Raw genomic sequence first — 141,279 nt, 5'->3', positions numbered from 1 at the left:
CCAATTTATCGACGCCAAATGGATGAAATGCTTGGTGAGCACTAGGGCGGATTCGAACCTCCGATCGATCGTGCAGGAAGCGGAACCTCTTACTGACTGCGCTACAACCGCCCCTGGACCAATTTCCACTTTTATTCACAATAATGGAGATTTGTGTGTTGTAGGCAGAATGTAAAGTGATTTACAAGGACGGATGGATGAAGGAGTTGGTGAGCACCAAGGCGGCTTCAAACCTCCGATTTCAAAGCCGGTATGAGATGGGAAAACGCAACGAAACGAGGATTTGTTATGCTATATGGAGAGTGTAGTAGTATAACCAAGATTGACATCAGAAATCACTTAACTGTAAAGAAATTTCTCTTTTCGGTCCTCACCACTACATTTAAATTTTTTAATTTAATTTTAATATTAATTTTCACCACTACATTTCTTATTAGCTATCTTAAATAGTATTTTCAGGATTGCTATATGAGTGACTAATTCGGAAGTATACTATTGAGATTAACGAAAAAGAAAGTAAACGTAGAGGAGATGTTCAAGATATTTCCGGTCTCGTAGCATCTACCGCTTCCGCTCACGCAATGTGTTTCAAATGATGTCAATCTTTGAAACGATTATTTTCATTGACTTCAGCTGGTGTCTGAATGCTTGGTGTTGATCGACGCTAATCAAAACCCTTACAGTTACTCCTGTATTCAAGAATGTTCCATAAAAGAATTTAAAAAATTTGTGAAAAAAAATTTCAAAATTTTGAAAAAACCACATAATTTGTGTGAACTTAATCGGTAATATGCCCGAAGCCATTCACCTCCGAGGAATCAGAGATCCTAGAAACTAAAAATATTTTTTCTCTCTTTCTCTTTCTCTTTCTCTCTCTCTCTCTTTAATCTGCCCATAGGGGTTATTCCTCAGTTGTCCTTCACACAAGATAAAATAGATCTAATACATAAAGGATAAAAGATGAAGTGTCTGACGTCTGTCAGTCCGTTTGGGATACGTCACCACGTTCACTTCAATTCAGAATCGTTCGTGTTCGTAGATGTATCAAGTCGGTGTTCTTATCCTCACAGACAAGTCTGATACTAACTTATCAACCTCGAAAGGATGGAAGACATAGTTGGCATCAGGGCGGTTTCGAACCATCGATTGATCGTGCAGTTACAGTGGCGGCTTCTTACCGACTGCGCTACACCCGCCCTACCAATATAATACATATCCACATAATATATGAATGAAGTATATATAGAGGGTTCACACTCCGCACTTGGAGGGACCTCACTTATAAGGGGCTGTAGGGGGTGAGGAACCCCTGAACTGCAAACTAAGGAAACCTAACAACGTTGACTGTTCGCAGAATGTAAACGACGTTTTACTTTGTACTGAAGGAAGAAGTAATCAATGTGCAACAAGAAAAATAATAATAATAAACAGAAATAGTTTTTAAAGAATAATATTAATAAAAATAAAAATAATAAATAGAAATAGTTCTTAAAGAGATGTACAACAAGTAAAATACCTTCTTAACATCCGCATAAGAGAAGAAAGGATGATCACCAGGCGCAATTAATCAATTTATCTGCTGTGACTAATATTTTGAAATTTTCTAAGGTGGGATATAGCGAATAAATGGGATGGATCTTAGTAAGGATTTACATACAAGCAGAAGAAGTGTGTGTTAGCGTGAATGCAGAGATTTTACAAATAATTATTGTGGCCCGCTAACATCGTGGCTTAAAGGCATCACTCCACGAATCTGAGGTGGTGCAGATTTCAGGTGAAGTATTCGTATACGGGATGGGAGGCTACGGAGAGGAGGGTGATCCCGTCCATTTCTTCCTAATTGCCGTAAAAAACGGCCCGGAAGATACAGCTTCAGGCGTTCTGGCGCACTATTTTCTACATGGAGTTCGACTGGAGCGCGCCAGCGTTGTGCGACGCCGAATCTTCCGGGCCGTTTTTTTACGGCAATTAGGAAGAAATGGACGGAATCACCTCCCTCTCCGTAGTCTCCCATCCCGTATACGAATACTCCACCTGAAATCTGCACCACCTCAGATTCGCGGAGTGATGCCTTTAACACGGCTATCAAGGTGAGCGCTATTATGGTCTGCTTCTCCGGCGTTGTCTTTGAGCGATCTCTTAACTAAGTCATATATTGTAGCGTGACGAGGCGTTTGAGGGGATAGATTACATGCGTCTTTGATTTTTCAGGCTCTGAAGAAGGCGATGACGGCGAAACGTTAGCCGCAATAAAGGTGAATAATAATCTTGGTTCTTAATTGATTTTCTTGAGCTGTAGCCATGATTAGCGAATTTCAATACTTTATTAATCATTAATAATTTCAATTCTAATATTTCAATACCAATCTCAAGCTCAAGAAAATCAATTAAAAACTACGTTTCAACATGCCGACATTCAAAGACAGTTGAACGCGGGCAACCTTGGTTCAGCTCGAACGAGGTAGTGCTGGATTCAATTCTAGAATGCCAAGATTCAAAGAAGGTCGAATTTGGCAGGTAATTATTGCTTTTTTAAAGCAGGAATTGGAGAAAAACAGAAATTTTCTCGCATTATTTTTCTCATCAAAAGATGTAGAAAGAAAAAAGGAAGAAGAACTGGGGAAAGAAGCAAAACAAAGAAACATGTTGGGGAATTAAAATTTTTTAAAGAATTAAAGTTAGAAAAAAGAGAAAGGAAGAAGAACTCGGGAAGGAAACAAAACAAAGAAACATCTTGGGGAATTAAAGTTTTTTCTGAAGAATTAAAGTTAGAAAAAAGAGAAAGGAAGAAGAACTGGGGAAAGAAACAAAACAAAGAAACATCTTGGGGAATTGAAGTTTTTTCCAAAGAATTAAAGTTAGGAAAAAGAGAAAGGAAGAAGAACTGGGGAAAGAAACAAAACAAAGAAACATCTTGGGGAATTGAAATTTTTTAAGTGTCTAGAAGTGACGCCAAATAATATGTGGTTTAGAAAACGTGTCTTGTAACGGGACATGGCTGTTGAGGAGAATTAAGTAAAGTACCAAGCAATAATCATTGAAAAAAAGATAGAATTCAGGTGTACTACAACGATGAAGTGAAGGATGACCATTACTACTACTACTACTACTCATTCCGAATCCATGGAACTAAGCATACATAACAAATAAAAAATACGCACCATCTCCTAGCGTTTGAATACGTCATAGCTAGCTATAACAACCAAATCTCCAGGGGGCGGCAGCACATATGTATGTAGTGGAGGGCAAATAACGTGGTTATACTAAAGAGAAATCGTGCCACACAACAAGCCGGTAAGAAATCTGGACATGTCGCCAATGCGATGAATCTCACAGCGATTCCGGCGGAGCAGGGGTGGATTCTGATCTAGGTTTATGATAACCCTGATATCACCTATATATAACGTGTGTTCTTTTATCGTTAGAGGATACGATCATTTCCTTACCTACTTTCTTATAGGGCGTAGTGTAGCGACTAGAGGTTCCGCTTCTTGCACGATCGATCGTAGGTTCGAATCCGCCCTAGGGCTCACCAAGCTTTTCATCACCTCAGGGTCGATGAATTGGTACCAGACTCCTCTGGGAGGATCAAAACGCTGACTTGACCCATCGGTTACACGTTCGTAAATCTCAAACGATTCTGAATTGAAGTGAACGTGGTGGCGAATCCCAAGCGGATTGATTAACTCCAGAAACTTTAAACCAACGTTTACCTTCTTATATTCTTCTCTGTGCAGCAATGAAATATCTTTGTGGCTCATACAATAAATGTTAATGTTGGAAGCCTTCAAACATGGCAGTTGGAGACGAAAAAAAAAGAATTTTACTTCCGCTTTTCGTTTTTTTACATTTACGCCGCCATGCTTTTTTTGCTTCGACTTTCTTCTTTCTATTTCTGCTCTCCTTTATTCTTCCTTTTCTTTTCTGTTCTTTTTGTTTCTGCAGTTTTTTTTGTGGTTGCCGAAACATCCTCCAAATGACGGAAATAACCCAGAAAGACAATACCTATCCGATTCAAGCGCTTTTTCTCAAAATGCTCCTTGCTCGCCTACTTTGTTATACATTTTTAGAAACAGTTATCCATTAAAAACATCAAACAACGATGTTTAGGAAAAAAACACCTGGATACGGATGCAGATTTCCGGGAATTACTCACTATCCTCCTTGAAAACATTTATCAAAAACGGAGAAAAAAACACCAGATAAATATAAAAATAGCTGTAGATGAATATCAGAGAGCAGGGATAAGAGAAGAGGAGCAAAAAAAGAAGTTGTTGGGATTTTCGAAACTTACGGGTCCCTTATCACCTGAACATCTCAGTCAGTAAAAATTTTCAAAAATGTTCAAAACAATAAACACAAATATGAACAACAAACAAAATATTTTCAAAAATACGGTTCCTCTGATTTGGTGTTAGCTGGGAAATGTTAAATTAGAGGTACAAAGGGCAATTGACAGTATGATGTGGAGCGCACAAAGGCTCCTGCACTACCCATCGGTTTAATTTGTTTCCACCTGTTACTGTTGCTCAACAGTTCGGTGTTAACTATTTACGGTTTTTTTTTTTCATAGAAAACGAAGAATGGGGCAACAGCATTAAGAAATACAACTACTATTGAGACTAAATTTTAAAAAAATTAAAGTAAAACAATTAAATATATGAGAATAGCGAGTGATACGATAGAATATGAGGAAAGGATTAGGATATGAGCGACCGAAACGAAACTTTTGTATAAAGAGAAAAGTCACGGGCGTATCAATCCACTTGGGATGCGTCAACGCGTTTTACTGGAATTCGTAATCGTTGAAGTTTTGGGTGTGAAGGTGTGGCGCAGTCGGCTAGAAGTCCGTCGTAGCCACAGTCACGGTCGAGGTTTCGAAACTGCCCTAGTGCAAACCAAGCCTTTCATCTCTCCGAGGGCGATAGATTAGTATCAAACTTGCCTGGGAGGACTTCTGTATAATGTTGGAGAAATTATGTATTAAAAAATCACTTAAAAAATGTAAAAAAAATCCAAAAATAGAAGTATGTCAAAGAACATGTATAACGGTCTATTTATCAACATTTCCCTCTACATGGTTTTGAATCACATCATGCATGGTGCAAATTTCGTTTTCTCGAATTTCTATTGAATTATTTTAGTGAAATATGCAAAATACCAAGAAAAATAGGCTACAGAATTAAATAAATTAGGATCAGATTAAAAATCTTGTTAGCTTCTAAATTTACAACTTTTGATTGAGTGGTGAGTTTTTTCATTATCCCTAAATAGTTGTGGAATATGAATGCACTCCAGAAAAAATAAGACCAAATTAAATGACGTTAGTATAGCGCCTTTTTTTCTTCGCAAAAAACAATCACCCTCGGAAAAAACCTGCAGAAACTAATTTGCAGAAAATTAGTCGTTGAATGAGAGCGCTTCGAGAGCACATGACTTGCCGTGATGGCTGGCTATTCTGGAAAGATTCTTGGATAATTGGGAGTGGTGCGGCACAGCGGATGCTCATATATGTAGATATTCTGTGAGGTTCGCTTCGCTCCCCTTCACTGATCAACGAGAATCAATATTAGTGCTCTTTTCTGTGAAATTAGACTTGTGTATCTCTAACAATCTTCCTTCGTCTTTTTTTTTGTTATAAATAAAGGCGAAAGATTCCACAGTTTTCTTTCTAACCGCATTAGTTCTACATTTGGAGAATATTCAAACCTCAGCTTCAAACACTCCGTCGATACCAATATAATGTAGACACAATTTGGAAGCATCACTCGAAATTTTAGTTTTCCTCCTGTTTCCCTCCAAGAGTTATCAATAAATTATGTTTAAGCACAAAATGACGTGAAAGACTTTATCCTACTGATAACGATAACTTTCTACGTCAGATCATGTAAACTGTTCGCTACTATTTAAAGGCATCACCCAACGAATCTGGAGTGGATTTCCGGTGGAGTATTCGTATACGGGGTCGTAGATTATGGGGAAGAGGGTGCTTCCGATCATTTCTTCCTAATTGCCGTAGAAAACAGCCCGGAAGATAAGGCTTCAGGCGTTTTGGCGCAATATTTTGTACAAGGAGTTTGACTGGAGCGCGCCAGACTTGCGCGGCGCTTAGGAAGGAAAAAAAAAACGGCAATTAGGAAGGAATGGACGGAATAACATCCGTCTCCATAATCTACGATACCGTATATAAATACCCCATCTGAAATCCGTACCACCTCAGATTCGTGGGGTGATGCCTTTAAGCAACCGTTTGCATGCATCTTTCCACTTTCTGAGGAAGGCACGCTGCCAACTTGAGGCGACCGGAGAAGGAAATAGACACGCGGAGTAGTCATAAAGTTGAAAAGCAACGCGCCCAGTGGCCACGGCTAAGGAACATCCCATTTACCTTTTGCGACATGCACACGAAGTTATTGCGCACCATTTCGATGTGCCGAGACCCGTCGCACCCCCTTCTATAGGCATCTGGCGCCCGCGCACCAATCCGACCCTGTGGGACCCGTCGCAAAACCGCAAAACACCCACACACATACACACACACATACACACACATATACACACACATATACACGCACACGTGACAGAATAAGCCCGTTGTTATATATCACGTTTTGTATAGCACAACTGCATAGCTTCCCTTTTCTAATTTAAATACTTCTTACTACTTGTTTTCATTTTTTATTCCTTTTTTCGAGGACAAATCCGAGCAAAATTACCAAAATTACCAGTGGTGAAATTCACAATAAATCTTGAAAGGTGAAGACATCATGCTTCACTGAACAAGATACGCGTCTATAAAGCGTAAAATGCACTCCTCTTTTTTCAAGAACCACTCTTAGAGAGGAAAAAACTAACTAATGTACTAATAACGAACTCGAACGGCAGTGAACTTACATAATAAATGGCACAGCCATGAAAAAAAGGGAGGTAGATGATGGTGAAGTCACATGTGCACGAATAGAAGACCATTCATCCGAAGAAGGACTTAACGAACATATCTTCAGATGATGATGACTGAAGAAACTCATTACATCTAGATGTACATGGAGATCCGAACTCTTCTTTTCTATTTAAATCCCTTTTGATTCCAGAATTAATTAGAAATTTCGAAAAAAAAATCTTGAGCATTTTCCGGATGACTTGTAATATCTAGCAAATATTCCCGAGAAATTTATTTGTTCACTGCACTTGAACGTGTGCCAACACAACACAAATAGAGAAATTGTGTTAGTGAACAAACCGGAATCAAAAATATAAGAAACTGTAAGAAGTCCTTTAAACAATAAAGTCATAATTACAATTAAAGGGAACACCCCAGGAATCTGGGGTGGTACGGATTTCAGGAGGGCACGGGGTCGTAGATGATGGACAGGAGGGTAACTCTGTCCATTTCTTCCTAATTTCCGTAATAAACGGCTCGGAAGATGCGGCTTCGAGCGTTTGTGGATGCTATTTTCTACAACCAGTTCGATTGGAGCGCGCCAGCCGTGTGGACACACCGCATCTTCCTGACCGTTTTTCACGGCAATTGGGAAGAAATGGATGGAATCACCACCCTCTCCATAATCTAATATCCAGCTTTGTGGACGCGCCGCCGTCTTCCGGGCCATTTTTCACGGCAAATGGGAAAAAATGGATGGAATCACCTTCCTCCCCATGATTCACAATCTCGTATAGGCATAACCCACCTGAAACTCGCACCACACCAAATTCGTAGGATGATGTCTATCTCAAAGAACAAGAAGCGCCTAGCATTATTCAATCCGACATGTAAACCCAAAATTCTTATTTTTAGACATATCTGCACACGTTTTTACCTCTGAAAGTGACTGAAATAAGTTTTATTGAGAGTGGATAAGTTTTTTTCGGATGTTTATAAATGCTGCGAAGATGGTTGAAGCAAGTGACGTCTGACGTCGTTAGAAAGAGAACCAGAAATAATCTTATGAGAGATTTAAATTAAACAAACACAAAACTTCACACATATTCTCCTTTTTGAAACATGACTGGCTCCAAATAAAAAAAAAAGTAAATTATAAATAATTTCTCCTCTAAATGGAAACTCTAAGGGTATAACGAAGTGGAACCCCTTAGGGCACGCAATAGACGGTGAAGAGGAGAAAAAAAGGGATGCGGATCTGGAAAAGAAGTAAGAATCTGGAAAACGGCATTGAACTGATGAGCGAATATTCCAATTCACTAGAGAACGTCCGAAATACTTTTTTGAGTCGTTTTCAAAATAAATTTCAGGAAGTACTGCCTAAATGTAGGAGCAACGGAGCAATTAGTGAGGATAAAGTTAGGATAAAGTTCCTGGCGTTAATCAATCCGCTTCGGATGCGCCCCCATGTTCACTTCAATTCAGGGAACGTTTGAGGTTCACGAACGTGCAACTGGCCTCTACAATGACTTGCGGGGGCTAGCCGGTGTGTCCGGTCAGTGTTTTTCTCCCCCCAGGCAAGTCTGGTACCAATTTATCGACCCCGGAAGGATCGAAAGGTTTAGTGAGCACTAGGGCGGTTCCGAACCATCGATCGCTACATCCATCTCCTAATTATGATAGATTTATAATTCTCAATGTTTTTCATCTGTGATCCCAAATCGGTAAAGTTCTGGAACCGTTTCAATCCCAACAGTTATGCAAAAATGCTTGAAACAAGAAACCCTGTCCAAAGGAGCCCTTTATAGAACTCTGGCTTCTCAACGACTGAGAAGGTGATGCACTCAGAAACGACTTAACTAAAAATTTGTGTTTCCGATCATATTCACTGCAGAGTTTGATGGAGAATAGCTATTAGAAAAAGAAACATCGCTCTGAGTATCACCAACGAAACAAAAATGTTTGATAACGTTTTCTTCTTGTCAATCCAGATTTTTGCAACTTTTCTTGCAGCACTGAGGTACTGCCGAGTGTTGCTTATGGAATCAAAGCATCGTCTGGAGTGTCTTTAATTTTTAAAGCGTTTTAATTCAGTTTTGATGTCACGAAGTGGTATTAGCGTTGTTCCAAATTCTCCTGTAGTCCTTGACAGGTCAGAATGTTTGCTGATCTTTCGGACGCGTATCTTGCTCATTATGGAGCAACACTGCGTGGATAGATTCTATGCGGGTTCTAGCTGCGACAAGGTGGGGTCAGATATGCTCGGTTCGACCGACACACACCGGCGAAGATGTATAATGCAGCGCTAGGCCCTCTCTTTAAAGGAATCACTCCACAAATCTGGGGGTGGTACAGATTTCCGGTGGAGTATTCGTATACGGGATCGCAGACTATTGAGAGAAGGGTGACTTTCTTCCTAACTGCCGTAGAAAATGGCCCGGAAGATACGGCTTCGGGCGTTCCGGCGCACTATTTTCTACAGGGAGTTCGATTGGAGCGCACCAGCCTTGTGTCGCGCCGCATCTTCCAGGCCGTTTTTTACGGCAATTAGAAAGCAATGGACGGAATCACCCGCCTCTCCATAATCTACGATCCCGTACACGAATACTCCACCTGAAATCCGTACCACCCCAGATTCGTGGAGTGATGCCTTTAAGCAGGAATGTGCAAGACCGGCTTTGAAGCTCTCATTCTTATCGTTGATGTAAGAAGATGACGGAGGATATGACCTTTTGAAGCAACCAGATGGATAAGTAACTCTACAAGATGAACTTGGTTTGTAAAAGAATAGAGTGAATTAGTATTACTAATTTTCTACTTATTCGCTACATTTCTACTCTTTTCATTCCGTCTAAGACCAGAAGAGAAGAGGAAGCCTCTTCAGAATTTCAGTCTACTCTCCCAGTTTTCCATATTCAATTCTAATCAATTTCTTTCTGTTCTATTTTTCTACTATTCTATTAAAGTATCTTAGTGAGACAGTAACATTTTTGTGGATAAAATAAGGAGAAATAGAATAGGAGGTAGTCCGAGCAGTTAACTGCTGGTCTATTATAAGAGAACGGTAATTATGAGGAAGCGAAGTGTACCATTGGTGGAAAATAAACCGAAATGAGGAACATACAATCGCAAAACAAGTGGAAATTGTAGGAATGGAGTGGTGTTAAGCGTCCCTTGTACTTTTATCGCACGAACCCAACCGTTCTACCCTCTGGTGATCGCACCACCGGTTGTCGGAAACTATGCTTTGTGTCTATTTAAGTTATTTAAGTTGCATTTAACGTGGACCACAGCTTCTAGGCATTTCTCCGAACACTCTACTTTAATTAGGGGAACTAATTCCTATAAGATATATAGCATGTACTACTTCAAAGCAGCAGTAAGGTGTTTCTGTAAATTTTCCTTGGTGTACGTCAAAATGGCTGTTATTCCATACAACTATCATGACAATGTACCAACTTTCAGCACCCAATAATCCGATCAACGTCGTGGGAATTTAAGTCTGCATGATTTTCCTTCATTCATGGGTAAATGGCTGTAATACTACTAATGCATCTATTAATAACATCTATTATTTATTATTATTTTATTATTATTGTTATTAACTTCCAGAAAAAATCGCTGTTTCTCTAATAATTTCCTTTACTCTAGACCGCTTCATTACATAAGCAAGAGATTTGGAACAATTACGTATTATTTGGAACGGAGGGACTGTAGAAACAGTTTTGGGCGGCAACAAATTTTTTATAAAACTATTTAATATGACTTTTATTATAAGTATATTTTGAAATAATTTCCTGACGTGAGGGCGCATCCCAAGCGGATTGATTAACGCCAGACATTTTATCTTAACTTTATCCTCACTAATTGCTCCGTTGCTGCGACATATAGACAGTACTTCTTGAAATTTATTCTGAAAACGACTCGAAAAAGTATTTCGGAGGTTCTCTAGTGAGTTGGAATGTTCACTCATTAGTTCTATGCTGTCTTCCAGATTTTTACTTCTTTTTCAGACCTGCATCCCTTTTTTTCTCTTCTTTACCGTCTATTGTGTGCCCTAAGGGGTCCCACTTCGTTACGCTAGCCCTCTTAGGGCTCTATAGTTCGACATAAAATGAAGCCACTCATGTGTCAAAAAGGAGAATATGTGTGAAGTTCTGTATCTGTTTAATTTAAATCTCTCATAAGATTATTTCTGGTTCTCTTCCTAACGACGTCAGACGTCACTTGCTTCAACCATCTTCGCAGCATTTATAAACATCCAAAAAGAAAACTTATCCGCTCTCAATAAAACTTATTTCCTACTGTAGTAAGAAAAAGGGAAATGGCGACATGTAAACTCAAAATTCTTCTTTTAGACATATCTGTGCAAGTTTTTTTCTCTGAAACTGACTGAAATAAGTTTTATTGAGCGGATACGTTTTTTTTTTGGATGTTTATAAATACGCAGATATGTCTAAAAATAAGAATTTTGTGTTTACATGTCGACATTTCCCTTTTTCTTACTACAGTAGGTCAAAGATCAGAACGTGATAGCAAAATGGGTAAAAAAAAACTAGCATATGTACCAAAATATGAAGATAACACTTCTATAAAATAAAAGTGCACACCACTAATTTTTCTATGGAATCCCTTTGATTCAGGATTCCACATAACTTTATATGAAATATACAGGGAATGTAGAAGATCCAGCGAATACCGGAATAAAACTACTGCAATCTGAGATCGAAAAAATCTGAGATCTGTTAGAAATGGCCCTCACGTATGAAAGAAATCAGTAAGGTCATGTATCTTTTTCCAAGAATATAGATTTACAAGTTTTTTTTTTTAATCAATGATGAGGTAAGGATATTAGGAGCTAAGGACACCAGTTCATATCGGATTCACGTACAAGTTCAGCAGCAAAATTACAACTTATGCTCTAAAAATAGTGTAATAATAGGTTATCTCGTATTCCAAGGCGATAAGGATCCTAAATTTCCCTGGCAACCACCGACGAACAACCACCAGAACTTGTTCCCGATAAATTCGGATTCTGGTCAGGAATTTTCCTAAAGAATACGGGGCACGCATGACGTTAATTTGTAAGTTATTCGTGTGAACGAAGCGTTTCCTTCGTTTTCTGATTTCTTTTCTCATAACGTCGTCATAAGTTTCTTGGGAAGGAAAAGCTGTGAATGAGAGAAAGAAATGAATGTGGAGAAGGCTGGTTCCGCGTTCGACCAGAAAAAAACAATGTTACTGAGTTATTTTTCCTCATTGTTTACGGTGACGTTTCTCTGGCTTCGTATGATTCGAAAGCAAAATTGTGGATCATTATGACAATGATGAGCCCATTATCTAGTGGTTGATGACGTGAAAAACAGAGAAGCGTTCGAGAGCTTCCGAAGCAGTAACGTCAAATCAAACAAAAACGAATGTCGAGACTTTGAAAAAAAAAACGATAGAAGAGATTAATCTAATAAATAAACACAGGATATTTCAGTGGACACGGTGCATCACCATGACCCTGCATCCACTTCATAATTTCTCCTTTCAAAAATTTATAATAGTGAATTTAAATTGGAATAAGTTAAATTTGTGAATTTTAAGTTTTTGTAATATTAAAACGGGGTCGAGGGTATATTGGGATTTTTTTTCCAGAGGCGGATCGTGACCAGATGGGATGGAAGCACAAGGGAGTCGCCAGGGGCACCCCACGGTATTTGTCCTTGAAATAAAATGGTGTAATATTTGAACAAATGATTGAGGACGACTCCAAAACCTGTACAACAAAGATAGTTTAGCTAAGATGAGGGATAAAAACCATGAAATGATAGAAAGATCTTATTCTCTGCACTCCTGGAAATGAAAAAAGTGTGCTCCTTGAACCAATCCTGAAAATGGACGAGTTCGGTGTTTCTTGCTGCTCTAAACTATGTTTCATGATGTCGGGTTCGTTTCGTTGGCTGCCTCAAGCCGTGAAAAAACGGATATCTGGTATTTACAGTCAGCTGTAAATATGAGGACAAACTATTGTTATACTCAAATAAATATGATGCACCACAAATTTTCGAACAAAAGTTGTCATAAAAAAAATAAATAAGTCAGAAGTATTCAAAAATTTGCGAATGAATATCAATTTATGTGGATCACCAGCTACAATGAAATTATTTGATCTACATACACATTATCAGGCAATTTTAGGTCCCAGAGCGGTGAAATTGGCAAGAACTCATTCGTTGTCGACAAGCATTCAATTCTTTCAATTCATTGAAAGACTTCTTTCAAGAATCCAAAACGTCTCCAACGCTTTTTGAAGCGGCAGGCGAATAAAGGTCCCATCATAGAAAAACCTCGTAGCCATACTATTAGAAAACGAAAACGGTACATTTTTTTCACTTATTTTTGAATTTTTTCCAGCTAGCTTCAGGGAGGGATGCGATACCCACGGAAATAAAAATTTGCGATTATAGCTTCGACGCTCTTTCAAAAAATTGGGGGGAGGGGGATTTTTTTTTCATGGCCCTACTATATTCATGCAACAAGAAAAAAGGAAAAGTCCAGTTTTTTGGCTGACCGTCAAAATGTGTGTGAATCCGAACAAAATCCATTAAGTCAACCATACCTTATAAAAACTTATTAGGTTTGAAATTTGTCAGTGGGAAGTATTTTTTCTACTAGAATCTTGTTTTACTCCCTTCATATTCCTTTTTTTTCTCTTAAAAGGTAGAAGAATTTGGAAAATTTGCTAAAACTCACAACCTTTCCTCATCTAATTTTCAATATTACCAGAATTCCTATAGAGACGGTAGTTTGAATATTTCAACGCAAATCTTCCCCTATAAAAAGCGCACTTAGTTTTCCTTCTAGGTTCCCTTTGCGACAAGTTACAAATGTTTACTTCAACCAATCGAAATCCGCCACAGTTCTGGACTCATTCCGAATCAGCGCCAGTGTTCATCGCTAAAACCACTTCCAATTCATAAATACTGTAAATTTATTTTCATTCATTCATATTTTGTGTATTGTTCGTCATTTTATTTTATTTTCATTTCAATTTATACCTTGATTTTTTAATTCAATTTTTAGTAAAGTTTTATTCAATACATTTGATTTGTAATTGCTACGTGATTGAGTGACTGAATAAACTAGAGAGAATGAGAGGAGTGAGGGTAAGGTCGTGTGCCAATTACGCTCTGGATCCTGCACAGAAAATAAAATGATAGAACACAAAACCATTGCAATACACAAAGTATCTAACATATTGCATTGCAAAAATTCAGAAAAAAAAATAGCTGACAGCACTTCTCATTTAAAAAAAACCTCGCCCTAAGATGTCTTGGTACGGAGATCTATGCGACATACCACGACGACGATTGACGATCTTTAGGTCTCTCCAGGAAAAGATAGGGTTGCGGTACGCCTACGTTTACCTTTTCGTTTACTTTACGAGTGCTCGCTCACGCTGAATTCCACCTAATCGCCCTGGAAAACGACGTGGGAAATGGCGTTCGAGTTCGAATTCTCCAACGAACCACTTTATTACGCACTGCGTTTGCGCACGCACCGTGTTGATAAGCTCTGAGTTCTCTCTCTGTCAGCCTAATCAAGTAAGACCAACGGATAAGCCGCCGGAAAGACTGGCATATATGCAAAGGTGATGTTATAAGGTGCCTCGTAGGAAAATAATCCGCACCACTAACCCTATCTTTTCGTGGAGAGATTCGAACATCGTCAACATCAACATCAACAGTTCCGTGGTATCCAGGCTTTAAAAGGCAAAAGAGGCAGACAAAATGAGTTTTCTCCTCGAGGATGAATGATGTTTATGGTTGTTCAAAGGAATTAATGTGAAAAAGCAGTTACATTTCTCCGTCATTTTCACAGTGAAAATTAATATGAGAATAAATCCAAGAATTAAAGATCTATGGGTCAAATATTATTTTCCATCCTATATTTTTCCTCTTCTCCAACTACACGTGCCAAAATTTACGTGTTTATTGTGATTGTATGTTGTTTGTTTGTTGGTACCGCCATGGTTTTGAAACATTATTTACAGTTCCGTCGAGGTGAAGGTCAGATTTTTATTTCTTCATACAGATCTGCATTTTTGAAATTTTGTGAAAAAAATTGTAAAATTTCTATTCGATGTTTGTTAATTTAAATTTAATTTATTTGAATTTCTATTTCTATAATTTCCTGGAAATTTCTATTTTCTAATTCTAAATTTTCTATTTTTTTTCCGCCGTATAAAGTTTATTCTTTGGAAAAATCTACTCCAGCTACAAGAGGGTCAACATTCAGAGAAAAACAGTGCATATGAGCGGTGGACATATTTTTAATTGCTTGGTGTAGGTATCGCTGGAAGAGATACTTAATCCCTGACGGTTTTATAGCAATATCAGGCCATTCAGGAACCAATACGTTCAGAAAATCCAAAAAATGTGAGGAGAAGGCAATAAACAATGCACGGTAAACGATCTGATCGAAAAAGAAATAACGAATCCATCAATGAATTGGAAAAAAAGAAGAATGATCATAATCTGTGCAGAGGATGAACTGTTGGGATTCCGCGAATTCCGCTAATTTTTCGCAGTACTGCCACAAAAATTTTCGCCGATGTTTTCCCGGATTGACACCTCTATAGAGCATCCAAATCTGGGGAACTGTGACAAGTGATAATCACAATATGAGTCAATTACGAGTACCGGATTTCTGTTTTGAAAAACAAATCTCACAAAGAAACATCCTTCGTTACGGATGTGATAGAGCAAAAGTAAACAGAAAATAGAAGTAAATGTTCAAACAGTCCGGATATTGTTGATGTGGAAATTACTGAGTTCTGTTTGTTTGTTTTTTGGAGTCAATTTGATGAAGAGGCTTTCCGAGGCGTCCTCTAACGAAAACTGCAGTGCGCGGTGGGGTAATCAAAAAGCGTAGGAGCACTCCTCATCGGCAGTTAAGCTGCTGAATTCATTCAGACATTAACTAATAGCTAAATCAGTGAATATATTACAGGAGCATTTTTCTTGAGTACATCGCTGTCCATGAACACATCATTAGAAGAAAAAGATGCAAGAATATCAACTTGTTTCCACTACTTATACCATAAATGGCAAGCAAGCAATAGGAGGAGCCGAAGGAAGAGCTGCAGGATGTTGGCTGTTGATGCCGACTGTTACAGGATGTGCACAATGTGTTCAAAAACGTGCAAAAAAATTTTAAAAAGAGGAGAAAAGTGAAAGGATAAAGGATAAAGTGTCTGGCCTTAGTTTTAAATTGATTTTCTTGAGCTGTAGCCAAGATTGTTATTGATCGTCTTTATTAAACACCGGCTAACGTTTCGGCGTTATCGCCTTCATCAGAGCCTGGAAAAATCAAAGCCATTAGTGATTTATCCTCTCAAGCGCCTCATCACGCTACAGAAAGCATCCAGACGATAGGCAAACTCATGTCTGGCCTTAATCAATCCGCTTGGGATACACCACCACGTTCACTCCAATTTAGATTCGTTCTTCGAGGATTACGAGGGTCGAGGTGTAACTGGCTTACACAGTGACTTGTGGGTGCTAGTTGATGCGTCCGGTCAGCGCTTTCATCTTCCAAGACATGTCTGCTAACCATTTCATTGACCCTGGAGGGATGAAAGCTTTGGTTTCCACTAGGGCAGATTCAAACCTCCGATCGATCGTGCAGTCACAGAGAAATCCCTAACCGGTTGCGCTATACCCGCTCAAGCACAATGGTTGTGCAATAATCTCTAAACAGAAGAAATTAAACAATATTTTTGAAGTGAACTAAATAACGTTTTAATATATAGGACAAAATATGAGGAACAAGTCTAGAACCGAAACATGAACAGAAACGCTTCACGACCTCATTTTTCCCTTCGCTGACCGCTTTCAGAGCTACAAAACATCGCAGCTCCTTTGCTAATTTTCAAGGTCACCAAATAATACCGGAGTATAACTACCTAGAAGGCACTGAAAGCAAGGATAAGGTTGAAAATACAGTTATTTCTAGAAACGGCATACGAAGTTACTAGTAATGTGTTGTTTAAAACACGAGAATAGACGGAGAAAAAATATAGGAGAAGGGAAGTTGGGAAAAATCTTTCTCTTTTAAAAGAGCAAAGCAAAGTTCTATTATTACATTACTTTCCCAGCAACCATGGATTAGACAAAAACAACAATCCCACCTTTAGTAAATTCACAGCTCTATTGCGATAGAAATGAAATTTTCCTTCAATCGAGACGAAAAAATCTCATTATTTGCGGAAACATTCAATAGTACAAACATGCAAATTTTCAGCTTAGTAAGATGAATCCAATCCTCCATTTCGTGTGGAAGAGCGACAGTGGGAAATAGTATAGGCGGGGGATTTAGATGGGACCCTTGAGCACAAAAAGTGCAAAGAAGTGGTAAGAGATCATCGCGACATCCATGCCGTCGGTGGGCTCGGCACTGCTCGAGCCAAACCTTTCACCCTCTCAAATCCGGCAAAATGATAAAGGACTCGGCTGCGAAGGGTAAGTGGGCTGAATTAACTCTGCGATTAACCCCCACAGTCGATTATAAAGAAGGAATATGTTAGGTTCGTGACCTTTTAAATCGGTTTTGTAGTTTGCCGCCGCGCCACACCGCAACCTAGAACGGAAAGTTCCGCGACAATCGACGCAAAGAGGTATAGTAGGGTCCAAACGACATGAAACTCGGTTGCGAAGCGGATATGGTAGAAGCAACGCGGTGGTGAAAGCGGATGGAACAAAAGGACCATCAAGAACTACAATGAGGAATGCTGCCAGCAAGGGTCCCTCCTAGATTCTAATCGCTATTCTCCACCGCGCACCCGCCTAACGCAACTGTACCGTGCTTCATGTCGTTTAGATTCTACAGTACCTTGCACACCGTTTTCCTCGTCCGTAAAGATGTAGAAAACTATGGACAACAATATGCTCCTTAATAATTTACAATTTCTGATTTGCATTTTTCCCATAGAAGAAACGCAGGTGAATCAATACTTCAGAAAAATAAGACTCCAAAAATTGGTCCACTTTTTTTTGCAAACTTTTACAGCTGCACCTGTTAATTGCTCAAGTCAACCCTCGGATTTGCAGTTTTCATGTGTCCTCATACCGCTTTATTTAATCGTTCCGATTTAGTTGTAGGGGAAAAGACAGTGGTTCATTTCTCTTGAAAATCCGTCAAGGCATAACGCTATAGGCGCTGAGCAGTAACTAAGAAGAGTTTAGATTTATGTTTTTTTATGTTATTCCAACGATACTTCAATGAAACTTTATTAGTGGCCTGATGTTTCAGCAACTTCGTTGGGACAACAAGAAAAGAAAAATACTGTACACAGTGTCGAAGATCCAAGAAGAGGCTTGAGGATTACAAGATAGTTCGGATTATTCCACAGAAAGAGTATTAAACCACAAATTTGCAGAGGACACTCAAACTATCGGTGTCGCTTTACCACACAGAACTCGAACGACCTCCCATTAGAAAATCTGCCTAACTAAAAACGAAAAAGAAAAACCTTTGAGTTATGAGTTGGAGTCTACGTGACTCGTGACTTTTTCAGCTGTTTGCGTCACCCAAGCCCATGGCTGCCGAAGTTTTTGTAGTGGGTTGCATCTTAATGGAGTGTGCTCAAAATCCAACCCACTAAGTCTCTAAACTTCACGGATTTTCTTGCACATGAAAATTTAGAACATTTAGTCTATTATTTAGTCTCTAAGCTATTTAGTCATGCTTCTCGATCGAATTTTCTTCGTATCCTTTTTTTCCTATGAATTATAACTTTCAAGCAAAAAAAAAACAACAACTGGAATAGCTTTGAAATGAAACACTGAAAGACAAAAATGTCATAGAATTCCCTATTTGTCGTACGGATAACAGCGCATTAGCAATTTTCTCGTTGCAGCTAATTGCCATCACAAAGGAATGCCTGGGGCTGATGAGCCGGGATTCCAGTACACGACAACAAAACATGCAGTAAAGGTCATGCACGAGCTGTTCGTGAGAGATATTCGTAGTATTCCTCGACTATACAAATTTTTTAAAGAAATTCCCCAAAAAAGAGAAAAGAAAAGCAGTTTTTATTACCGTCCATTTTGCTTAGATCTCGAGAAAGGAAATAGACGACTACTGTGAAAGAAAAAATGAGAAAAGGAAAAAGTAACGACTCTTTCATGATCATTTTTCATACAGCACCGACTCACATGTTTTCGACCAGAAGGACTCCTCAAGATTCCAGAAAGATTCCTCAAACGCTGACAACAGCACGCGGGAAGTTTGTTAATCCTTTGTGCGCGTACGTAACCGTCAAAATGATTGTGGATGCATGATGGAATTCCTGAACAGGATGGCAGCAACGGGAACTGATGTTCATTCATCGAAAAGTGAGCTACACTACTATACTAGTCTCTAGCATCAATGCAGGATCATAGGCGGAGAAGAATCATAGGCAAAAAACGAACCAGGAACTCCAGACGTCTCGTTCAAGGTGGTAAATATGAAGAGTTGGAATTTATCGGTTCAGGAGATATGTACATAGAAAAATAGAGGATTAGGGATTCAATTAGGAAAAATGACACATATACGTGCAAAGCTCCCGTACAAATGCAACAGCAGCAGCCGGGCACGGGTAGGTACGTAGGGAGGTACTTTGGACATAAATATTTATTAGGTTGGTCCAAAAATAGTTTTCGCCCACGTACAAGGTACCTATTGTTATTTATTGTTTACGCGAACATTAGGTTACCTAAATAAGGAGTTTTTTAATGGCTACGTAGGCAGAACTTCGGTTAGTCTTTTAACATCAATCACGTGTCCTGCACGTTACGTTCAATTTTTTTCTTCACCCTCAAAATCGAGAATCAAAAAACACACTGACGCTATGTGATGTTCTGGGAATTTGAACGAGGTAACAGTGCTGCGGCCATGGCTCAAAAAAATATCCAGTGTGTATTGTAAAGGAGTGATTACCAATCCTGCGGTTAGAAGTTAGTTTGCCAAATGCCGTTCTGGAGATGGGACCCTGAGAGATGAACCCTGAAAGGGGTGCGGGCTATCAAATTTCGATGCCGATGTACCGGAGTCGAATATTGGTACAAAATCCACACCAAACAACTAGAGATTTAGCAGAAAACCTTCATACGACACAATCACAATAAATCATTCTCACAATAAAAGTAAGAGAAACAAAACGAAAATTATTTATGACCCAACCTAATACTTAATATTACTCAATGTGCAACATTATTTAGATTGCGAACCGCTCGAAAAGCTTCACATAAATTTGTGGATATTAGAGCGACATAAGAGGAGTGCTGCAACAAGAAAAGAACCGTAAACAAATGCAAATATCTACTAAAAATTTACATTTTTTTAACTTTTTTAATGAGGTGTAAAACAGGTGTAAAAAGGGGTGTAAAAAGTTTGAAAAAAAAGTGGACCAAATCTATTACGAAAATTGAAGATTAAAGGCATCACCCCACGAATCTGAGGTGGTACGGATTTCAGGTGGGGTATTCGTCAACGGGATCGTAGATTATGGAGAGGGGGTTGATTACGTCCATTTCTTGCTAATTGACGTAAAAAACGGCTCGGAAGATGCAGCGTGTGCACACGGCTGGCGCGCTCCAATCGAACTCGTAGAAAATACTGCGCCGGAACGCTCGAAGCCGTATCTTCCGGGCCGTTTTTTACGGCAATTAAGAAGAAATGGACGGAATCATTCCCCTCTCTTTAATCTACGATCCCAAGAGACGAATACTCCGCCTGAAATCCGTATACTCCATCTGAATATACATATATATATATATATATATATATATATATATATATATAATATGTTTACATAATATATATCTATCTGAATACGAATAGTCCATCTGAAATCCGTATAATAATAAATACTACTAAAAATTCAATACCTTTTCCTTTATTAACAAATACAAGTGTAAAAAGTTCGAAAAAATGAAGCCTGTCTGTCTAATACGAAAATTAAAGATTAAAGCGGAAACTCATACTAAGTTTGTAAAGAGGTAGGAATCGTTGCGAAAAAATCATTTTATTCACCTCATAATCATGAGAGGATGAGGAAAACATCTAAACTGAGGAGATCAACGATCACATCGAAGCATTCCTAATAGATCTTTATTATGATGGATGCACAAATATATGTACATATATCAGCTGCAAACTCTTTCTCCCTTGGAACACGTTACATGTTTTTTACTCTCTAATGTTCATAAACGTGTAAAACCTTAACGCATCAATGTCCTACGACCAGTATAAGTAATAATAAAAAAACAAGCTTAACAGAGAGTTCACGCGAAGACGAAGAGGATACTATAGGTTTTAGTAGAATCCTGACCTTCTTTTAACCCCCTTCTATCCTGAATTTCCGGGAATTCTTCTAATATTGTGAGAGCAGCATATTTGAATCACAGTTTTTTTTTATTCCAATGCGAGAGTTAATGGAGTTATCATATTTTCTAAAGTAAAAGTACATTTCAAAAAGTGACTGGGCTTTTTTCTGCTTAATACGCCTCGTTCTGCCATGCCCAAACCAAAATAGTTTAATGCTTAAAGGGATCATCCTACGATTCTGGGGTGGTACGGGTTTTAGGTAGGTAATCCCTATGCGGGGTTGTAGATTGTGGGGAAGAGGGTGGTTCCGTTCATCTCTCCCTGCATCAGTGTGAACGGACGACCCTGGAACACTATTTCTTACGATGCGTCCTCTATTGCAGCGCACCACCCTTGCGCCCCGCCCCCGTCTGCGATTCGTCGAAAACCCATTCGGACTAATCGCAGGAGGAGCGAGGCGCAAGGGTTGCGCATTAATCGTTCACACTGTTACAGGAAAAGGTGAACGGAATCACCGTCCTCCCCACAATCTACGATTCCACATAGGCATTATCAGTGACGTCGTTTTCTTTTCAAATCTAAACTCGCTCACAAAAAAAGAGTTAAGCATTATGTAATATGTTATAGGAAAAAAATTTCTTTCTGTAAAAGAAAGGGTTTTCTAATCCCGATTTGGTTTTTTTTTAACTTTCAGATTTGATTTAAAGTACGAAACCAAGTAGAATGGTAGAGACAGATAATGGTAAATCAATTGTTAGCAATATGTTTTGATATTTTCGGGTAATGACAAGGACAAAGATGAAGTCATGCGTTCAAAATTGGCGTTCACTTAAAATCTATTCAGAAAGAGGTTTTCTTGCGTTTTCCTCACTTATGAGTTTGTTTTGTGAAGTTGAAAAGAGAAGAAACATACCATGAAGGTAATCTGAAGCGGAGAACAGCAATTCCTCCGCATATCATCGTCTAGGGTAGTTTAAAAAAAATCTGATTTAAAATCGGAAGAAGAAGTTTTGTAGTAAATTTTAAAGTCGGTATCGTATCATGAGATTGAGAGCATTGGGATTTCTCCAGGAATTAGATTAGAACGAGATTAGGCACGGCAAGGATGAAGGGAAAGCGATGAAGTGCACCTGGTTGATCAGCCCCTACGAGAATGAGTTTATGCGTTAGGATTAGGGACGCAGTTCAAAATGTGACTGTGACTACGTTAGTTCTCCCTAATTATTCGGGAGAAGGCCATGAGAGATGATCTCATCGCAAATTTCCCTCCTACGATGAACATTACTTCCGCTTCCGCGAGAACATGCATACGCGCCTCGTCGCTCAGCTAACAGGCAACCGAAGGACCGTCGCTACTCTCTCTCTCTCCGTCCGCTGGCAGACGCGGCGCGTACGCCCGCTTACGAAGATGCGGATCGTTGTAAGGTGTCTTGTAGGAGGGAATTACAGCCACATGGCTGCTTCTCTGAATAATTAGGGAGAATCGCGCTCAAATCGATAAAGTGTTTTTTCTTGGACTTAAAAGTGTACATGTACATAAAAAGCACAGGTGAAATGTTGTATAAGACCTGTAACGAGAACTTCTCGCTCTACAAAATGGCAGTGTTGCAATTTTCTTATTTGATCGATTCTTGTTATCTTTAATCATTAAAATGGAGTGTCAAGTGACTAAAAAATGGGACATGCTGGACAACACTTGTTTTTTTGCATGTAATCGAGATGATAAGGTCGTTGAAGCTGGGATTGGTGCGCTGTGTATGGAAGAGAGCCAGTACTTCAATGTATTTCCTACTACTAAGGTAATCTTTTTCTAGAAAAGGAAATTTCGACCCCAAAGACGAACCATACATCGGTCGACCTACTATGTATTGTGGACGGAAAGATCCATTTCTTACCGAGTTTTTCTCCAAAGAAGAAAGTGTCGTAAATTAGTAGATAATATACAAAGCAAAAACGGTAGTAGATCCACAATCACCGAAACACACACATCTTTTTCTCCAATAGATGAGTACCACTAATATCAAAATTTGTATAAAATAAAAATATATAAGACAAATAATATATATATATATATAATATAACATAAAAATATAAAAAGACACCAGCGTATCAATGCACTTGGGATGCGCCAACGCCTTTTTACTGCAATTCGTAATCGTTAAGGTTCTGGAACGCATCCTGGAACCTATACAGTGACTTGCAGGGGCCAGCCGATGATCAAGAGCGGCACACCCGCTGTCAGTTCGAGGTCCGTTGTAGCCGCACGATCGATGGTTCGAATCCGCCCTAGTGCTAACCAAGCTTTTCGCACCCTTTCCGAGTTGATAAAATGGTACCAGACTTGTCTGACAGGATAAAAACACTGACTTGGGTATCGGTTGGTCCCAGCAAGTCATTGTATAGGCCAGGACGCGTTCCACATCCTCAACGATTAGGAATAAAGTAGAACCAGTAAAACGCGTTGGCGCATCCCAAGTGGATTGATACGCCAGTGACTTTATCCTTTTTAATATAAAAATATAATACCAAATAAACACATATAGACTTAATCTGAAACTTCTGTTTACATTTATAAGCAGTCAGATGGCTTCACGAAAAAAAGAGTTTAGTGGAACATCCAAATTATGTTCGTTTAACGAAAGCAACATGTCTCAATGCGTTACATTGCAAGCTCGTTTTTTTTTTCGTCCACACTCTTCGCATGTTTCAGTCGCATTTCCAGTGCAAATATATAAGATTTCCATGAATCTCTGTGGGCCGATGTCAAGAAGTTATCCTAGAAAAGACCTAAAAAAAAGAAAATGAAAGAAATTGAGTCGAGAAAATCCGTGACGCGCTATTGTTGCTTAATCGTTAAGTCCAGCGTTGTGCGGAATTGATGATGTTGTGATCTACCCGCGAAACCGCGTGAGTTACGGTCCTGTTGATCGAATTTCCCAACGAGGCACCTAAGAACGTGTGACGTATGCGGCACGTGATACGTGTCACGTGGCAGACATGCGAGTGCAAAGGTCGGCCGGTGGTTGTGTTATAAGGTACCTCGTAGGAAAATTCGCACAAGAAACTGGTTTCCCACGGCATTTTCAGGATGATTAGGAGAATTGAAGATGAACACGCTCATATCCGTAATCGAACGCGATGCGGGTGAATTACGAATTCTTGACCACTTGTTAAATTCACTCTTTTCTTTCAAGAAAGAAGGGATAGGAGGATTATATCTCAACTCCTAGCCTAGATATTCAAAAGCGTTCAATATTTTGAAGGGCTGTAAGAATACCGAAGAGCACAGTCGAAGGCAGCGTTTTCATCGACATCATGGACACTTTCTGCATAATTCGAATTTGTTAAATATTAAACTAAACAGTGGATTTCAGCATGTTTTACTATATTAAACGTAACAAAACTAAAAGAAAAAAAACCCATGATTCACAACAACAGGTTTCAAGTCACAAGAAAAACTTACACTTTTAAAATCATGCCTTCACCTAAACTACATTTAAAAAGAATGAGAACAAATACGCCTGGAAATGTACCTTTAGCATTTACAATCTCAAAATATCAAATTTTGTAGTTAGAGGACATTTCAAAGTCGCAGCGTTGGGTTCAAATTAGACTACAAAAACGCAAAAACGCATTTAAAAAAACGAATGAATGTGCTTACAACGAATTAATGTTTGACAAAGCTGAATTTCTTTGATGTAAAATATTTACCTGAGCAATAATGGCCAGGCTGTTGACAAAAAGCTCAAGTACCAATATTTTGAAATTCAAAATTATAGCTGGGTACAGATAAAAATTATACAATTAGATCTCTGTAATTGTTGCTGAATTGGGAGAATATAAATTCAGAATTAGAATGAATCGGATTCGACGAGCTGATCAACTGAGATCTATTTATAGTATCGTAAGCTCGCTAACATTCTGATTTATTCATGCATAAAAACAAAAACAAAAACAAAAACAAAAACAAAAACAAAAACAAAACAAAGAGCGACTAGGTTGGAAATACTGTGTCGATAATGAGCATAAAAATGTTCACTGAAGTCATAAAGAGCGTCAACAATCTTGACTCTTGCTTCACATTGATAAACAGCAAGTTGCAGTCGTTACGCCGAGATTCAGGGACGCTACTGAAGCCAGTGTTTTTCTTTTCTTGTACCGTCAATGATGAGCAATTAAAATAGAATTCCGAAGAAAACCCCATCACACTCCCAGATTACAAAGTAGTCTGACCAAACGTTAGCGCATATGCCCAGCGGGAAACACTTGGAATGGAACGGTTTGGGTACAAGAGAACATAGTTAGGAGCAAGGAAATAAAACATTGTTTTTAGTAGCGTAAAAGTTCGACCGTCCTCCAAGCCTGGCGTAATGACTGTAACTTTTCGATTATCAACGTGAAGCAACACCAAAGACCTGTTGACTCTCCTTATGGCTTCAAAGTGAACTCAAGAGTCAAAACTCAGGAGTTTTGAACGAAATAAATCCACATCGAACAGAGCTATCGTTTTAGAACGATAGCTCGATTTAGCCTTGGAATAACTTCGGATGGGAACGAATAAAAACACCAAATTAAAATAATCAAGTAGTGCTCGAAATCATCATAAGTTCTATGAAGCACAGAATCCCTTCGAAGAGTGCAGAAATTCCCACCCTTTCATTTAGAACCGTTTTTGAGCAATATCACAACAATCATTTCGAATAAAGTCCCGCCATTGTCATTCTTGAGGAACCGCTCTTTGTCTTGTTCTGCTCATTTTTTTCTTTTCAGCCCATGAAGTATTTCTCCTCCGCGTGATGCTAATTGACTTGCTATGTTAAACATTATTTATATCACACAAATCATCATCACAGCATCACAGCTTATAGATTACACTGGCATAATAAATGAAGAACTGAGAAGTTCCTCAAAATGCAAAATTTGAGCGAAAATAGCCAGTCATGAATGATCGCTAAACTAGAAATCCTACAGATGGCTCCACAATGAATGCATAGTGAATGACAGAGAGAATGGGAGCAAAGAGACTAGAATGTATGCATGTGAAGTTAAGAAGCGAGAAAAACACACCACGGTTAAGTAGAAAGCATCACAAAGCAAAAACACATCTATGACAAAACAGGGCCACAATGAGTTCAGAGACACAGTATCTTGAAATATTACCGGCATGGTAGGCACAACAAGTCGAGCGCGTAGATATCTATCACCGAAAATATGAACTAGAGAAACTACCGGAATTATAGTCGTTTTAAACATGTGAAATGTATAATATTTCGAAAAACGTCACAAAAACATAGATTCGAAACGGCAAACCTCCTTGGAATGCTAATAATAAAAAACGGAAAAGCAAAACAATTTTGTAGATGCATCTGTCAGGAAGACTCTGCGATCCCCAAACCTTGTCTCAATGCCGTTGACCACCTGAATATTCCATAAATGAATAAGCAAATGGTAGACGAGTTCCACTAAACAAATAGAAAAAAGAAGAATTCTATATACATAAAGGGCAAACACGTGTATAAGGAATAGCGCACGTAAAAACAACAAAGAAGAGAACTTGTTCTGTGGTTGTTCTTCTTAAAAATTAATTATTCGTGAGCTACTGCTCAGGAATATGCAGAATTCACAAGGGACTAACTCGTATTTCGGCTGAATAACACCTTGGGAGTTCCTAACGGGTGAGTCCACTTGCCGATGAAAATATTCCTGTGGTGCAACGGAAGCAGGGCAGCCTCTTTCAAAAGAAAATTTTTGGAATATGAAGAAATCTAATACTGAAAAGATATAGATGTGGAGACGAAAAGTGATAACCAATCCCCGGAAATCGCTCAAGCACTTATTGTGAAAAAATCCAAACGGCGAAAATTTCAAGGCCGAAAAAAGAGAAAAAGAGAGAAGTTTTGACCACTGTTCCGAGTGTTGTGCTACTGTTCCATAAACGTTGTCAATTAAACACTATTCCTTTAGTTGTCTCATTACAAGTACCTTCAGATGCACATGAGTATTTTTAAGCTAATTAGATGTCACCTAAGCCCTCTTTCTTTGCTCACACACTTTAGCTATTAAGCTAGAAGTCGCACAAAAAAGGAATAAACAGGCAAAAGCCAATTAGATACAGTAAGTAGTAGATTATAAAATTTATCGAAACGGCCAAAAGGTGAAAAAACGATAAGGATATAAGCAATAATAGGAAATAACAAATTTTGTTTAGCTGCTTCTGTTTATACCGAGGTTTCGTTGAATGTCAGAAAAGCGTAACCTAAGTAGACACAATTTCCCTATGATTCTGATCAATCACCAACGTAGAGCAACAAAAGCATGAAAAGGGCAGTTTTCTTTTCCTAGTCCTCATAATCCACATTCACTAAGTAGAATTTTACAAAAGACAAGAGGAAATGACACAGAGCTTTCCTTGTCAATGTTAGCTGAAAGAATACGACTGACTTTCAAAAACAAATCATATCAAAAGATCATGCCGAAAAGAAAAAGTATGATCTAATCCCATCCGGATCTATCGACGCAATGATGGCTTATATTTTCGAACTTTAATTATACCTTTATAAAGCTTCCTACGTCGATAACTAGTTGTTTATTTTTATTTCTTACCAACAACTGTTATTTACAATGATAATATCTACATGAATGCCAGCTTTAACTTGAAAATGCGCCTAAAACTCACTTGATGACGCTTTTTTCGTTTTCAACACGAAATGAGATTACATGCTCCTTGCGGTCGGTTTGTATTTGGTTCCTATGTGTAAGCTCAAATAACGTTCCACCACTGTCGATTTTTGTCTCCCGAAGTTCGAAGCCGTAGATCACGTACTGTTCGCAAGGTTCATCATCCTAAATTACTGAAACTAGACCAAACATTTCCCAATATTTATCCTTAAAAGAAAAGAAAAAAGAAGGAAGAGAATCAAAAGAATAAAAGGACGAAGCTTTAGTTGCTGCTTCACAGATTTGGACTAAAAAGAACAGTCTTCTTTAAAGAGAGCGGAACAAAGGCTTAGGAGCCCGAGTACGTAAGTCTAGATTGGCGAAAGGGCAGTTCTGAACAATTCGTTGCCAATGAATGGAATCGGATATGCAAAACCGTTTTTTCTCCTACTCTGTCAAACTAAGGCAACGCGGCAGTGCCAGTTCCGAGTGACGAACATCAAGCGTCAATTCCAATGTAGACGATTAAGAGGCAAATGGGATAGCTGAGCGAAGTTCGTTTAATTCAAACTTCTATAAGTCGATACTCCGGCGAAAATTCACAGAATATTTCAAAGGTAATCTTAATCGAGTGTTAGTACAGTCTCATGAATGTTAGCACATCTATGGGACGATCACGTGGCACCTTTCACATTCGCATACAATGATTCATTATTTTTCTACGATTGTTCGATACATAGTGAAATAATCGACATATCACATTGTAGAAGAATGGGGAATGAAAAAAGACATGTGATAACTCACAAACGCAGCCTTGTAGAACTTGAGCACCATACCATCGGATAATTGAGCATGTCGCATTATTTCACCACCTTTAGCATTCCTTAAAAATTAATATCTAAGATTAAGAAAAATGTCTTCTCGTTCCATATATTCATTAGGAAAAGATAAGAGTCGGTGGAAGTCAGCAGAGCCACGGTCATCAAAAAGGGGCCTAAGATTTCTAGTCGTTAAAGTTCCTTTTAAGTACTTGAACTATTTACTTCGAATTATCAAAATTCATTGTCTTTGCTTCATTTTCTTCTATTGCTTTCTGAAAGTCAAACAGGCCTGTTTTATTCACCGTTACCAAGAATTCCAGCAAATTTCTCTGATATGTGTAATCAGCTAAAGACAGTACTAACTTTGAGGCGATCTTGTCACAAACGCGAAAAAATTCACTGATCGGGACGAAGACTCTAGAAGTTCCTGGTAGGAACTAATTGCGATTATGAAGTGTACATGAAAGATGTGCATGAAACATTGAGATGTGTTGGAATTCGAGCACTATCACTTTACAGATCCAGGGAAATTTTAAATACCAAAATACTACTTCTGAATGAAAGCAAGAAGCATCGAGAGCAGCCGCTTATGCAACCGCAATGAGCTTCCGGTCGTTTTGACCCGAAAGTATAAAGCAATTCATGCCTCTATGTCCTATGAGCTGAGGAACAGAAAAGGGAAAGGAGAATAGGGAAAAGGAGGGAGCAACGAAACTGAACGAACAAAAACGTATCCATAATCACGTCAATGACACACCTTAGCATCACTTTTCCAAACACAAGACCGTTATCCGGGATCATCCGTTTCTCGATGTTCATTCGTTTTAGTCTTCTGTTAATCGGAGCAAGAAAGAGCGTTTGCGGTTCGACAACAACAAAACGCTGTAAAGGAATGATATAGAATGATTAGCTGGAGATGGCTAGCAGAACAGATATTATCTCATATGTATCACTTAAAGACAGAATACGACGAAACTGACGATGTTGAGATCCATCCAGGAAAAGTTAGAGCTATGATTGCAGATCAAGAGTATGAGGGTGATCACTTGCAATTCCCTAATCGACACCATTGACATCTAGGAGGAGTCGAGAATGATCGACCTCATGCTAACCATCTCACGCCTAATCCCATCTTTTCGTGGAGAGATCCAAACATCGTCATATTTGTAACATGTTGCCCTCGAAAGACATACCTTTTCATGCGAGCCACCTCCTTTTGGTACACGTACTCTGAGAACGCCGTCGGATCCACGAATCAGCAGACTTGTAGGAAATAAGGTGCCGTCATGATCTACAAATCGCACACATTTGTCTTCTTCGCTGACCATGTAATTTAAACTAATGGGAAAATTAACCAACAGCTTTAAAGGATAGCTTACACAATCCTTCCAGCTTTTCGTAACATTCAGGGCAAACGATCTCCTTCTTAAACTGGAATTTAGAAAGGGGTGCTTTTCCAACGCACGCAGAACAGATCAGCTGAAAAAAGTATTAAAAAAAGACTTTATAAAGAGAAATCGAACAATTAAAGAAGTAACAAGTGAAACAGAAAATCAAATTGAAAAAAGTTCTCTCACCCATCCACAGTCACGACAATGATGACGACGATTTAGGAAAGAAAAGGTTGTGTCGCAACCTTCCATGAGGCATTTCGAAGAAGAATCATCCGGTATCCAAAGCGGCTTCAAAGCATCAGATCGCAGCACTTCTACAACTTCAGTTTGATAGTTCAATAACTTTCCAATTTTAATTTGATAATTCAATAATTTTCAAAAGTTAAACTTGAGCGCACTTCTTCTGGTAGGTACTGATGAGTGTATAGATGTTCCAGGCTGTTCATCAACAGGGGTGCTTGGATGAGATGAAGACTCCTGTGAATCGGAGTTACGACGGGAGCTGAACAACAAGCAGCAGTTTATTGACAGTCTTCACGGATTGTTTGCATGAAACAACTTTGTGCTGGTATAGAACACGGGTTAAGACTTCTAACACGTTGTTCGGGACTCTATGTATCCCCACCCGGTTCGTTTGGTGTGATCCCGTAGAGATTATCAACAGGGTCTGACGTTCTAGTAGAAAAGCTTAGCTCCTTTTTTCGAACAGATCACAATGATTGCGTGCAATACTCTTCGCAAGATATGAAGGAACAGCCGAAATCGGTGGTGAGCGACACATCTTTCGCGCGTATCACATGCACACCTGCTACCGGTAAAAATACGAGGGTCATAAGTTCCGTTAGCTTTTGAATTTCTGGTCGAATAACACAAAATTTCCGTCTCAGTCTGAAAGAAAGTTCTGCTTCCTGATATCCTCCATAAAGGCGACACCGTTTATTATTTCCCTTCAGCATGATACACTTGTCAATCAAATCTGATTCGCCCTAGCGCTAAATTCTGACACTTGAAACGAAGAACAAAAAGAAAATGGAAGTCCAGAGTATTAAAACAGGAATTTTGCTTGATTAAGGGCACTGAACCAATGTTTTAGAGGTGAAAGCTACTGACTGCAGCATGCGGAACATTGATATACAACAGAAGAAATGGGATATAGCATGATAAATAATCAGCAAACTTAGACTCTTTTCTCTGTAACTCATAACAACAGATCAATTGTCTCCCCACTCATTACACTAGTGTCAAATGAACAACAATTCCTGTACAATGTATTTATTACCGGACATTTGCAAGCTTCGTTAATTGTTTTTTTCAAAACAATCCAGTAGAAAGTTTGCTTTGCCGAAGTAGTGGAACAGTACAGCAAGTATGTCCCACTGTAGGTCCCATGATGTTGTTAAACCATGCGGCATTGCGCTCTTTTCGATATGCACTAGAGTATAATCCCTACAAGTCCTTAGCTCTGCTGTTGGAGGTGCAAAACGTTTGGCCCGTTGTTGTCGGGAATGTAGTATTTAAACAGTTGCTGCGGAAGCTGAATCGAGAATAGGCGTAGTATCAGATCTCGTACAATTCAATTTATTGTTTGCCAGGCGGTGACAATTTTAGTCAATCGTTAGCAACAGCTGTGCCTACACACAAATGAACAGCGAATCACTTGTGAAATACACCTGACAAAAAGTGTTTTGAACAAATTTAAAGTTCTGAAAGGATGTTGCAAGTGCAAAATCCTAGAAAGCAAACCTGCAGAAATCTTTTTCATGGGAATAGATTTCTAATGTTTTTATATTTTGATGTGATCCATAAGAAAAACTATGTAAAATTTCAAAGACCCAACGAGAACTTCAAATAGACTTTAAAGAAATGAAGAAAATGTAACTAACATTGCAGCACTTGAACCATTACGAACGAAAAGATCGCTTGTATGAACTGTAGTTGCAGGAAGGACCACGGAATGTGTGTCTTCGATTGTGTTTTGGTCTGATGAAATGCTCTCCTCTTGCAGCGTGGTTTCTCTCATCAAAGGATTCTGAATTATCAAATTCGAGCCTTTGAAATTTTGCGGCAATTGAACGAAGTTTTCCATACCACACTTTGCCTTCTCTGCCGTTCGATAGCTTCGCTCATCCGCCTTCTATACTGTCGTTTCTCTTCTCGAGCGGTTTCGATATCCCTTTGCCATTTTCGGCGCTCATCAGCGCTACTAGAAACAAGACCAATAACGATGATGGTGTGGAAATAATCGTGATCAGTAACTCATACCTCATGATTAATATCAAACTTTTGTATTTGCTCTTGATGTACAGTAGTTGTTCATAGTCTTCATGAGGATTACTTTCCGTACGGACAGTTTCTATGGGAATTCGATAGGACCGACCCATATCGAAAAGACCAGAAGAACCAAAACCCGACATAACTCGACAAATCCACAACGTATCAGAAAACTGAAAGTTAGTATTACAAATACAGGAAATTTGTTAAATAGTATTCTCGGTACCCACAAGAACAAGATAACGAGGTTGTGGTTCCTTTCGAGTCTGTTTGAAAACTTCGCCCTGACGTATTAGTCGCCGACCAGGATAGAAGACATCAAAGTGGCACTAAAATTTCCCGAAAAGTGTAGTAATAATAACATGCGTTCAGAATATCGAGACAATTAATCATCAATATGCCATCAAACATCAAAAACTCTAAGCAGATAGATAACAGAAAATTTACTTGAAGTGTAGGAAAAAAAGATAAGGAAAATACTGTTTACCATACGCACTAGTAGAAAATAAGTAAGCAGCCACGAAATATTTGTAAATAAATAGTCATGAGAACTATAAGCATTTCTGGTTCAAGTTTTTTTTTTCTTTTTTTTTTTGAAAGCAAGACGTTTCACAGTGGCTAACGAAACGATGTGTGTCAAGACTGTGTCAATACCAAAAACTAATGCTGCACGAGCAGAAAGAATATTTCTAGGAAGTCAGAAATCAGCTACCTGAAAACGATCGTACAATTTGAACAGCTGCTCATTGCTTGGGAGTCCCATGGCATCGTTTACAGACTGGGCTATATTTTCCAACTTTGCGATTGCATCTACAAACGCAACACAATGACGTTACCATAAGCACAAGGCTCAATGAGACTTCATAATGCTAAATGATGTCAGATTACTACTGACCCAGAGTCTTTAACTGCTCCTCACTGTTCGGTTCCAGGTACCTATTGTAACTCATCATCAAGATCTTGTACCTGCAAGAAGGGAAATAATTGTTCAGACTCTGTACATACAAATAGCGGAAAAACTGCACCTCATGAAATTCTGGTGCACCTGATCCAGCTGCTGGACAACGCCCCCAACACCGCGTTTTAAAATCTTCTGCTCAAACTAAATAAGGAATGTAAAAATGTAAATGGGACTAAGGAGCACAACTATCATCTCTATGCTTGCTAAGAACATACAGCAACTGTAGCGTTGTCGAAATCCTTATTTTCTTCACGTAGTCGAGTGAGTTCTTGGACGAACCGTGACTTCTGAAGCAAGAACGGTTTGCAGATCTTCAGAAAGTCTGCATACTTGATGATAACGTCAGCCATGTTGGGCCTGTGGGAGCTCCTAAAAGGAATCAAGTTTAATTGTCATTGTTGCGTGATACTCTACACTCATTCAAAGTTTCACAGAAACGAAAAAGAAAGGAGAATAATTGTGGCTCAATAAAGTAAAAAAAGTAGTTAATTCCCTAAGAAATGTAGGATTGTGTTTATGTGCGTAACTACACCCACCAGACATCGAGACGTGAAGAAAACTCCTCCAGAAGTAGTCGATGGAAACCAATAAGTTGCTCGAAAAGAAGTTGCAGCTCACGGACAATATGAAGCTGAGATCCTTGTCGAATGTTCAGATCTTTTCCCAAGCGCTTACCAAACTCCATTACATATTCCGGATAAACCTATGACTAAAATTATAAGCAACCTCTACATAAGTAATAAAGGCACAGAGGAACCATTTGTTCACCTCTCCCATGTCCTTCAAATACTTGAGAAAAGATTCTTGGACAGTATAGAACTCCTTGGCAGCATGATGAAGCCTTTTGAGCCGTTTATCCTATAAAACAATAAGAATGAGTATTGAAGCGTCTCGAAAAGAACATTTCATCTCTTACGATCCCTTATGTAACTCTTAAGACTACAACTTCAATATTGTTTTTAGAGCAATGCCAAAAAGATAAGGACTTCTCAGAAAAAGCAACCATCCTTTGGAACGCAAGCTAGTTTTTGCTAATTTATATTGGGATAAGTCACGCACTGCATCTTTAGATCTTTAAAGACCCACGAATCGAGGGGAGATCAGGTGGAGATCGAACGAGAGCAAGAGGGAGGTGACCGTCCATTTCTTGCTACCGTAAAAAACGGCCCGGAGCCCGTACAAGACGCGCGCCCTCCCGTCCAACCTCTAAATCGCCAAAACAAGAAACCGTATCTTCCGGGCCGTTTTTACGGCAATGAAAAAAAAAAAGAAATCACCCCCCTCTCCGTAGTCTCCCATCCTGTATACGAATACTCCACCTGAAATCTGCACCACCTCAGATTCGTGGGGTGATGCCTTTAACTCACTCAAAAGCGGTCATATGAGTAAAAAAAAAAGAACGAAAACGTTAATTTGAAAACAACGTTAGTGCATATATATGGGCGAGTATAGGGCAGTCGGTTGGAGGTCCGCTGTAGCAGGACGGTCGATGGTTCGAAACCATCCCAGTGAGAACCAAGCCGTTCATCCCCCGGGATCAATAAAGTGGTACCAGACTTGTCTGGGAGGATAAAAACGCTGCCTTGATTATCGGCTCGCCCCCGCAAGTCATTGTATAGGCCAACACGCGTTTCAAAACCTCAACGATTACGAATTGCACTAAAACGCGTTGGCGCATCCCACGTGGATTGATATGCCAATGACTTTATCTTCACTTTACATTTTTTAATGCATATGCGATCAAATGGTGACGAGGGACGATAAATGGACGCATAAAATAATGGGTTCTGATCAACTGAGGGATGCAATAAGGACAAGCAGGCAAAAGAGCAATGAAAAGTACTCAAAAGTGCTCAAAAAGATAAGAGTAATCATGTCGATGCAAAACGAAAAAATGAGGTTCAGGACTATTTGAGAGACTCAAAAATCTAAATAGCGAGCTAAAAATACAGTTAAAACGACGGATTTCTGGGTATAAAAATGCAGAGATAATTCAAACACCATCGTCATGAGGGGAGTACAAAACTAACCGAGGGGATGCAATGAAATTTCTAAAGACTGCACGAGTTTCTAAAGAGTGCAAATGTACCCATCCGCATAAAAACCATGAAAGTTTCAAATAATCGAACGGTAGCGACTAGTGAGACTCACGTCTGCCTCCTACCTTATACCCTTGAAGTTCTTTTTTAAAAGCTCATTTTTAGCTCAAGGGGCAAAAGAAGACTCTGCAGCATAAGAATATGGAAATAACTGCAACCACAACATAAATAAGCGGAATTTTTTAAAGTAAGAATGTAATATTATGGCAAAAATAAAGGAAAATGATGATGTTGGTAAACAAAACCAATGGTTCATGAGAGTCGAAAAATAGGATGAACACGCATAGACAAATCGCGCAGTTATGCAGTCGTTCAGGATATAAGATGAAATCAGATGGGACTACAAAATTCTGTCGTATTTCTATCTTCTCGTCCCTGTCTCCCAAGTTACCAATGTTAACATAACTTCATTTTCGAAAAGTAATCGTTACTTTTGATAAAAAAAAAAAAGAACTGAATTTATTTCGCACCTCTTCCTCATCACCAGTGTTGTAGTCGGGAATAATTTCGTTGTCCCCAGATGTCGTGGTAGTGGTGCTACTTCGATCACTTACTGTGTTTGCTAACTTTCCATTCGAAGACGACAACGTGCCATCAAGAAAAGGCTGAAATTAGAAAGTACTTTGAAATGAATTGCACTCTTCTCAAGGAACGACTGACGGCTGTGATTTAAAAAAAAGACAATCTGGCGGTTGCGAGTGATGTACCATCTTGTAGAGGTCATAAGTTATACAATGAGCCCAGAAAAAGCGATTAAGAAATTGCAATCACACTTTCACTACTGAAAGTTGTTTAACTAAGGTAGAAACCGAATTTTTAGTTCAGTGATAACCATTACTACGATGAAGCACTCATACCTATGTTTAAAGTTTAAGAGTTCTCAAAAACAAAACAAAAAACAATTAAGAGAACTAAAAGCCACCTTTTGCGAAGGGGAAGCATTTGACTGCACGGGATCCTCGTCTTGCTGTTGTGACTTAGAGGCAGATCGAAGGGGGCTCGTAGGAATAGTATCATTCCTTTTCTTCATTAATCGATCGCTCGACCTACACGCAAGGACTTCAAGAAACCGAGTAAAAAAAAACAAATACTTTAAATATACCTGATAATACCCTGTCTTTTCAATTCATCCACAATTCTGTCGTGAATGGAGGGATCGCCATTGAAACACAATGCGGAAGGTCTGCAGGGTAAAGTTTGCAAAATACAACTACTATAGAAACTACAACTAATGCGTTACCTTCGCAGAGTAATAGGCCCAGAACTAGCGAGATATCCGTCTATCCTCTGAAAAGAATTAATACTGTTATGTCGGCCATCATCGGAATCGCTATCAGAGATATCAGCGGCCTCTCCATTTTCAGTGCTAGTTGTCGACACTGTGGACTGAGGACTACAATATAAAATGTGAAATACTAAGAACAAGTGAAAAAAAAAAAACAATCATGAACATTCACCGAGGTGCTTCACCGGATGCACGCAGAATTGAGAGACCTCCACTTCCATGTCGTTCAGAAATCCGTTTAACTGACGGACCATTAGACTCCTCCGTGACCATATTAACGTAAGGAGGAATATTGCTAGGTTCATCTTCGCTGGCGGACACAAAAATAGTAGGTTTCTAAATAAACACGTTTGAGTGAAGAAATATTTGTATGAGGAAAAGGAACACGAAAGAAATCTAGAAATACTGCTGGTCTCAGTAAAATCGCGGAAGCTGCTAATGTTCTATTTCCACAAGATTGTGGCGAGCTTTGCAAGCGCAACTAGCCACGTCATCGCATGAAGAAGCAATGCGATAACATAGAATGCTTCTAAAAAGTGCACTAGACAAATAAAATACGGCGCACTTGCTGAGACCATGAAGCGCGCAAAATACCTGAAGGCACTTTCTAACAGTGAAGCCATATTTTCTATTCATAATCAACTATGCGGGAAGTTTAAATTTGAAGTTAATTTAGTTTAAACTTAATGTCAGTTAGTTTAAAGCTTACTCCATTTCTGGCTGACGAATCATAAATAATAACTTACATAGCAGAATAACCTTTCGAAAATACCAGTTGATAATGATGATGAAAATGCAGTAATTTGGCATTAAAAAAAACATAATAAAGGTGAATGTGTGTTTCCAAATCTGCTGTCCACACAAATTTAAATAGCAAGTGTGTGAACCAAAAATGAGCATTATAAATGTTTTCGATGGCACATAGCAAGTTTCAGAGTGGTAGAAGGAATCGTCCACCTAAAGCTTTTGTACGCTGTATTCATGTATCAATGGAAGCGTTGTTGGGCTGCTAAAACCAACGGGGTTTCAGCAGCCCAACAATGGCTAGTCAGAAACAAATTAGACGACAGTGGATACATGCACTTTTTCAAATTCTATGATGTGCTGCAAACGCAAGTTATTTCTGTAGCAAAAGAATTCAACGAAATTAACTCAAACGCTTGAAATGGCTGTTGGAATGCTTAACAACTTTTTCACTTAAAAGCAGCGTTTGCGGAAATCTTCGATGATGAATTCCGCCAGTTCTAGGAAAGGTTCAGGAGGTGGTTTTCATTTATCAAAACAAAAGTGTAAAACGCTGCATACAAATAAAGAAAATTGATAAACCAGGAAACAGCAGACTGATCAATTTACCTGGTAAAGCAACTCTTTACAGCAAAGGATTGATGAGAAGAGGCCGCATAGATGCATTTAGTTACTCGTGAGTGTACTAAGTAGCTTCATCGCATAATTTCGGCTTTAAATCCCTCAACTGCTTCAACATGTGACCAGTCCGGTGATGATGATCCATTTGTTTTGTATATCGATGTTTCACGTTTTCGCAGTCATACTTTCAAGTCATGTCCTGAATCCCCCTTCCAGAAGATACAGCTCAAACATTGGAAATCTTTGCGAATGTGGCACTTAAGAGGAGAGGTATCCTACTGCTGACGTCAATAGAACCACGGTCCAATTTCCAGGCTGACCATGCATATGCAAATATTACTCCCGACAAGAAACGTTGCAAGTTATTTTAATCGCGAAATGAAGTGATTGACATCAGCTAAGTAACTAAGGACTTATAAGCTTTTACATAATTCTATTTCCACTACAGCTGATTCATGCGAGAGTGTGTATATCTGAAGAGTAATTTTTCATCTTCGAATTTGCAAGAAAGTCTGGATTTTGCATGATGGATCGTAGTAAAACAGAGGAAACCGACTTCGGACAGTGACGAACAGAATCGAAAGCAGAAGTACTTACAAAAATGAAGGAAAGGGTGCTTATCAGTTCGGACAAAATTAGTGTCAAGAAATGTAAAAGTTGTACTTTTTATTTTTATATTATTTACTTATTCTTTATTATATTATTTATATCATTATCATATTATTATTTTTTGGAGACCGGAAAAAAGTGGTTCTTACCCACGATAAATTCTTTACGAAGTCGTAGAAAATTTCTCTTTTTTATTTTATATTTTAAGAGGTGACTGGTCTGAATGACACCTTTCAGCAGTGTAGCTAACGACGACTGCACGAAGCCAAACCCACTTACGGCAGCCTTTTTTCCATTGTCCGAAGGAAAATGGTCGACACATGCTTTATGCACTGCATTAGCGAATTTTCAGCGCATGTCGATAATCTGCGCTTTTACGATTTCTCCGCGTCGATAATCACAAAGTGCAGGAAACGCTAGCAGATGGTTGAAACGAAAAGATAGACTTCACTGACAGAGTTAAAAGCAGCTCTACCTCTGCAAATACCTCGCCAGCTGTAGCAGGAAAAGATATGAACACGTCTCCGATCATTCTTTCACTTCAAAAGAAAAAAAAAAAGAGAAGAGAAGGCTGTTCATTTAAAAGCTTAAAATAGAACCGTAGTGCTCCGGCTTTCCGTGAAAAAAATAATCAAAAACGAAAGAGATTCTGACTTCAGTTGGGAATTCTCGGCTTGTTCTAAGCTTCCATGAATAATCACTGCGGAGTGAAAAAAGAGTTGCGTTCAGATCAAAGTTAAAATGCCCACTACGCAAACTGAATGGAAAAAAACAACGACAAAACACTTCTCCACTCATTCCTAATTTTCCGGATATAATATGTTAATCATACCTTCATCTCACGAGAAATATGAGGCGGTTTCGGAGCGATTGGCGGCTTCATATGAGAACCAACGGACGGTTTAGGTCTGTGAGGCGGTACAGGTGGCGGTACAGGCGGTGGCACAGGTTGCTGAAGCGGAGCATAACCCGGAGGTACATTTTCTAAATTTAGATGCGGATAGGAGGCAGAATAACAAAAAAAGACAAGCAAAAAATGGCGGTTGTGGGTGCAATGACGGTTTAATCCAGAAAAATCAGTACTTACCAACAGCCAAATTTACGGAGCCCTTCTGCTGTGCGGCACTCATTTTTTCCAGCAACTGTTCGCGCAGCGAAGTGACTAATCCGCGTGAACCAGCACCGTTGACGTCCGCCATACGTATAAACTAAATTATAAAGCTATTTATGAGGAAAAATATTGGAAAAGCAGAGAGATATGAAGATGTACTAACCTTATATTGGTTTATTTACCAGAAAAATATATAAGAGGATTGAAATCACTCATCAAGAGGGTGGATGATATCCGTCGAGCTGAAATGTGCGCAGTGTCGATGAATCATCAGGCATTATCGATCATGGCGCACCTTGGAACAAGAACGAGCAAACAAAATACGCAACTGAACACCGCCTCATCCATAAAACGATCATCTCAACAAATTGAACTTCCGGACAGGATCAAAGAAATGACAGACAGTTATGTAACTTTTGTTGAGAACGATTAAGTGAACGTGTATCCTTGCAAGGGAAAGGAATGACGTGAAAGGGGAATTTATTCCCAGAAAAGTCACATGATAGCAGTTTCCGAGTTCATCTACTGTGATGTCAAAGGGAAATCAATGGCAATTTCGGGATGATGTTCTCGCAAGCGCGCAATTTCCCGCAGCTTATCCTCCATCGACAAAACAAGATCGACGTCATGGAGAAGAGGACAGTAAGAAAACATTTTACCAAAAACTGGAACTGTGGATATTGCTATACATTCAAGGACTAGCTGCTACTTCTGGCTAACCAATAAAATGACTTAATCTATCAATTAAACTGTTTTCCTGGTTGTTTCCAAGACACTCACAGATCGCATTTTCTTCTAATTCTCCCTTTCACTCTAACTATTACATCAATGTTTCCAAAGGCATGACTTTACATGGCAACAATAGTTGAATCAGCGTTCTATATGCATAAGGAACGCATCTATGTGCAGAAACTCTGAATTGAAAAAAGAAAAACAACTAGAAATTAGCACCAATCGGTGCAGGGGCGTATGGAGCAGGATTTTCGTGAGCTGGCATTCCGCTCCTATCAAATGATTCTAAAAGAAAAGTTGAATAACTGTCGCTTTCTTAACAACACAAAAGGGAAGTACGAGCACGATGCTGCCTAGAGCAACTAATGAAAAGGAAAGTGGAAATACGAGAAGAACATAACAAACATGCCACTCACAACGATAAGCGCAAGTACCGTAATCTTCGCTCTGACGTAGGAGAACTTCAATTACTCTGAGTGCGTAACTGTTTCTCACAAACAGACAAACACAAACAAGATTTAAGATCGAAATTGTTACGAAAAGTAGGATTGGATGAGGTAGAGTTGCTGCCTTCATTTTGTCTGCGGCTTCATGCGTCATGTGCTTTTCCGCGTTTCTTATACTTGAGATATAGTTGCAGGCCCGCAGATGTTTAATCCCTCGAAAAAGAATCAAGCTGGAGTGAGACAGTGAATGAAAAAGAATCGAATTCACTTACGAACACCGCCACAACATCCTATGCTTGAGATGTCAACGATGTTCGCACTGCTGCTATAGTCGGGTCAAAACGACAGGAGGGACCCTTGCTAGAATCACTCATCGTTGCAGGTTTCAATGATCCCATGTGGATCCCAGCCGTTAGCTCCACAGCGCCGCTTCGACCGCAGGAACTTTCGATACTGATGTGAGCATCAGGTCGTCTTGAACAGACTATGCGGTCGCTACCAGGCGTGTTCAATCGCGAACACGCGACGGGTCTGCCACAACACACATGTTCTCTTTGCTACGTCACCGCTAGAGTTAATTGAAACGGTGACGACATGCGATCGCACCATTACAAACTGGTGACTATCGATCGAACGTAACTACGTGGCAGAGTTCGGTCAATAATCACCAACTGATGGAGACGCGATCACCTCTGCGAATTCTACTGACAGCCTTAGACACACGCTCACTCTTCTCTTTTTAACCTACAGAAATCGGCCCCGACTTCGTGTCTGATTTCTTCGAAGTAGAAAGTTCTGAGAAGATGCACTGAATCGAAGAGCAGTTGCGTTCGAAATGCTTCGAATTCTGTGCGGAAAAAAACCTGCGCTCAGCCTGTGCCGAGGAGTGAGAAATAAAAGCATGAATGCATTATCGCTAGCTGTGACGGAATTTAACGATGGGGTGGGGTGTAGGGAAGTTGGTTCCGCTGGAACCAACTCCGAGGTTCGAAATCGCACTACTGTCAGCTAAGGCTTTCGTTCCTTTGGGGTCGAGAAATTTGTATCAGACCTATGTGGGAGGGGAGGGGGATAAAAACACCGACTCGACACATCAGCTGGTCCCGCAAATCACTGTTTCAGCTAGACACGCGTCCGTGAACCTCTAACGATTCTAATGAATTGAAGTGAACGCGTTGGCGCATCCTGAGCAGATTGAAATAACGCCGGACTTTGTCCTAAAACGAATTCTAGTTAGCTATTCTCAGGACTTTATCACCAATTTAAATTTAAATTTAAATTTTTATCATCATTAGTGACTTCTCTTCACTTGCTTGTGCTGCACTTTTGCATGATGCGTGTTTCATTCGCTTTCGCCTCCTTCCATGAATGGACCTTCCATGCAAATCGATGGGGAATTTATGTTCGTCGTAAATCACCGGTATGTTGCAGAAAAAGTACGAGAAAGGGAGAGATGCAGGGAAGAAATGAAGCGGAAAGGAAAAATTCCCTTCAGCCACGACACTGATCAGTCAAAAAGTTTCGGATTTCATTCATTTCCTCAAGAGAAAAAAAAACACTTCCCACTACGCACACTCCACAAACACCACCGTTATGGACTACTGTACGTGATACTAAAAATTCCTGGAGTGTTAAGGAAGCGCACACACATCCCACATCCATTACCCTTACCAAGCCCAGCTGATCCAGCCGAAAAATTACGAACGGCGCTACCAAGTAGTGGCGCGCCGGACCTACGGCGGTCCTGGGAAGATTCCCTGCATTCGCCAGCGGCGCGAATTCCTTCCGAAATTTCATTTGAAACTTCATTCTCGTAAACACGGCGCTGCTATTACATGTTCTTTGGTAGTTCTAATATACGCCGATAGATCGATTCAGTCCAATCCTGGTCGATTTGGTGAGGATTGGTGATGGAGTCAGATTTCGAAGGTCATGGTAAGCAAAGCGTTAAACGTTAGATGAGGTTCACGTTATTCACGATAGTACTTCGTTTCTAAGGGTTTTCGCGGATGATAGACGTTTCTAATTCTTCGACCATACCACTGGATGATCCCACCCATCCATTTCTTGCTTCTAGAACTGTCTATGTGAGTTTGTCTGTCTTGCCAATTGTTAGCTGGATCGGTTTTTTTTTCAAATCCATTATGTTAAACATCCCCGAATGATCATGCATTTAGTCGTGAAGCTAAGGTACTCGAGGAAAATATAATTAGAAGCCACTCAGTCGCGTTATTTTTTATTTCTGGAGGCTCTAATTTCCCTTCTTATGCCAATATCTTATATCAATACCAATCTTGGCTACGGCACAAGCAAATCAATAAAGACTTCTTTTTTCTCTTAGTAACTTTAGCTAACATATTATAGATCCTTTAAGGTTACATTGTTTAGGTCTTAGGGCACAGATTGATTTAGTTATTACATTTTACCCAGGTACTCCGTGGACTTCGTCGGAGTCTCAACGGTGTTTGTTCCATCATAATTTTTTTGTTTTTTCATTGATTTTTTTGAAAATTAATTTTGGAGGAAAGCTGTCTTGCGGCTATCCTCTCTTGTTTAGTTTAGTAACTATCAGAAAGCATGTTATAACTGTGTTATTATTAGTGTCTACAGGTATCTTTTTTCCAGAGTTAGTGTTCAAAAGTGCTCGTAGGATATCTGTTGCAGGAGCAACATCGCCAACCGATTTATGCATGTGCATTCAATCCATACCAGCCGGAGAGATGTGTGCCAATTCTTGCCACTGCAGCCAAAAACATGGTTGGTATTCTATATTTATTTCTACTCTACTGTTGTTTATATATTATCCCTTTAGTATGTATGTTGATAAATAGGACGAAAAATTTGCTCTACCACTTAGATCGCACGTGTGTTTTGCAATTTTGATAATACATAACAAAGATATCGGTAAAAATAAGGTACTATGGTTCAATAGAGAAATCCTACAGTTGTGAAATTCTATCAAAGAGATTAAGCAAATGTTCACGAATTATCAGTGTATTCTGGTAGTTTGTGGAGTACTCTTGACCTCAGCTGTTGGGTTCGTCTGAGAGTTTTCCTATTGATGTTTATGTAAACAAATGAAGTCAGGACAGTCGTGATTTATTCAATCCTTGTAGATCACCATTTATGAGTGTCCATTGGATTCTAACAAACTCATCCTCGTTAGAAGCATCAAGGATCCTTCGGTAAGTCGAACGATTTTTGTACCCAAATCTGCATGTGTTGCTGGGCCTTGATTATTTAGTTTTCTAAAGCACTTTGCTGCTTATTTATGAGAAATTACAAATTTTGATGTTCTCGTGCAGATTGTATTGCTTTTATGGTATTGTTTTGGGTTATTGTGTTGAATGTTTATAATTGTTTGACTTTAGCCAGATATGGATATTTTCACTCTAACATGGTGCTACGACATTACTGATAAAGCTCACCGAATTGCCTTCGGTGGTTACTCTGGTTTAATTCGCCTGGTGGATCCATCTACGGGCGGTTTGCTTATGGTTGGTTCGCTTCTCTCCCGAATACACTCATGCTTTTTAATCACTTTTCTATTTTCTTTCTATTCTGTCTTTGCTTTAAGAATATGTATGGACACGGTGATCACGTGAATGAGATGCGGACAGATCCAAATAACTCAATGATATTTGCCTCAGTCTCCAAGGACACTACTATTCGCCTTTGGAATATTAGAGTGCATGGACCAATTGCCATTCTGGGAGGTTACGAAGGACACAAGGATCAAATTCTTTCCCTAGTAGTTTCCATTTTGAAAATATCAATTTGGTTTTTTTGTCTGTTCGTTCGTCTTTGTTTTTCCATAGATAGGTCTCTATATTTAGGATTGGTCGCTTGACAGTAAGTATATTGTTTCGTGCAGTATGGACCATTCCATTCGGTTGTGGTTTCTGGGCACCGATAAGCTGCAGGAGCGTATTCGCGATAGCATGACTCTAAAAGGTCAAGCTAATTTTCGTAAAGAGCTAGCCGAGTAAGTTAGCTGTTTTAATCTGCTCTTGTTTGGAACATACATCGTTACCAGATTTTGGACCTTAAAAACGTAGTTGTGAATGTGAAATACGTGGTTGAGGTACTGTTTGAAAGATGAGACTACATTTCTGAAAAATTGTGCATGTCTATACAAGTAACTTGGAAAAAGTGTTATGATGTTTCTTTATTTACCTTACTTTTCTTCAAAGAGTCCGCTCGAACGAAATATGTACACCTTCATTGTTTTGGTCTAGGTCGAACAATTCCAGTGACTGCCAATCTGGAAGAACAATTCAAATTCACTATCCCATTGCCATCAATACAGATCTTCACAATGACTATGTTGACTGTGTTCGATTCCTCGGACATTATGTTGTTTCCAAGGTATTGCTTTACGACTTATTTCTCTGTTCCATTATCTCCTTTTTTCACATTCTTCTGTCAGTTTTAGGGGTCCGACATGTCCGTGGTTGTATTCAGGTTTGGCTCGTTCGGAGAGGAATTTTACAAGATAAGGCCGAAGTTACAGGTTGCATTAAACAATTTCTGCATTGCAAACTGTTGAACTTTTTTCTTGCGGTTTTAGGTGGATACATCGGCGCTTCAGCTCGTTCGTTTGGATCTGCCTGATTCTGATATTTGGTTTATCAAGTTTGACATTGATCCTTTGAATAGGGCAAGTGTATAGGATGGCATATTTTGACGTGTTTTTTCCCCTAGAAGTTTATGTTCCTTTCAGTGGATTGTTAGCGGCAATAAGATGGGTCAGCTATGTTTTTGGGATCTCACTGAAGGCCTTCCTAGTGTGAAGATGTGAGCTTATTTTATTTTTATTCTGTCCTCTTCCTGAAAGTTGTTCTACATATCACTTACTTCATGTCACGTATGCGGAAGTATTAAGGTTCATTCTTATTAGAAATTGTAAATATTGTTTTCTTTACACTTTAATAGTTTTTTGTTCTATTTTTCCTTTGCTCTTCCGTAACACAAAGTATTTAAAATAAGTTAAACTAAGCAGTACGTAGTAAAGTATTTATTTTGCATCTGGATTATTTGCAGGACAGCTACCGTTAAAATTGCGGAATGCTGCATCCGCCAGATTTGCTTTGGTGCGAATGGGAGAATCATGGTAGCTGTCGCAGATGATTATTCTGTTACTAGGCTTGAACGGATCCTTGAAGGAGAAGAAGTAGGATTGACTAGAATTCTTGTCGTTATTTCCTAAGATTGATTTCTGGGGTTGCCTTACAGATACCGTCGTATTGTAAAAGCACTGGGCTGACGTCACTTAACGGACCTTCGGCCAAAAGATCAAAAAGACGATCTCGCAGGCAGGGGAGGAAACGAAACAGTGATTCAGGCAGTTCAGAGTACAGTGATGAAAAAGAAAGTTGACAGATGTGTAGGAATCAGTGTGCTTTTCATTACTTGTTCTTGGACAACGCAGCAAAATGGATCCAATTATTAGATCTTGAACTTTTCTGGTGATGATGTCTGACACTGGTTGACTTTCCCGTTGAAATGCATTTGATGCAACACGTAACGTGTTGATTTCGTTTTTATATTTGCACTTTGGGAATGTGTCGAATATTCTACGTTTTCATTGAGGCACTCATTTCTGACTCATGGCCACTAATGTGATTAATCTTTTTCATCAGCCATTTCTGATCTCGCTGTACAGAAATAAAAACTTAAAATGCAGTAGTATATATCTATAGTTGCATTTTTTTTTCTGGTTCGCTCCACTGTATTTATAGTGTTTTTCTTCACGTTCGTTTTTTTTGCCATTTCCAGTTTCCAAGAACTCATCCTATTTGTTGACAAATAGTTAATTTAGGGTATTGCTGAATACCTCTTTCCTAACTCATGTATGCAAAACTGAGTAAGGTAAGCACAAAAACCAGTGTTCTGTATGTTTCTATGATATTTTATTCTACTTTCAGTGTTTGGAGGAAATGGAGGAAAGTTCATGAAGATAGATGTCTTTTTTCCGTCTTTTCATTTCTATGTTTTCATTTTTCTGTATTTTCATTCCTTCCTATCATTAATTCTTACCCTTCTATTGAATTCTTTTATTGAAGACAGTATGCCAGAGTTTACCCTGCATTTCGAAGAACATAGATGTTAAGCGTTGCCGTCACCTTTTCTTGTAACGGATGTCATGTATGCACATTGTGATTGATGCTACAGAAGTTATAGAAACTGCCATGACAACTGGTTCAAACGACTTTTACTACTCCAACAAATACGAGGACGATGAATATGAATATAGACATGTTCATGTTACTAAGGTTTGTCTTTTTGGATAGTTTGAGGAAGTATTTCGGTATAATTGCTCTGGATTAAGGAGGTGGCGAAGCTCATACCAAAAAATCGTCTCATGTCAGAAACTGAGTGGCGAAGCCTCGGAATTCAACAGGTGAGGGACTTTGAATGTTGATTCAATCTAGTCTTCACAACAGTGATTGTAGTCTCCGGGATGGGTTCACTACATGATTCATGGACCAGAGCGGCATGTGCTCCTATTTCGTCGCCCTTTGCCTAACAAGCAAAACATTGCAGGAAAACCCCCAGGGCAAGCACAGGTTGGATTTTCTTGTCCCTCCTCAGAAATGTTTTGGCACAGCAGCATTTTATGAGTTTTAGGTTGGAGTGCGTTGACCTCGAAACGAAGCACGATCAGATCCGAAATAGTGCCTCTTTCTTGTATCTTTCTAATACCTCCTCACTTTTTCATGTGTATCTTTTCTGCATCTCATTCCTTATTAGTGGTCTATTGATTATTAGTGTACAGTTTTGAAGATGAAGCTCATACTTGAAATGTGTTCTCCTGCAATGAATTTTATTCCTCATTTTGAGCTCAAATCAGTGTGAAATATTAATACTTTTTATTGTTTTCCATTGGAAAGTAGATATGACCACATGGAGTAAGCAAATGAAACTTGTTTCATTGATTGCGCGAATGGAATCACTCAAAATTATCCTTCAATTCTTTTTCTACCCAGATAAAAGCAAGTTCAGTTTTTTTTGTCAAGAATACTTTCTTCTATACCTAGTGTAATGTTGTCTTTCTTGGAATAATTTGCTAACTTAAGCGTACCTAACCTTTATTAGATTCCTATCAACCTTCAAATAACTTTGGTAATGTATGTGGGCCTCTCTTAATATTGCTCGGGCACTTTTTTACGTTCACTTTGAAAAATCTACTCTCTGTTGCTTGGGCGACAGTATATTTATTACTATGATCTAATGTGTATTAGCAATACATGCTTATCTAACGAGTTCTGTTGGAGGTGGAACAATTCGAAAAATGTTCTTCCTATTTAGAGATCCTAGTTTCTTTCTTTCGTTTACGTTTGTAAATCCCGTTAGTTTTGCTGGAGGCCGATACTTCCGTCTTTCTTGCGATCTACCAAAATTCTTAGATATGAAGCCACAAAAGCGAAGAAAAACTCAGTGGTCTGCAGTTGAGATATCCATTGTGGCGACTAATCTATTTTTTTTTTTAATTTCGGATGGTGGACAAGAAGGAATTTGGGAAATTTTCGTTGGTTTCCACGGAAGTCCGTATTCCGTATTACCTGATAGGGTTGGAAATGCATTTAGTGTTCTAATTGTGATCTTTCGCTTAGAATCTGTGCTCATCTCATCTGATTTTAGCAGTATTGTCATGATTGTTTCTAACGCAAAAGTTACCACACAAATGACTTCGTTTGGTTCAGTGTGCTGTCGGCGGATTCCCGTCTCAAACGTTCGTCCTTGAACTTGTTTGGCGTAGAGCCAACACCACTCAAACCCTGTTCCACGCGGGTTTAATCGATATCGTTTCACATCATTCTTCGTCACATTTTCTTTCAACACATTCACTCCCACTAGTAGATAGAAGAACTCGTGCAACGCTGCGCTGCAATAAGAGCGCCCGTTTCTTCGAGACCTATTTGTGTGATTTATGCAGTGGTGGCACTCGATGCCGCAGTATCTTTTGTGGGAAATTGTGCGAAATTTGTGGATCTATCCGTAATAGTTGGCGCCTCGGCGAACAATTATATTACCTATTTCTTATCAAATTGAAATTTTTAATATTACCAACAATGGCATTGACTCTTAATCTTAATATTAAGATAAAATGATCTATTTTGAAAGAGACCATGAAGGAACAGATACGTCCCTCTCTAGGGAAAAATCACTACAAGGTGCTACAAAATGCACTCACCCTAGAAAGTTTAGATTAGGGCTGGTGAGAAGTCCATGAAGCAGTACAGTCCAGTCGGAACGACCTGATTTGTAGTGCAATTGCGTAAATAGTTGCACTTGAAATGGTGCTATGGGACCCTTACTCAACTCAATAGTCCGATTGAAATTGGTGTTTTGACCTGACGATAACCCTGTCCGCATTTATTTTCAAATATATGATCAGTACATTATCCTATCGTGATATTCCACTCATTCAAAGATTTTACTGATGTTTATCACATTTACCACTAAATCTAAAAGTGTATCAATGGTGTAGTTGCGCAAATGACCGCACTCGAGGGGGCACGTTGGGACCTTCGTTCACCTCTGGGGGCCTATTGGGGCTAGCGTGAAATTGAATCCATGATCCTCATCCGAAAAATTTTAAACTATCAATGATTTTTAGATATAAGACACCAACTCTGCGAAATTGCGCCTATTGCATTGCGTCGCTTTAGCTCTATTTTGCCGTTTGTCAAACTGATAAATTACTTCCGTCGTAATTGCGAACCTCCTTGTTAGAAATGCACGACTTTGCCTCCACGATATTACGGCAGAACCTACGTTTTGCATTCCACTGGACAAGCGCTGCCAGATTAGGATAAGCAGTTTGCGTGCTTTCGCACTTGCGTACTAGTCGCAGAAATCGAATACGTCAGGATCAGTATCGGTTATAGTCAATAGTTCATTCCTTTTTGTCAATAATGTGATAACTCGGCTAAGGTTGCTTATTATGTCGAAGTCGTCTGGAGCCACTCACTCCATCAGAGGAGTCAAAATATTAAGGAGATATTGAGGATGTATTGAATTGCCTGGCAAGGCCAGGCTTAGTGAATATCGGCTTCGAGGATTGTGATTTAGCCGTCGACAACCTAACTTGAGCCGATGAAATAGCCGGAATGGCGATCATCCCAGCCCTAAACCCTCAGTCACACGCGGACGCGGCTGTCAGCACGCGTCCACCAGAACTCAAAACTCCACTTTTGACGAACGAAGGCTTCGAAAGAGGAAGCAGTCCAGGGTCTTAGTTGAATGGGTTTCGGCACTCACTGTGTTCATTAGGACGCAATAGGCTTTGAGGGTTTGGTTTACAAAAAACATTGTATAATTCAAGGACCAAAAAGAAGTACACCACATGAACTAGAACATGTCAATCAAAGGTTATCAGGTAAATTTCTTACCGCTAGCCATTTGGGTTCTGACTGCAGAGACAGTCACCTGTAGAGGTAGAAGCTCTTGGGGCCTTTTGTGCGGCTGAAGATCTGCGTTTGAAAATTTGGTGTATTTTTAGCTACCGCTCAATTTCACTGCTCGTTGTTCCCTGGCTGGTTTGTGCAAAGAACGTACATTGAAGTTATATGACCTCTCTTAGAAGTACGACGGAACTTAGTCAAGATCCGCATAAAATATCCGTTATCAGACTGGACAAAGTGTTTGGCGTTAACCAATCCGCTTAGAATGCGCCACCACGTTCGACTTCAATTCAGAATCGTTTGAGGTTTACGAACGAGTGTTTATTCTTACAATGACTTGCAGTTGGCAACCTATATATCAACTCAGTGCTTTTGTCCTCCCAGATAAGTCTGGTACTAATTTATCCACCCCGAAGAGAAGAAAGGCTTGGATGGCGATGGGCGGGCTCGAACCTCCAATCATGTAGCAACACCAGAAGACTCTTGCTGACTGCGCTGCATCCAGTTAACAAGTTAACAAATGCACGTGAAAGGTTTGGAAAAAAAGTGGATCAATTTACGGAGTCTTATTTCTCTACATACTGATTCACGTATGTCCTTTATTAAAGAAAAAAATCTGACATTGTAAGTAAGTAAGCAGTTCGACTACGTGAAAAAAGGTGAAAAAAAAAAACCCGGAGCGTAAAGCTGTTCCCACGGTTTTCTCCTTATGCGACTCTTACCGACTGCGCTACACCGATCCGATTGGATATATGTATACATATGCACATGAAAAGCCAGTTTTGTACCGGATATGTTATCCAATGGAGTGCGGGAAAGTACAGGAACTAGATGTTTTTCCCCAATCCATGGATCCACGAGCATCAAATCCGCATTTTGTCATCGTATAATTCTGTCGTCATCTGCGTCTTTCGTTAGGACATACGTTTCGTTCCTTCCTAGACATATGTATAGTCAGCGCTTTATATTTTCATAATCGGGTGAACGTGGTACGCCTCAGATTGGAGCAGGGTAGAGGGAAGAGGAAGTATGAGGAAGAGTATTCGATGGGACAGATCTTTCGCCCTCACTCTCTTGAACATAGCCGGCTCCAACCATAAACCACGGTGACCCATACTCTCTTAATAGCTTTGCTTATTTTTGGAAATAAATTTTTGTAAATATGCTCAGAAATAATAGTTCTCGACCAAGAAAATAAAACATAAATGCGAAACACCCAATAAACTAGAGTAATAAAGCAATCTTTACAGTTTTTCTCGATGCGCGATCCAAGAGGTCACATACAGCAAGGCAATTCAGCACGTTTAATTTTGCCATACCGCAACGAACGATTGCTGAGTTCGATGTCACCGGCGCTCGTAAAATGATGCATGGATCTCGCAAGCGGCAAAACCTCTTCTACTACTATTTTGTAGTGCTTGTCGCCGTTTGTATTGCAACATAGGAAAATTTGTCCTTGCCGCTTCCAAATCGTCCATGATATAGGGCTGAGCGACGCGGAAAAACTAAACTGAAGATGGTAACGTGCCACGAAATTGACGATTTTGGAATGTCTCCTGGAAAAGATAGGAATGCGATTGTAGATTACAAATATGAGCGTATTCAAGTTCATATCGTGTTTCTCTAATCGTCCGGAAAACCCGACATAGGAAATGATCTTCGCGAACGTATTTTCCTACGAGGCACCTCATAGCGCACAACCTCTTTTGACACGTGTCGCTTCCCTCAGCAGCCTATTTACTCATTTTGCTTGGTTAAGTTGCTCAACTTCACTTATTTTCATCCGTTCGCTTGCAGACTCCGCGAGTGCACAGGTGTACTGCGTTACGAAGTGCCTCGTAGGAGAATTCGTACAGAAAGGCTATTTTCCACGATGTCTTTTAGAACGAGTGGGGAACTTAGGGTGGTCACAATCTTGCTCCAGATTTAACCCGTTTTTCCTGAAGCGATCCAAACATCGTCAATTTCGTTATTACCTGCCTTTGATTCGTGGAGTCAGTGGTAGTGTTGGTTGGCGGAAATGGTATTATATTGTTGTACGTACCCACAACACCATATGCGACTGAATGTACCATCAAAATCGCTTGGACGAACCTTTCAGTGTAAATGTGAGTTTCGCATAAAGCTAAGCACCATGAGCGCGTATTTTCAATCTTTTTTTTTCAAAATTTATCTAATCCGTGGACGCTCGCTAAAGAAGGGGAAGAGTATGGTTCCGAAAGGATGTGGCCCTGAAAAGTCGACAACATCAACCATATGACCGCAGCACGCTTTTTTGCGTATCTGACGCCAATCGGCTGTTACGAGCTATACTTGAACAAAGAAATAATAATAATAGACAATAATAAACCCATTAAGCGCAAAAGACCCTTACAAACTAGAAAAAAAATTACGAAAAATAACCGTTAGAAACTCAGAGCCGCATTGTCCCAGCAAAAAAGCACGGTTCACTGTTGAAAGGGTCTGGCAAAAATCTGGAAAATTAAATCTGGAGAAAAGTGAGTAAAACTGAAATCTTCAAGTAGTACAAACTAAAATTTTATGGAGATTGTTTCAGTGGGTAAAATACATTGAAAAAAAAACCGAATGAGAACCAAGACAAAGTTTAATTTTGACAAAAAAAATTTGGACATAATTTTTAGATATAAATATGTAATGTTTGTTAGTTCTCTATGTTTCTGTTACTTACAGGGACTGTTTTCATGAAGAAATTAATTTATGCGCATGTCAACGTAAACATAGTGTTTTTACAGGTTCTTTTGAGCAAAAATTAATGGAAATTAAGAATGTGTTGCGTATTTTGAGAAGTATGTACACTCTATTTGTCGAATATGACTTAAGCAAAGGCAATATGGCTATTTCTAGGTTGATGCATAAGAAATAGATTCTTTTTTTGAAATTTAAACAGGCGCACAGGAAAAAAAGAGTTTACCGTTGTGTAAAAAATTATTTGAAAGAACATTTCTTTCTCTACAAAATAGTATTCTAGTATTTTATGCTATTTGTATTTTTTATGCTTCTAATAGTATTTTATGCTGATTTAATTTCCGTCGATTTTTCTGTCATTAGATAATAACGTCTATCATACATCCCTGAACTTCTTTAAGCGCTTTTTACTAATTTTAAGTAGTTCTTTTTATTGTAAATTTTAAATCTAATTTAATTCTACATTTTAAATTCTAACGATTAAGGTGGATACGAGGTGGACGTGGATATTTTGAGAAATTCGAGATGGATGGGCCAGGACATCGTTTTTTCGGCTGTAGATTAGTGTGAAACATACATTCTTTCATCTTCGTAAATCCCTCTATCTATTCCCTTCAATCAATAGATGTTGGAATGTGTTTCAGGTCGTAACCAGTAAAAATATAGCGGTGTTATCGTAAGATAAGATCTTGTGTTTGCGCGCGATCACAAGTAAATCGTAAATTGTCGCTACTTGTCGCATTGTGAGTTCTTCCAGATGAATCCTCTTCGCTGTTAATTGAGGTATTTCCGTAAATCGGCCGTTTACAGTAGTGTGAATCGTGTTCGATTGAATATCTGGTCTTGAATGGAATCAGTTATGGAATTGAAGAAGGTTTTTAGGAGAAAAAAAAAGAGAAAAAAAACCAGGAATAAAAGATGAAATGAAAGTTTTAGACAGAATCTATTAGAGAATATAGTGGAATATTTCTACCAGATAGGACAGATGGGTAGCAGATAGCAAAATAAAAATAATAAATAAAAATTAAAATAAATGAAAATATCATTCTAAATGGGCGGGTGTGGTGTAGCGGTTAGAGGTTCCGCTTACTGCACAATCGATCGGAGGTTCGAATCCGCCCTAGTGCTCACCAAGCCTTTCATCCCTCCATGGTCGATAAATTGGTACCAGACTTGTCTGGGAGGATAAAAACACTGACTTGACACATCGGCTGGCCCCCGCAAGTCATTGTATAGGCCAGTTACACGTTCGTAAACCTCAAACGATTCTGAATTGAAGTGAACGTGGGGGGCGCATCCCAAGCGGATTGATTAACGCCAGAAACTTTATCCTTTAACTTTTTACTTTTATCATTCTAAATATAAATAATGTGTGCTCTGATATAATTTATTATCTGTATCTACCTTCAGCTGCAGGAACAGATAAGAAAAAATAAGTTACTTAACGTATTGAGGTTAAAAGGGGCGATTGCAGGCACTTTTACGTTCGATGTTTCGTCTCCGGTTTCTTCCGGGTTTGCGTGCACGTACGTATTTGTGATTAGTGAGCGGATGTGTACGGGTTATTGGCGCCGTGGATTGGCTGCATTCCATAAATCTGATGATATCAAGCAGATTTTATGACGAAGAATGTGAATGCGAATCGCGTGGACGGTGGGTGCCGGTCGGGAACGAGAAAGGGCAGTGAGGCATGCACAGTGCGGGCGTTGTTCGTGTCACGGTCACTGCCAGGCGATCTCTTCTCGGAGATTCTCCCACACACAGACACACAACAGACACATAAGTCCACTTATACCCGGTTTTCTTTCCGATTCCACCACATCCATCTCCTGACTTCATGAAGCTGTGCGATTTGGTAAGATACATTACATTTCCCTTTTTTCCCCACAAAAATCACATTCTTGAAGCATGGCGAAAAATAGGGGCTAAGCTACATTTGTGCGTTTATTCGTCTGCTCACTTTGAGTATTTCTGTAAATATGAAATTTTTTTTTGAAAAAGTTAAATAATAAAACATAAAAATAGTATTGGATTTGCTGTGCGTTGATTAATTGATATAACCAACTCAATTCGGTGTTTATTGCATTTTTCGCATGGAAAATAATAAATGGATTGGGTATAGTTAACAACCGGTTAGAAATAAGTGTCAAAATGTGTTTTACCAATGATTTCATCTTTAGAGAGCTGCTAGCCCTCAATATTCTCTCCCAACATCTTGTAGGACGCGATATCCTAGAGAAATTTCCACAGTTTACCTTGTACTTCAAAGTTGGCCTTTGAAATTTCAATTTAGAAAAAACTTAGGGAATATTTCTGAGAGGGGAAGACCGGCTTTAGGCTTACAAAGTATGTGAAATAGTGTTTTTACTATTTGTTTACTTTTGATTATTGCTGCTTTATTTTTCGAATACTCCATATTATTTTTTTTACTATGAAATTAATTGTAGGTTATAATAGTCTCAAGTAGTTTTTCGTGAGTGGCTACAGAAGAAACGTAAAATCTACTTTTTAATGTCTTTTCTATCTTGTACACAGAAATTTCTGTTCTAGAAAACAATATAAGAATTGAAGAAACGTCATAGTATATCACCTTGACATTATTATAACGTTATCATTTTTATTTTCTCTATATTTTCTTCTCTGTCCTCTTTCTTCTCTTTCTTTCTCTTTCTTCATGGTAAAGGAGTTTTGAAGAATAACAGATGCATCTCCTTATTAAGAGATTTTTTCTTACTAGGAAGAGAATTTTTCGATTTTCTTATCAAGAACTGTACTCATTTCATTTGCTCATATCATTCTATTCTTCTTTTCCATCCTATTTTATATATTATTCTATTTGGCTATGTATATTAAATATATGCTACACTACAGTAGCAGAATATTTTGCGATTCTATGAAACTGGTTAATAGCATGAGATATTCGTCGTCGCCACGCACTATATCAAGGTCAAAACATTTCTACACAATTAACTCTTAACTCGTCCTCATTCGTCGTCAAACATTCGTGTTTGATGTTGAGAGTTCCAGTCAAATTTCTACTTTGTAATCATGTGGTCGCCTCCAAGCGAGACGTTTTTTTTTTCTGGTAATCCTGGAGATTTGATTTTATATTGTTCGCTGCGTAAGCAGTTGAAGGGAGAATGCTGTTTTTCACTCCGCGTCGCCTCCTCTCGTCGTATAAACGTACCAGTTTCTTGGGAATTTCAAATAGATTGAGAACGAAGTAAATAAATAATAAAATAATAATAATGAATAAAAACAAATAATTGCAGCAAATAATAATAATAAATAATGTGACTATCATCTTTTGGAATAGTGATCGATCTATCGATGTTTTCAATCCGCTTCGCCTCCTCACGTCGTATGAAGGATATACATAGAAAAATAGAAATACATCGATACATCGATGAGTCGATCACTATTCCAAAAAATGAAATTTGTATCATTTATCTGTTGTTATTGTTTATTGTTGTTATTTATTACCATTCATTTACCCTGTTATCGAAGTATTTGAAATTGACAAGCAATATGGCAATATGCCAGGCTGTATCGTCCGATCCGAGAAAGTAATAAACATACCGTTTTATACTCGTACCCGAAAAATTTGATATTTCAAAGAATGTTCGTGTATTAGTCATTTTGGAACATGCTTTAAGTCTCGCTGCACTTTTTTGAATTGTTCTCTCGTTGACGTTTTTCAAAAATATGTAGTAGTCTACTACAAATTTCCTACAATAAATCTTCGTATCACAAACGAGAATCAGAAGTGTCCATAAATCACAGCGACGCTTCATTTGTTTGATCATGCTGGGCAAGTTCCACTCGAGAAAAAAACCTTGGAAATTTGTTATTGAACTCCTGATTGCTTGAAACCCCAGCTTTATAAAAAGGGGAGAATTTCTTTATTCTTAGGTTTTTTTTCCTGAAATTTTCAGGACACAGGCTACTCCACACTAGGACATCATAGATATACTACATATATATTAGTATAGTGGTCAACAATTGTTTTTGAGTAACCTCAAAAAATTTCAATTCGCAGTGATTTCTTTATCCTGCAGTCATTTCACCTACATACAGAAGATTGGTTAGTAAAGTACGTCTTGTCAGAATCGTGGCTCCTTCGAGATTTCGGGATTTTTCATTTTTTTACGTAGCAGAAAGCACAGATTTCCTTCCATAGGAATTATAATTTTTTATTAACGTTATTTTACATAACAATACAAAAGATAGGGGAACTTTTTTTTTCTGAAATATGTGACGATGTACACAATTGTTCTTCTCGTTTCCAACCAAGGATTACTGAGCAGAGCTTAGTTTCTGAAAAGAGTCTACTGTGAAGAAAGGAATAAAAATTACTGTATAATTTCTGTATAAGATATATTCGTAAAAGGAAAACTAAGTGATATTTTTCTAAATTTCCATGAAATGAATAATTTCTACTCTTTATTATATTTCTGTAACCCAAGGGTTCGAAAAAAAGAACCAAATGGATCAAAGAAGCCATTGGAGCCGTGCTAAATCCATCAAGCATCTTCGTTAATATCTTGCAGTTTGTTTCCAATTGTCTTGATGTAGTGTATTGCTCCGGAGATGATAACTATGCTTTTAGTTGAATAAGTGCTACAAATTCAATGTCAGTAGTAGGGAATTAGACAAGAGAAACAAATCCTTCCTAAAAAATTGGGTCGGTAATTTTTCGAAATTTTAGTGGCTTCAACAACAATGACAATAGTTTACTAGTAACTTTTTTTCTAGAATTTTTTAAAATTCATTTTATTCGACGAATCGCTGTAGAGGGCGGGCCGTAAGGGTGGCGTGTTGCAATAGAGGACCGAAGACAGAAGAAAATAAAATCAAATTTTTATAAAAACTCTCTATATTAATTTAATTTTTAAGTTAAATCAACATTGTTTTTTTTACTAGTTTTATTAATAATATTATCTTCTCAATTAGGCCTACTTGTTAGCTGTTTGTGAGCCTTTACTCCATCTGTTCCCTCTCCATGGATAATTTCCATGCGCTTCGCAAAGTTGGGACCCGATTGACGATTATTGCGTTGAAAAACGCCGTTAATCTTGTCATAATCATATTAAACTAGTTATACTGACTTTAAAAATTTTTTTTAAAAAAGTTAAGCGGGCCTCTTCAGCTCCGGACCACCAACAACTAGTTGTTCCGAGAAAAAAAAGATTTTCGTGGAGTTTGCTTTTGCGAAGCGATATTCAGCGGGTATTCGTACATGTATTCAATCAGTTCACGGCCAATTCAATAAGGAGCCAGAGGAAAAAATTTAAATTGCGTTCTTTAATCCAAGTGTTTTTTTTTCAGGACGGCGTGCACTCTCGGGAGACTTATCTCTATTGTTTTTACATCCATCCATGCGCTCTCTTCTACATATTCCTGCATTCTTCTCAAATTATGCTTTTCACGTGATCACTTCAGGTTTTTTTTTTGCTTGTTGATCTGATGTCTCATGGTCACAGCACGTCGTTCTTCAGTCTCTCGCTTTTCTTAGGAGAATACGACCACTCTCCGAACCATATGGGACATGTCCCATCCTCATTCTCACGAGGCTTATCAGATCGCCTCTAACGTTACGTGTCTTCGGAAGTGCTTAATGATTATTGAAATGGGAGACATTCGGGGTCAGTTGCATCTTTTCTCATCTCATCTTTCGGATACTAACCCTACGGATTCGGTTAGCATCCAGAAAAGGAACGATAAGAAAATATGCAATTGAAACCCGTAATGGACAACGTTGGGAACACGGTTGTACGTAACGGATCCGGGAGCGCCGTACTCACGTGATTGATGTGCTCTACACCGTACGTACGCACGTACGTACGTACACAGGTCTTCACATGCAGCAGATTTTAATGGAAGATAGAGAATGTTTCGATTCAAGCGTAACCGGCGCCATCGACCTTCTCGCCCTCTTTCATACATTGATATTTATTTATTGAAGTGCAGCTTTGGTTGACTGCAATGAAATTGAAGGAAAATTCAAAATTCTTTATTTTTACCCAGTTGACGTGTGCCGGATAAAAATTGGAGGATTTGAGAGTTATTTTTACTTGTATTTTTATAAAATACTTGTTTATTATATTTATTATTATTTTTGTTATTACTAGGAAAGAGATATTTTATAAAAGGATTAAATTCCTCCTTCGGATTTGCTCTAAACATCAGAGCTTATCTCAAGTATTTACTTATTCAGGAGAGTCTATGCATCTAACTTTAAAAGCATCATTTTTTCCACCTTCAATGACAAAAAATGCGTGAAAATTATTTTAGTCATTTGTTTTATTATTATTACTATTATCAGTGTTATAATTGTTATCATTAGTATAATTGCATCCTTTGGAAGTAGTCCAAATTTCATTCATTTTCACTTTATTTTTTGAAATGAAGACTTCATCAGGAGATTAAACAAATAAAACAAATTCAATTCAATTAAATCAAATAATTAAATAATATTTTGATTGATTAAATTTTTAGGATTTTACGAGTACAAACACTTTAGCCTTATCCTTAACAAGGACATAAACGGAAGAGAGCATTCATGATGCATAGCTTATAAAAAAAGCAAAACCCTGAAGGGAAAAGACTTGAATTCGATATAGGTTCCATCTTATGTACTTTAAAGGCTGCATGCCATAAAATTTTTATTTGAGTGCCCATTAATATTCAGTAGAATGTTTATAAATTTATAATCTAGTCATATGCTCATAGATTACATATGGTTCTGCTCAATAATCCATGTTAAAAAATTCAAATTTCATTAAGAAGTGAACCATGAAATGAATTTAGATAATAAGTTTTATTGTAAATAAAATAAAAAATATAAATACAAAAATAAATTAGTGCAAAGATATCTTTTAACGAAGGAAATACTAAGTTTAACCTGTTAATTTCATTTAAAAATTATTTTTTCTCATGTTCGAACTACATTAGACATTATTACTATTGATTATTATGATTTGATCCGAAGATGCTTTTCGCTAATAGATGGTTCCAATCGAGAATAACCTACATTTCTGGAAAAAAAGTCCTTTACCGAAATTTGTCGCCAAAGTTAAACTCGTGTGATTTCTCCAGAATAGACAAAAGAATGTCTATTCAGTCTGTGTGATTGATGGTTCGGAAATGTAGTATGTGATTTGAATCCACAAAATGATCACAAAAATTCCTTCTTATTTTGTGGATTCATACCATTACATAGGAATAGATCATTCTTTTATTGTGAACTTCATGTCGTCATTGAACAAATCACAAATTCCGAAAATTTCCCTATTTATTCGATGCATTCATGCGAACATTCTCATTCTCATTTCACAATTCTTCAGCGTAATCTACGGATGGATCTGCTGAGACCATTCGAGGAGCCCGACTTGCGGATAATCATTCCGAATCCGGTGGTGAGTGGAGATTTCAGTTCATTCTCGAACAATTCGCAAGCGATTCTTATAAATAATTAGAAGATTAATAGCGTGTGATATAAAAGCAAAAAAAATGGGATGGGATGGGTCCTTGAGTATAGAGACGGGCTTACTGTAGACCGAATCAGCGATAACGTCTCTGCGTAGCGGAGCGAAGTGCGCAGAGAATGGGCATCATCGACGAACATTAGTGTGCATCGATTCTCGTCTGGAACAGGTTTTCCTTCGGTCCTAACGCTCCAACGATGTCCTCGTTTCAAATTCTGGTGAGCTTCTTCTTCTAAGCTGTTTAGTTCTCGAAGAATAGGGACTAATGAGAAACTGCTGTGCGCTCTATGTCAAATAGGTTCAGGATTTTTGCATTCCTCTCCTTGATGACCTTGTTGACAGTTTAGAGAAGTAAATGCGAAGAAATTCCATCAATTTTTTGCTCCAACTGTAGCCTACATACTTTAAAGAATACAAATAGGGAAATGACCGTTTTTTTATCCCTTCAAAAAATTCTAAGACCTAAATGAATTAGGTTTGAACTCTTTATTCTCCAGTTGTAATCTTAACTTCTTCGCTACTAAGGTAATCTCAAGGTAATATTTTTTTTTTGCTGAAAAATTTCTGAATATATGAGAGAATTCATACACCAACGCCAACTGTTTTTGACCTGATGAGCACGCGCCGCACCCGCAGCGCTTCTCTGCAGGACCCGCGCTACTCCTCTGCCTTGCCTCAATCGCACTCATCCGGTAGGACGGCGACAAACTTACTGAGTCCTTCGTGCGTGTCTGAGCCAGCACGTTCAAATGAAGATACAAAATCCGGATGTGTTGCATATATTTATTAGAGTTTCTGGGTAAATTCCTATAAAAAAGTTTTTTTTTTCAATAAATTAATAAATAATAAAAATAAATAAATAATGATAAATGGTAATAGTAAATAAATTTTTCAATAATAATTTATTGGATGTTTCAAAATCAAACATCAAAAATACTTCTTTTACAATGAAAATAAAAGGCCGGAGAACTTATGTAGGAAGTCTAGTACATAGAGAGGAATGTTTGCAATTCTAACGTTTTCTTTCGCCGTTTTTTCGTTCCTTTAACTTTGCCTCTTTTTTTCGAGAAAAAAAAAACTAAAAAAAAAGAAGCAACTCATTTCATCTACCCGGATAATTAGTCTTTAATATAAAATCTGAGGATTCCTGTCAAATTTCGAATCCTGCTGATAATTTCGCTGACCTTACCAAACCTCCTATGTTTGACAGAGCGTACACAGGTGATAAAAAACCGAAAGCAACTTACTTCACTTTCTTTGCTACTCACATTTTTCTCATTCATACACATAAATTTCAAAAGTAGAAATCAAGGGGAGTATTTAGATACCGCATACTCACATACGTATAGTATGGAAACTCAAAAAAAAAAATTGGGGAACTCGTCACTTTTTCTGCCTTTTTTAGAATTTTTTTTTGATTTTTCAAACAAGTTATGCTCAATTTTCTTTGTTTCTCTCTACTAATTGAACCAACTACACCCATGTCCTAGGAGTATGGAAATATCCTGATTGAAGCAGCAGATTTAGAACTATGTACTCTCAATACAGTCTAGCAGTTGCCCGGATTTTGCGAAAAGAAACTTTGACCCGGAAAACGTAGCTGTTCCAGAAATGGCTGTAATTTATGACACCCAGAGTATATAGCGAATTTCTTACGCAGTCTCTTTCTTTAAAAAAAAAGCGGAACAGGATAAAGTGAACAGGCAAAATTCCAAACGTTCTTGGGTTTTTTTTTTCAAATTTCTACATTTTATATGTGTGAGTATGGAGTACCAAAGTATTCTTTCTGATTTTCAGTTTTAAAATTTATAATAGAGGTATGTTTGAAGAGTGAAATCAGAGTAGTTATCTTCATATTTTACTTTTAGTGAACATCGGGTGGTTATAATCCTTTATTCTTTGCTTACGAGGTAACAAAAATTGCTTCAGGTCAAATTGATTCATCAAAAAATTCAATCACCCTAAAATGATTTCTCATCCAGGTAATATAGTAACTGAAGCGAGAAGCTGTTGTTGAAGAAATAAAAGTGTCTACATAATTAAAAAAAAAAAACCACCGAGATACAAAATAAGGATTCGAGCTGTTTTTTTTTTGTGGTAAATTTATATTGTGAAATATAAGTCAGCTTTCAGCTAAATGATGAATATTTTCAATATGGGAGCGTTTAGAGTTCAGAGACGGATGAGGAGATGAGCGCGTCGGAACGTCGACGCTACAAAGCGTACACAGTGATGCAACGATCCGGATTTCAACACACAGAGTATGTTCGTAGTGTTGATCACGCAAAGAAACGCTCTCAAATTCGTATACGCCAGGAAGCGAGCGAAGTTCTTAAACGCTTCTTTTTTAGGTACGTGAAAATCATGGTGCATTTGTGTAGAGCCGAGTTGGCGATCTCGTTCGCGTTCCTCATTCATGGCCTCAGTTGTCCTGGTTATCCTGGTGAAGCTGAGTACCAAAGCACATGTCATATGAATACCGTAGCCGCACTAGTCGGTCTTCTCACCGGAGCACTTGGACTAGGAGCAGTACATAGGTGAGCAGCCGATTGTAAGAGTTTGGGACAAAGTGGACCAGGATCAGTTGGGATCGATTCGATCGATTGATCGATCCTGACTTTAGTTGATTGAGGAAGAATTGTGTCAAGATGATTACTGATCTCCTAATAACATCCTAATATATTCTAGTAACCTTCCTGTAAAGAAAATAGAAGGTCACGTGCTGTCTACTTCCAACTAAGCTACTTTTTCCCAGTATTTCTGGAGATGATCCATGCTGTCTGTCAATAAAATTATCAGTAATTGTCTCGAAATAAATCTTTCTCGGCTATTCAGCCTCAGGATGCCTAATCGATCTCAATTGACTGTGGATCCACTATTTAAAAAGAAAAAAAGTGGGACAAATTATTCAAACACAAACACAACACAAATAGACATAAATACTTACGAGGTTGTTGCCGAACGCTTTGGATCGGCGTGACGCAGCGGTTACGCTGCGAAAGCGCACCAAAACTCTGATTTTCTGAAGGATTCGCTTATCGAAAAGCGCAATTTTGCTGCGTTCATAAGCTCCTTCTAGGACGCGCACCTCACGCACCGCACGTCTTCGCCGCGGACGCGTCGCGTCTGCTCGGCTGAACGCAGCAGAACTGTAATAAATGAGTGTGTGTGTGTGTCTTCCAGATATCGCTGGCGCACAATGTTGATGATGTGGTTGGTGTGCTGTATCATTTCGGCTGTCGGGAACTTGCTGGCAGTGATCACCACCGGGATTTGGCTTGACCATCTCTCTAAAATGAAGGATCGTACCGGTCTTGTCAACGGGCTGTCTGGATTCATGTTACTCTCTTCTGTTGCTGTTGGTGAGAAATTTTCATTGGTTAGTCTGATGTGGTTAGCCTCAACCCTTATTTTTAGGTGTCTGTTTCATTCTAACAGCAGTTATGATATGTCACTACTGGAATTCGAACTCACCGAAATATCAACCGGTTGGAAAAATCGCGGTTAGTCTTTTATTTTCTCCTTGAAAGAGAAACTCTTCTTTCTAGAGAGATAAGTATTTAGAAGTAAGTACTTAGAATATTTATTTAAGATTTTATTCAGAATAGTTATTTAGAAGCGCACAAGATTACGTCGACGTCTCTCAAGGATGAAGAGTGGTGAGAAAAAGGAAACCCGAGCCGTGAGCAAGGGTTACCATGTGGTTTGAAGAGCGTCTTTCGCATCCGAAAATGTGGTAACTCCTTTACACGAACATCCCGACGAATATCCTGAATCTCATTAGAAGCTTTGACGAGATGCTCTGAATTATACCACCACACCACAGTATCTGATCGAATGCTCACAATTAAATATCCATGAAGAACTTACAACAACACTGCCTTTGCACACATATCCTCAAGAATTTTATCGGGTCCTCCATATATTGTCAATGTATGTATTTGAACATCGTTTTAGGAACAGAAGTTTTCAAATCTAAGTCTTAACATTGCTTGGTGTTATTACAGTCATGATTTGTCCCTTTTTTTCTCTTTTTTTTCTATTCCTCCTCCTGGGAAGAGTCAATAAAGCGTTTAAGCAATGTCTTTCTATAGTAAGCAGGAAAAAAAAAACGTTTGATTGATTTAACTGACCAAAGAAAAAGGGTTGTGCACTAGATTGAAGTGAAAGTTCTCTTTTCATAAAGTACCTAAATTATACCATAAATACTTTGATTTTTTTTCCTTCTTTTTTGTAAAAATTCACTACCGCCATCGGAAATGTTGTGTCCGCTAGACGCGTTTCGTCCTCGCTGAAGGTGGGCAGTGGTTCAAATGCTGAACGATTACCGTGTTACTTGGAGGAAAAATCTAGAAGAAAAAAAATGACCTCCAAGTACACAATTGTCTGAGTTATTTCCTAAAATTACGTTAGAACCTGTAACAAAAAGGGATTTTCAGAAATTGCCTGATCCCCGACAGAAGGATATCGAAACGATGGTATACGGTAACGATGAAGGATTTTTCAATCGCCCCAAAAATATGAAGCAGTGTCCTAGGAAATCGTGCACAATCGCACTGAAAAAGCGAGAAAACTATCTTTGAAAAAAAACGAGGAGCTTATCGTCGTAATCGTCCTATCGATCATCGTCTCCGCCCCCTAGGAGGATCCCATATGTTTGAACGACTCAACGCGTTGAATATCAGATGTATTCATACTGCAATGATGGAATTGTTACAAATATTAGTAGGTAATGACGAATAGTAGCGGTGTATTTTAAAAGTGGTCACGAATACAATCATACGCAATAAAATTCAAATTAAATTAATTAATCTGAATTTTCTTTTAAATGCAGTGGTTCTTCTTTTAATCTCCAACTCTTTCATTTCGTTTGAGAATTAATTATAAGAGTATTTCATTTCTATTTCTTGATTCTTCGTTTTTTTTTATTTTCTATTTTTTGATATTATGGCACTAGAGCTGATGTAGCGCACTCAGTAAGAGGTCGTGCACGATCTATCGGAGGTTCGAATCCGCCCTGGTTCCAACCAAGCCTTTCACTCCTTCCAGGTCGATAAATTGGTACCAGACATATCTGAATGAGTAAAAACACTGACTTGTTACATTAGTTAGGTCTCGAAACTAACTGTATAGGCCAGTTACACGTTTGTGAACCTCAGAAAATTCCAGAAATTGCATAATTGAGCACACTTTTTGAAATCAATGGTTCCACCCATGTTCCCCAATTTTTTCATGGTTGTTTGAGCTTTAATTGAGAGGACATTTTATTTCTATTTTATAACCCGTTATTTTTAATTTTTTGATATTATGACAGTATAACTTGTTCAAGAAGAGCGGAACGGCAACACGAAACGACAAGAAAAAGCTCTTAGCGGCAAATTACCCAGGCTGTTTTGAGCCAAAAACGTCCCGCTCATTTTGCGAGTTCGGATTGAATGCTGCCAATCATTCGTCACTGTCCAAAAAATCAGATTCGTGAAATTAGCACGTTCCCGGTTTTGGGGTTAAAGGCATCACTCCACGAATCTGAGGTGGTACGGATTTCAGGTGGAGTATTCGTATACGGGATCGTAGATTACGGAGAGGGTGGTGATTCCGTCCATTTCTTCCTAATTAATAACGGCGCGCTATTTTCCACAACGAGTTCAATTGGAGCGCGCCAGCCTTGTGCACGCACCGCATCTTCCGGGCCGTTTTTTTTACGGCAATTAGGATGAAATGAACAGAAACACTCTGCTCTCCATAATCTACGATCCCGTATACGAATACTCCACCTGAAATCCGTAACACCTCAGATTCGTGGGGTGATGCCTTTAAACTACAGAAAGAACCACATCAATTCTTTTTTAACGGTTTTGATTGCATGTTCGACAAAACCGGTAACAAAGATCGTCTTTTTTGTGTATTCTTCGAAGTTGTTGACTCTTACATCTGAGCAGTTTTCTTCTTGAATACAATTTTCATGCAAAAATTTTGCACAGGAAAATTAGAAAAAAACTCCGACACATTCACACACATATCTCTGGAAACAGTACCATAAAATCCATCATAACTTCTTTTTTTCAATTAGAAAAAAAGAATTATGTACTAACATTATAGGAAGGAAAAAAGTAGAAAAATTTGCCAAGCAGTGATCAAATCAAACCTAACCACGCGAAACCAAATTTGCTGGGATAAAATCATCGGAGAAAGTTCTCTTCCCAACCATCCGCCAACAAATTGTCGAATTCACAGGAGCAGATCCTCAAAGTAGAATGAACTAGGCCTTGTCACAGAGTTCTAGCGAAATACTTTTTAGTGTGTGTTTTTTCTTCAGTGTTAAGGAGTAGGAAGTTATTTTATCTCTAATTCTGGCTTAGAAGCCTTACTCGATCCACAGAGAATGTTCTTAGTCTAATTTTGGATTAAGTGTTATGTCTTAACGATTTAAAGATGCAAAGTAAGTTTTAATATAGAAAAAATTTGTGAAGCAGATGCGAAACATGTAACTATGATAAGATGCTCAGCACAAGTTGCTCGGAGCTCCTGCACGATTAAAGGTGACAAGGATTAAGGGTGTCGTTTTAGAAAAGCAAATCCTGTTGCTATCTAGCTGAAGTAAAGGTCCTCCCTCACTCGAACATTCAGTGATTTAGCAATTTAGAGCAACTCACGCTGTTCATAGGAAATCAGCTAAACGACCACTTCTGAACTTATGGGCAAGCACGAAATTTTCGTAGTGTGGAAACCTGAAAACATGGAGTTCGAGATGTAGATTACGAAAACGAAGGTGGCCCCGCTGAATTCCCCCTAATCGTCCTTAAAAATAGCGTGGGAAAAGCGTTGGCTCCTACGAGGTAAGTTAGAACTGGCCACCCCTGCGCACGCGTCGCACTTACGAGCGAGTGGTCGAGAATCAACGAGCCAGCCTATTCAGCAGCCTATTCATGTAAAAGCAATGAATAGACAGCGTAACGAATTGAAGCGCATAGAAGGGTGGAGCGTTCCAGCGTAGCTCGTAGGAGCTAACGTGGTCCTCACGGCATTTTTTTAGGGACAGCTGGGGGAAATTGAGCGGAGCCATACTCATATACGTAGTATAAATCCCGAAGTCTATCTTTTCCATCAATTCTCCATATTACGTCAATTTTGTGATACGCGACCTTTATAATACTAACGTAAGCATTGAGAATAGTTGAAGTTGCACCTGTAAGTGCACCGCCTTAAGATGTCTAGAATGAATTGCCATAAGTTTTTTTTTCAGGACCACCTTCCCTCAGACGATTGCGAACTCATTTACTCGGAACTAAAGGACAGAATGGAATTTTTCTCTTTTATTTTTGGGTGCACTTTTACGTATTTTCATTCGCAAATCATATTAGTGTGGAGAGGCTATCGATATGTATAGTATTTTCAGCTTAAAGGCAGCATACCACGAATCTGAGGTGGTGCAGATTTCAGGTGGAGTATTTGTATAGGGGATGGGAGACCATGGGGGGTGGTTCCGTCCATTTCTTTCTAATTGCCGTAAAAAAACGGCCCAGAAGATGCGGTGCCGCAGAAGGCTGGCGCGCTCCAGTCGAACTCCCTGTAGGAAATAGTGCGCCAAAACGCCTGAAGCCGTATCTTCCGGACCGTTTTTTACGGCAATCAGGAAGAAATGGACGGAATAACCCCCCTCTCTATAGTTATCCATTCTGTATACGTATACTCCACCTGAAATCTGCACCACCTCAGATTCGTGGAGTGACACCTTTAAAAGATTCTTGAATCCTCCTCCGCAGCAAATGATAACTGTACGGAGCGTGTTTCGTGTTACTGATGTCTTATTTTGTGTGTGGGGAGAAGATCAGTGAATTACGATAGCGCTAATTGGATTTGCAATGCTATTCGCCCTCCTATTCGTTTCATGTGAGACATGAATAAGAACAATATTTAAAGGCATCATCTCACGAATCTGAGGTGGTACGGATTTTAGGTGGAGAGTTCTTATACGGGGTCCTAGATTATGGAGAAGAGGGTGATTCCGTCCATTTCTTCCTAATTTCCGTAAAAAAAGCCTGGAAGATGCGGCGCATGCACAAGGCTGACGTGCCCCAGTCGAACTCGTTGAAGAAAACAGCGCCCCTTTACGCTCAAAGTCTTCCAGGGCGTTGTTGGCGGCAATTAGGAAGAAATAGACGGAATCACCCTTCTAGTCGTAATGTACGACCCCGTATAGGCATAACCGATCTGAAATCCGCACCACCCCCGATTGTGGGATGATGCCTTTAAATTCAGTATTTCCATGGATTCTACCTGACTACGTTCACTGTTCTCATCTTTATCCACTAATTTAAAATATTTGGTCATTTCTTTTAAGGTGAAACACAGCAGAAACAATTTGTTAACAACCCTACAGTAAGGAAAGCTCTGGTAAACAAGTCCTTCGATTTTAATCATTGAGGCAGAAGTGAGCACTACTGGCTGTCGTTATTTTTCACTATTCGTTATTTATCACTATTTTTCTGCGATAGGGCAGAAGTAGTGTAGTCGGCAAGAGGTTCCACTGTGACTGCACAATCGATCGTTGGTTAGAAACCACATCTGTGCCAAACAACCATTTCATCAATCTGAGTCGATATAAGACTACCCGGGCGGTTGTAGTGTAGTGGTTAGAGGTCTCACTGCTTGCACGTCGACCGGAGGTTCAAACTCCGCCCTAGTGCTCACCTCTTTCATCCCTCAGGAGTCGATAAATTGGTACCAGACTTGTCTGGGAGGATAAAAGCATTGACTTGACATATCGGCTAGGCCCCGCAAGTCATTGCAAGGCTGCATGTGCGTCCACATAACGTCAAAGGTTCTGGATAACAGTCGACTGCGTAGGCGCATCTGCATAGGGTTTGAATAAGGTTGTGCACTTTATATTTGATCTTTCCATAATCTGCGACATGGTTACACAACCCCTTGAAGCCTCTCGATCCAAGATTTTGCGTTTAGCCCGAGTAACTTATATTAAAAGGAGAATAGCACGCCTGAAATCTCCTGCGAGGCGCCTAACAACACGTCACGTATCCGAGCGCAGGCACCACTCGCACATCAGTGGCTCATTGAATGTCCGTTCGCTGGAGGCGGCCAGCATGTTTGTGTTCACGCACAAGACACGTTGTCAGATGCCTTCCTTTGAATTACATAGTAGTAATGAGCGGAAGAACTGAAAATGTTGCGAAAATAAAGGGCGAACATCATTGATAAGGTTTTATAGGTCTTGCGGGAAACCGAAAACGCACAGCAAACAAATGCGCGATGACCTTCGAGAACAGCATAAAACTGTCGCGAAGATGAAGATGACAAGTCAGTAGAGAGCGTGATGGGCACTCAGTCGTTCGTTGCAACCGTCGCAGGTTTCACTGCTCTTGCAGTGATCGGCTCAATCGTAGCTGTTGTTTACATCGTGAATGACATCAACAATTTTTACGATGACGCCATCGAGGACCTCAGAGAGTTCAAGGTAAGCAGTCCTTCTCCACCTACTAATCCTTTTTTCCTTGAAAATTACACAGTCATGATCATACGTTTGCTATAGGACACAGCGAATTCTGCCTGGCATGCAATGACACCTACTCCCGCTCAGATGGTTCGTGACAGACGACACGCTCTGAAACACCGCAGAGGAGCAGGAGGTTCGAGCTGCAACTGTGGAGCTCAGCCAAACAACTGCCCTGCCGGACCACCGGGTCCGCCAGGTCAGCCAGGAGCACCGGGAGAAGATGGAACGCCTGGAGCACCAGGACCATCAGGGGGAGCAGGCCCATATCCTGGTCGCGACCAAGGCACTGCTTGTCCCAAGTGTCCAGCAGGACCTCCAGGTCAACCGGGTGCTGACGGACCTCCCGGACCTGCTGGTCCTGATGGAAATCCAGGAGCACCAGGAGGCGGATCGACATCTGGTCCACCAGGTCCACCAGGACCTCCCGGAGATGCTGGAAACCCTGGAGCTCCAGGACAGCCCGGATCAGCTGGACAGCCAGGTGCACCAGGAACATCTGGAAAAAGTCAACCCGGACCACCAGGACCACCTGGTCCTCCTGGAGGATCCGGACAACCGGGACAGGATGGAGGCCCTGGAGTCGGTGGAGGACCTGGACCAGCTGGAGCACCTGGTCCCGCAGGAAACCCAGGAGCACCCGGTACTGACGGTCAGCCGGGACAGCCTGGCGGACCTGGTGGGCCTGGAGGTGATGCTCAATACTGTCCTTGCCCTCCAAGGAACGGTTCGCCAGTGCAGTCCGACACTCCATCCACATCTTACAAACAGTGAGTTGCTTAACTACCTTTAATTATTGCTCTACTAGTAACTTCCAACTTTCACCCCAATCAATTGAAAAACTTCAGAGCTCCGGCTTCGGGAGGATATCGCAAGGCTGTTAGAAGAGTGGCACGAAACCGTGTTGTTCGACATCCATCTGGCATTTCCAGAAGAATTGTCAAGGCCTAAATCGGCTTCCTCTGAACTTGTACTTCATCGAATAAATCATAAAAATCTGAAATTTGTGATTGCAAATAGGATTCTGAACGCATATTAAAAAACTACAGTGTCATCTGCAGCGCTCAAAAAACAGAACTGCACCACTTTTTCGTATTTGAACTATCTAGAATTCATTTCAGAATTCGGTCAAATTGTATGAGTAAGAATCATAGAAAGTTCAATCGAAAATCAATAATGAATTGATATTTGTTTATGTTGCTCTTTTAAGATACTAGCCGGCTGCAATTCTCCCTTAATAAGCTCTTTTTCAGAGTTTGTCCCTATTATTGGTCGTTACTCTCTTTTAATTTTGGTCAGCCGCTCAAAGTTAAGAAAATTTGTGAGCCTTTCTTTCTGAGATCCCCCTCCCGTTGTCTCACGCCCTCTGACGGACTCGTCCGCTGTGAGTTAGGTTGGTCACCTAAGCCGTGGTAAGCGTCGTTCTTCTGTAGCGTTCTGGGCTTGGAAAAGGGATCTGGCGCAGGAATTTTTCACCTTTCACCGTATAGTGACTTGCCAATCAACTACACAATGTCCTGAAATCGGCCGACTTCGCTGCACAGAACTCAGGCGAAATTCTACTGAGATCTGTTCTTTCTTTGTTTTTGTTTTATGGAACATCAACGGGTGTTTTCAAGAAAAATTGAAAAATTCTCTGGTTTGAATGGTAAACACGTTTTCAATGGTACAAACATGCACATTACACAGAAAGGACTGCTTTCCAAAGCCTTGTAATTCTTTAAGGACCTAAAAGTTCTATACGTGGAAAGCGCATATACAATGTAACTCCTTATAACGTTTGAGACACTGATGACGAGTAAGAGTAACGGAAACTTTTTCGGAGGTACCCTAGGAAGAGGTAACTGCAAGCAATTGTTGAGTGAGATGAAAAATAAATACAATCGCGTTTTTTTACTAAAAAAAAATGTTAAAATTCCAGTGTAGAATTCTACAAGGGTTATACTCGAACTGCCTTAGTAGAAAGCGCGCATGGATCAAGCGTCAAGCGAATTAGAGCCTGCCGGGCAAGTTCGTCCCCGAGTGTAACTATGGCTTTTGTTCTACTTCCATTTCCATGTTTCAAAACATTCCTGGAAATTGTTAAAAGTCGAGCTCCGCGGATACATTGTTTTCTTCAGTCCCTTTCGTCTCCATATGATCCCAAACTCCTTCGCTGCTAAATTACTATTTTGCTTTCCGGAAGCAAAAAAAAAATCGTAATGAGCAATATTCTGTGAGTGAGGAGATCCAGCTTGGGAATTGAGTTAAAGGCAAGAAAGTTGTGAATAATCACTACTGAAGAGGGAGCGGAACTACCGTAACGAAGCACCTAACCGTCTATAGAAGCAAATAAAGCCTTAACAAATAAACTTAACCTTCAGTTGTGCTGTTGAATCGAAGGTCTCACGAATGAGTCCAAGCACTCCCCTTGAGAGCTCCTGTGCAGTGCGGCAAGATCCAGCATCACTTCACGGACAAATATAGCTGGTTTCGCTTATTTTGTGAACATCCTATGGAAAATATGATGGAATGGAGAGTTACATTGCTTCCAGACTGCGGAATGGCTAGAAGTAGGATCGTTGAACACCTCATTCCGAAGTTCTCACAATCACATATCATTCGTTCAGTTTGTAGATATTAAATGAGGAGGTTTTGCACTTTGGAACACTTAGTAACTTTTGTATACATGTGCACTAAGGTGCCGAAAAGTACGGCATTGATCAATCCTTTTGGGGATGTGCCTATGCGTTCGTCATACGACAGTAAAGGCAGCATACCACAAATCTGAAGTGTTACGGATTTCAGGCGTAGTATTCGTATACGGGATCGTTGATTATGGAGAGAAGGGTGTTTGGTATTCAGTTAAGTATTCAGTGAACCACAATGAAAAACATAAACAAACACATATACACAGAGAACACAGGATACCACAACTTTGTAATTCGTTACTAACGTGAAAATCCCGTACAAAATAGGTGCATCCACATAGGATCCCCTTATAGAAGATTGGGATGCTAGCAAGAACGGGGACTTTTCTGGAACTGACCTAAGAAAGGTGGAATGGCTATGGTTGTGATAGATGGAATCTCCCTTTATAAAGAAAAATGTTAATGTTTCAGTGTAGGATTCTGCATTGGTTAAAACTCCTGTTGTGGTATTAGCTGGAAATGCGCAAAGGTCACCGCGCGAATTAGAGCCTGCCTGACAGGTTTGGTGCCATCGAATCAGTGCCATACTTGAAGCACACTTCCATTCATGCATGCAACGGCGGGTGTAGCGCAGTCGATAAGATATCATGCTGTGACTGTGCACGATCAATCGCTGGTTCAAAACCAGCTCTTCATCCCTACGGTGTCCATAATTTGCTACCATAGTTGTCTGGGAGGATAGAAACGCTGAATTGATACATCGACTAGCCCTATCTAGTTATTCTTCATAGACATCAAACGATTCTAAATCAAAGGCATCATCCCTCTAAAGGCACCAATCTGAAGTGGTACGGATATCAGGTGGAGTATTCGTATACGGCATAGTGGATTATGGAGAGGGGGTGATTCCGTCCTTTTTTTCCTAACTGCCGTAAAAAAAATAGTGTGCCGGAACGCTCGAAGCCGTATCTTCCGGACCGTTTTTTACGGCAATTAGGAAGAAATGGAAGTGGGATCACCATTCTCTCCATAATCTACGATCCCGTATACGAATACTACGCCTGAAATCCGTAACACTTCAGATTCGTGGTATGCTGCCTTTACTGTCGTATGACGAACGCATAGACACATCCCCAAAAGGATTGATCAATGCCGTACTTTTCGGCACCTTAGTGCACATGTATACAAAAGTTACTAAGTGTTCCAAAGTGCAAAACCTCCTCATTTAATATCTACAAAGTGAACGAATGGTATGTGATTACGAGAAAATCGGAGTGAGGTGTTCAACTATCCTACATCTAGCCATTCCGCAGTCTGGAAGCAATGTAACTCTCCATTTCATCATATTTTCCATAGGATGTTCACAAAATAAGCGAAACCAGCTATAGTTGTCCGGGAAGTGATGCTGGATCTTGCCGCACTGCACAGGAGCTCGCAAGAGGAGTGATTGGACTCATTCGTGAGACCTTCGATTCAACAGCACAACTGAGGGTTAAGTTTATTTGTTAAGGCTTTATTTGCTTCTATAGACGGTTAGGTGCTCCGTTACGGTCCTTCCTCCTCCTCCCTTTTCCAAGCCCAGAACGCTACAGAAGAACGACGCTTACCACGGTTTAGGTGACCAACCTAACTCACAGCGGACGAGTCCGTCAGAGGCCCTGAGAGAACGGGAGGGGGATCTCAAAAGGAGAGGCTCACAAATTTTCTTAACTTTGAGCGGCTGAACAAAATTAAAAGAGAGTAACGACCAATAATAGGGACAAACTCTGAAAAAGAGCTTATTAAGGGAGAATTGCAGCCGGCTAGTATCTTAAAACAGCAACAGAGAGAAATATGAATTCAATATTGAATTGAACTTTCTATGATTCTTACTCATACAATTTGACCGAATTCTGAAATGAATTCTCGACAGTTGAAATGCGAAAAAGTGGTGGAATTCTGTTTTTGAGGAACCTGACGAGCGCTGCAGATGACACTGTAGTCTTTTTAAATATGGATTCAGAATCGTGTTTGTCACAAATCACAAATTTCAGATTTTCATGATTCATTCGATAAAGTAAAAGTTCAGAGGAAGCCGATTTAGGCCTTGACAATTCTTCTGGAAATGCCAGATGGATGTCGAACAACACGGTTTCGTGCCACTCTTCTAACAGCCTTGCGATATCCTCCCGAAGCCGGTGCTCTGAAGTTTTTCAATTGATTGGGGTGGAAGTTGGAAGTTACTATTGCAGCAATAACTAAAGGTATTTAAGCAACTCACTGTTTGTAAGATGTGGATGGGGTGTCGGACTGCACTGGCGAACCGTTCCTTGGAGGGCAAGGACAGTATTGAGCATCACCTCCAGGCCCACCAGGTCCGCCAGGCTGTCCCGGCTGACCGTCAGTACCGGGTGCTCCTGGGTTCCCAGCGGGGCCAGGTGCTCCAGCTGGTCCAGGTCCTCCACCGACTCCAGGGCCTCCATCCTGTCCCGGTTGTCCGGATCCTCCAGGAGGACCGGGTGGTCCTGGTGGTCCGGGTTGACTCTTTCCAGATGTTCCTGGTGCACCTGGCTGTCCAGCAGATCCGGGTTGTCCTGGAGCTCCAGGGTTTCCAGCATCTCCAGGAGGTCCTGGTGGACCGGGTGGACCAGATGTCGATCCGCCTCCTGGTGCTCCTGGATTTCCATCAGGACCAGCAGGTCCGGGAGGTCCGTCAGCACCCGGTTGACCTGGAGGTCCTGCTGGACACTTGGGACAAGCAGTACCTTGGTCGCGACCAGGATATGGGCCAGCTCCACCTGATGGTCCTGGTGCTCCAGGCGTTCCATCTTCTCCCGGTGCTCCTGGCTGACCTAGCGGACCCGGTGGTCCGGCAGGGCAGTTGTTTGGCTGAGCTCCACAGTTGCAGCTCGAACCTCCTGCTCCTCTGCGGTGTTTCAGAGCGTGTCGCCTGTCACGAACCATCTGAGCGGGAGTAGGCATCATTGCATGCCAGGCCGAATTCGCTGTGTCCTATAGCAAACGTATGATCATGACTGTGTAATTTTCAAGGAAAAAAGGATTAGTAGGTAGAGAAGGACTGCTTACCTTGAACTCTCTGAGGTCCTCGATGGCGTCATCGTAGAAATTGTTGATGTCATTCACGATGTAGACAACAGCTACGATTGAGCCGATCACTGCTAGAGCAGTGAAACCTGCGACGGTTGCAACGAACGACTGAGTGCCCATCACGCTCTCTACTGACTTGTCATCTTCATCTTCGCGACAGTTTTATGCTGTTCTCGAAGGTCATCGCGCATTTGTTTGCTGCGCGTTTTCAGTTTGCGCGAAAGCTTATCACAGATGTTCGCCCTTCATTTTCGCAACATTTTCAGTTCTTCCGCTCATTACTACTGTGTAATTCAAATTAAGCTTAGAAACGCAATGTGGTGTTCCTTCGCTCTCTCTGAATTACACGGTGTTGACAGCAGGTCGTGTTCGGATGCCTCCTGCAAAGCCTAGTGTGGATTTCAGCATGATGTAGTTAACATGGTAGTGTTTTCTGGAAAGAAATCTTTCTTCGAATTTCTACGAAGTGCTCTTTTTTACAGCTACAAAACAAAAGAAAATGGCAAATGAAAAAAATACTTTCTATACTGAGTTGAAACACACATAAAGGAAGAAAATTTTGATCTACTTTCGCATGCTATCAAATCCTTTTCCTAAATTTTGGCACTATCAGAAATTCTTAATAATGGTTTCTGCTTTAAACTGAGTGATTGTATGTCTCCTTGGATGGCTTAGGATGTAAAAAGTGGATGGATTCTTCAGCGAGAAATCTGAGAAGAATAATATTAAAAAAATGTGCAATGAAGACACAAAAGGAAAAAAAGCTCAAATCGGAATCTTTCCGTCGTGTTCGGTGGGAATTTCCTGAATTACCCAGTTTATACGGTCGCAATGTTGTTCGAAATATTAAAGGATAAGGTGTCAAAAAAGAACACAAGAGTTGCTGTGCTGATTAAGTGACATCACTTCAGTTACACTTTCTACGTTTTCTTTCGTCTTCTCCGTAACTCTTAGAATCTTAAGTAAACCATAGAAGGGACAAGACGAAGCAGTTGCGGAAGCGGCTGCGCTCGGAGCGGTGCTGCGAAGTGCAGCGGCTATCATCTAGGGGGGACCTTTGCTCACATCATCTGTCGCTGTTGTTGGCGATGGTCCTACCTTGATTCGAACCGCTACGCTCCACCGCACCGTTTCGAGAGCAGCCGCTTACGAAACTGCGCCGGGGTTCGTATCGTTTTGACTCTATTATAGCTAAAGCTTTGATTTTATTCAAAAATACACTGAAAATGTAGGATGTGCGTCATATTGTAATGCTATGAAAAGGTTACAACTGAGGAACAGACACCATCTGATTTTGAATGTAACTTAATATTTTATGGCTGTAAATTTATAAAAATCAAACATTCTCTGGGATTAAAATAGAGGTTGGCAGGTGAGTAATAATCCAACAACAAAACGTAACATGCTAGATATTCAAAGGTATCGTTGGATAACCCCTTAATTCATCTTGGCATGTCTGCATCCTCCTTCGGAAATACTAAAATTTTAAGCAGTGGAATACCAGCAAAGCGAGAGCAGCGTGGCGCAGTGGAAGCGTGCTGGGCCCATAACCCAGAGGTCGGTGGATCGAAACCACTCGCTGCTAATCGTTTTTCTGCTCCACCATGTCGTTGGATAACCCCCTTAATTCATCTTGGCATGTCTGCATCCTCCTTCGGAAATATTAAAATTTTAAGCAGTGGAATACCAGCAAAGCGAGAGCAGCGTGGCGCAGTGGAAGCGTGCTGGGCCCATAACCCAGAGGTCGGTGGATCGAAACCACTCGCTGCTAATCGTTTTTCTGTCCTCCATGTCGTTGGATAACCACCTTATTTAATCTTTGTATGTCTGTTTCCTCCTTCGGAAATATTAAAATTTTAAGCAGTGGAATACCAGCAAAGCGAGAGCAGCGTGGCGCAGTGGAAGCGTGCTGGGCCCATAACCCAGAGGTCGGTGGATCGAAACCACTCGCTGCTAATCGTTTTTCTGCTCCACCATGTCGTTGGATAACCCCTTTAATTCATCTTGGCATGTCTGCGTCCTCCTTCGGAAATATTAAAATTTTAAGCAGTGGAATACCAGCAAAGCGAGAGCAGCGTGGCGCAGTGGAAGCGTGCTGGGCCCATAACCCAGAGGTCGGTGGATCGAAACCACTCGCTGCTAATCATTTTTCTGTCCTCCATGTCGTTGGACTGCCTTCCTTAGTTAATCATTGTATCTCTGGATCCTCCTTCGGAAATACTAAAATTTTAAGCAGTGGAATACCAGCAAAGCGAGAGCAGCGTGGCGCAGTGGAAGCGTGCTGGGCCCATAACCCAGAGGTCGGTGGATCGAAACCACTCGCTGCTAATCGTTTTTCTGTCCTCCATGTCGTTGGACTGCTTCCTTAGTTAATCATTGTATCTCTGTATCCTCCTTCGGAAATACTAAAATTTTAAGCAGTGGAATACCAGCAAAGCGAGAGCAGCGTGGCGCAGTGGAAGCGTGCTGGGCCCATAACCCAGAGGTCGGTGGATCGAAACCACTCGCTGCTAATCGTTTTTCTGTCCTCCATGTCGTTGGATAACTTCCTTAGTTAATCTTTGTATGTCTGCGTCCTCCTTCGGAAATATTAAAATTTTAAGCAGTGGAATACCAGCAAAGCGAGAGCAGCGTGGCGCAGTGGAAGCGTGCTGGGCCCATAACCCAGAGGTCGGTGGATCGAAACCACTCGCTGCTAATCGTTTTTCTGCTCCACCATGTCGTTGGATAACCCCTTAATTCATCTTGGCATGTCTGCATCCTCCTTCGGAAATACTAAAATTTTAAGCAGTGGAATACCAGCAAAGCGAGAGCAGCGTGGCGCAGTGGAAGCGTGCTGGGCCCATAACCCAGAGGTCGGTGGATCGAAACCACTCGCTGCTAATCGTTTTTCTGTCAGAAGGCGGAAAACACCCGCTAATCGTTTTCTGCTCCTCCATGTCGTTGGATCTGCTTCCCTTAGTTAATCATCTTGTATCTCTGCATCCTCCTTCGGAAATATTAAAATTTTAAGCAGTGGAATACCAGCAAAGCGAGAGCAGCGTGGCGCAGTGGAAGCGTGCTGGGCCCATAACCCAGAGGTCGGTGGATCGAAACCACTCGCTGCTAATCGTTTTTCTGCTCCACCATGTCGTTGGATAACCCCTTTAATTCATCTTGGCATGTCTGCGTCCTCCTTCGGAAATATTAAAATTTTAAGCAGTGGAATACCAGCAAAGCGAGAGCAGCGTGGCGCAGTGGAAGCGTGCTGGGCCCATAACCCAGAGGTCGGTGGATCGAAACCACTCGCTGCTAATCGTTTTTCTGCTCCACCTTGTCGTTGGATAACCCCCTTAATTCATCTCGGCATGTCTGTGTCCTCCTTCGGAAGTATTAAAATTTTAAGCAGTGGAATACCAGCAAAGCGAGAGCAGCGTGGCGCAGTGGAAGCGTGCTGGGCCCATAACCCAGAGGTCGGTGGATCGAAACCACTCGCTGCTAATCGTTTTTCTGCTCCACCATGTCGTTGGATAACCCCCTTTAATTCATCTTGGCATGTCTGCGTCCTCCTTCGGAAATATTAAAATTTTAAGCAGTGGAATACCAGCAAAGCGAGAGCAAGCGTGGCGAGTGGAAGCGTGCTGGGCCCATAACCCAGAGGTCGGTGGATCGAAACCACTCGCTGCTAATCATTTTTCTGTCCTCCATCGTTGTATTCTTCTTTTTTTTTTTTTTTTTTTTTTTTTTCCTCCTTCGGAAATATTAAAATTTTAAGCAGTGGAATACCAGCAAAGCGAGAGCAGCGTGGCGCAGTGGAAGCGTGCTGGGCCCATAACCCAGAGGTCGGTGGATCGAAACCACTCGCTGCTAATCGTTTTTCTGCTCCACCATGTCGTTGGATAACCCCTTTAATTCATCTTGGCATGTCTGCGTCCTCCTCTCGGAAATATTAAAATTTTAAGCAGTGGAATACCAGCAAAGCGAGAGCAGCGTGGCGCAGTGGAAGCGTGCTGGGCCCATAACCCAGAGGTCGGTGGATCGAAACCACTCGCTGCTAATCGTTTTTCTGCTCCTCCATGTCGTTGGATAACCCCCTTTAATTCATCATTGTATCTCTGCATCCTCCTTCGGAAATATTAAAATTTTAAGCAGTGGAATACCAGCAAAGCGAGAGCAGCGTGGCGCAGTGGAAGCGTGCTGGGCCCATAACCCAGAGGTCGGTGGATCGAAACCACTCGCTGCTAATCGTTTTTCTCCACCATGTCGTTGGATACTCCCTCCTTAATTCATCATCGGCATGTCTGCGTCCTCCTTCGGAAATATTAAAATTTTAAGCAGTGGAATACCAGCAAAGCGAGAGCAGCGTGGCGCAGTGGAAGCGTGCTGGGCCCATAACCCAGAGGTCGGTGGATCGAAACCACTCGCTGCTAATCGTTTTTCTGCTCCACCATGTCGTTGGATAACCCCTTTAATTCATCTTGGCATGTCTGCGTCCTCCTTCGGAAATATTAAAATTTTAAGCAGTGGAATACCAGCAAAGCGAGAGCAGCGTGGCGCAGTGGAAGCGTGCTGGGCCCATAACCCAGAGGTCGGTGGATCGAAACCACTCGCTGCTAATCGTTTTTCTGCTCCTCCATGTCGTTGGATAACCCCTTAATTCATCTCATTGTATCTCTGGAAGTCCTCGCTAAGATAGCAAAGTACACGGTGGAAAGCAACAGACGCGGCGCAGTGGAAGCGGCGCCATAACTCAGAGGTCAATGAACTCGCTGCTACGTTTTTCTGTACTCCATGTCGTTTTACTGCTTCCAGTTAATCATTGTATCTCGTCCTCTTCGAGTATACATTAGGAAAAATAAGGAGAGCAGCGTGGCCGTGGAAGCGGGGCCCTAACCAGAGGTCGGTGGATCGAAACCCTGCTAATCGTTTTCTGCCCACCGTCGTGGATAACACTTTAATCATTGGCATGTCTGCGTCACCTCCTTCGGAAATATTTACAGTGGAATACCAGGTGTGCCCGGAGCAGCGACAAAGCGATTGGGCCCATCGAACCCGGAGCAGGGACAAAATTTTATTTCAGATATCGCGATTTTCACATTGATCAGGTGGCTGAGTGGTTAAGGCGATGGACTGCTAATCCATTGGGGTTTCCCCGCGTGAGTTCGAATCTCATCCTGATCGAAGGTTTTGCAGAGACTACTGAGAACCACTGAAGCAGGGGGATGCTCTGGTGTGCACCATTACAGGGCGATTGCACCATCGTTCCCGGAGTAGCGACAAAATTTTGACCAAAGTCAATAGTTTTAAAATTCCACGCAGATCAGGTGGCCGAGTGGTTAAGGCGATGGACTGCTAATCCATTGGGGTTTCCCCGCGTGAGTTCGATTCTCATCCTGACTCGAAGGTTTCGCAAAGACCATTGAGAACCACTGAAGCAGTGGGATGCCCGGTGTGCACCATTACAGGGCGATTGCACCATCGAACCCGGAGCAGCGACAAAATTTTGACCAAAGTCAATAGTTCTAAAATTCAACGCAGATCAGGTGGCCGAGTGGTTAAGGCGATGGACTGCTAATCCATTGGGGTTTCCCGCGTGGGGAGTTCGAATTCTCATCCTGATCGAAGGTTTTGCAAAGACCATTGAGAACCACTGAAGCAGTGGGATGCTTGGCGTGCACCATGTTTTTGCACCATTACAGGGCGATTGCACCATCGAACCCGGAGCAGCGACAAAATTTCGACCAAAGTCAATAGTTCTCAAAATCTCCACGCAGATCAGGTGGCCGAGTGGTTAAGGCGATGGACTGCTAATCCATTGGGGTTTCCCCGCCTGTGAGTTCGAATCTCATCCTCATCCAGACCACTGAGAACCACTGAAGCAGTGGAATACCAGGTGTGCACCATTACAGGGCGATTGCACCATCGAACCCGGAGCAGGGACAAAATTTTATTTCAGTATATCGCGATTTTCACATTGATCAGGCGGCCGAGTGGTTAAGGCGATGGATTACTAATCCATTGGGGTTTCCCCGCGTGAGTTCGAATCTCATCCTGATCGAAGGTTTTGCAGAGACCACTGAGAACCACTGAAGCAGTGGGATGCCTGGTGTGCACCATTACAGGGCGATTGCACCATCGAACCCGGAGCAGCGACAAAATTTTGACCAAAGTCAATAGTTCTAAAATTCCACGCAGATCAGGTGGCCGAGTGGTTAAGGCGATGGTGGACCGCTAATCCATTGGGGTTTCCCCGCGTGAGTTCGAATCTCATCCTGATCGAAGGTTTTGCAAAGACCATTGAGAACCACTGAAGCAGTGGGATGCCTGGTGTGCACCATTACAGGGCGATTGCACCATCGATCCCGGAGCAGCGACAAAATTTTGACCAAAGTCAATAGTTCTAAAATTCCACGCAGATCAGGTGGCCGAGTGGTTAAGGCGATGGACTGCTAATCCATTGGGGTTTCCCTGCGTGAGTTCGAATCTCATCCTGATCGAAGGTTTTGCAAAGACCACTGAGAAACACTGAAAGCAGTGGGATGCCTGGTGTGCACCATTACAGGGGCGATTGCACCATCGAACCCGGAGCAGCGACAAAATTTTGACCAAAGTCAATAGTTCTAAAATTCCACGCAGATCAGGTGGCCGAGTGGTTAAGGCGATGGACTGCTAATCCATGTGGGGTTTCCCCGCGTGAGTTCGAATCTCATCCCTGATCGAAGGTTTTGCAAAGACCATTGAGAACCACTGAAGCAGTGGGATGCCTGGTGTGCACCATTACAGGGCGATTGCACCATCGAACCCGGAGCAGCGACAAAATTTTGACCAAAGTCAATAGTTCTAAAATTCCACGCAGATCAGGTGGCCGAGTGGTTAAGGCGATGGACTGCTAATCCATTGGGGTTTCCCCGCGTGAGTTCGAATCTCATCCTCATCGAAGGTTTTGCAGACCACTGAGAACCACTGAAGCAGTGGAATACCAGGTGTGCACCATTACAGGGCGATTGCACCATCGAACCCGGAGCAGCGACAAAATTTTACAAAGTCAGTATATCGCGATTTTCCCCCTTGATCAGGTGGCCGAGTGGTTAAGGCGATGGACTGCTAATCCATTGGGGTTTCCCCGCGTGAGTTCGAATCTCATCCTGATCGAAGGTTTTGCAAAGACCATTGACGAACCACTGAAGCAGTGGGATGCCTGGTGTTGCACCATTACAGGGCGATTGCACCATCGAACCCGGAGCAGCGACAAAATTTTGACCAAAGTCAATAGTTCTAAAATTCCACGCAGATCAGGTGGCCGAGTGGTTAAGGCGATGGACTGCTAATCCATTGGGGTTTCCCCGCGTGAGTTCGAATCTCATCCTGATCGAAGGTTTTGCAAAGACCATTGAGAACCACTGAAGCAGTGGGATGCCTGGTGTGCACCATTACAGGGCGATTGCACCATCGAACCCGGAGCAGCGACAAAATTTTGACCAAAGTCAATAGTTCTAAAATTCCACGCAGATCAGGTGGCCGAGTGGTTAAGGCGATGGACTGCTAATCCATTGGGGTTTCCCCGCGTGAGTTCGAATCTCATCCTGATCGAAGGTTTTGCAAGACCACTGAGAACCACTGGAAGCAGTGGAATGCCTGGTGTGCACCATTACAGGGCGATTGCACCATCGAACCCGGAGCAGCGACAAAATTTTGACCAAAGTCAATAGTTCTAAAATTCCACGCAGATCAGGTGGCCGAGTGGTTAAGGCGATGGACTGCTAATCCATTGGGGTTTCCCGCGTGAGTTCGAATCTCATCCTGATCGAAGGTTTTGCAAAGACCATTGAGAACCACTGAAGCAGTGGGATGCCTGGTGTGCACCATTACAGGGCGATTGCACCATCGAACCCGGAGCAGCGACAAAATTTTGACCAAAGTCAATAGTTCTAAAATTCCACGCAGATCAGGTGGCCGAGTGGTTAAGGCGATGGACTGCTAATCCATTGGGGTTTCCCCGCGTGAGTTCGAATCTCATCCTGATCGGATCTTTTGCAAAGACCACTGACAACCACTGAAGCAGTGGAATGCCCGGTGTGCACCATTACAGGGTGATTGCACCATCGAACCCGGACCAGGGACAAAATTTTAACTCAAAGTCAATAGTTCTAAAATTCCACGCAGATCAGGTGGCCGAGTGGTTAAGGCGATGGACTGCTAATCCATTGGGGTTTCCCCGCGTGAGTTCGAATCTCATCCTGATCGAAGGTTTTGCAAAGACCATTGAGAACCACTGAAGCAGTGGGATGCCTGGTGTGCACCATTACAGGGCGATTGCACCATCGAACCCGGAGCAGCGACAAAATTTTGACCAAAGTCAATAGTTCTAAAATTCCACGCAGATCAGGTGGCCGAGTGGTTAAGGCGATGGACTGCTAATCCATTGGGGTTTCCCCGCGTGAGTTCGAATCTCATCCTCATCCAGACCACTGAGAACCACTGAAGCAGTGGAATACCAGGTGTGCACCATTACAGGGCGATTGCACCATCGAACCCGGAGCAGGGACAAAATTTTATTTCAGTATATCGCGATTTTCACATTGATCAGGTGGCCGAGTGGTTAAGGCGATGGACTGCTAATCCATTGGGGTTTCCCCGCGTGAGTTCGAATCTCATCCTGATCGAAGGTTTTGCAAAGACCATTGAGAACCACTGAAGCAGTGGGATGCCTGGTGTGCACCATTACAGGGCGATTGCACCATCGAACCCGGAGCAGCGACAAAATTTTGACCAAAGTCAATAGTTCTAAAATTCCACGCAGATCAGGTGGCCGAGTGGTTAAGGCGATGGACTGCTAATCCATTGGGGTTTCCCCGCGTGAGTTCGAATCTAATCCTGATCGAAGGTTTTGCAGAGACCACTGAGAACCACTGAAGCAGTGGGATGCCTGGTGTGCACCATTACAGGGCGATTGCACCATCGAACCCGGAGCAGCGACAAAATTTTGACCAAAGTCAATAGTTCTAAAATTCCACGCAGATCAGGTGGCCGAGTGGTTAAGGCGATGGACTGCTAATCCATTGGGGTTTCCCCGCGTGAGTTCGAATCTCATCCTGATCGAAGGTTTCGCAAAGACCATTGAGAACCACTGAAGCAGTGGGATGCCTGGTGTGCACCATTACAGGGCGATTGCACCATCGAACCCGGAGCAGCGACAAAATTTTGACCAAAGTCAATAGTTCTAAAATTCCACGCAGATCAGGTGGCCGAGTGGTTAAGGCGATGGACTGCTAATCCATTGGGGTTTCCCCGCGTGAGTTCGAATCTCATCCTCATCCAGACCACTGAGAACCACTGAAGCAGTGGGATGCCTGGTGTGCACCATTACAGGGCGATTGCACCATCGAACCCGGAGCAGCGACAAAATTTTGACCAAAGTCAATAGTTCTAAAATTCCACGCAGATCAGGTGGCCGAGTGGTTAAGGCGATGGACTGCTAATCCATTGGGGTTTCCCCGCGTGAGTTCGAATCTCATCCTGATCGAAGGTTTTGCAAAGACCACTGAGAACCACTGAAGCAGTGGGATGCCTGGTGTGCACCATTACAGGGCGATTGCACCATCGAACCCGGAGCAGCGACAAAATTTTGACCAAAGTCAATAGTTCTAAAATTCCACGCAGATCAGGTGGCCGAGTGGTTAAGGCGATGGACTGCTAATCCATTGGGGTTTCCCCGCGTGAGTTCGAATCTCATCCTGATCGAAGGTTTTGCAAAGACCATTGAGAACCACTGAAGCAGTGGGATGCCTGGTGTGCACCATTACAGGGCGATTGCACCATCGAACCCGGAGCAGCGACAAAATTTTGACCAAAGTCAATAGTTCTAAAATTCCACGCAGATCAGGTGGCCGAGTGGTTAAGGCGATGGACTGCTAATCCATTGGGGTTTCCCCGCGTGAGTTCGAATCTCATCCTCATCCAGACCACTGAGAACCACTGAAGCAGTGGAATACCAGGTGTGCACCATTACAGGGCGATTGCACCATCGAACCCGGAGCAGGGACAAAATTTTATTTCAGTATATCGCGATTTTCACATTGATCAGGTGGCCGAGTGGTTAAGGCGATGGACTGCTAATCCATTGGGGTTTCCCCGTGAGTTCGAATCTCATCCTGATCGAAGGTTTTGCAAAGACCATTGAGAACCACTGAAGCAGTGGGATGCCTGGTGTGCACCATTACAGGGCGATTGCACCATCGAACCCGGAGCAGCGACAAAATTTTGACCAAAGTCAATAGTTCTAAAATTCCACGCAGATCAGGTGGCCGAGTGGTTAAGGCGATGGACTGCTAATCCATTGGGGTTTCCCCGCGTGAGTTCGAATCTAATCCTGATCGAAGGTTTTGCAGAGACCACTGAGAACCACTGAAGCAGTGCTCCTGGTGTGCACCATTACAGGGCGATTGCACCATCGAACCCGGAGCAGCGACAAAATTTTAAACCAAAGTCAATATATATTCCGACACAGATCAGGTGGCCGAGTGGTTAAGGCGATGGACTGCTAATCCATTGGGGTTTCCCGCGTGAGTTCGAATCTAATCTGACCGAAGGTTTTGCAGAGACCACTGAGAACCACTGAGGCAGTGGGATGCCTGGTGTGCACCATTACAGGGAAGTATTGCACCATCGAACCCGGAGCAGAACATTTTAAGCAGTGGAATTCAATAGTTCTGAAATTCCACGAGAGCAGGGTGGCGCAGTGGAAGGCGTGGACTGGGCCCATAACCCATTGGGGTTTCTCGGTGAGATCGAAACCACTCTCTGATGAATCGTTTTTCTGCAAAGACCATTGAGAACCACTTGAAGCAGTGGGATGCCTTGCGTAAACATTAGGGCGATTGCACCATCGAACTGAGCAACAAAATTTACAAAGTAATAGTTCCAAAATTCAGCAATAGGTGGCAGTGGCTAAGGATGGACCTAATCATTGGCCTAGTTGAATTATTATAACATAAACCACTAACAGTGGTCCTGGTTCACATTAAGGGCATTGGATAACCCGAAAAAAAATTTTAAAATAATATTCTAAAATTCACAGATCATTGTATCTCTGTATCCTCCTTCGGAAATATACTAAAATTTTAAGCAGTGGAATACCAGCAAAGCGAGGGGCGGTGCGCAGTGGAAGCGTGCTGGGCCCATAACCCAGAGGTCGGTGGATCGAAACCACTCGCTGCTAATCGTTTTTCTGCTCCTCCATGTCGTTGGATAACCTCCTTAATTAATCATTGGCATGTCTGCGTCCTCCTTCGGAAATATTAAAAATTTTAAGCAGTGGAATACCAGCAAAGCGAGAGCAGCGTGGCGCAGTGGAAGCGTGCTGGGCCCATAACCCAGAGGTCGGTGGATCGAAACCACTCGCTGCTAATCGTTTTTTCTGCTCCACCATGTCGTTGGACTACCTCCTTTAATTCATCTTGGCATGTCTGCGTCCTCCTTCGGAAATATTAAAATTTTAAGCAGTGGAATACCAGCAAAGCGAGAGCAGCGTGGCGCAGTGGAAGCGTGCTGGGCCCATAACCCAGAGGTCGGTGGATCGAAACCACTCGCTGCTAATCGTTTTTCTGCACTCCACCTGTCGTTGGACTACTTCCCTTAATTCATCATTTGTTCTGTGTATCCTCCTTCGGAAATATTAAAATTTTAAGCAGTGGAATACCAGCAAAGCGAGAGCAGCGTGGCGCAGTGGAAGCGTGCTGGGCCCATAACCCAGAGGTCGGTGGATCGAAACCACTCGCTGCTAATCGTTTTTCTGCTCCTCCATGTCGTTGGATTAGCTTCCTTAGTTCATCATTGCTATGTCTGCATCCTCCTTCGGAAATATTAAAATTTTAAGCAGTGGAATACCAGCAAAGCGAGAGCAGCGTGGCGCAGTGGAAGCGTGCTGGGCCCATAACCCAGAGGTCGGTGGATCGAAACCACTCGCTGCTAATCGTTTTTTCCTGTCCCATCTCATGTCGTTGGTTGATCTTCCTTAGTTAACCTCCTTAGTTAATCATTGTATCTCTGCGTCCTCCTTCGGAAATATTAACATTTTAAGCAGTGGAATACCAGCAAAGCGAGAGCAGCGTGGCGCAGTGGAAGCGTGCTGGGCCCATAACCCAGAGGTCGGTGGATCGAAACCACTCGCTGCTAATCGTTTTTTGTTCCACTGTCCTCCATGTCGTTGGACAACCCCTTAATTCATCATTCGTATTCTGCAGTCCTCCTTCGGAAATATTAAAATTTTAAGCAGTGGAATACCAGCAAAGCGAGAGCAGCGTGGCGCAGTGGAAGCGTGCTGGGCCCATAACCCAGAGGTCGGTGGATCGAAACCACTCGCTGCTAATCGTTTTTCTGTCCTCCATGTCGTTGGATAACCCCCTTAGTTCATCTCGGCATGTCTGTGTCCTCCTTCGGAAGTATTAAAATTTTAAGCAGTGGAATACCAGCAAAGCGAGAGCAGCGTGGCGCAGTGGAAGCGTGCTGGGCCCATAACCCAGAGGTCGGTGGATCGAAACCACTCGCTGCTAATCGTTTTTCTGTCCTCCATGTCGTTGGACTGCCCCCTTAAATTAATCATTGGTATGTCTGCGTATCCTCCTTCGGAAATATTAAAATTTTAAGCAGTGGAATACCAGCAAAGCGAGAGCAGCGTGGCGCAGTGGAAGCGTGCTGGGCCCATAACCCAGAGGTCGGTGGATCGAAACCACTCGCTGCTAATCGTTTTTCTGTCCTCCATGTCGTTGGAACTGCTTCCTTAATTAATCATTGTCATCTCTGCATCCTCCTTCGGAAATATTAAAATTTTAAGCAGTGGAATACCAGCAAAGCGAGAGCAGCGTGGCGCAGTGGAAGCGTGCTGGGCCCATAACCCAGAGGTCGGTGGATCGAAACCACTCGCTGCTAATCGTTTTTCTGCTCCACCATGTCGTTGGACTGCCTCCTTAGTTAATTCACTTTGTATGTCTGCATCCTCCTTCGGAAATATTAAAATTTTAAGCAGTGGAATACCAGCAAAGCGAGAGCAGCGTGGCGCAGTGGAAGCGTGCTGGGCCCATAACCCAGAGGTCGGTGGATCGAAACCACTCGCTGCTAATCGTTTTTCTGTCCTCCATGTCGTTGGACTAACCTCCTTAGTTAATCTTGGTATGTCTGCGTCCTCCTTCGGAAATATTAAAATTTTAAGCAGTGGAATACCAGCAAAGCGAGAGCAGCGTGGCGCAGTGGAAGCGTGCTGGGCCCATAACCCAGAGGTCGGTGGATCGAAACCACTCGCTGCTAATCGTTTTTCTGCTCCTCCATGTCGTTGGATAACTTCCCTTAATTCATCTTGGCATGTCTGCGTCCTCCTTCGGAAATATTAAAATTTTAAGCAGTGGAATACCAGCAAAGCGAGAGCAGCGTGGCGCAGTGGAAGCGTGCTGGGCCCATAACCCAGAGGTCGGTGGATCGAAACCACTCGCTGCTAATCGTTTTTCTGTCCATCCATGTCGTTGGATAACCTCCTTAGTTAATCATTGGCATGTCTGCATCCTCCTTCGGAAATATTAAAATTTTAAGCAGTGGAATACCAGCAAAGCGAGAGCAGCGTGGCGCAGTGGAAGCGTGCTGGGCCCATAACCCAGAGGTCGGTGGATCGAAACCACTCGCTGCTAATCGTTTTTCTGTCCTCCATGTCGTTGGATAACCCCCTTAATTCATCTTGGTATGTCTGCATCCTCCTTCGGAAATATTAAAATTTTAAGTAGTGGAATACCAGCAAAGCGAGAGCAGCGTGGCGCAGTGGAAGCGTGCTGGGCCCATAACCCAGAGGTCGGTGGATCGAAACCACTCGCTGCTAATCGTTTTTCTGCTCCTCCATGTCGTTGGATAACCTCCCTTTAATTCATCATTGGCATGTCTGCGTCCTCCTTCGGAAATATTAAAATTTTAAGCAGTGGAATACCAGCAAAGCGAGAGCAGCGTGGCGCAGTGGAAGCGTGCTGGGCCCATAACCCAGAGGTCGGTGGATCGAAACCACTCGCTGCTAATCGTTTTTCTGTCCTCCATGTCGTTGGACTAACCCCCTTAATTAATCTTGGCATGTCTGCGTCCTCCTTCGGAAATATTAAAATTTTAAGCAGTGGAATACCAGCAAAGCGAGAGCAGCGTGGCGCAGTGGAAGCGTGCTGGGCCCATAACCCAGAGGTCGGTGGATCGAAACCACTCGCTGCTAATCGTTTTTCTGCTCCTCCATGTCGTTGGACTGACTTCCTTAATTAATCTTTGTATGTCTGCATCCTCCTTCGGAAATATTAAAATTTTAAGCAGTGGAATACCAGCAAAGCGAGAGCAGCGTGGCGCAGTGGAAGCGTGCTGGGCCCATAACCCAGAGGTCGGTGGATCGAAACCACTCGCTGCTAATCGTTTTTCTGCTCCTCCATGTCGTTGGATAACCTCCTTTAATTAATCTTGGCATGTCTGCGTCCTCCTTCGGAAATATTAAAATTTTAAGCAGTGGAATACCAGCAAAGCGAGAGCAGCGTGGCGCAGTGGAAGCGTGCTGGGCCCATAACCCAGAGGTCGGTGGATCGAAACCACTCGCTGCTAATCATTTTGCTTCTCCACCATGTCGTTGGACTGCTTCCTTAGTTAATCATTGTATCTCTGCATCCTCCTTCGGAAGTATTAAAATTTTAAGCAGTGGAATACCAGCAAAGCGAGAGCAGCGTGGCGCAGTGGAAGCGTGCTGGGCCCATAACCCAGAGGTCGGTGGATCGAAACCACTCGCTGCTAATCGTTTTTCTGTCCTACCATGTCGTTGGATAACATCCTCTTAAAATTTAAATTAAATACCAAAAGGCGCAGTGCCCAGCGGAAACACAATCTTCCTCGTGTACCCACTCTTAACATCTTAATATTCCTCGGTAGAAATATTAAAATTTTAAGCAGTGGAATACCAGCAAAGCGAGAGCAGCGTGGCGCAGTGGAAGCGTGCTGGGCCCATAACCCAGAGGTCGGTGGATCGAAACCACTCGCTGCTAATCGTTTTTCTGCTCCACCATGTCGTTGGACTGCTTCCTTAGTTAATCATTGTATCTCTGCATCCTCCTTCGGAAATATTAAAATTTTAAGCAGTGGAATACCAGCAAAACGAGAGCAGCGTGGCAGTGGGCCATGGGCCCATAACCCAGAGGGTCGGTGGATCGAAACCACTCGCTGCTAATCGTTTTTCTGCTTCCACCTGTCGTTGGACAACTAGTTAATTCATCTTCCGCACCCCTCCTCCTTCGGAAATATTAAAATTTTAAGCAGTGGAATACCAGCAAAAGAGCAGCGGGCGCAGTGGAAGCGTGCTGGGCCCATAACCCAGAGGTCGGTGGATCGAAACCACTCGCTGCTAATCGTTTTTCTGTCTCCACCCTGCATGTCGTTGGACTGCTTCCCCAGTTAATTCATTGTGGATCTCTGTATCCTCCTTCGGAAATATTAAAATTTTAAGCAGTGGAATACCAGCAAAGCGAGAGCAGCGTGGCGCAGTGGAAGCGTGCTGGGCCCATAACCCAGAGGTCGGTGGATCGAAACCACTCGCTGCTAATCGTTTTTCTGTTCCTCCATGTCGTTGGACTACTTCCTTAATTTAATCATTGTATCTTTGTCTGCGTCCTCCTTCGGAAATATTAAAATTTTAAGCAGTGGAATACCAGCAAAGCGAGAGCAGCGTGGCGCAGTGGAAGCGTGCTGGGCCCATAACCCAGAGGTCGGTGGATCGAAACCACTCGCTGCTAATCGTTTTTCTGCTCCTCCATGTCGTTGGATAACCCCGCTTCATTCACTTTGTTAATCATTGTATCTCTGCATCCTCCTTCGGAAATATTAAAATTTTAAGCAGTGGAATACCAGCAAAGCGAGAGCAGCGTGGCGCAGTGGAAGCGTGCTGGGCCCATAACCCAGAGGTCGGTGGATCGAAACCACTCGCTGCTAATCGTTTTTCTGTCCTCCATGTCGTTGGACTGCTTCCTTAGTTAATCATTGTATCTCTGCATCCTCCTTCGGAAATATTAAAATTTTAAGCAGTGGAATACCAGCAAAGCGAGAGCAGCGTGGCGCAGTGGAAGCGTGCTGGGCCCATAACCCAGAGGTCGGTGGATCGAAACCACTCGCTGCTAATCGTTTTTCTGTTCCTCCATGTCGTTGGACTGCTTCCTTTAGTTTAATCATTGGTATGTCTGCGTACCCTCCTTCGGAAATATTAAAATTTTAAGCAGTGGAATACCAGCAAAGCGAGAGCAGCGTGGCGCAGTGGAAGCGTGCTGGGCCCATAACCCAGAGGTCGGTGGATCGAAACCACTCGCTGCTAATCGTTTTTCTGCTCCACCATGTCGTTGGACTGCTTCCTTAGTTAATCATTGTATCTCTGCGTCCTCCTTCGGAAATATTAAAATTTTAAGCAGTGGAATACCAGCAAAGCGAGAGCAGCGTGGCGCAGTGGAAGCGTGCTGGGCCCATAACCCAGAGGTCGGTGGATCGAAACCACTCGCTGCTAATCGTTTTTCTGCTCCACCATGTCGTTGGACTAACCCTCCTTAATTCATCTTGGCATGTCTGCGTCCTCCTTCGGAAATATTAAAATTTTAAGCAGTGGAATACCAGCAAAGCGAGAGCAGCGTGGCGCAGTGGAAGCGTGCTGGGCCCATAACCCAGAGGTCGGTGGATCGAAACCACTCGCTGCTAATCGTTTTTCTGTCCTCCATCGTGTCGTTGGACTGCTTCCTTAGTTAATCATTGTATCTCTGCATCCTCCTTCGGAAATATTAAAATTTTAAGCAGTGGAATACCAGCAAAGCGAGAGCAGCGTGGCGCAGTGGAAGCGTGCTGGGCCCATAACCCAGAGGTCGGTGGATCGAAACCACTCGCTGCTAATCGTTTTTCTGCTCCACCTTGTCGTTGGATAACCCCCTTAATTCATCTTGGCATGTCTGCATCCTCCTTCGGAAATATTAAAATTTTAAGCAGTGGAATACCAGCAAAGCGAGAGCAGCGTGGCGCAGTGGAAGCGTGCTGGGCCCATAACCCAGAGGTCGGTGGATCGAAACCACTCGCTGCTAATCGTTTTTCTGTCCTCCATGTCGTTGGACTGCTTCCTTAGTTAATCATTGTATCTCTGCGTCCTCCTTCGGAAATATTAACATTTTAAGCAGTGGAATACCAGCAAAGCGAGAGCAGCGTGGCGCAGTGGAAGCGTGCTGGGCCCATAACCCAGAGGTCGGTGATCGAAACCACTCGCTGCTAATCGTTTTTCTGCCCACCATGTCGTTGGACAACCCCACCTAATCATCGTTTCTTGCCTCCTCCTTCGGAAATATTAAAATTTTAAGCAGTGGAATACCAGCAAAGCGAGAGCAGCGTGGCGCAGTGGAAGCGTGCTGGGCCCATAACCCAGAGGTCGGTGGATCGAAACCACTCGCTGCTAATCGTTTTTCTGCTCCACCATGTCGTTGGATAACTAAATAGCGTCCCCTCGAAATATGTTTTAAAATTTTAAAGAGATCAGACAAAAGAAGCAGCGGGCGCAGTGGACGTGCTGGGCCCATAACCCAGAGGTCGGTGGATCGAAACCACTCGCTGCTAATCGTTTTTCTGCTCCACCATGTCGTTGGACTGCTCCTTAGTTAATTCATTGTTCTCTGCCCTCCTTAAAAAATTTACACTCCTCCTTCTCACTGCTTTTTTAATCTCTCTCCTTCGGAAATATTAAAATTTTAAGCAGTGAAGAATACCAGCAAAGCGAGAGCAGCGTGGCGCAGTGGAAGCGTGCTGGGCCCATAACCCAGAGGTCGGTGGATCGAAACCACTCGCTGCTAATCGTTTTTCTGCCCCACCATGTCGTTGGACTACCCCCTTAAATTAATCATTGCATTATCTCTGCGTCCTCCTTCGGAAATATTAAAATTTTAAGCAGTGGAATACCAGCAAAGCGAGAGCAGCGTGGCGCGGTGCAGGGCCCATAACCCAGAGCGTCGGTGGATCGAAACCACTCGACTCTCATCATTTTTCTGCTCCACCATGTCGTTGGACAACCCCCTTAATTAATCATGGCATGTCTGCATCCTCCTTCGGAAATATTAAAATTTTAAGCAGTGGAATACCAGCAAAGCGAGAGCAGCGTGGCGCAGTGGAAGCGTGCTGGGCCCATAACCCAGAGGTCGGTGGATCGAAACCACTCGCTGCTAATCATTTTTCTGTCCTCCATGTCGTTGGACTGCTTCCTTAGTTAATCATTGTATCTCTGTATCCTCCTTCGGAAATACTAAAATTTTAAGCAGTGGAATACCAGCAAAGCGAGAGCAGCGTGGCGCAGTGGAAGCGTGCTGGGCCCATAACCCAGAGGTCGGTGGATCGAAACCACTCGCTGCTAATCGTTTTTCTGCTCCACCATGTCGTTGGACTAACCCTTCCTTAGTTATTCATTGTAATCGTCTGCTTCCTCCTTCGGAAATATTAAAATTTTAAGCAGTGGAATACCAGCAAAGCGAGAGCAGCGTGGCGCAGTGGAAGCGTGCTGGGCCCATAACCCAGAGGTCGGTGGATCGAAACCACTCGCTGCTAATCGTTTTTCTGCTCCTCCATGTCGTTGGATAACTCCCATTTAATCATCATCTCCGATCCCTCCTTCGGAAATATTAAAATTTTAGCAGTGAATACAAAAGCGAAGCACCAGGGAGCGGGGGCCCATAACCCAGAGGTCGGTGGATCGAAACCACTCGCTGCTAATCATTTTTCTCCATGTCGTTGGATCTCTGCTTCCTCCACCTCTCTCCTGTAATATAAAATTTTAAGCAGTGGAATACCAGCAAAGCGAGAGCAGCGTGGCGCAGCGGAAGCGTGCTGGGCCCCACCCAGAGGTGGTGGATCGAAACCACTCGCTGCCAATCATTTTTCTGCTCCACCATGTCGTTGGACTCTCCATTAATCATTGCACCATGCTGCATCCTCCTTCGGAAATATTAAAATTTTAAGCAGTGGAATACCAGCAAAGCGAGAGCAGCGTGGCGCAGTGGAAGCGTGCTGGGCCCATAACCCAGAGGTCGGTGGATCGAAACCACTCGCTGCTAATCGTTTTTCTGCTCCACCATGTCGTTGGAACCCCACTTCCTCTCGTCATGTCTCGGCATTCCTCCTTCGGAAATATTAAAATTTTAAGCAGTGGAATACCAGCAAAGCGAGAGCAGCGTGGCGCAGTGGAAGCGTGCTGGGCCCATAACCCAGAGGTCGGTGGATCGAAACCACTCGCTGCTAATCGTTTTTCTGTCCTCCATGTCGTTGGACAGCCCCCTTAGTTCATCATGGCATGTATCTCTGCGTCCTCCTTCGGAAATATTAACATTTTAAGCAGTGGAATACCAGCAAAGCGAGAGCAGCGTGGCGCAGTGGAAGCGTGCTGGGCCCATAACCCAGAGGTCGGTGGATCGAAACCACTCGCTGCTAATCGTTTTTCTGCTCCACCATGTCGTTGGACTGCTTCCTTAGTTAATCATTGTATCTCTGCGTCCTCCTTCGGAAATACTAAAATTTTAAGCAGTGGAATACCAGCAAAGCGAGAGCAGCGTGGCGCAGTGGAAGCGTGCTGGGCCCATAACCCAGAGGTCGGTGGATCGAAACCACTCGCTGCTAATCGTTTTTCTGTCCTCCATGTCGTTGGACTGCTTCCTTAGTTAATCATGTATCTCTGACTCCTCCTTCGGAAATATTAAAATTTTAAGCAGTGGAATACCAGCAAAGCGAGAGCAGCGTGGCGCAGTGGAAGCGTGCTGGGCCCATAACCCAGAGGTCGGTGGATCGAAACCACTCGCTGCTAATCGTTTTTCTGTCCTCCATGTCGTTGGATAACCCCCTTAATTCATCTTGGCATGTCTGCGTCCTCCTTCGGAAATATTAAAATTTTAAGCAGTGGAATACCAGCAAAGCGAGAGCAGCGTGGCGCAGTGGAAGCGTGCTGGGCCCATAACCCAGAGGTCGGTGGATCGAAACCACTCGCTGCTAATCGTTTTTCTGTCCTCCATGTCGTTGGACTACCCCCTTATTTAATCATGGTATGTCTGCATCCTCCTTCGGAAATATTAAAATTTTAAGCAGTGGAATACCAGCAAAGCGAGAGCAGCGTGGCGCAGTGGAAGCGTGCTGGGCCCATAACCCAGAGGTCGGTGGATCGAAACCACTCGCTGCTAATCGTTTTTCTGTCCTCCATGTCGTTGGATAACTGCTTCCTTAGTTAATCATTGTATCTCTGCATCCTCCTTCGGAAATATTAAAATTTTAAGCAGTGGAATACCAGCAAAGCGAGAGCAGCGTGGCGCAGTGGAAGCGTGCTGGGCCCATAACCCAGAGGTCGGTGGATCGAAACCACTCGCTGCTAATCGTTTTTCTGTCCTCCATGTCGTTGGACTGCTTCCTTAGTTAATCATTGGATGTCTGGCGTCCTCCTTCGGAAATATTAAAATTTTAAGCAGTGGAATACCAGCAAAGCGAGAGCAGCGTGGCGCAGTGGAAGCGTGCTGGGCCCATAACCCAGAGGTCGGTGGATCGAAACCACTCGCTGCTAATCGTTTTTCTGTCCTCCATGTCGTTGGACTACTCCCTTATTAATCATTGTATCTCTGCATCCTCCTTCGGAAATACTAAAATTTTAAGCAGTGGAATACTAGCAAAGCGAGAGCAGCGTGGCGCAGTGGAAGCGTGCTGGGCCCATAACCCAGAGGTCGGTGGATCGAAACCACTCGCTGCTAATCGTTTTTCTGTCCTCCATGTCGTTGGATAACCCCTTTAATTCATCTTGGCATGTCTGCGTCCTCCTTCGGAAATATTAAAATTTTAAGCAGTGGAATACCAGCAAAGCGAGAGCAGCGTGGCGCAGTGGAAGCGTGCTGGGCCCATAACCCAGAGGTCGGTGGATCGAAACCACTCGCTGCTAATCGTTTTTCTGTCCTCCATGTCGTTGGACTGCTTCCCCTTAGTTAATCATTGTATCTCCGTATCCTCCTTCGGAAATACTAAAATTTTAAGCAGCTGGAATACCAAGGAGCGTGGCCAGTGGAAGCGCTCAAAAGATCACGTTTCATGGCCCTACTTAAAATTAAATTTTGAAGGAGGAACTACTTTTCCAAGATTACCTAAATTCTGAGAAGCAACCAACTGACAGGAACAGAACCAACGATTAGGAGCAGAGGTTTCTTTTTTTTCAAAGTGCATTCTGGAAAAATGCATTCTTCGGTAGCAACTTTCACACACAAAAAAGCAGCACACTGATTCCTTACTTACTTACACACATTCTAAGTTCCAGACAGAAAATAAACATCAAGAGAACAAAAAAAAAGAGAATTTTCAATAGCTTTCCGCCTGTTCCCTACATTTAATGAAAGTGGAGAACCGGCAGAGTGTGATTATGAGGACAGCACCGTCTTTGAAATGTTAATGATTCAAAAGAAAAAAGTGTTACATGCAAAAAAGAGTAAATTTGTGCATCAAATTGGGCTTTATGCAGCGACATAATAGAGGACGAAAATGGATAGCAGCGAGTGGTTTCGATCCAACGACCTCTGGGTTATTTGCCGAGCACGCTAACACTGCGCCAAGCTGCTCTCGCTCCTCTATTATTGCACTACTTAAGATTTTAACATTTCCGAAGGAGGATGCAGAGATACCATGATTAACTAAGGAGGCAGTCCAACGACACGATGGAGCAGAAAAAGGATTAGCAGCGAGTGGTTTCGATCCACCGACCTCTGGGTTATGGGCCCAGCACGCTTCCACTGCGCCACGCTGCTCTCGCCTTGCTGATGTTCCACTGCTTAAAATTTTAAAATTTCCGAAGGAGGATGCAAAGATACCATGATTAACTAAGGAAAGCAGTCCAACGACAAAATGGAGCAGAAAAAAGATTAGCAGCAGTGGTTTCGATCCACCGACCTCTGGGTTATGGGCCCAGCACGCTCCAGTGCGCCCTGCTCTCGCTCACTGATCTGATATTCCACTGTTTAAATCTTAAAAAAAAAAAAACCCATCCCGGAATGCGAATGCGTCTGTTCTTGAGTATAAGATTTACTATTGTCATTATTTTTGGTGAAGATTCACTTGATGAGGTATATGATGTGAAACACTTGAAATACTCCTATTTATTTGACCATGGAGTTTGTTATTTCAAATTTCCTGTAGATTTTCTTCCTTTGAGTTCGTGTCACGTAAAATACGTATATTAGACAGTAGTAAAAATAGTTTTATTTTGAGATTTATGCCAAATTTATCGAATAGACCTATTTTTATTAGTAACGAGACTCAGGTAACGTTCCAATCGTACATCAGAAAATAACTCGTGGAACTGTTTACCGCGGGTTCTGTCATTCAATTTCGACGTCAAAAATCAATTCCTCACAAAAAGGACTTGGACCATGAATCGTTGCCAATCGCAAAACTTTTTTTTCTTAGAAATGGTAACTTAGCATAAAGTAAAATTGATGACGAATTGTGACTGGGTAGTGATCCGAAATGTTATGGATTTTCTGAAAATTTTATCCGCTTTTCTCGACTATTCTGTGCTACATACTCGTTTAGATTCCTAGTTTACCTACGTGTTCTTTACTTCAAAGGGAGAACTAACAAAAATTGTTCCACAAAATTGATGTTCGGATCTCCAGGTCCTCTCTTGTTGAAACCTCGACATTGTGAAGTGGATTTATCTTTTCTTGTTGTATCAACGAAGTTTCTGTTGAACTTTTCTGTAGCCTGACTTCTCGATAACCTCCATCGGTAGTCGCTGAGACTAGTCGGTTTATTTTCCGTTTGGAGGTCTTGTGTGGTGGACTTAGAACGTTATGGATACTTGCCAAGGAGAGCGGAAGGGTTTATTGGAAGATCCATAGCATCAAAATTTTGCAACCATCTTCAAGCCTTTGATAAAGACGAGGTTGTCGAAAAAGATAAGTTTCCATCAAAACCTCGTCAGGGCAAAAAGATAACGTAAATTGATATTTGAAATCTCTCCACGAGTAGATAAGTGTATATCAGTAATTTATGAGTAGGATTTCACAAAGTAGAGTGTACACGTTCAATTTCCCCTAGTAATCAAAAAAGAGACAAGCGTTTGAAACCTTATGTGATCCCATGTCCCGAACGATGCAACTTACTATGCGTTAGAACGCTGGTAACTCCGTCACCGTCCGACATCCGCTATTCAACTAATGTAAACCAAATAGATAGCAGATGCTATCACTCTTGTATAATCGTTGACGATTATATTACCCGTAATAAGATGCATCGTTGGGGAGATAGGATCACGAAGGATGTTTCACACGTTATTTTTTCTGAATTATTAGGAGAAATCGAGCTTGACAGCGCTTATACACGTGAGGTAATCCACCGACCTTTCTCTATTCATGACAGTTTCCGTTTTTATAAACAATTTTGTGATGCGCTACCCTCTACGAATCGCATTCACATTCATATCTTTCGCATAGCAGTGTTAACGCATTTGGTTTACAGGAAGAGCAACAGGTCCGGAACTGCGATTCCGTTTTTCACCTATTTTCCTTGTTTCTGCTTTTTTAGTTCCAAAGGAAATTTTCCATACACCGTTCATGCAGCTTCTGATTAGTGAAGGTGAAACCGGTGCGTTTAGAATTCGACAGGATAAGGATGAAGGAACAAAGTGTCTGACGTTAATAAATTCGCTTGCGATGCGCAAATGCATTCACTTCATTTTGAATGTAATAAATAAACAATAAATCGTAATAATAATCGTTTAATAAAGACGATCAATACAAATCTTGGCTACAGCTCAAGAATATCAATAGCATTCACTTCAATTCAGAATAGAGGCTAGTTAGTTACACGTTCGAAGATCAGGAATGGGTTACTGGCCTGTAAAATGGCTTCCCGAGGATAGCTCATATGCCAAATCAATGTTCTTCTCCTCCCAGACAAGTTTGGCACTAATCTATCGACCCCGGAGGGATGAAAGGCTTGGTTGGCAGTAGGACGGAATTGAACCTCCTGTTGTGCAAATGCAGCGGAAATCTTTACCGACTGCGCCACAGCCACCACTTATAAAAAGCCTTTAGGACCGCACATGGACCTAAATGAGAGAATACAACTAATAATGATTAAATAATACTAATACATAGAAGACGTCTACACTACTGTATCCCTATCGATGCGACAAGTTTGCCAAAGTAACAGACGTACTATTTCAAAATTCTCGTGATTAGAAACCAGGCCATACTTCTGTTTATTTATCTACTTAGTTATCTTCTATTTGTTATTTATTTATTTGTTTGTTTGTTATTAATTAATTAACCTTTTCTCTATTTCTATTTTTATTCTCCATAAATACGAAAAACACTGGAAGAAGCCTAAGATTGTTCCATATTCATCTCTATTTACGCATTTGAAGACGACAAAACAGCCCAAACGTTAGGCTACTAAAGGTTTCATCTAAAAACCTTAAGAAAACCCAAAAAAAAAACCCTAGGCACACCAATGGAAAATATTGACAGACATACTATTTACACTGCCGAAAATTCGCAATCTCTGCGCTGTTTTTCACGATGTTTCCAATAGACACGTGTGCGATGGGACCCTTGTTTAGCTCCATTCCTCGATTGAAAGCTGGTCATCACTCCTAAATGCTCTGCTCAATGATACGTTTGCGCTTACATATGATTATATATAGAAGGCGGCGGTTGAATTGAAAACCCGCATCAATTTGTACGTAATCGCTTACGCAATGTTGCACCATAAATCAAAACGTTCCGATTGGAATGTATTGCGCGAACTGTCGCATCGTTTCAATGGAGCAGTTTTCTTAACGACCTATTGTACATCACAAAGGATACAAATTTTCGATGTTTTTCCATCGGATGCTTCTTGAATCGCACCTCCGAACATAGGAATTACGGAAACCACCATCACTTTCAGAAATTGCATACTTCTCGGTGTATCATTGTCTCTCATTCTTCCCGTAACTTCTAACTATCAGCTACGGAGTCCAGGAAAAAAATCTGGTTAGTAAAAGGATAGTTTTACATTATAATTTTTATGTCTAAATGTTATATTTTATTTGTTTAAATATTTTCATTCGGAAAATTGTTGGAAGGGTGGTGTTTGCGCGTAAAAGCTTCCCCCAATTATTCCTTCAGTTCCATAATTTTCGATAAATTTGATCTTTGTAAAATTTTTCTTAGGGGCCGTAGAGGAAATCGATGAACCGTAGAGAAAATCGAGATGAATTCATTCCTACCAACTTTTACGAAAACGAGAATTGGCGGTACTTGCCTTGATGTGATTGAATTTCGTGCGGAGATTCCAAATATTTTGTACATTATTATATTTTTATTATATTTACGTATTATACTTCATAAAGGCGGGTGTACATAGTGAAGCGGTTAGTGGTTCTGCTTCCTGCACGATCGATCGGAGGTTCGAATCCGCCCTAGTGCTCACCAAGCCTTTCATCCCTCCGGGGTCGATAAATTGGTACCAGACTTGTCTGGGAGGATAAAAACACTGACTTGGGACATCGACTAGCCCCACAAGTCATTGTATGGCCCTAGTTAAAAGTTACACGTTCCCAAACCTCAAATGATTCTGGATTGAAGTGAACGTGGTGGCGAAGGTCCCAAGCGGATTGATCAACGCCAGAAGCTTTATCCTTTATACTCTTATTATATTTTATATTATGAATGATAATTCTTATGTATATGTATATTATATGTATATTGTGTATATGTATATCATATTTTATTTAAATATTTTCATCCGGAAATTGTTGAATCTATTTTGAAGGCTTTTGAAAGTTGGGAGGAATGTGACAGTTGCACTTGTGTACGTTTTTCGAGTCTCACGATTACAGCTCATTATTTGAGCGAATGAATGGAGGTGCGAGGGCAATTAACGCGGTCCGACCTTTGAGTGCGTCAAAAGTCCTCTCAAATGAATTGCTGCCGATAATTCTCGTACACCTCTAGAATGTCATTGTTGTCCTTCTTCACTTCTGTTCAGGACACCCACAGTCAATGTTGTGTTGTGAAGTGTACGTGTTGTGAAGTGAAACGGTAACAAGAGCAGTAAGATTGAATAAAATAGTGAATAAAATAAAATTTTCGCTTTTTAATTTAGCTGATTGTGCTTTTGTCTCAAAATCATCTCAAAATCTCAAATTTCTGGGAAATAAAAGAGAGGATTTTCTTAAGGTTTGCGCTCGCTTAGTTTTCGATTAGTACTTTTCTCTAGTGAATTGGAGTTAGGAAGTAATGTTCCAGAATAACAAAGGAAACGCGAAACACCCCGTACAAATTCAGGATTCAGATCAGGAAGAGACCTTAGAAATTCGTACAGCCTCTGACTGATCAAATCAGTTTTACGCGCTCTCATCTCGTCACCTATGGCGGTGTAAAGAGTTGTTTCGTCGGATAAACCGAATCCTCCACCACCTGGATTTGTAGGTCGTGTTTCGTGGCTTCATTGTTGTTGTTGTTGAATTTATCGCTCGTAAACCTTAAACAAGTCTGATTCGGAATTAAAGTGAACGCGTTGGCGGATCCCACGCGGATTGATCTACGCTAGACACTTTTTTCTTTTTTATTTTCTATTTAAGTATTGACAGTCGGAAAATTCGTGACTTTTCTGGATCTTGCAGAATAAATGACTTTTCTAATTCCATGAACGGCTCCATATACGTACAATGTATTCTTCTACTGGAATAAATCCAGAATCACCATCATTTCCTTTAAACAGGAAACGATCGCACCTTCTTTCTGGCACTATTCCCTGGGTCAAACCGTGCCGCGTTCATTGACGAAACTAAATTCCGAAGTATTTCCCAAAATTTTCAGTAAATTATTTTTTTTCCTCACCAAATCGGTTCTAAAAACAACGAGCAACCAGAGATGGTTCAATACACATTGGTTGTTCAAAGATGTCGACGTTGCGTCCTTGATGGTCCCCCATCCGATTCGTGGAAACATGTGATTAAACGGGTGTGTACGCGCGGCGCGGAGAGCTCGTGGTAGGAGCGATGATGACCTCTGCGTCTTCCGGCCAGGGGCCCGGCTTCGGCGCTCCTCGATTCGTTCTTTACGACTACTATCGCAGAGTAATTTATGATGTTGCCCCCCATATTACTCTAAGATTAATGACGTATGAGCGCCTTTCAAGTGACCGACCATTCTTCCATATAACGAGCTGTTTTTTTGGGAACGATTTATGTGCTTTGTTACAATAAATCTTTGCACGAGGCGGTGAATTGCCTGTTGTGTCATTCAAGCACGAAGCACCTTGGGAAATCTCACTACATCATACATACGTTTTGGTGTAATGTTCCATATGGTGTTTCCCCTCCTCCTCCTCCTCCTCCTCCAAGATTTGAGGCCGACAAGCGTTTTGTGTTTACACAACGAGAAAATGTTCTGTTGAAACCACAGAGTTCAAAGAGAGATGGACACACGAAAAGAAATGGAATATTTTGTTTGATCCGTGTTTTATTCAAAAAAAAATTCTCCAAGTTAGTTTGTTAGAAATTTTTATCCTAAATTAATAATAAAGTTAATTATTGCTAATTAACATAATAATAAAGTTTATTAACCTTACAATCCTACAAAGAACTGTGAAATCTGTGAGAACAATATCCGAAAAAAGTTTTATTTTTTAAATTTCTCATACTTACAAAGTTTTAATATGCTAAATAGAAAAGTAAGTATTATCCTTTTTAAAACACAAATACAGGGTTAAATATTGCAATAATATGTAGAGAATATAATTATATAATAATATAATATGATATAATATAATCACGCAATAATAATAAGGTAAACAATTCGTAATACATCTAAAATAACATAAACATACATAAAATTTATAATATATCCAGGATATACGAAGCAGACAGTCCTGAAATACGTCGAGAACAAGAAAAATGCGAATTTGATTAGTTTGTAAAAAGAAACGCTGTTTACACCAACGGAAAGGGCAAACATCTTGGCATGTTTGGTACGTTTGAAAAGAATGACAAATGTTTGAGCGATTGTATTTTAATGCACGAATTATTTTCCTATCAAAGACGTACACATGAACAATAAAATACATTTTTTCTTGGGAACTTTCAACATCTCCTTGTTTTCGCCATAGAAAAGATTCCACTTTTTTCTCCTTTTAATGTTTCTTTTGCTTTTTCTTGAGAGCAACCCTTACTCCAGTGAATTGAAGAACGAAAACATTCTTTGTCAAATATATCTTTATCTGGATCCAAAGTCATTAGTCAATCACATCAATCAATCAATCACAATCACTTCGCTTTGAATCTATTTTTGATTTGGCACCTTAGTATACAATTAAGAAAATTTTATTTATTTTATTTTATTATTTTATTTTAAATTATTTCGAAGGCTGGAGAGGGGATAGAAAACAAAAAGTAACTTGTTATAACTGCGGATTTCTCCTGACTCTGGATTTTCCCAATCAACAGCTTGTGGGTCGTTATGGTCCCATGAGATGTCGAGTTGGATCTACAATGAGTTTCTCAAAGCCGTCCTGAAGTAACACTGTGTGGATGCATGTCATTTTCAGGAATATACTTCAAAAAATTCATCTTTTTGAAATTTTAAGGATTTTCTTCGGTACATAGTTCTTTCGCTGGACAAGTGCACCTTGGCTTTTACAAAAACGTATTCTAACAAACTTCGAATAAATGATGCAACTAACTCCTAAGAGATCAATCCTTAAAAACACCTGCTTGATTTACTCACAGCGTTATTCTTAAGTAACTCATTGAAGAACATTCCCTGACATTACTCCAGACTTCGCGAATTCTTTGAAAATTCATGACGTTATTTGCGCTATTCTTAGCCGATACGTATGAGCAACGGTTGCGTAACGCAGCCATCTTCGAATAATTTTAAGCTGGGGCAAATCGAAGAGAGTGATCGAGTGATTTATGGAGTATAAATCGTTATTATCGGAGAGCTTACGGTCGAAATAGATAGGAGTTCATCATCGGATCAAATCGGTATGAGATCAAATCCTCTTCTGGCTACAGATACACGCTTACACCGAAATTTATGTACAAGCCTTCTCTGACAATAAATTGGGTTCCTGTTTTAGTAAAGTTTGTGGTTTTTTTTTCGTAAGATTCTCTGACTCAGACAAAGTGTGTTCCATTTTTTTCTTTCTTTTCTGGTGCACCATTGGTGTAAGCGAATAAATAAATAAATAAATCAATAAATAGATAAATAAATAAATAATCGCGGGTGATGTTAGAGTAAAAGATAAAGTGTACGACGGTGATTAATCCGAAAAATGGCTTGGAAAATGCGTCAGGGAGTTTCACTTCAATTCAGAATCGTTTGAGATTCATGAAAGTTACAGTTTAATACCGCTGACTTGAGAGATTCCATGAATCAATTAAATTAGTGTTTTTATCCTCTCGGATAGATCATATACACGGAAAGATTTAGGACCTAGGAGATCAAAGGTACGGTTCGCTCGTCGTGGACCATCGACTGTAGCCCAAAGTATCAATGGTGAATATATTCTACAGAAAACAGGACATTGAAGACGCGTAATGTTTAATAGAAAAATAAATAAATAAATAAATAGAAAAACTTGAAGGTTTAATGTTGCTTTATTGAAGATAGAGAATTTATACAAAGCAATACTGGAGTAGTGCTGAACTCTGAAAATATTATATTTTTACTTGTTTTCTCAGAAATAAATCCACATCTCATGGAATAGATGAGACTCATTTCGGGAACAAAAGTTCACTACAATCACTATGATTTCCATCCCTACAGTAGATACAGACGAATCTTCAGGAAAAATTATTCTTTAAGGCTGAAAGAGAATCCAGCCAGTAGGATTGATCCAGTGATCATCTTCATGTTCTTCCTCATACTGATGTGATCCAGGTCTTGGTGGTCTTCTTGGGCCTTCTCCAGCAGGTCACACTGGAATGAGATATTTTCTCTTTCCAAACTTTTTGTACCTTTACTCCTGGTTGGTTAACTCGATGCGCTACGTTAAGGAACATTTTATGTAGCTAATACCAGAATTTTGAAATGCTATCGTTGACTCATTTATCACTTTTTAGCTTTTAATGTTCCAATACAGTGTTCAATTTTGTTTTTTTTTTCTGAGGAATCAATGTCCTTATACAGTTATGACTGTAGTTAAAAGTTTTTTTCAGTTACGTGTCCCGATGCCGAAAAAAGCACTACCATCCTTTATTTTTTTAACCGGGAAAGATGCTTTTTCTTCGAAATTAAAGTCTAAAAAAAAATAAAAAGTCAAAATTTGTAAAATTGGTTAATGTTACCGATGATGAGGAACAGGTTGTGTTGGTCTCATTGGGCAATGAGTGACGAAGTGCTAAGAACAGTAGTAAATACAAATCAGAATCGTTTCCATATGAGTTGACCTTCTCACTGGCCTCCAGCATTCGTAAATGAGGAAATTGTAAGAGTCATGAGGATCGGTGAGGTAATTTTGTTCAATCTATGGAAACTATTTAGAAAAATCTAAAAAAAAAAACAAATTGAAACTTTTCATAACGATAGAATCTTCCTTTTCTTCTCGTAATTAATCTTTTATTTTTTTCCCGTGAACAGACATTCCATGCCGTACTTTATCTTCATCGCTGATCTGAACAATGTATGGGGAAATTATGAGGGTGATTCGGGAGCCTAAAAATATCCCCAATTTTCGTGAAGATAAAAGAATTTAGCTGCGTGATTCACCGTTGATTAGGTTAGCTTTTAAAGCTCAGAGGAGGAAAAAAAATCCTCTCCTAACTGACTCATCGCCTCATCTGTTGTGGAGAGTCCGTTGAGAATTGATGTGTATTCGCTGTGCACACTCGTCTCGTCCGGATTTCAGACCATTAGTGTGGAAAGAATGATAGGCTGCTCTCTTGTCAGTTACTTGTAATGCGAACACATTAATCACACGTCGAAAAGCTTTTCTCGCAGCAGTTTGTTTAGAAGATGAAACGATATGGTGCAAAGCTAAAAATTATACAGAAAATAGATCTTATCATTTGCAAAAATAGAAGGACCATTTTGTTTTTTTTCCACTTATTTGTACCAAATTATCTTTATTGTTTTATTCATTTGTTTCTTCATTTCTCTTTATTTTTACGCACCAAGTTCTTTCTTGCAGCAGTTACTTGAAAGGATAAAACGATTTGGTGCAAACCCGGAAATTACGTAAGATACAGAAAATAAATAGCATCATTTGCGCATAAAACGAAAAAGACCATCTTGTTTTTTTTTCCATTCACTTATACCAGATTATCTTCGTTTTTTTAATGCACTTTATCTTTCATTTCTCTTAAATTTATCCTCCAAATAGTTTCTCACAGCAGTTAGTTTGAAAGATGAATGCTTGGAAGAAGATCTGGTAGAAACTACTTATTAAGTACGACACAGAAAATAAATAACATCCTTTGCAAAATAAAAGAACCATTTTGTTGTGTTGGTGCAGAACCGGAAATTATTTTCGACACAAAATCACGGAATTATTTGCAAAGGAAAAACCCTTAAAGCGTTTTCAGAGCACTTCTCTAAACCGGGTTTTGCAATATTGGTATCTGTCCATAAATAATTAAGGGTAAGAATGTAGTTCACGAGAGTTAGCCTGATCATGCTCAATTCTTCCCAGTGATACAGAAATAGTCGCGTAAACAGCCCCATGTGATCTTGTCTCTCCAACGATGCAACTAATTACGGGTAATAGAACGATGTGAATCCGCAATATGTCTGCGATTGTGTATGTGCGAGAGAGAGAGAGTTTTCGCTGCATACCTGATTTGTATTAATTGGATTGTGGACGCTGGACGATAACGAAGGTGCCTGCGTTCCAGTAACAGGGATGAGTTGCATCGTTGAGTTGACAAGATCACACAGACCTTTTTCACACGCTCTGGATTCTGGATCGTCAAAAGGAATTGAACGCGATCAGGTGATATTCGTGAGCTGCACCAATGCTTCTATCTATTCGTTTGGAAATAACAAAATCTTTAAAATTCGTGAATGGCCGCCCTCTTTTATAGAGTTCGTTCTTATTCTAACGTAGCATGAAAATAAATTTAATACAGTGGAATCAAAATAAACGGAGCAAAAATAAGGGATTCCCAAAGAATGAGCATTTCGTAACGTGACAGCTGAGGTGATCGAAACAAGTTTCGTGGGAATTTCCCTACGTTCCATAGCTTTACTGCTTACATATTTACTTTTTTCAAATTACTAATCCATTTCTCAAGTATAGAATACTCATATTTTCAATTTATTCTTTCCAGAGCTTGTCCGATTGTTTCTTCTGACCATTAAGCATTCTTTAGGCTAACATTCATTGTTATTACATGAGTGGTGTTTTAGCAGATGAAGTTCCTCTACGTCTATCTTTCTTGGAAATTTGTTTTGTTTCTTGGAAATTGTTCCTCAACGTATCCAAAGTTAAAGATTCTAATTCTGAAGATATTTGTCAACATACTCACTAGAAACTCTTCTATACATCCGACTAAAAGTTTCAATAGTTAGATGTAATTTTATGGATTTGTAAAAATCCAGACCCCTCGTTCTTTCCCTCCGATAGCTTTTTGATCTGCTTTAGGATTGGGCTTAGGCTAAAAGCAAAAATTCCTCTACTTGTACGACAATATAATAATAATAATAATAATAATAATAATATTAATAATAATAATAATAATAATAATAATAATAATAATAATAATAATAATACTAGTAGTAGTAATAGTACTGGCAATAGTAATGATAATAACAACAATAATAATAGTCATAATAATAGTAATGATAATAATAGTAGTAATAACAATAATAATAATAACAACAATATTAGTAATATGACAATAAGCAAATAGCAACAAAAACCAGAAAAGGAGCTGGAAAATCGCCTTTCCATCGCTCAGAACATAATCTTTGTAGATATGACAGTTCTCCGGAGATTTTGTACACAAGTATGAGAGGAAGATCAATTACATACATGTTTCTTTATCAGACTACACAATCGTTATATAACTCTGAGAAATTTGATGACGAATGGGTCCCGTAGATAATGGTAGCGGTGATGATAAGAATAACCGAGCCTAAAGTTCCGTAACGACTTTGTGAAGGGAAACGTCATCCCATGGAAATCTTCGTAGAACTTCTTGAATGTCTTTCAAGAAACTTTAAACAAAAGAAGTTGAATTTTATTTATTCGTTTGTTTATTTGAGAACATCCATAGTTGTTCCGTAAAGCAGAAACAACAAAGAACAGAGCTCACTGAGAATTTCGCCTAAGTTACATGCAGCAAAATTGTCCCTTTTTAGCATGTACTGGAAAAAAGAGGAACAGCAGGTTAAGGATTTAATGGAAACGTTCTTTATTCTTCTTTTGAATGCGATTGAGGGGACTTTACCTAATTGATGCCAGGAAAAACTTCAAAACGACACCTTTGTTGACATTTTGCTCTTAGATGGATTTTTTTTCAACGATAAAATCCCGGTTGTTTCCAGAAAGACATATAGCCTAAGGACAAATGCTTTCACTAACATCCGCTTCTAACACCTTCGTCTTTTTCTTCGAGAAATTTTGTTTATTTCCTTATTTTCGTATGTTTTTCCTTGTTTATATCCTTATTGTCTGTCTATATTCCTATCTATCTCTATACCTTTTTCTTTTCTTTCCTTTCTTTCAAATGGATACGAAGAAAAATATTTTTGTGTGATAACCTTCGCAGAATGTGATTATTCAAGAATGAAATATTTCGAAGCGAAAAAAAATCGTATGGGATGAATGTGGTGCGTGTGTTTTTTTTTCGTCGAGGTGTTAATGTACGATCTGCACTCTTCGCCTCCTCACTCCGGCAAATCCCTCACCATTCTCAGGCCAGGCTGAACAAGGCCGTTGTTGGGAAGGAGACAGCAGCCGTGAGATGAATGGTAGTAATTCAAATAGCAGAGGGCCCCGCGCAAATTTATTGACCTATTCTGTCAAACGGATCAAATTATGCAATGAAATACGAGGCAGTGTAATAATCACCTATGTGTCGAATGATTTATGACAAGCGCCGAATCGCAGCAGCAGGTTAACTCACCGTCCGTCACTCCCATCCGATCGGTTTAGCTTCGCTTCGAGAACTAAGTAGGCCAGATTTAGTAGCTCTGAGCCCATATAAATCCCGTAGATAAGTTGTAAAATTAAGGATTGATTCGTTCGTTTTCATTCGAGACAGTCGTGGAATTCGGCGATTTTGAATAATTGAATACGGTTTCTTCTGGGCAGCTTAAAACTATCACATTAGAAATTATTTCATAAATTATTTATTACTGTCAAGTACTTGTTTTGATTTGTTATTTGTTTATTTCAGTTATTTCATAAACTGAAAAATACACACCATATGGAGAAATGTGGCCAGAAATATAAAAATCAAGAAAATTGTTACCCTTTGAAGCAAAAATACACCACCGTAAGATTATCCTGGGACAACATGATGGGTGAAAAAAATTGGAGAACAGATAATACTGCTTATAACTAGAGATCAAGTGATTTTATGAGGTTTGCACGGTGAACTGAGCTTATCTGACAATAATTCCCGGACAATTTCTAGGATTCACAAGATTTTGAAAGTACAATTGACATTTTTCCACAGCCATCTTGATCTAAACACCCAAAAACTCAGTATATTCGGTTGTTCACATAAAAATTACTCTTCATTTAGATTCCACCAAAATTTTAGAGCTTAAAATCCACTGAAATTCTCCCCTTTCAACTTTTTTTCTCCCTCCTAGAGCCAGAAACTACACTTTTTCTCCTCCTTTACAAAGACAAGTATCCTGAGAAGCTGTTAGGTTTCAGGAAGCGATAAACGGTCTGAAATGTTTCTCTATTAATGGCTGGCTTTTTTTCAGGGTGATTTTACACCGTTTGAGCCACTTTGTGGTTTTACACCTCTATTATAACTTGTAACATCATGAAATTTTTACACCACAGCGTGAAAATAGTAAAAAAAAACCAAAGAGAAACAAAATAGCCAGGAGCTTCAGCGTTATTTTCAAAATTTTCCAAAAATTTTTCTCATCTTTCATCATTTGAGCTGAGTCATCAAATGATTTCATCTGGAACGTCTTCGGTTCAGTACAAATCTCGAAAATTATATTTAAAACATGGGAATATTTTTTATTCAGTTACATAACAAGTGATTCTTTCCCTTTTAATGGAATTACAATCGCCCGGAGGGAACTTTCACTGCGGATTTCCCCATAAAACTCTTGGAATCGTTATGAAGAATAATTTTAGTCAAGAAGAGACATCAAATGTGGATATTATCCATTATTACAGCGCTCATTTTATGATTTTGTAGCATGTAACTCGGATTTTAATGAGATATTTGATTGTTTTCATCTGTTCCGTGTGTTTTCCTACGATTACCGCTGAATCGGTTGACTCAGCTGTAAAACAAGATCCGAACATTTCTAATGATGACTACGAAAAAAAGGGGATCAATCCAAGCCGTACTCTTGGACGAAAACGTTTTGACTTTAACTGGAGATGACACGAGATTCATCATCCGCCGTACGACGACGCATTTACTCCTAGAAAAATACGGGATGTTGATTTTCTTGGTTTTTTTTTCACGGACTGTAGCACTAAGGGCCTGGACAAAATGTTCAGAATTTTGAGGCAGTCCATAAAGCTATAAAAATGAATAATGAATTTAAAAAAGTGAATACGAAAAGTAAAAATGAAATGAGATAATGGAATAAAAATGAATAAAATAGTAAAGTGGACAAAAAGTCGTCGTTTTTTTTAGAAAAGACAATTGCTTTTAATGAATAACATTTTAATAAATAATGAGTAGAAAAGTGAGTATGAAAAGTAAAAATAAAATAAAAATATGAATAAAAATGAATGAAATAATAAAATGGATAGAAAGTTGTTGTTTTTTGTGAAAATAAAAATAAAAATTGAAAAATAAAACAAAAATTAAATAATAAAATAAAGAGGGTAGCTCTTTTCTAGTAGAAGGGAATTTTTTAATCAAGAAAACTTAATGAATAATTAATAAAAATGGTTATGAAAAATAAAAAATAAAATAAAATAAAATGATAAAACAGAAATGAACGGAATAATAAAACAAAAAGAAAGTTGCTCTTCTCTAGGAGAAGGGAATTTTTTAATCAAAAAATTTTAATGAATAATTAATTTAAAAAAGTGATTCTGAAAAATAAAAACAAAATACAATGATAAAACAGAAATGAATGGAATAATGGAATAAATAGAAAGTTGTTCTTTTCTAGGAGAAGGGAATTTTTTAATGAGTGAAAATTTAATGAATAATAAATAAAAACTGGGTATTAAAAATGAAATTAAATGATGAGATAAAAACGAGAATGAAAAAAAAAACGAGAACGAGAATGTGATGAATGTAAAATTGTTGTTTTTTTTTTTTGAAAAAGAAGAAGACAACTGTTTCTTTTCCCCTTTGGAATTATTCGATTTTTCCAGAAGTTGTTAGCTCCCCAGCACTACTACAAACCGTGGCCGTCGGCCGCATCTCCGGCCGACGTCGCTCTCTTTCTCTACTCGTGATGTTGGTCATTTATCTCGAAGCCGCGTGCAAAACTGCTGGCCGCTATTTAGCGTCTCCTGTCGTTGATTTATGTATTTGCGAATATGAAGGGAATCGTCGCCATACATCAAACCTTCCTCAAGTATCCGGCGAACAAAGAAAGAGGATCAAGATGCAGTGCTGAGCGATGCAATTCGATGCAATTCGGCACTTCGGCATCGGCCGCCGCATCCACAGCAGCACAGCAATCCTACCACATCCTGAACACCTTGAACAACGTGGACGGACGTAATGAATCACACATCCGTCTATGTGTTGTAGGAAGAAGAGTGCATATTTCCCGAAAAATTTCCCAAACTTTCTCAAAAGTTGTTCAGCGTTTCGAAAGAAGACAATTAATCATTCTGGACTCTTCATCACCATCCAACTCGGATACATATCAACGCAGGCCGAACGATCCATCATCTCACTGGATCGTATCATCGAACACATTATTCTTATATGGCTCGTCACTTTCAGAAAATACGCTCTCTCACTTCCGAATACTTTATAAATGGGTTCCTGGGACCCTTTTTTCGGGAAAATTCCAGCAAAACTCAAACATGAGCAAAAGCGCTGCTCCACGTTCTTGGATGTTGTATACCGCACACAACCGGGAAATTTCTTACCTTCTAAAATGTTTGGTTTTTTTTCTAAAGAAAAATAAAAAGAGAGATCCTTTGAGTACTTGAGTTTTATAGCTATAGACAGTATCGAGCGATTATTGAGGAATGAGGAGGTCGAAAATTTCGGACAGATTCTTTTATCCTCTCAATATTTTCACGTTTATGTGAAAGCGATTATTAATTACAACAGATTGACCATTTTCATCGTAGTTTTAAAGAAAAAAAGAGGAAAGAAAAAGTAACCCATACATGTTTACGTTCGAAATTGTCCATCCTGCAATGGAAACAAAAAATCCAAAGATCTGAGGCCTAATAACCCGTATCTCAAATATCTGATCTGAAGATCGTCCAGGAAAAACCTCGGATCAATCCACCTTTATCAACTCTCGCCTCTACCGTGTTCCTATGAGGCACATTTTGGAGGATCATGCGTTGCAATTGCTTTTAACATATCGTATTGGAGTTCATTACAGTATACTAATTTTTATATCAGCAAATGTTGTGTGAAAAATTGAGTATTTCAGCAAAATTTAACTTTTGAAATTGGTGAAATTTCGGGAAATAATTGATCACCCCGGATTCTTCCTCTGCCCATTTCTTTTGAGTACACCATCGCCACCGTTTGATGCATCGCTATTTGTTTGTTCAACACGGACAACACCCGTATAAGTGGATTACCGTAATCTCATTACAGAGGATCGTTTCCAAATGGACCTGTGTTAATAAGAAATATCAGATTAAACAAGGCCGGAGCTGTGTACATGCGCACCCTCTCATTACTAATATTAGTTACAATAATTTAGTGATTTAATGTCAATTTAAGAATGCTTCAATTGTAATTATAGTGATTTTACCGGCCTTGTGTTTGCTATGTATGTAGAGTAAAAGATACTATTAAAGTAATAGTTTAATTAATTAGTGAAGTAATTGAATTTTATTTTGAATATTTTATTGATTAATTAGGTCATGTTACTGTGTTCGCCTGTAGTGAAATTTGCTCGAGAAGCTCCAATAAAATCAATGAATTAATGTCAATTTAAGAATGCTTCAATTGTAATTATAGTGGTTTTACCGGAAGTATTCCTGGATTCCTAAAATAAATCGTGCATAGAAATACAGTTTCTGAAAAAAAAGGGCAAAGGTTTTGCCAGCTTACCGTGAAAAAATATTCAACATTCGGAAGCTTCAAGGAAGAAGATCACCTCTGCGGTAGCTTAGAAACCTCTTCATCTGCCGAAAAACTTTAAGAAAAAAACTTTTTCTGTTGAAAGTCTTGTGTATAATAAACATCTGTCCTGGAATACATCTTCGCAATGCTTTACAATACATCTTTACAATCCTTTATTTCTTTAAAATCCTGGGAAAGGTCGTTTCCTTGCTGAAATTTTACAATAATACAATTATTGTTAAACAATTACATTACATTACATTACATTACATTACAATTATTACAATACAATAGTAAACAATTTTATAATTTTTGTAATTTCTGCTTTCTTCAAGCCGTGGTGGTTCTGATTCAACTTTTCTCCGAATCGCTGTTTAACTCTTTTTTTGTGCTGTTTTCCGGACTAGACGAAATATTCCGTAAGTTAGGCGGAACTTTTAAGAATCCCCCTAATACTGTTGAAGGTTACTTCACTTTGCACACAGTGGACGACGAGGAGAACACAACGCACAGCCGCGCTGAGGCTATTCATCATAATCACTCGTAAATATTTGGCAGTGGACGAACGCGCATCCATCATCTAGCAATAAATCACACACTCAACAATATCCCCGAGAAGACACCATCAGCATCGGCATCAGCACACACACACACACACGCACGCACCCACAGTACTGCCCTGCATCGGTTGGGTCGTAGCGAAGTGAAGTTCTCGGACGGATAGTGTGCCAAGATCTCATTTCCTCCGCGGTCGCAGCACAGCTGTAAGCGCCCTGAAAACATTCGAAATGTCGGGACGAAATGACTAAATCGTGGCACTAAATCAGTTTCTAATGTGTATTGTGTGAATGTTGAGGGTCGGAACCGCGCGCTCGCATCCAGCATCATCCAGAGTATGTAATTGCTTGCCGAACTTTACAGTGTATTTGGTGTATGTATGTGAAAGATGAGCCACTTTCAAATCTATTATCCACCACGATTCGTGGCGACCGATCTGCCCTGTTTCCTCCCCCTCTCCTCCTCCCATCCCCCCACCCTCTCCCCCCGTAACACCTATTTATCATCGATGTATCAAAATTCGCTTCATATCGGCGTGGACATCCATTTTACCGCCGCTGGATCCGCTTCTTTTACGGCGTCAACCACACCACGATCATTAGTCCGATTTGACCCGTACAGAGCCAAGGAATCGGGCGAGAAGAATGGATCAGTTTATGGAACGGATTCCTGACCAGTTACACTCATTAATTTTAAAATAACTTACTTAAATTAATTAAATTTCAAAATATAATAATAGGTAGCACGGTATTACGATCATCAACTGCCTGGGTCCCATTTATCAAAATCGACGAGAAGAATGGATCAGTTTATAGGAATTGGGATAGGATCCCTGACTTGTTAAACTCATTAATTTTAAAATAACTCACTTAAATTAATTAAATTTTAAAATATAATAATAGGTAGTACGGTAGTACGATTATCAACTGCCTGGGTCCCATCTATTAAATTGAGAGAGAAGGAGAAAACACATCAAAATCACATAAATTAATTACAGATTTTAGAATATAGTAGTAGTTAGTAGAATCATCTCTGGATAGGTCCCAACAACTACCAAAATGAGAGAGAATTCAATTCAATTCCAACTATAGCAGCCAGTTTCATTTGGAATGCATTCGCATCCCTGGTTGTTCGATAATTTCGAAATTCTCCAATAAAAATGTCCCATAACTTACTCATCGTTCATTTTCTGCCATAAATCTTCTGAAAGTATTGTACTGATGATGAATGCATTAAAACAATGCACGTCTTCGTCTTTTATTCACCAAACATTGTTCGAATTCTGCAGAAACTCTTCTTGAGAAGTGAAGAAACTACATATAGAACCAGTAAATAGAGTTTTGGAATTCCTGGTGAGACACACATCTTCCACAACTTCACCTTCATTTATTTGTTATTTGTTTTTTTTTATTTTGTAGCTCTTTTATAAAAAAAACTTCTCAAGAATGAAAAGGAAAGATATGCAGCAAAAAAGGAATGAAGGATTACTCTAAAAGTGTGGAAAAGAATTTGAAGACGTCAAAAAACTAAAAGAAATAGAAATTTTCTAAAGAATAGTAGAAATCTTAGAATAATTCTTAAAAATTACTTCGAGGTAAAAATTGTAGCAGAGAAATAAGGGATTTCTAATTCTGACTTCTTTTTTTTTTTCTTTTTTTTTTTTGAAAAACAGAGCAATTCTTGAATAATTTCTAAAATCAAGTCGAGGCGAACTTTGTAACAGAAACGATGGACATCTTTCAATTTCAATTTTTCTGAAAACGGGAAAATTTTCTAAATACTTCTTCAATCAATTTAATGAGCGAAATTTTGTAGGAGAAACAGTTAAAATCTCTTAATTTTAGACTTTTCATAGCACATTCGAAATTTTCAAAATAATTTTTACTTAATTTAAAGCGAAATCTTGTAGTAGAAAATCTTCTTAGATTAAAAGGTCTTCTAATTTTAATTTTTCGGAAAAGGTAAAAAATTTTAAAATAATTCTCCAATTTAATCGAGGCTGAATTTGTGGCAGAAACGACGGTGGAAATATTGTAATTGGAATCTTCACATGTTTTATTTGAATTTCTCTTCGAAAAGAAGTTTCCTTTCATGCTGAAAACGTTACCATGAGTGGTCTGTCCCTCACTGACGGCGGCGCTGTCGACCCCTCAATTTTAGGATCGACCCCGATGCATCGCGACGAACGACGCTTTGCTACCTGTGGTGTGTGTGTTGTTGGTTGGCAAAAGGATACCGCTGGTAGTACAATTGCGAGGTTTATGAGCCACGAGATGGTTAGTTTATGGGGCGTCGCGATGCATTTACGAGCGATCTTACGAGCACGTCCCCCCCAGCCCCCATCCCCCCTTTTACCCTCTGTGTCCTCCCCTCGAACAATTCATATAAACGCTCAAAACTGCGAAGAGCAAGAAGGCACATTACCGGAACTCTTCTGATCGATGTTCTGGAAAGAAGAGAAGAGAGGAAATCAAATTGGAAACAAATTTTTTGCTTACTTGATCCCTTGCGTAAGAATGCAGGAGGAATAATCCTTAAACTACAAGGAAAAGAAAGACAATCGGAAATTAAAATTAAGGATCACAGAAATTTTCCTCGATGTTGAAATCACTCGCATAGGCAGCAAATTTGGCCGTTCATTCAGCTCGTAAGCAGATAAGAGAGTGACCTCGGTTTCTTTCAGTTCTTCCAGGATCAATGTAAGGCTCAAAGGCTCGAAAGCTGGCTTGAAGGTCAGAAATACACCACCGTTCATGTTTAAATTGATTAAAACGATTTTTAAAGAATATTTCAATGTGTTTCATTCACAGATCACGAAATGGAAAGGATGTAACAACAGCTCCATCCATATGTGTTTAATATATCCCGATAAAGAGTACTGACAGATTCTCTTTTTTTGGGAATTTCAATTTTTAGTTGGAAGTTTTTGTTTTTCTTAAGAATTCTTATGGTTCTCCTGTCTTTGGAGGGAACGATCTATTGCTAAAAATTTGCGCCAACGCATCTGACGGGTAATTTGTTCGAGATGGCCATACTTTTTCTCCCATGAACAAAATATTTTCGGATGTCACGGTGTTTTCTATCAATTGTAGAAATAAATGAACATGAAGAGAAGAAAATAGGTACATATTGTAATAGTTTAGAAGTTTCAAGTCGCTGACGATTATATTTTTTTGTTTGTATTAGCAGGGAATTTTATCCAGGAAGAGTTAATTGAGATTACATCGCGACTTTTCCTTTCCACTTATCCATACTTTTCAGTAATCTGAGTATATTACTTATATATTACTATTATTATTACATATATTACATTATTATTACATATATTACTTATGTATTACTATTATTTATTATTATTACCAGTACTATTATGAAAGTTTCATCGTTTAAAACTTCTTTCATGGAGTATACTCTATAAAATTAGCCCTTAACATACTGTACTGAACACATTTATCGCAATTTTCCATATTACTAATTCACTGGCTAATATTTATTTATTTATTTATTTAGCTATCTATTCATTTATTTGTTTATTTATATTCCATGTCATATTTGTCACATTTTTCCATATCATATCATCAGATCCAGGAAATCCAGGAAATATTCTAAATTTGACATTAAGTACAGACAAACAATTTGAATTCATGGGTCCCAACTGTTACAGCTCAAATATTAGATCTCAATCCGTCCCAATTTCCAAATTTCTCAGTATATTTGTTTTAATTGAAACTTTTAAAATTTTAAACTAAACTTTTGATTTTGTTTTAATTTGTAAATTTTAAAATTTTTGTAATTTTTTTTAATTTGTAATTCATGACAGTAGTTCTCCTTTATTGAAAGAAACTACTACAGTATAAAGAGGATAGGATATTGGAGAAAAAAAATTGGAAATTCGTATATTTTAGCACGATATCGTTTTTTTTCGATCCCCACAATATGTCCGAGTCTTCATCAGTGAAGAGTGGGCAACACGATGAGCGGAACCGGTTTTCGGCGCTAAGATTGAGAAATGTTATTCTAAGATGATTGATTGATGGTGCGGATGCAAGTGATTATCGGAAACCGAAAAAAAAGCGTTTCACAACGTATGGACGCTAACGAGAAACGACAATGTGGCCGAAAATCGCGATTTCTACCTTCACCATGCGACGACGATACGAGGATCTGAGTACGAGGAAACGATGAAAAAAAACAATCATCATCATCGGGGATCGTGTTTCGGCGGTGCTTTGAAGCGGTTGGATTCCTCCTGAAAATGTACGGCGTCGATTGTTCATCGCGTTACTTCTTTTTCATTTCTTTTTCTTTTCCCCCTTCCCCCATCAATGGCGTGGGGCGATGGATTAAATCAACGATTTCCTGAAAAAAGTGGTTGGCATCTTGTTGCCGGTCCGGTTAGCTCTCGGACGAGATGTCGTCGAGTCCGGAGAGACATTGAGGGGCGATTGGAGGCGTTAGACCGATATCGCAATCTATCTCGCTCCCATCTCTTTGTCGCAGGTTTTCTTGTCAGAAGGTGAATGATGAGCATGGCGGATTCCCTGATGCGCGACACATTCTGCAGTCATGTGGATGTGTGCGCGCGTTGACGCAGAGAAACAGAACCGGCGACAAGCGGCTTCGGGCCAAGAAAGTTTTTTTTTAGATGGTTTGATGATAAATTATTTCTTTTTTTAGATTAAGATTTTTTAGTTTTTTTTAGACTAAGATTTTTAGATTTTCCTCATGATTACGATTTTTTCAGATTTTTTAGATCTAGATACTCTTCAATTTTTTTAGATTAAGATTTTTTACACTAAGATTTTTTGTAGAATTTTTAGATTTAGATACATTCTGTAGTGCCTCTTTATAAAGTTTTTTTTCTAGGATGGCTAGATTCAAATTCAAATATAAAACTTATTCAAATTAAAGATTAAGATTCAAATACAAAACTTTAGGAACATTTCAGATGAACATCGTAATCTCCACCATATTCTCTTCATATTAACTTTTTCATAACGATATTCTCTTAAGAGTAAACATTTTTAATATTTATTTAACGTTTTATAACATTATATTTAATTTTATAATGTAATATAGTATTATAATATTTATAATATAATATATTTAATTTCATAATATGATATAGTATTCAGCATTTGGCAAAATAACCCTATTTAACAAATTTATTTTTATTTAACAAATTTAATTGAAATAACCCCTATTTATTTTTTATAACCCCTATTTTTACCCAGGACAAGGTCTTTATTCGTAAAATTTCATCTTAGCAGTTAGAAGACAACAAAGTGATGTGACCTATGCTTTAAAAAAAATAGAATAAACAATATGATAATGAATAATATGATAATAATAGAATGATCTATGATGCAAAAAAAAACGACGACGACGACGACAAAAGAAAACGTCATTGTAGGGGTGAATAGGATACGATCATGGGACCTTTAAAGTGTTTTTATATCCCCTGTAATTACATCCAGAAAAATGGAAAATTTGCTGAAATATACGACTCTTTTCGTGGATTATACAATGGTTGCTATGTTTCATCCGAGTTACGTCATCTGTGTCACATCGGACGTGTAGAACTTGCGTCGATTAATGTAGGTTTTACAGCATTTTACAACTATTCAACAGAAACAAAGAAAATTATTTGAAATTTAAACAAAAAAAAGAAAAAAGAAAAAACAAAATAAATAAATAAATAAAAGAAAACAAAAAAAAGTAAAAAAAAATTATACTAATATGGTTCCTAGTAAATTGCAGCCATGTACGGATGTAAAAGTTTTTTAATCGTGATCAGTAGAAACCAGGATGCTGAAATTGAATCTGAAGGCCATCCATGGCGCTATCAAAAAAGACCTGTTGACTACTAGATTCTATCCGTCACTGTTTGGAGCACTGAATCCTTGAATATCAATAAAATCGATTACTCATCAATTGATCTACCATCACACAAAGTGATTCCCCTGCCCTTATGGTGACATTCGATTCCTTGTTGTTCACGTGATTCTGTTGTTGTTGTTGTTGTTGTTTCTGTTGTTGGTGGTTGATGTAATCCTTGGTCTCAAAGATATTTGATTAACTAGATAAATGAATACTAAAATAAAATAATAATCACAAAAAAAGTAATAGAGACAGTACAAAATTAAACAATCATACAATAAATAATATAAAATAATAATAATAACGTCTTTTTATATCGGTAAAGAATCGTGACACCTCGATTGGAGCAGGGAAAGTTAGTCACGTAAAGGTCCCATCTAAAAACTTCACACTAAACACAGACAGACACGAGAACGTTTTAAATCATTTTTTTTTTGCACGTGCTTTCGCCAACTTTGTGCGAAATGCCTGTTAACAATAACAAACAACAATAAAGAAATAAATAACACTAATTCCATTTCCTCTTCAGTGAAGATAGGAAAACAAGTGATATAAAAAGAATCACTTCGGAGGATGTTTATCAAAAGTGTAATATTGAAAGTTCTGCAATAAATTTAATCCACTTTCTGATTTATTTGAAATTTAATTCATAGTACACAATTTGCTCAAATCTAAGAATCTAACGCGAGAATTTTTTTCTGCATGCAGGAATGCAGTGAATTCATAGGTTTCAATCGTTGATGCAGAAAAATTAGGACTTCAATCCATGTCATTTTGTTTTTTAGTGAATTCATTTTAATTTAACCACATTATTTATTTACTTATTCACTTAATCACAACAAAGATGCTCCAAAGAAAAGGAAAGGAAAGCAGAGTCTTTGCTTGTGTCAGAATAGAAAAAAAGGGAAGAAAATTTCAAAAAAAAAATCGTCGGTTTCGAATTTAATGGGACCTGGCCCAGTCCTTTTGCGGTCCCCCGTGGCGGGTGAAACGTCAAACATGTCGTTTCTCTGGTAAAGTAAGTGAAGGATATTCTTCTATTTAATTTTTCTGGACATCTTTTCCCCTGAATCCACAATGCTTAGCATTGATCAATTTATCTACATATCAGATTAGTGGGGAAAAAATTAAATAATTAATAATAATATTAATTATTACTGCTACAACGTACTACAAGTAACCGACTATTTACAGAAAAATCGTCTTGATATGAATTTCCTTATTTAAATAACTTATTCATACGTTTTATGTGGTTCTCGTTGTTTACGTATGTTTACTAGATCTGTTTACAATATAATATAAATTAGTAAATTAATGTAAATTATAATACGGTGAGAATGTGATTTTGTGACATTCCTAGCTGTGTGGTACTGCAAACTTTATTATTATTTGGTAATTTGCTAATTATTATTATTATTTAACAATTAATTTTTATTTCAATTAATCTGACTGCTGGATAAATTGACCAGATAGCTAAGCGTTCTGGGTTTTTCAATAATTGTTTTCTTTAATAGAGCCGGACACGAGGTTGTTATAATCCATTGTTATAATTGTTCTGGATTTGGGGGAAAAACGCCAAAAAAAATTAATAGAAGAAGATGTGTCTCACTGTAAACAATAGCATATTCCCTCTTCATGGAATTGAACGACGGTTGTCATTGAGGCGATGAAATGGGTTACGTGTGGATGTGTGGTGGTGGTGGTGGTTGTGGCGGTGACACAACAATTCGCTTTCCCTCAATCAAATGACTACGCGGAATAAGACGCCGTGCTCAGGCACACAGTATATTAGTCTCAATTCTTCGTGACATCTGCCAACGATTGAAAACAAACTCCTCAACGACGACGAGGACGACGACGACGGCGATGACGACGATGACGACGATGACCGCGACGGATGTGATGTGTTCTCGCTCGGATTAGATCCGTATTTACGAAAGGAAAGGATCATAGTCACGCCACTACAGTATCCTTTGTAGTCACCGCATTCGTTCGAGAGAAGAGAATTCTTTTGATTCATTACACAAAAAAAAATTATTGTTCACCCCAGCAACACATATTTACACTAACGTTTATTAGTAAATATTCGTACTAATATTTTTAATGCAAAAATGCATATTATTTAGGTTATTTACTTCTAAACGATCCCAGAAATAAAAAAGAAAGTAGTTTTTTGACACCTTAGAAGATTAGTGACGATTGGTAGATTTTTGTAAACGGAAAAAAAAACAAACAAAATGAAATTGTTGTAAAATTAAAGCACGACGAGGTTTTCCCGAACATGTATGTAAACGGACAGTTATTGCGCAAATTTCGAATATTCGAAAAGTTCGAACAGTGCAGTGGACCGCATGGATCAAACATTTGTACCATTCGAGTGCTCGAAATTTTCACGTTTTTTACTTTTTTTTACTAATTTTTTACTTGAATTTTCATTTTTTTGATTTTTTTAAAAACCACTAAATATACGAGTAAACACTCCAAAACAAGGTCTTTGACTTTGCAAACACCGTCGGGGACTATTAATATCATTTTATTATGAGAATCAATCCCTCCTTTCCAGGAAATTTCCTCAAACAGAACTGCTTCCAAAAAAGAAAAGAAAGGAAACTAAACAAGAACTTATCTGTTTAAGTATGTAGTTGAGCTGCTGTTCAAGCATGACTTCATAACAAAAATCAACAAATAATTAAAATATCCAATAGAATAAAATACAATAGAAATAAAGTTTAGTTTAAATTCTTAAATTTTTAGATTTTTTGGATAGATTAATTTTCAATTTAAATTATTAATTTTTTCAAGTTTGAAGTTTTAAAAATTAACGCTTCTTTTTTTCCTTAGTTGAAGTTTTTACTTCGATTAGCAAAAGTAGAAGGAGACCACAGTGACAATTCATATAGCCGGATAATTAGTGTTGCTATTCGAAAATTCTCCGAATCGCTGCTTCGGACCAGAACAAAGAAATCGTTCGGAACACTTTAATCGCTTCGACATCTGACATGAAGTATCGCATTTGAAACTTTAACAGCTCCGCTTTGTTATTCAAATATTGGAATACGTCAAAAATTGTGGAGATTTGGATTTTTGAATTATTTTGAATTGTATATTGTTTTTCTATATTAATAAAATTCAAAATTTTTCTCCTTACATCTCACTTTTTTTTGTATTATTTTTTTCTAATATAATCTTTTTTAATATTTTGCTTTTTCTAATATAGAAGTCTTCGAATAATCCAATTCTCCCTTGTGGACCATATATGTAGTCGAAAATGTCGGAACAATTTGAATATTCGGATCATTCGAACCTTGAGATTTAATTATTATATTGAATGCTCGAAAATTTTAAGCAAAAAATTTAACATTTCGATCATTCAAATTCATTCGATTATTCGAATACTATTCAATCCAGTCTACATAATATTTCCTAAAATTTTGAAATACCTGTGGAGTTTTTAATTCACCTTTCTGTTTATGAAAATTCATCCATTCTCTAAGCATTCATTCTAAGAGTTTCATCTTCAACTATTTCCAAGAAAAATTTCAAGGATTGTTTCAGAATCTAACAAAAAAAAGTTCCCTAAAATATTTTCTTTAAAACAGTCCACTTACAAATTTAAAGTTGTAGTTATAATTCTAGTCATAAAAGTACAATTATAAATTATAGAAGTGAAATTATAAAAGTACAATTCACGTTCACATTCACGTCCACGTCACGTTCAATTCACGTTTTTTCAATTCAACGGCAGGAATTCTAGGGAAAAGTTAGTAATTTTGATTATTAGGTGGAGAATTTTGTGTTCTCTTTCTTCTCCAGGAATACCGAAACAATCTTCTCGTTTCAAGCGGTTGGCGACAACACGTGCGTTTAAAACTTCGTAGCGCAATAATTTCAGCGACTTTTCACATGTTATGACCCCTAAATTTCGATGGCGATGAGTTGTTTGTAGAGAAGTGTCAAACGAGCGAATGCAGTCAATTAGTCAGTTATCTGTTCGGGCGCGGCGGACCGATCCATCTGGGCAGACCCGGCCGGCCGCCCGTAACCCATCTCCAGTCCCTCCTCATCTTACGTCATCTCTGCTACGTTCATTGCGCTGCTACCTTCGCCAGAAGATTGATGTGTCGTAGTAAATACTCGTCGCTTATCTCCACTACTTGAGTCTCCGGCGACGCGGCCTCCTTTGAATTACAGACGAATGACCACGCGTGATCGACAACAAAACATGACATAGTTGAGGTGCACACAGAAGATTTCTGATCCAGAATCCTGGCAGAGGACAGCTGTGGCTGACGGCAGCATCATGCCATCCTATTTTTATTTTTAATAAATTACCGGAACCAGACAATGGGAAACGATGTATTGAAGGGACTGACACAACTTAGAATCCGAAACTTTTTCCGGCACCTGCAGTCCTATGCAGAAACATTTTGATGGGATTCTACTTGGAACTACCGTTCGTGTTCTATGAAAAATAAGTATAAATTATGAAAAAAAATTAATGAGAAATACAAGTATAAATGAAAAATGATATAATATGAATATAATAAATATATGGATTTAGTCTAAGAAAGAAAATGGGATAAATATGGCTACTGCAAAATCAAATTTAACCAAAATAACCCTTATAAAATCTTAAATTTTTGCGAAAACATTTAAGCTATTTTAAGGTGCCATTTTCACTTTTTGTTGCCATAGGGAAATCCAGAGTCATCACTTGCAAAAAAAGACCCGGAGTCGTAAGAAAAACCCCAACCTAACCACCGGAATCACTAAACGAAAAGCGTGGAATTTGTGATTTTGCTGCTATATTTCTCAAAATTAGTGAAACTTCACAATATTTAAGCTAAATTTTGGCAGCGAATAACAAAAATCCTATCTTTCTCTTCTTTCAAATGGCACTTCGTCTGGAAGCATACAATAGTTGTACGGTATAAGCAAATAAACAAGTGAATAAATAAATAAATGAATAAATAGCAGTACTAGCGAAAACAGGTGAAGGAGAACTAGGAGAAGACTAGCAAGATGGTTACTTGGATAATTTTTCCCACTATTATATATTCTCTATGTTTATATTTTCCTTCTCTACGTTTCTATTTTCCTTATGTGACTTAAAGACTTCTACTTTTTGGAAAATGGGAATAAAAAGTCCAACAGAAATACTATGCAAGATTTCCAAAACCATTAGCAGCGAGTGGTTTCGATCCACCGACCTCTGGGTTATGGGCCCAGCACGCTTCCACTGCGCCACGCTGCTGCGTTTCCAACAGCAGCCAAAGCGTCCTTTCAATCAAGCTGCCTCGGCGGTGTTGTTTTTATCGTAGTGCATGCATGATGTTGACTGTTTAAGTGTTTGCTGTAGTGGTATTTACTTTCGGGGTACTGTATTCCTACTAAGGTTGCTCTTTATGACTGTGATTTTAAATTTAACGCTGGATATAGATACATAGAGTACCCATAAAAGTACGGTGATGACATTTTTTTGTGGGAAGTCGCGAAAGAATTTCTATTTTGAAAAATGACGAATTGCAGCGAATCTAATCTGTTTTTCATCGTTTCTGTTTCTAAAATATCTGATCATCGAAGTTGAGAACGAGAAGAAAAGCAATTTGATTTTCGTCTGTAACGTCGATGATTTATGAGCGATGGCTGACCATCGTTTAAATCATCAGTCAGTCAGTCAGTCAGCAGTCAGTTCAGCAGGAGCGATCGGAATGCTTCGGGACGTCAACAGTCGATAAGAAAAGAAATGATGAACTATCCATACGAAGATGATGGATGACATTCCAAACCCACACATACATACACACACAAACGATTGATCGAATAACTTTCTGAAAACTGACGACGAGAAATGATCGTTGAAGTACCGGAGCAGAAGAGAAGAGAAGAATTTGCAGCCAAGTAACTGCATATGTCGACAACATCCTGGACGTACATGTTGTCATCCTGGTGTGATTACGGCGCCAACGCTATTGCAGCACGTCGTGATTCTGATGAGCTCATTGAGCAGCAGCACCTTTTAGAAGACGTTTCAGACATACAGAAACTTCTCGAGAGGAAAAAAAAATCCGTTACGGTACATCTACTGTAGCCAAGAACAAATCATTTCAAAAATCTTTGTTATTCCATGGGAAAAAAAAGTAGGAGCAAAGACTTATAGCCATCGCATGAGAAAATATTTGACATCTTAGCTATTTCTCTTCCCCTTCACTGGAGAAAAAAAAAAGAAAAATGATATATGGTCGGGCCATTCATCAATTTTCGGCGGTCATTTTAAATGCCCTATGCCGCTTTTTCGTTTCAATCACGAGCCGGTCCTGGGTTTGACTTTTATGTGTCAAACGTTCTAACATCTCCACTTCATCATCTATTCACGTCAGCATTTCGCGTTTCGCGTCTCAACGCTCGAAAGTCACTTCGATTTCCGTCGTCATCAACTTTTCCCGGATGAAATTCCAGTTGATTTGCCGGTTTTCTATCGGTAAGATGCGGTCAACAACAAAATATGATGATTGATTCGTGCGATTTCCAATGAAGAGGTGTTAAAAATGATAAGAAGAGATGGTGGCGAATTATGTAACATTTGAATTATTTGTTATTCTCGAAAATTCTCAGCGCATCATTTTCCGAACGATTTTCTGCAATCGGTAAGTGCAACAAATGCTAAACTTCGCCGAATTTACACCTATGAATGTCCGACGGCCTCATCGATCATATTGTTATGATCAATTAGACTTCGCTTCCGGGAGGAATTCTTGCAAAAGATCGATCAGCAGAACCTAAGTCCCGAATTGTATCCTGGATGGAAAGTGCAGAGGAATATAATTAGTAGAGGAGCGGAGGAACTGTGGACGACGCTGTAACACAACGCTACAATCGATATGAAGCCGTTCGCACCGCTCGCATTTCCGCAATTGCACCAAACACCATCGTTTTTTTTAGTGTTTCTCACATTGATGTACAATGGAGGGGAAAAAACATGGAAATATTTTTTTTCTAATCTTTAACGTTGAGAGCTGTTCACGTATGAATTTCACGGACTAAACACGAGTCTTGTCACGTGATTTATCGTAATCGGCCATGGAAACAACTTTTCATGATGCATAGCTTCCAGATTTTAATTCTCCTTTGCTCAGCTCAGTTTCTTTTTTTTTGCCTCTTTGTTTTGTTTTCCTCGAAGGAATTTTATCACTGTTTGTCTAAAGCAGGTCTTTTAGGCGTAAAAATAAATGAATAAGTAAACAAAATATGACTTGTAGCCTTAAAATAACAACACACAACATACAAACATAGGTCAGAATTTGGAAATTATCGATTAGGTGGAGAAAGTTTGTGAAGTAATTAATCGGAGATAAGCCAAAGCAGAGTTAAACATAAACTTTAAGAAAAGTTATTTAGAAAAAAACATTATTTGTCGAAACAAGCGTCAAAATAAACGGGGAAAAACTCCGAAACAACACTTCGCTAACAATTTATCCAGAGAATCTGAGGCCAGCGACAAAAAAAAAACCCAGTCCTCGTTTATTTATTGGATTCTTCTCGAGGCTATCTTGACATATGTCACATCATTTCATAAAATAACATTTCAAACAATGATTCTTAAAATGACAATTTTTCAAATCAAATTTCAAATTGAAATCAAAACCACAAATTTGAAAAGGAGCGATAGACTGTAACAAAATAGGAGCCACAGTAATATGACATCCACTCATATTTTGCGCAGAATTTTTAAACTGTGATGGAGGACGTTATTTTCGGGCCAAATACCTTATCTTTGGGATGAAATATTCCTCTTTTACTGGTTCCCCCAATGTTGCGACACTTTCCATCAATCAAAATATAACTTCTCTGCGAGAGTTCTATTTTTTTTTTTGTAAATGTATGGTGCAGTTAGTAAACAAATGAATAAAAGAAATAATCACACCTTTTTGGTGGAAAGTGACATACATACGTACATACGAAGGTTCTAATTCATTTTCTTGTGTGCTCCACTTTTTTTTGCACATCCGAAAAACGTAAAATGCTAGGAAAGGTTATGGAGACGCATAAAATCTAACATTCATGGAAATTTATGGCGATACGGAAGCAAAGATTTCGCATACCATCGTCTTTGACCTTTTAAAAATCTGGTTTTCGATCTTTTTTCCTGGAAAGTTTTTGCGTATATCATTACGTTTATGGAAATTCCACTTTTCCATTCAGTTATGGAAATTTTGTTTCTTATACATAGGTATTTTGAGTGGATAAGATCATTCGGATGTGTTCTTAGGTCAAGAGTAGCGAATTTCTCTTTTTTTTTTCTTCGATATCAAAAATTTCCTTGAATTTCCTGGAAGTTGTGATTGAGAGCATAGAACTTTTTAAAGAAGGAGCTGTCGTCCTTAAGCTCCTCCCGTGATGAAGCGAACAAGAAAAAAAAGAAGAAGAAGAGAAAGAAAGAAAAAGCGAAGAGTAGTGATGGTGGCATGGGATTCTGGATGCGTAAAGGTTTGTTTAACCCGCGGATGGCGCGGCGAGAATGTTTTCTATTATTTTTGTGTGAACCACATACACACATACATCGATGAGATGGTATTACCGTGTGCAATGAGGCATGAAGGCATGTTCGTTTGTAGACGAGGCGGCGGACCCACCTCGATAACCTCGTCGTTAACTTCAAAAACTACCGTTCATGATCGTTGCGCAATTCGTACGCATACATACACACACATTGTACACAAAGGGGCCCGATAACACGGCTTAACGACGCTCGTTATGCAATGTCGAACGCAGCCACGTGCACACATACATACATAGATAGATACATATATACATACATCCATCTACACACATGCACAAATATGTATATAAAGCATCAAAAGGATAAAGTTCCCGGCGTTAATCAATCCGCGCTTGGGACCCTCGCCCCCACGTTCACTTTAAAGGCATCACCCCACGAATCTGAGGTGGTGCAGATTTCAGGTAGAGTATTCGTGTACGGGATAGTAGATTATGGAGAGGGGGTGATTCCATCCATTTCTTCCTAATTGCCGTAAAAAACGGCACGGAAGATGCGGCGCGTGCTCACGGCTGGCGCGCTCCAATCGAACTCGTTGTGGAAAATGGCGCGCCAGAACGCTCGAAGCCGTATCTTCCGGGCCGTTTTTTTTTACGGCAATTAGGAAGAAACGGACGGAATCACCCTCCTCTCCATAGTCTCCCATCCCGTATACGAATACTCCACCTGAAATCCGTACCACCTCAGATTCGTGGAGTGATGACTTTAAAGTGAACGTGCGGCGAAAGTCCCAAGCAGATTGATTAACGCCGGAAACTTTTTAATTTATTGTACATATTACTAAATTTGTATTCATATTTCATATACACATATACATAAATACACAAATAATAATCTGTATTATTCAGTTACTTAATTTGTTATATACATTTTTTCCTTGATTTATTATATATATATATATATATTGATCAATTTATATTTTATTTATAAGTGTGTACATAAGCATAAAAAATATATGTATATATTAAATGTAAAAAAATAAAATAAACAAGAATTATAAATATGTATAAAATGAGCTCTCTGACGACTTCCGGACTGTAATAATACCGAACATTGTTGATTTTTTGACTTGACCTGGTCTTTGACATCGCAAATACTTGCACTACTGGTATGAAACATCAGATATCCACAAACGTAACAAGGTACTACATGCCGGATATCACAGTTCTGAAAAAGCTATTTCCTTCACCGTCAGCATCCGTAAAAGCCCGAAGTGAACTTCTGGAGAGATAATGAAATTCAGGAAAGCCCCAGCTGTTAAGCACGAGATGAAATCCAAGATCGTGTATTAGATTCTAATGCAAGTCTCCCTTCCGAACAAAACATTTTGATTGAATACTAGTAATAAAGGAAGAAGGAAAAAACAGCGAATTAATACAGGTGAACAGGTACGGTAATAATGTTCTGTTCTTTCAATGACTTATTTGACTTAAGTTCCTGTAGTAAGATGGGAAAATCTAAAAATGTTTAGAAAATGTAACCAACGTCTTCTGGAAGCTGGGAGTGAAAAAAATATAAGCTCTTTAAAAATTATAGGAACCGGTATGTGATTCTCTGTAACTTTTGTGCTTGATTCTGATGTTTTAAACGAATTCAAATAAGCCGAATGCAATAATTTACGATGACAACAAGATGTGAAGTTAGAAAATAAATCATCTTCACTACTGTCTATGGAAATCCCCCTGTGAATCATAAATAATGTCGTTTGTATGTAGTTCCGTGATGTGTGTATGCTTTAAAATAAACTTGATCGAATGCTGGGAGAATTCGTAAAAGCTGGTCGTAAAAGTGCAAACAACACACACACACACACATTTAAATGGGTTGTTTACAAATGAACTTCGACGACGAAATAAAATCGTTCCAGCGAGGGACCTCTAATGAAGAAAATATGAAATATAAAGGAAATAAAGGGAAATCACAGCATTTACTAAATTACATAACATTAATTATATTATTAACATTTAAATTGCTTTACTTTACCTTGTGTTGAAGTTCAGGAAACCTTAATAAATGTGCAAAGTTGTCCAGAGCTTTTTTCATTGAAATATGCAACGTCGAATGCAGCCACGTGCACACATACATACATACATACACACTTTAATAAATAAATAAATAAATAAATAAATATACATGCATACATCCACAAATGTGTATACACTCAGATATTAGTCTATATTATTTAGTCAATTTCTCAGTCCATTAGATTTTTTCTTTCCAGAAAACAAAGTGATCCAAAGAAAAGAAATATTTAATAGTTTTTTTTCCACATCGTCGATGTCGATGCTTTGCGGTGCTGTTTTGCGGAAGCGGTGCTTCTGGAAGCCCATCTTCATCCCGACACTAAACGTTCGGCTGATTGATCGTAGGCACAGCTTTTAGGTACTAATTACCTACTACAAATCATTGCTCAAGACATTTGAGCCATGTCCTGCAAGAGACCACGTAAAAACACGAGACACGGCAGAGATGCGCTCGTTGAAGAGTGTACGGGCAGCGTGGAGAGTGTCCGTGGTGATTGACAGGTGGTGATGGATTACATGTGTCAGATAAAAGATGCGTTTGAACTGCCGCCATTCGGCCGTCAATCAAACAACGACTGTCTTTACAGTAATTGTTGGCAAAGTGACAACGTAAGACGAACGCCGTCACACTCTGAAGGGCACGAGAACGCTCCGACGCAACGCAAACGCGTATAGTTCTCGGTCAGAAAAGGTTAGGTTCCAGCGGGAAGCGCTAAACCCTTTAGGTAATAATCGCAGCCCTATTGGGACAATCCAGGATGTGATCACATGACCTCTTAATTACGGTCGATCTCATTCAAGAAAGTTGATGTTCACAAGCTAAAATGTTTTTTTTTTCTCTGAAACTCTGTTCTATATTTAGAGGTTAGGCGCACAACTGGAACCCTACAGCATACGGTAGCTATGATCGTGATCCTGAAAGTCGTCAGTAAAGTTAAGAAAACGTCAGTTAGCATGAGAATCCTGCTGCCAGTAAAAAAGAACGGGAAATCGCTGGTCATTTGAGAAGATCTCTACATTGAACCCTCCAGAAAATAAATCTACATGCTTTTATGGCCTTAGGCTACTGCTACTGTTATTAGTACTTCCAGAATAAGGAGGTTAAGGATGAAGTGTATTCGGAAGTAAAATGGTCGCATAGAATTTCTCAAACAGAGCCAACGGGTCCGGAACAATTATTAAATCCAAGAGTGATTGATCTGTCCTTTGACTGATTGGGTGATTGTCCATACTACCTCAAAAAAGAATCAGCTATTTGTTTCCAGGAGCTCTATGGATCTTTTAGCGGTGTCGCAGAGGAAGATAGAAAACTTCAAAAACATTGAGAAGAACCCGAAACCTCATATTTATCTTTGTATATGAAGAAATGTATTTTAATTCCATGAATTTTACCAAGTTTTTGAAAGAGTGGAAGAATTTGTGTGAATTTCCAGTGGGTGAATTTCCAAGTTTTCGCAGGTTACGGGTCCAGGTTTTTGCAAAATTACGCAAACCGAAGGTTTCGTGCTTGATCGAACCTCGACGCCCATCACCATCCCTCATTACTCTTCCATCCAATGTGTGTGTACGCTGGAAAATTGCATGAGCCCGTGTCACACAGTGCGGTCGGTGATTTCCGAAGCAATCGCAGACAAGGCCATAATTAGCAGCGGCTTGGGAAGCGATTAATGAGATAAGAGAGTCATTAGGAGGGCGTCGGCAGCGGCAGCGGCAGCAGCGGTGCTTCGTGTCTCGATCTCATGTTTAGAAGCACCGACCACAATGGTGCTCATCTGCCGGCTGCCGTTTCCGCAGAGAGGAGAGGGAGAGGACCATAGGGCTTCGTTCGACTCGTCCTCGGCTCTGCCCGGCTCGGCTGTTTCGTGGATGAGGGATTGCTTGGTGTAGTGGTTTGAATGTACGGGATGATCGTCAATCATACACGTCCGGACATTCGTCACGAGCGCAATGACAAAAACCTCTTGAACGAGAGCATAAACATTCACAAACCATCCTATCTCCCGTCTGACACAATCACAAATCCAGGTCCGATTCAATTAGGCGCGAAAGCAGTGGCAGAGGGAGATATGGCGCTCCAGATTTCTGACTTTATGGATATTTTACGCGGAGCCCTCTGGTTTCGTTCCACCGTTTTCACTTAGCACTTCTATATTTTTCCAGAACTTTTTTCGAAACTCTAAAAAAAAGTTTTTTTTTGCAATGGAAAAAGTTGAAAATGAGCCTTATTGTCGCCCGCTACCGTTCTACACTACAGTTTCAGTTTCTTTCAACATAAAAAAACTAAGAACTTTTTCTTGAAGGAAAATCCGTCGGAACTAATGATGTTTGACAGATAAAACGGGTAAGCTAATTATAACCACACCCTCACTCCAAATTCCACACCCTCATTTCCAATTTTTCAGGAAAATCGGAAACTCTCTCCCTAGGAAAGAAAATAATTCTGGAAATAGCTCTGTAGTTATTTTCTAATTAATAAAAATAGTTTCCCCGTTTTCCAATGAGTCTCATAAATTCAAAGGAGACAAAAGTTCTACTTTTCTTTTGATCACAAAAAATCTATTAACCTTTCAGTGATTTTCCACACCTTTAAAATAAATTAAAGCGAAAAAAAGCTGGTAAAGCAATGAAAGACCCCAATAAATCCTTTCTTTCCACTGTCCGCTATTTCGGATTATTCCATCATTCCAGGAATGATGGGAAAAAAAGATGAACTTTATAAATAGATCACCACCATATGTCATATTGCTACTAAGTTTGAATGTAAAATCGCAGTAAACCAACCAACGAACCACGAAGGCGATGCACACAGCCACAACCACGGGCGATGCGATGCGACCTTCACATATTACTCGGCATCATAAACACGTCGATCCATCCATAACACCCCCCTAATGACAACTGATACTGTTTTGATGATCCGATGATGAGCGATAAGACCGGCCCACAGCCTTTATCAGCTGATAGCTTTATGTGCTTACACTGTGCAAATACTAAGTTTTATATCATCTGTGTATGTGTGTGTCAACAAATTACTCAACTCGTAAAAAAAAAAACGAACTCAATTAGAAAATTTCAATAAAATACGAAAACAGTGTATGTGTATTTATGTGAGAGAGAGAGCACTGGACACCTGTAAGGAATAAAACCCGTAACATGCAAGAACTGTGCAAAGAAGAAAAAGTAAAACCAAAAAACATGCATACATCAAGGATGAGGCATGGTGGACATAAGGCGTTGAGCGTACATTGCCTGCAACGCTGAGGGAAAAGGCATCATAGGAGGCATTGGAAGCGTTGCAGGTTTCGAATAAGGATGGAAACGAGGTAGACTAGGACGAGACAGTGGTGTTTTTGAGACATCCGGGGTAACGGATGAAGCACTTGACGGTGGTGATGGAGTATGAACCTGCTTCACGTGGCTGGCAAGATCGTCAGCTGAGGAGAACTGTTTCCCGCAGATCCCCGTCGATTCCACCCATGAACACGTGTGCTTCGATTGACTGGACGGTTTCGATGTGGTGGTTGTGGATGTTCCGGATGTGGAAGGAACAGAAGAGGCGGAAGCAGCAGCAGCAGCGGCGGATGATGCCAAAAGAGTTTGGTAGGAGGTTGGCAGCATGGAAGCGCTGAAATATCACAATTAAATAAACAAATAAACAATTATTAGTAAACAAATACTTGTAGAGCAATGATTTTAGACTCTACAGAACGCCACAGCATTCAAAATTTGTAAAAAATGGTGAAATACTCGAAAAATGACCAGTAAATTCTAGCTATTTTGAACTAAAACGAAAACTTTAAAGAAATCTAAGAAAAATCACTTAAATTTGTAAATCCAACAAAATCTAGAGAAATGAAATTACCTAGAAGCAGAAGGCATCATCGACGAGTATGTTGAGAAGAGCGGATGAGCAGCAAACGAAGTAAGCATGTCCGGAGAGCAGGAAGTGCATCCGGGTGTTACGCAAGGCCTCTGAAGCAGCATCGAAGGGCACGGAGGTCGTGCCGCCATCGGGAACTGCATCGGAAACGATGGAAATGGCATTGTGTACGGCATCATCGGATACGGGAACGTGAACGGTAAAGTAGGCGAGAAACCAAGCGGAAAGCTTGGTTTCGGAAGCCCAGGGAACGTAGTCGTCGACGATGTGGGCTCGACGCGCGCGGTTGTCGTCGGTGTCGCCCGCGGCGATCGTTCCTTTCGTCGGTCAGCCGGACTGTCCGCTTTCTTTCCTTCTTCCTTCTTCTCCGATGGACTTTTCTTAGATGGTGTGTCCGGGAGACCAATGGTCTCGCAGGTTTTTGCGAGCATTGCCAGAGGGCTTTTGCCGGCATCAACCTGGAATGAGGGAATTAGGGCGAGGAAAAAAAAACACTCATTTCCAATTCAGGTAGCACTTTAGCGCTCTCATTTATAAGAACCCATAAATACCGTCTAAGAAAAGGAACAAAGAGCTAGGAAAAATCGTCCATTCTGCATAAATTGTTTGGGATTTGGGATAGACTAACAGAGATACGAAACAGTTATGAGGATAATTTTTTTCTAAACTAGAGAACTTAGATTAAGGAAGTAGAATACATCTCCACGAGTTATCCAAAGAAACAGCAACTAAGGTATTGTTCTGCATTAAAATGGATGTAGCACTACAAAATTTGGATCGGATAAAATATCAGGGATTACTGAAATTATCGGATGTTCAAGAGTATATTCCAGGTAAAAAAAGGATAAAGTCCAGGAACAGCTTCTAGTTTAAGACTACCCGTAATGTACGAAAATAGAAGGAAGTGTATGTAGTGAAAAAAACGGGTGAGACCCGTACAAAAACAAAGCAACTCACACTTGACGTAGGTGTGAAGTCGGTGATGTATTGAGAGTGAGTGGATACCATGTCAGTAGACAAGAATGCGTGCGAGTGACAGGCTGAAGAGGCGGGCAGCGTCGGCACATCAAAGGCCGCCGCCGGGGCGTGGCTCTGCGCTGCCGACCAATCGCTGCTGTTCGGGCGGGCGGAGCTACGGCAAACGCCCAATCCGCAGAAGAATGATGGACCGCGTCGGAAACATATATCAAGAAATTTATGATCTGTCAATCGGCAATCACCGTGAGAGCATAGCGTTGGAGGAGAGTGACGGGCTGAGAGGGTGACCAGCGAGTATGTGGGGGCTGGAGAAGACAGGATGATGCATGGGTGGGGGGACGTGTTAGTAGCAAGACGGTACTTGGCAGCGTGATTGAGTGCATTGTTTGTGGAAGTTGAAAGAAGCGGAGCAGCGTACAATACGCACAAAGCGTCGTCCTCGTCGTCGTTATCCACATCCACAGAAGCACTGACGGGGCAGAGCTTGGCGTCCCGGAGAGCTTTGTCGCTTCTTACTCACTCGGATGCCGATTCTTCTGCACCAGCAGTCATTGCAGGTCCTTGAAACGGGTCCCTTAGGCAATTAAACAAAGTTCAGCGCTAGATTGTATTGTAGCGAGGATTTCCATTACTGTTTTATGAAACGAACATACGTGAATAGTCGTCGTAATACATATAAATTTGATGTTATGAGTATCGCCGAGAAATGCATTAGGGAAACCGGTGAACTTCTCGCAAACATTAATCGCCCATCTTTATCTTTATTACCTTATGGGCTACGCGTTGTAAAAACCGGAACTGACAATGGTGCTGGTGTGCTCGAAAGTGGAAGAAGATGCAGAGAAAGATTCTTTCTTTTTTCTAATTTCTGGAAAATACTGCACTTACACCTAGTTTGAAAGAGTTTGACGGAAAACAGCGGTATCTTTCTCAGTGATTTTCGGCCTTCGTTCCGATAATTAAAATCCTCGAGTGAACTCGACACTGAAATGACCCTCGATGAAAACGACCTCAGCTCATTGCTGTATTTTTTGCTCTCTATAACACTCCCCTAATTGTGGTTCCCGGTGGGTTTTTTCAGCACGTGTTTTTCCTGAATGTTGCCCAATGGAAAATTTCCCTCTGGCTGTGTTAACTCCTCTAGTGCTTCTATCCATGCCGCATCTATCCATCATCGAATGCACTTTTTGTACAGACGCGCCACTTAAGAGGTTATACAGATTGAGGAGAACACCGTTACATATTTCATGGATTATGCTCTAGGAGTATTAAATTAATAGGGTTAGGGTCCTGGTAGAACATATGAAGCTACAGTACGCTCAGCATATCTGTAGATGTTCAAATAAATTCCATAGAAGACGATACGGATCACCGGATGAGTAGAATCAACGTTCTTCTGGTTCAACTTCACCGATGCTTCTCAAGGGAGGAGAGCCAGTTAGCTAAGAAAAATTTCCTTCAGCGCCTCGCCGTTCTCCTGAACGGTCACAATCATCTCATCTCGTTGTGTTCGCATCCATCTCCTTCATTAATCTCTGCAAATGCAAAAGGTGAAGTGTGTGTGTGTGTGGGGGGGGGGGGGGTGATGGTGGTGGTGGTGGTATTTGTATGTAATGGTTGACGAGTTGGATGATGATGGTCTGCGCTCTCTGCTGTCTCTTTGTTCTTCTGGCGCGCTGTCACTGTTCATCCATCTTGATCAAATGTGCCGCTCTGTGATTTCTATCGTTTCTTACAGGCTGTCTGTCATACATCAACAGACGCGCTGCGTCTTTTCACCAAACACGCTGTGTGAGCCCTTAACCTACGACGACGACGATGACGACGACGTCGACGATCACGATGACGGCGATGACGGTGACGGTGACGACGATCTGCCCTCACACTGTCACCAGAAAAAGAAAGAAGAAGAAGGAACGTTTCCAACGTTGATTTCGCACTCCCCTCCTCCGTTATGGATAATGACAAGTTCGGCAGAGAATTGACGACTCTTCCTGGTTGCACTATGTGCGATTTTTGAAGGAAATTCTCACTTCAACAATGAAAAGTTCCTTTGTGACATGTGAGAGATAACAGAAATGGAAAAAAACACTGTTTCACTGAATTCCTTCCATTTTCCGCTGACAATGTAAAATTTATGTGAACCTTGAGCCGCATGAACACAAATCTGCGGGGGAAAATATCAAAAATGGTAATGTGTCGTGGATAAAACTTACTGGATAATCTTTGTAGAAATGAATATTGAACGGGATTGAGGAGGGAACATTGCTCTTATTTGAGAAGGAATTGTTTTATTTATTATCCGTGTTTATTGTTATTATTATTTGTTTGTGATACACCGGATACCTCTTTGATCTAATCCGTAGAAATTACGAAGAAAACAGGGAAGAGGTCGGGGGAGTTTTATGAGGAGTGACGGTTCGGAAACAAGAGAGGAATGACATACGTGGCTTGTTAGACGATCTCCACTCGATTTTTTCGTCGACGAGGTAATTTTGAGCAAAAATTCATGTTCTGGACAATGCACATTCATTTAAAATACTCAAAATTCATATCTATTTTCTTTTTTTTTGAGTTAGAACCAAAACCCACGAAAAACAAGTTCTATTATCCACACCAGAAAATCATCCACTCTGAGTTACATAGCTTCTGAACAACTTCGATAGGTACAAAAGTGTACCGTAATCCTCTCGCTGAAACCTAAACGGTGACTAGTAACGCAACCTTTTGAGGATATACCCCATATCCGTATATAATTCATTGCATTCGTTTCAATTTCCCCTCGAATTGTTCTGACAGGATACGCATTTTTAACGTTTTGACGAATCCTCGTCTCGTCAACGTCAATAGTGCGCTTAACTAAACAATGGTTACGGTATGCATGGAAGGATTTTTCGGCTTTTAATCCATCGCCGAAAATATTTACGTGGTGGTGAGTAGTAGAAATTAAAAAAAATATGATTAGATAACTATCATAGATGCTTCCTATCTGAAATAATCAAGGAAGACCTAAGGTTTCCAGAGATTGACGTTTGTAGGGAGTGTATGACACTAATTTTTCCTTGTGATAAGACATTTATGGAACCATTCCACCGAGAAAATTATTTATGTATTTGTGAAAAAAATTCAAATTAATAATCAAAGAATGAAGAGATGTTTAAAGCTGAGCGACACATTGCATCAATTTTCTATGCTCGGGATTTATTTATTACCCTATGGATTTCCCCCGGAGACCAATGTGGACCGTTTCGAAGAAGACGTCAAATCTGGAAGTGGAAAAAGATGGGACCGAGATGTTTACAATTTTTAGGGTCCGAAACAGTCATATAATATATTTCAGGCGGATTCTAGTGCTTGGTATAAACTTCGATAGGCGGCACATGTTCTCCTCAAACCACCACCACCACCGCCGCCGGCGCCGGAGGCAGTTGTGTCAGTTGATGAGTGGCGGAGAGTTGGTTGGTTGTGTGTGTATGTGTGTATGTGTGTGGAGAGTGATAAATCACCACTGGAAGCTTGGCAATCCTCGCAGGACCCGTTTATTAGATGTCAAATGGTATGCGGAATGACATGCGATTCCTCATGGTCGCTGCTTCTTTCCCCCGTCAGCTCACTTGACACATATAACAAAAGAGCAGAAACATACTGCTGCTTGCCGTCCGTCTGTTCGTTCCTTAGTTCCACACATTCTGTGGAGGGAAATGTGAGGAGGAGTCGACTGTTTTGCAAAAGAGCTCGTCCAGTAAATTCCTCTCAAAGTTTTCTGGAATTTTCTGAAATTTTCTGTTTTATTACTGGGTGAACGAGTTGTTGCTTCTGATTTCCTTTCTTACTTTCTCGTGCTAAATTGAATTAAATTAAAAATGTTTTAAAAATTCAAACCCCGTAGTTCTGCATGTCCTGAACTGTGCACCCGAAGCAGAACTGAAAAAATCAGAGGAAAAAGAGAAAAAGGAAAATCAGAGGAGAACCATTGCGGAACTCCGGATCCATCCACATTCTTCAAACAACTACAGGAAATCGTCCCAAAAACGTGTGACATGGATATACCGGATTGAAGATGGATTTGTGGAGTTTTTTCTAAGAGCATGTGATGAAAACGATCAGATAAATGTATATGGCTTTCACAGTTTCCAGAAAAGTCTCCAAGAAAACAATTTCCTCATTTTTCAAGGAGAAAAAGGAGAAAAATTCTCCATTGTTGCTCTCATTGTACGTTTTTTGGACTATACTTAACAGAGCGGAAAATAGGAAGAAAGGAATTTCGAAAGTTATATTGAACAAAATTGGTCGCGGAAAAGTTCTAGAAAAAATGGAAGTTTCCGTGCCGTAATCAAAGTACTTTAAGAAAAATTAAGCGCGCTCGTTTATGTCCGTGCGTCCGCTGCAATTCGCGCACTTCCTTCGCCACACAGGCTCCGGTTTACTGTGACATGTGCGTCACAGTTGTGAGGATCAACACTAATTAATCGATCCGTTTAAAATTTACTGATTGGAAAAAGATTTAATACAAAATTGATTTGATATGCTAGGAATGAAACGCTGCATGATTCGCCTTTGATGCCCGTAAGGGCGAAATCGGCAGCTTGATCGGAATGAGAGTTGACTATGTGTTGGGAAAAATGACTCTATCCTTCACATATATTATTTACTGTTAATATATTTGCTTCACCATATTATTCCCATTATTACTTTATTATTCACCTTTTAAAGCAACTAAGAAACAACATAGAAATTTATGGATTTCAATAGCTGGGATAATTTGCTAGTATTCGCTTTCTTGATATTTTTCATTCTATTTTGAAACTATCAGAACTTATGTAACTGAGAAATGAAATTCTGAAAAAAAATTGTGAAATCCATCGGAATTGTTAGGACCGAAGACTAATATTATTCAATGAGGTGTTTATTCATTCTAAGTTTCTGCGAGCAGTCTTACAGCAAATTTTTGAATTTTATTTATTATTATCATTATTATTATCATTAATATATTTATATATTATTATTTATTATTATTATTATTTATATTTATTATTATTATTATTATTATTATTATTATTATATTGATTTTTACAACAAATTCTCCGTCCGAAATCATCTACGTGTCTATTGGTGTTTATTCTAATTTTTTGGTAGCTCCATAATATTTCAATATTT

At 40.1% G+C, this 141,279-nt stretch overlaps 15 protein-coding genes across 19 annotated transcripts; 11 read left to right on the top strand and 4 right to left on the bottom strand.

The window, feature by feature from the left end:
• Positions 1-26,610: 26,610 nt before the first annotated feature.
• Positions 26,611-39,902, bottom strand: RB195_000601 (uncharacterized protein; the record flags this gene model as incomplete). Its single annotated transcript, XM_064197028.1, has 25 exons — positions 26,611-26,659; positions 27,918-28,084; positions 28,703-28,781; positions 29,477-29,601; positions 29,913-30,010; positions 30,099-30,198; positions 30,297-30,427; positions 30,512-30,615; positions 31,997-32,142; positions 32,202-32,316; positions 32,376-32,557; positions 32,615-32,713; positions 33,097-33,194; positions 33,280-33,350; positions 33,410-33,486; positions 33,561-33,714; positions 33,882-34,048; positions 34,114-34,203; positions 35,915-36,049; positions 36,367-36,490; positions 36,547-36,627; positions 36,685-36,837; positions 36,902-37,065; positions 39,536-39,687; positions 39,791-39,902. The coding sequence occupies 25 exons, from the start codon at positions 39,900-39,902 to the stop codon at positions 26,611-26,613; spliced, it is 2,973 nt and encodes a 990-aa protein (XP_064052909.1).
• Positions 39,903-42,902: 3,000 nt separating this feature from the next.
• On the top strand, positions 42,903-46,371 carry RB195_000600 (uncharacterized protein; the record flags this gene model as incomplete). 2 transcript variants are annotated; one of them, XM_064197027.1, is made up of 13 exons in its annotated part: positions 42,903-42,927; positions 42,991-43,079; positions 43,657-43,749; positions 44,109-44,177; positions 44,364-44,489; positions 44,570-44,743; positions 44,829-44,977; positions 45,246-45,360; positions 45,428-45,505; positions 45,563-45,652; positions 45,716-45,789; positions 46,036-46,165; positions 46,228-46,371. In XM_064197027.1, 13 exons carry the CDS (start codon positions 42,903-42,905, stop codon positions 46,369-46,371), a joined length of 1,356 nt encoding a protein of 451 aa, XP_064052907.1. The 2 variants fall into 2 exon arrangements, with proteins under 2 accessions (XP_064052907.1, XP_064052908.1); XM_064197026.1 differs by having other exon boundaries at positions 45,231-45,360.
• A 471-nt stretch (positions 46,372-46,842) lies between these two features.
• RB195_000599 (uncharacterized protein) lies at positions 46,843-47,637 on the top strand (the record flags this gene model as incomplete). Of its 2 annotated transcripts, XM_064197025.1 has the most annotated exons (5): positions 46,843-46,858; positions 47,176-47,267; positions 47,324-47,395; positions 47,448-47,561; positions 47,623-47,637. In XM_064197025.1, the coding sequence occupies 5 exons, from the start codon at positions 46,843-46,845 to the stop codon at positions 47,635-47,637; spliced, it is 309 nt and encodes a 102-aa protein (XP_064052906.1). The 2 variants fall into 2 exon arrangements, with proteins under 2 accessions (XP_064052906.1, XP_013295216.2); XM_013439762.2 differs by lacking the exon at positions 46,843-46,858 and having other exon boundaries at positions 47,142-47,267.
• Positions 47,638-60,466: 12,829 nt separating this feature from the next.
• Positions 60,467-64,304, top strand: RB195_000598 (uncharacterized protein; the record flags this gene model as incomplete). Of its 2 annotated transcripts, none has more annotated exons than XM_013439761.2 (6): positions 60,467-60,526; positions 62,765-62,856; positions 62,947-63,132; positions 63,779-63,957; positions 64,013-64,098; positions 64,212-64,304. In XM_013439761.2, the coding sequence occupies 6 exons, from the start codon at positions 60,467-60,469 to the stop codon at positions 64,302-64,304; spliced, it is 696 nt and encodes a 231-aa protein (XP_013295215.2). The 2 variants fall into 2 exon arrangements, with proteins under 2 accessions (XP_013295215.2, XP_064052905.1); XM_064197024.1 differs by lacking the exon at positions 60,467-60,526 and adding an exon at positions 60,793-60,813.
• A 5,622-nt stretch (positions 64,305-69,926) lies between these two features.
• RB195_000597 (uncharacterized protein) lies at positions 69,927-71,054 on the top strand (the record flags this gene model as incomplete). The annotated part of the gene is made up of 3 exons (XM_064197023.1): positions 69,927-70,067; positions 70,143-70,873; positions 70,952-71,054. 3 exons carry the CDS (start codon positions 69,927-69,929, stop codon positions 71,052-71,054), a joined length of 975 nt encoding a protein of 324 aa, XP_064052904.1.
• Positions 71,055-74,812: 3,758 nt separating this feature from the next.
• On the bottom strand, positions 74,813-75,940 carry RB195_000596 (uncharacterized protein; the record flags this gene model as incomplete). The annotated part of the gene is made up of 3 exons (XM_064197022.1): positions 74,813-74,915; positions 74,994-75,724; positions 75,800-75,940. The coding sequence occupies 3 exons, from the start codon at positions 75,938-75,940 to the stop codon at positions 74,813-74,815; spliced, it is 975 nt and encodes a 324-aa protein (XP_064052903.1).
• A 1,332-nt stretch (positions 75,941-77,272) lies between these two features.
• On the top strand, positions 77,273-77,623 carry RB195_000595 (uncharacterized protein; the record flags this gene model as incomplete). The annotated part of the gene is made up of 1 exon (XM_064197021.1): positions 77,273-77,623. The coding sequence occupies one exon, from the start codon at positions 77,273-77,275 to the stop codon at positions 77,621-77,623; it is 351 nt and encodes a 116-aa protein (XP_064052902.1).
• Positions 77,624-77,643: 20 nt separating this feature from the next.
• Positions 77,644-78,189, top strand: RB195_000594 (uncharacterized protein; the record flags this gene model as incomplete). The annotated part of the gene is made up of 1 exon (XM_064197020.1): positions 77,644-78,189. One exon carries the CDS (start codon positions 77,644-77,646, stop codon positions 78,187-78,189), a length of 546 nt encoding a protein of 181 aa, XP_064052901.1.
• A 196-nt stretch (positions 78,190-78,385) lies between these two features.
• RB195_000593 (uncharacterized protein) lies at positions 78,386-80,084 on the top strand (the record flags this gene model as incomplete). The annotated part of the gene is made up of 7 exons (XM_064197019.1): positions 78,386-78,542; positions 78,609-78,675; positions 78,834-79,324; positions 79,393-79,459; positions 79,575-79,693; positions 79,762-79,828; positions 79,949-80,084. 7 exons carry the CDS (start codon positions 78,386-78,388, stop codon positions 80,082-80,084), a joined length of 1,104 nt encoding a protein of 367 aa, XP_064052900.1.
• A 12-nt stretch (positions 80,085-80,096) lies between these two features.
• On the top strand, positions 80,097-80,456 carry RB195_000592 (uncharacterized protein; the record flags this gene model as incomplete). The annotated part of the gene is made up of 1 exon (XM_064197018.1): positions 80,097-80,456. The coding sequence occupies one exon, from the start codon at positions 80,097-80,099 to the stop codon at positions 80,454-80,456; it is 360 nt and encodes a 119-aa protein (XP_064052899.1).
• Positions 80,457-88,217: 7,761 nt separating this feature from the next.
• On the top strand, positions 88,218-92,948 carry RB195_000591 (uncharacterized protein; the record flags this gene model as incomplete). The annotated part of the gene is made up of 19 exons (XM_064197017.1): positions 88,218-88,326; positions 88,445-88,511; positions 88,632-89,125; positions 89,194-89,260; positions 89,566-89,684; positions 89,755-89,821; positions 89,941-90,059; positions 90,128-90,194; positions 90,315-90,433; positions 90,501-90,567; positions 90,749-90,996; positions 91,302-91,368; positions 91,493-91,611; positions 91,689-91,755; positions 91,874-92,022; positions 92,065-92,131; positions 92,251-92,369; positions 92,439-92,505; positions 92,627-92,948. The coding sequence occupies 19 exons, from the start codon at positions 88,218-88,220 to the stop codon at positions 92,946-92,948; spliced, it is 2,520 nt and encodes an 839-aa protein (XP_064052898.1).
• A 2,197-nt stretch (positions 92,949-95,145) lies between these two features.
• Positions 95,146-95,514, top strand: RB195_000590 (uncharacterized protein; the record flags this gene model as incomplete). Its single annotated transcript, XM_064197016.1, has 1 exon — positions 95,146-95,514. One exon carries the CDS (start codon positions 95,146-95,148, stop codon positions 95,512-95,514), a length of 369 nt encoding a protein of 122 aa, XP_064052897.1.
• A 37,414-nt stretch (positions 95,515-132,928) lies between these two features.
• On the bottom strand, positions 132,929-133,183 carry RB195_000589 (uncharacterized protein; the record flags this gene model as incomplete). The annotated part of the gene is made up of 1 exon (XM_013440697.2): positions 132,929-133,183. The coding sequence occupies one exon, from the start codon at positions 133,181-133,183 to the stop codon at positions 132,929-132,931; it is 255 nt and encodes an 84-aa protein (XP_013296151.2).
• Positions 133,184-134,468: 1,285 nt separating this feature from the next.
• Positions 134,469-136,674, bottom strand: RB195_000588 (uncharacterized protein; the record flags this gene model as incomplete). 2 transcript variants are annotated; one of them, XM_064197015.1, is made up of 4 exons in its annotated part: positions 134,469-134,889; positions 135,127-135,602; positions 136,102-136,591; positions 136,643-136,674. In XM_064197015.1, the coding sequence occupies 4 exons, from the start codon at positions 136,672-136,674 to the stop codon at positions 134,469-134,471; spliced, it is 1,419 nt and encodes a 472-aa protein (XP_064052896.1). The 2 variants fall into 2 exon arrangements, with proteins under 2 accessions (XP_064052896.1, XP_013296152.2); XM_013440698.2 differs by lacking the exon at positions 136,643-136,674 and having other exon boundaries at positions 136,102-136,152.
• Positions 136,675-137,735: 1,061 nt separating this feature from the next.
• On the top strand, positions 137,736-138,107 carry RB195_000587 (uncharacterized protein; the record flags this gene model as incomplete). The annotated part of the gene is made up of 1 exon (XM_064197014.1): positions 137,736-138,107. The coding sequence occupies one exon, from the start codon at positions 137,736-137,738 to the stop codon at positions 138,105-138,107; it is 372 nt and encodes a 123-aa protein (XP_064052895.1).
• Between the last annotated feature and the right edge of the window lie 3,172 nt (positions 138,108-141,279).

This window comes from Necator americanus, chromosome IV (genome assembly GCF_031761385.1).
Source record: "Necator americanus strain Aroian chromosome IV, whole genome shotgun sequence".
Classification (NCBI taxonomy): Eukaryota; Metazoa; Nematoda; class Chromadorea; order Rhabditida; family Ancylostomatidae; genus Necator; species Necator americanus.
This window is presented reverse-complemented; position numbering and strand designations above follow the sequence as displayed.